Source organism: Temnothorax americanus, unplaced genomic scaffold (assembly GCF_048541705.1).
Source record: "Temnothorax americanus isolate GAGA-0224 unplaced genomic scaffold, ASM4854170v1 Scaffold7, whole genome shotgun sequence".
In the NCBI taxonomy this organism is placed as follows: Eukaryota; Metazoa; Arthropoda; class Insecta; order Hymenoptera; family Formicidae; genus Temnothorax; species Temnothorax americanus.
In genome coordinates, this window is record NW_027509792.1 from 4539939 (window position 1) to 4660445 (window position 120507).

Sequence of the window (120507 nt, forward strand, 5' to 3'; positions counted from 1 at the left end):
GGCACATTTCGTAGGACCGCACGAGATCCTCGAACTATGGTCAAACGATAGCTTTTCGAAGAGTCGAAGAGAGTATCGATTACGCGTTAAAAACGTTCCCGCGAAAGAATTGACCGAGAGCGCCTTTCCAGAATAATGTGTTCCGCGCAGTGTATTTCTTTATTCCAGCACGCTCGCCGTCACTCGTCCTTCATTTCGAATCAGTCGCCCGTTTTGCATCGCTGTTATATGCAATTCGCGCGAGCTTAGGAGCCTTTATGCGTGACAATTACGTCTTTACAACATGCCGCGTGTTATGTCGAAAGTTTTTCAACGCTGCGAAACTTTTCCACTGTGACGCGCACGCGAGCGCAGGCACGATTTCTGCGCTTCGCACAGCTAGCCTTGGCTAGTGCACCAAGTTTTAGCTAAATAACTTACTTATATATAAAAAAGAAGATCTTTTGGGGGACACGTTACTTAATGTTTTTTTTTCTGTATATCAGCAAATGATATCGAAAATTTATAAATTAATATAATGACAGTACTTAAAAATCTATAAAGTCAAAAATGTCTAAAAAGTTAATAAAGAAAAAGAGAGAAAAGACTGATATAACAATTATTGGAAATATCGAATTATTTTACGCTTAAATATACTTACAATTAGTGGCAAGTGAAGAGCGTCTGTTAACTCAGAAAATTTATTCGTTAATGTACATGACTGATTTAAGGGTTTATATTTTCTGCAGGAAATGTCATTATAGTTCTTGCTGTAAAATAGTCTGCTTCTTTTTTCAGAATCCTCACAGGAATATAAAAAATTTGACTTGCTCGAAAATTTCAGAACACACTCAAATATTTAGTAACGCATGAAAAAAATTTAATACAATTCTTCCACGTTATCAGTCTCAGTTTTATTAATATATTAATGATCATTACAAGAATTTTTTTAACACATTAATTTTGCTAAATAAAAACTAGATCATCGTACGAGTTTAATGATTGAACATGTTACATCGTATGCAGTGATCATTTTAATAAGAAACTTATGTAAATAATGATACTCCAATTGTTGATTTTTTATATTAACGTATATTATGATAATTTCAGAATATGATACTGATATATATGCAATATTAATATCTAATAAATTAAATAACAAACTAATTTATGTGTATCCCATTAGATATTATATGTATATTCACACATTCGATATTTTTTTAAATTTATTCAACATTAAAAATGACGTAAATTTAACGTAAAGGGTTAAATAGGATCTGACCGATCCTAAGTTTTACTTGCTTAATGTAAGGGTGACGTTCAATGTCAATATAGGACACGAGGCGGACGGCCGCGTTTAACGCTAAATGTATGGCGCGAGCACGGACCTTTGTCTCTCGTTTGCTAAACACGCGAGATGCTTATAAGGCGAGGTTGTGTAATACTCGCAACACCGTTTGAAGAAGAGACGTAATCGGCTGGATGTGCCCGGACACGCAAGAATCCGTACAATCGATAGTCCATTCCCCGACGAATTCCACGAAGATCGAAGTACGAGATCGTCTCGCGAAGCTCCTGGCACGGACGCAATTTGAGTCAGTCCTTGGCTGAGTTCTTACGCAAGAGGCGTATCGTTTTCTCGACAATTATATAGGACCCCTTGTCTCGTGCGAGCCGGCATCGCCGTTTTAAAAACGATCTCCTCCACGAGCGATCCGCGAAATGCCAGGTTCGACATACCGTGGCCGTGGTCTGGACTCCTCGGAGTCTTCATCGATCACGAAGGACGCGAAGGTCGGATAGAGACGGTATATACTCCGGTACACGTCCGCACGATTCGAAAGATTTCGTCCCGCCGAGAAATGGTAATTTGTAGGTATACTCGCGCGAACATTATCTCGCTCGGCTCTCGCGTGCCTCTTCGTTGATCATCATCCTCTTGCTCTCGTTTCACTCTCCCGCCTGTTCTATACATCACGTTCGCACAACAGAAGCATTATTTCGAGAATCAGAGTCGAGAAGCATCGCGAATTCGTGGTTTCGTATAGAAATAAGCTTTCGAGTATACATACATATATATCTTAACGGAGAGTCAATTTCCCGTTGACAAGATAAGTTAGCTCATCGCGTAAGTTTCGTGGCGTTTAATGTACGGAGTGTCGAATGACAAATAAACACGAGGGTAAACTCCGCCGTACCCGGTTCCTGTAACGACCCCCCATGGAGTGATTGTAAGGACCCCTTGACTCCTGGCACCCTTGTACCCTTGTCCCTACCGATGTTGGCGCAGGTTGCGCTTTTTCACGGATCATCGCCCATTAACCAGTGTTTCCGACTCGTTGCGGTCGCTCCAAATGTTATATGCCGCTGGATCTCTCTCGAACACCTTTGTATATACTTTTCTCTCTTTAAGTTTTTTCATAACGAGAAAGGGGGAAATCGATTCTGCTAAAGTTAGAATCGACATACACTTGTCCCAGGTTTATCTCGAACATTAAGAACGCGTTAATCTTTTTGCGCACGTCGATATTTTATCTTCGTATTTCGTCCTTTATTTGCTCGGTCCGCGCGAAAGTCGTTAAAAAACGGAAAGAGGACGACGAATTTTGGCGATTATTACCTAGATATCCGTGCGCGTACACCTCAGAACGGAAACTAGGATACGAAATTACGTTACCGCATTACCTTATCAGATTCGATGTAATAGCGGCGATGGGACAACCCCTAACAAGCCAAAGATCAGATCGTTACGACAAATTAATTTACGACCGCTGCGCGGAATACTCCAAGGAGGAGTATCTGGCTAGACCCAAATGTGTCCTGTGTATTTCAGGACAGGTGAGAGCGATTTTCAACCCTCGGTGTACCATCCTCTTCGTGTCCGCCCGGGCTTATCTGACGAACTTCAGTTTTCGCCGACGGCATATTACCCAAAGGTCCGATATTTTTCGCAATTAGGCAATAACGTGGAAGGATGTCATTAAGATTTCTGTCCGACGCCTTTTCGCTAAGAGAGTCAGAATATGTGAGATTTTGGCACGATTGTTGTCTGGTTAATTTACTTGTATAACGTTTTATTGCAAATGAAAGGATGAAGCAGAGATGCTTGCGTGCAGAAAAGATTCTTTCTCTTTCTTGTTGGTTTTCTCAATGATGATCTCGCCTAAAATATGCAGCTGCCGCCCTGTCGATCCATCAAAGATATTAGAAACGCGTTCCTGCCCTTTTCTTTCGCCTAGAAATCGTCTTTTTGCTGCGGCTATAACGCCGCAGATTTCACGGCGGCGCGGCGGCGGCACCTCGATCAAATATTAATCTCATGGATGAAATTGTAATTTATGGAGAGACGACGCGGAGGATAAGGAATCTACGAAAAAAGAGTGTGCAAGGTGCACCCACCATTTCTATAAAGTTATTAGGTCGGAGGCAGGTAGACCCGGCCAACGTATTTCCCTGCTCAAATCTCTTCGGAGGACGCGAAGAAATCTTCAAGCCCAACCGATCTCGTTCCCGGACACTAATGATTTTTTTTTTAGATCGCAAAGTCATTTTTTTTAGGTCGCGTTCCCGTATCGCTCGTACGCGAAATCGCGTAAAGATAAACTAAATTATCATTCGCGAATAGCGTGCCATTTTTCGCCGATATCGCGCATTATGTGCGAGTCGACGGATATGGCTGGCGGCTGGATTAAACTGTTACGTTCGCCCTCTTCCACTTACTTACCCCGTCCGTCAGATATCGAGCTTCGAATTCCGGTCAAAGCTACCCTGAGGCGGCGTCGATTCCCAGAGTCGTATAGGATCGATGACCAACGTGCGCCACCACCCTCCCGTCCGTTCCCTACCGACCCCTGCTGGCCGCCCCGCCGCGCCGCGAGTCCCGGCTCTCTTAACGACGATGATAATATCGCGCGGTCTGAGTGGCCCGATGACACCCGCGCTGATACACCCCAGCCCTGTCATTGGCCAGCCCGCCGGATGGATGGCATTAGGGGGTTTCGCCGATTGGCGGCCTCTTTGGAACGCCCAGGAAGGATGCGCAGCTGCCAGGACATGCGTAATCCGTCGGATTGATCGACGTCGAGGGAGTAACGCACGACGTAACGATCATTTCCCACGTAGTAGATGCACCACCACCTCGCCATTCCTTCCCTATGGGCGACACTTGACGTTCTCGGTCGCCGATCGTCGCCTACCTTTCGCCCTTAAACGTAACCGCGATAAATTTCAACGAGTCGATTTCAGCTAAATCCCACGCTGCTTTAACAATTAATTGATACCGTCTGAAAGTGATAGTGCACGTCCTTTAAATCCGTGCCGTTGAAAAATTAACTGACACTGTCACATTTGTTCTAAAAGCGAACGGGACACGTCCACCACGTCAAAATTTATGCGAACTTTTCAGAAAAGAAGATATACAAAATATTTATATGAGACGTCAGCTTTCAATCGAATTATGGCAGATTTTCGTAAAGGTTGTTGATGGCCTACAGTACCGTGGTCGTCGCAGATGCCGCCGCAAATGTCCACGAACGCGTGGAAAAAAATCTTTGTTATTCGAGCGTGCAGTTTCGGCGAAACCGAGTGCTTGGAGCGGCGAACGGAGAATTTCGATAATTGCGAGCAATTGCTTTATTATCCCAGCAGCAGGTGCCAATAATGGGCGGGGTGCCTCTCTGTCTGTCGGCTTGTAGCTTCGTTATACAAACAGTTCATTCTATTTATCGCGCCGTTTTTCTTGCATCACTCTGAAACTGAATCGCTAAAGGGCAAAGCCAGCCTATACAAAGATTTGCGAGAAAAACGATATACCTGAATGCGTTCCAGTTATTTTTTTTACCCCTTCAGACTGTTTCTCCGTTTGATTTTACATAAAATTACAGCATATAATTCCCGAAGATGTGCATGCCATGCGTTATAATATGCAGCTTTAGATTTGAAAGCACACATGCATGTAAGTAGACGTATAAGTTATAAAATTCTTTTATTCACGAAGCATCACTTACAGATTAAAATTTTTATTCGTAAAGTCGCACTTGTCAGCAGAAGATGAATCGTAATAAGATACACGAGATATTATCATTCATATATAAACGATGTGACGGCCAAATGTGTTAAATAAATTGCAATATAAGCGGACATTCGAGCGCAGTTGAAATCGGCCTACTCGATTGCACACTTGTAACGCAACTGTTCGACATCTGTATCGCCTGCGCAAAAATTTCGACAACCGAGCAAATGCTGATTCAGTTTCATGTCGGACCGTTTGCCATTATTGTAACGCGATTGTCCGAGGTCGTAATTGTTTTTACGGCTGGTTCACGGTACGGACGCGAGGCGCGTCTTTCCTCCGGGAAGGATGCAAGGGTAAAGAGAGGTGTTCCCGGCAAGGGTGGAATCGTAAAAAGAAAGGGGGCAGGCCCTCCTCGCCAATTACCGGCCAGAAAACGGGCGCAAAAACAATCGCGGCAAGAGAGTGGACGATGCTTAGCGCAACACCTCACAGCTAAGCGGAATCGGCCGCGTCGTTAAAGGCTGCGCCGCTGCGCCCCGAAATCGTCGAGCGGAGTAACGAAATGCGCGCGTTGCGGCGTTTATCTCGCGAAAATTACATCCCGGTTGCCGCGACTGTTTGCCGCTGTCCGGAGTATCAAAATTGCCGCCGCCGCCGCCGCCGGGTATCTCCGAGATAAACAAATGGGTCTCTCGTATCTTCCAGCGACTGATTCTGGAATTAAGCGATTCCGGATGTTCGGAAGATTACATTGCAGTCTTATCTCTTTGACGTACAGTAACTGGCTTTTGCTGTGGGCAAAAAAAAATGTTATTTAAAATTAATTACTTCTGAATTTTTGGGGTAGCAAACGAGGCCAAGAGGGACGAGTAGCTATCGACCTTTTTCGACCGTGTCTAATCGTATGTAATCTCGAACATTTTTGACGATTTTAATGACACCTTAATGATCCTTAGAGATAATAACTATTTTTTTTTTTTTTTAATAAATAAACTACGAACTTTCTGCTCAGATCTGCGTTTGTAGCGGAAATTAGAACAAACGACAAAGATGCAAGAAAAGAGTATGCTATTATACGTTAAAATTGGAGTAGGAATCTATTCTTTACATACGCGAACAGGAATATGTTGACATTATGTATATTTGATCCGTCAATCTTCATCCTCCGTCGAAAACGACGCTTTAGAGGGTTAAACATCAGGTTAAAGTGTGTGACGCGCAATTATGATATGTATCGATGAGTCACACCTACGGACTCACGCCGGCGGATGCATATATTGATGACACACATCCAAAAGAAAAAAGAAGATGAGGTTTTCCCGCACGGCACACCTGATGGGGAACCACGGGACGCGGCTGTATTTACGTGCGTGTTAATTACGCTGTCCTCGCACCCTCTCGTCGTCTCTCGCAATAAAGCGATAAATTACAAATCAGACCCCTCGGTTTCGCGGGGCAAAACATCGCGAGACGCGTTTTGTTTCCTATCCTCTCGTGCTTCATTATTATATATAGGCAGATGCTAAACGTTCGTGGGGCCTCGTGTTTCTTATATTCGCCGCCTTCCTTTTAACCGCGCGCTCTTTTTTTCATCGTCGTTTCTCTCCTCTCATCCTAGCTCTCGCGTCTGCCACATTTTTAAAACACCGGTCGGTCGCGCGCGTGCTCGCCCCCGGTACCCGCCGATCACAGTGAGGTTCTTAATGAATTTCTACGCGGCCGCGCCACCAGATATTAATCGAAACCTGGTGGAGGCAGGACGAGGCAGCTCGCCTTCTTTGATACGATTTGATACGTTCGCGCACGTCCCGCGTTCGTTATTTGAAACTTCATCCGCGGATTATTCATCGGTGCGAAAAAAAGTGCGCCGTTAAATTTCGACACCGTCGAAAGTCGATCGGTGATAGTATAGATTAAAAAGAAACGGCACACCGGTTTGAATAGACCGTGAAATTTGCATTAACTTTGTTTGCGCGTGCATCGCGTACGCGCTCGTCGCCATAAAACGAAAATTCCCTTCTTCATTGAGCGATATTAAATGTCGGTAGTTTAAGAGGGGGACGTGGATTTCTTTTTACTCGATTTGCTCGATTACCGTCTGGCAGATTCGGACGGAGATACCGCGCTCGCCGATAGAGACAAGTAAGGGAAGTAAGACGATGCTCGCGCTTGCCGATCGTCTGATTTGCGACGGCACGCCCCAGAACCTTGCCCCAAAAACTTCGTCTGCATGGCATGCTCCAATTTGTGCAAGCCTGGCATCGAGGAGATATACGCAGGGTAGCGCCGCGCCGTGTGCCGAACATATCTAGACATTATCGTCAGAATCTTAACATCTTCATAATTTTAATAACAACTTTTGAATTTATTGCATCGCGATATTTTATTCTTCGCGCGATCATCACGAAAAGATCGCGGGGAATGAGGCTAAGTACACACATGTGTGAGCTTAATCGGGTGTCAAACGTGCATGAATTTAGCGCATGATTTCCGTCGATTTAACTGTCAGCGTGAAAATAATTTTCGCACCTCGCTCGTAAAAAAGTTGCCTTGCTCTGGTGGATCGAAGTTAAATTATTGCCTATCCTAGAAAAGAAGAGATAAAAGTGATAAAAGTATAGAAAGCGTCGCTGTGGGAAATTCTTGCAGCTTACAAAAACAAGCGCGAATAGAAACGCAGTAGATCGATTTCATTCCTCGCGTGCTTTGTCGGAGGACGAACGTGGGATACGTTCATTTTGCTGGTACAGCTTGATTTGCTCTTTTAAGGGAACGACAGTATTTTCGCCTGTAACTTCAATTCACTAAAAATACCATATTCAATTATAATTATAGGTGAACATAAACGTCATGAGTATAATTTTCAATATGCACATAATATACAGATAAATACGATTGATCATTAAATATCAATTATAATTATGTAAGTAAAATTAAAATAATATCTGTTAAATGTCAATCGCGTTTTTCAACGATACGTAATTACATCGAGATTGATTACAGTCGTTTCAACCGTTTCAGCCGTCACCTTCGTGCCGTTTCTTCTCGCTTCCTCTTTTTCCTCGGATATTTCTTCCATGCTGTATCGCAGAGACGAACCGATCCTCTTCTTGTAAGTAAACAGGCTTCTCCGGATCGGCTTTTCGATGCCATTAAAGGTGCCAGAGATCAGCGCGTACATTTCTCGGGAAGGCGCGATTAATTTATTGCATTGGCATTGAGATCAAGAAAACTCGTGAAATCCGCCCACGAAATATTCTAGTGAATAAAATACGTCATCATCGTACCGTTCTCCATGAATTTTGAAAACAATATATCCTTTTTCGGTACGCTTTTTACCGCGCAGACCTTGTTTGCTCGCCGAGATTACACCAGGTGTAATTTCAGGCATGGATGTACGTGGACATATCGAGTCCCTATCATTACCCGATACTTAATTGGATTCCGCAACGCTCCTGTATCGTAATTTCATTACTTATCTTTTGCGCCAGATTGCATTTATGGGATTTCACTTGTGAGTAAGCCCGCAAGGAGATTTTGCGTTGCGAAACGTGGAAGCACCTGGTGCGCGCCTTAAATAAATCGCGAGTCGATCCGAGAATTAAAACATTCGCCCCGACGAGACGCGTGTAAACTGCGCCACGATTAAATCGTGGCCAATTAGAAGATCGGCACTCGTACTTATTTAATCGTAACCGCGGCCTCGACAATAAAAGTCAAGTTACACATTATTTCTAGATCAACAAAATCGTGCAGATTTATTAAATTTACAGTAGTCTAAAAAATTCTCTCGTGTACATTTCTAGATAAAATGACATATTTAGAAAAATATATATACAGTCCTAAAATAGATAGATTTAGGCGGCTTGTACGATTCTTACTCGTACGATTCTCGCAATCGTAACTTGACATGGCGAAGCAACGGCTTATTTTTAATATATTTTTGGGACTTGTCGCTGCACCTGTTGCCTCCGAAAGACGAAAGAAGCCCGGTAATTACGGAGCAATCAATTACGAAAGTTCAAAGCCGGACGCACGCAGCACTCGAATACGCTCGCTTAATTACGTATGTGTGTGTATACCGGATACGTGTGTTCTGACGCAGATATTGACACTCGATTATCAGTTAATTTCTTAATTGCCGAAATCACTTACGTGCCCGTCGCTTCGATTTCTCCGTTCGTTTGCATGTCGCGGCCACATTACGATCGCATATACGAGTACATGAATCGGTACACGCGTCTACACGAAAGCTCGTCCTAAATCACTATAATGACACACTTCAAACGAGAAAACAAACAGAGTCACGATAATTCAGCGAAATTACCATCTGGCACAACACTGTTCCAGATTTCATTCCAGAATGTAATTTATATAAGAGTTTAATATTGAAAAACATTTACCAATACAATATTAAAATATACAGAATGCATCAGAACTACCGAATGTCTTTTTCATGATACATTTTTGGTCAATTTAAAATTGATTTTTCCTCGCTGAGACAGTGATAATTTTTCGAATCATAAACAATTGGATAAGAAATGTTCCTCGCGAACTAAACTTCGGGAAGCCAAATTAATAACAAAACTGCATTACCTAATTAATTTCAAATGGAGCTTATTACAAAAGAATTTTATTTTGAGGCGTATAGTATTACAAAGATGCAAAAAGTTTAGTGGTTTTGCGCCTACTGTACTGTCGCAAAATTTTCTTATATACATTTATTTCCAAATAGAAAGTGTCGTAATCGGCTGAAAATATTTTTCGTCAAACCGGGCCGGAAATACGAGTAATGGAACGGCAGTATGCGTGACGTTTACGGCCCTATAACGGTTCTTTTTGCGGGCATAATCTTAACCGATTGAAACTGTCATTCAAGGAAGCGAGGTAATGTCCGCGATATCTTGTATTCCCGGGAATCATAAAGGAACAAAAATTTCCGTAAACCGTTTCTTCTCGAATGTAACGCTTGTGAGGCCGCGTGAGACGAAACGACTCTCGAGAGCGGGCCAAACGACCAAGAACGAACTCGTCCCTCGAATCGTGCCACGAGTGCGAATATACCATCGACTCACGGACGAGAGAAGACAATGCTCGTACGCAATTGGCGCAGCAGGCGCATTAAATTCGCCGGATTGGTTTCGGCGACAGAGGATAAGCCGGCGACTCCCTTTCGCTCTCGGCTCTCACCTCACCTCGTTAAAAGAAGCCGCCGTGGCGGCGTAATACCTCATTACATTTTTGCCACGGCGCGTAATGGCCTCTCGATTTACACTGGCTAGCGCGCGCGCGCGCGCGCTCACGCTCGTCGCTCCGTTAGGTGGCAACCAATCGAGCCGATGAACCATGGGCCGCGGTAAACCCCCGGACGACCGGAGCGTTAACCAGTAACCAGTCACTTCCACAGTAATTACGGGGCTGGCTCGCATTCGTGTTTTATAGGCGAACCCTGCGAACCGTGGTGAGACGAGACGAGACGAGACGAGACGGGACGGGACGGGACCGGCCGGGACGAGACGACTCACTCGCTCGATTATTGCATTACTCATGCATAGGGCCTGGCGCGGGCAATACCGCTTGTCCGAGTCGTAAGTGTCGTGTAGAAATCGCTGGCGCAGCGTCGAGAGATTCCTCCGTTCTATCTCGACGGACTTCGCGGAGCTCCGCCTTCCTTCTTTCTTCCCGGAGGGAAGGCTAATCGCTGACAGCATTAGACACAGATCTGTCGGACAAACCTCGAGATTCGAGAATCTTTTCAAAGTTCAAATAAGGGGGATCTTCGCTTCTCTTCGAAAATAACCGGACTCAAAGCCGGGCTCCGTCGAGCGAGCAACTTCGCGGTTCACCGCAAGACAAACAGTCGCGGGGATAAAGACGAGTTTACGGCCGTCAGCCAACGCGGCTAATTTATTATTTAGAGAGAAGCAGTTAGCACATCCGGGCGAGAAGAGAAAAAAAGAATATGACACGCGGCGCGGGACCGACGACGCGACGGGAGAATGTATCGAGAGCTGCGGCGAGGCGCGCAGCTGGCGCAGGAAGGAAAGAAAAGATAAACTAGACGCTCGATATTAGACGGATTGATCGGAGCTAATTAAGAAATCCAGCCCCGTCTGAGACGCGTGCGGGAGAGCGGCTATACGCGCGATCGTCGTCGGTACTCTCGATCGATTAGTCCGATCTCCTCTGCGAGCCGGACGCCGGACGTCGCGACATCGCCGGGGATCGTTCGATCTTCTCGCGCGTGCTCCACGCCTCGGGATACCGTTGTAAGCTGGATATTTATTGAGACAGGTGACCACGAGGTGTATAGGTAAACGCGTGTCTTCTTGTTCTTATACCTCCTCCTTTCCTTGGTCTCGATCGTCGACGGAACCGAATTTACTGTCGTAGGCGGCACCCGATGGCGGGCGGCAACGCGAAGCTGACTTTCCAAGTTAATCACCAAAGAGCCGCTGGCTCTATTTACAATTGCATTTTATAAACGGCGATTTGTACGCACGCAAGACCAGTTACTCTCTTTCACTTAGGGCAAAACCTGAGCATAGGAAAGTTAGGGAGATACCTCGGAAGTATTAAAATGGAAACGATTTTCTATAAGAACTTTCTTTTGTCTGTTCTCAAGCGATTACGTAAATGTCGTAAATAGATATAGAGATATATGTAAGAGAAGAAATTTTAATCACATTTTCTATATACTGATGTTTTATTCGCCTGTGCGAACGTCAGCGACGCTATATCGAGAGGCAACGCGCAACTCGAAAGAAGACATCAATCCGGTCGTCTCGAATCGGCGTGCGACGATCGAGGATCGCTAAGTCGTCGTCGTTGGGCATTCATAATGACCGCGAGCTGCGTTATGACAAACGGTGCCACGCACACTAGGTATCTCCTTCTCTCTTTCTCCTCTTCTTCTCATTTATTTCTTCACCTTCTTCCTTCTTCTTATCCGTAGTCTTAACGCCTTTACGTTCGCGTTTGCGCGTGCACACTCGCGCGCGTCGTACGTTGATCGCTCTCGGTCGCTCTCTCTCTCTCTCTCTCTCTGGTTTTATGCCTCGGCTCTTTGACTAAGAATGTTTTTGCGACGGTCCCGCTTCGTTATGGCCTTCATATGAGTTATGCTAATTGAATGTATGATAACCAGGGACTTTAATTGGAATGTAACCAAGCGGCCCCCGTGCGCGTCGATTTTCAGGAACGTTTACTGCGCAAAACTGACGGTAGAGACGCGACGTTGATCATCGCGAATCGAGCTACGCGAGACTGCCCGAGACTCGTCGCTACGTATTGACGTCGAGAAATCTCCCAAATCAACTCGATATAGTCTCATAATAAAATAATTAAAGCATCAAGGAAAAAGATTTAGAGATCGCACAAGTAATTTTGCAGCTTTTATCGCGATCTATATTTTTTCTGAACTTAAAATAGATCGTGGAATGTAAGAAACTGAGATGAGAAAGACACTTCTTGCTGAGACGCAGAAATATAAATTATGCTCTTTAGAAAACTGATAAGTGTTCCCCGAGAGATCGGAAAGTTTAACACGCAGGAAGCACGAAGAGAGAGACAACATCGCGATGTGATTGCGACCCCAAATTATGCGCGCAGATAAGTTTGACGATAACAGATCTATCGATCACAAATCGGTCGTAAAATCGATGCGGCCTTTTTAAACATTTCAAGGTGAGCCCGTTTAACGCACGGTCGCGCCGTACAAAAAGGAAGGATGGAAAAGAGATCAAGTGGAGAAGATGTGCCGTTGTCTCTTTAATTTCGTGACGTGCGTTTTGCACCTGGTGTCACCTCCTTATCACGTCGGCCAACCGACTTTCTAAAGACCATTTGCATTTTCAACTAATAGGCGATCAAACCGAGAGCGTTTTGATAAAGAATCAGAGAGTGAAAAAAAAAGATATACTTCTCTTATCATGTATAGTCGCAAGCCCACCCAACGCGGAGTAGTAGAGTCATTCAGACGAATTCTGATGGCTCGAGATATCCAGATTACCGACTTTTTCTGTTATTTACTGTCTTCGTTTCATCGATAGCGAGACATTCGCGCGGTAAACCCGGCAGGTGAATCTACCGGGGCGCCGAGGCGGGCGATTCTCGGTCCTCGTGGCCAAAAAGTGATCTTTATGGCTTCTTGGTGACGATATGCACGAACAAAAAAATTCACACGTCCGAAAAATGATGCTCGATATCCTTGTACGATTCTCCACTGGCTTGTTCCAAAAACGTTAAGAAAGAAGCGCGAATAATCGCGGCGCGATCGCTCCGCGCAGAGATCGCCGCCGACAAAAACACGGGATAATTGAGCCATTACACGGAAATGCGTAATAAACGGCGCAAGTAATTTTCCGAGTATCGAGTCGTTCCTTCGTGCCTTTTTCATTCCCTTCCTCTTCCTCCCACCTAACCGGGCTCTAAATTACTCGTGTAGCTACCCCCGTTTAAGTGCGTCTCGGTAGGTATGTCGTATAGTCGGATTCTCGCTTTTTGTCGTCTCATCGGAATCACGATCCTCAACGGATCGGGACCGTCGTCGTCGTCGTCGTCGTCGTTTGTCGTCGGATAACATCGATTTCTACCTGTCTTTTTCCGGCGCGCGACCCGATCCCGCTTAAGGGATCGCGTCCAGATTCCGATTTTGGTGCGGCTCGCCGGCACGGCCCTTTCGTGAGTCATATCTCGCGGTATCGCACGTGCGTATATTCCGGAACAATCGTCGCGCTCGCGCTAAGATGCCCCGACGATAAACGGACGGGGCGCGCGACAGATGTGATACAAAAAGGTAGCGGCACACGCGGCAGGTATATAAATCTTTGCGATTGCGATTGCGGATCGACGATGTCCGTTATGAGGATTGGTCCGAACGACCGCGAGCCATTAGTCGCTTCGGGCGGCTCGACTATCGCGTAATCGTCTTTGACTTGGCAATCCGCTTGATTACCAAGTCGTAAATGACTTATTAAGGAACATACGTTAAGCAGGCACTGATACGCCGATAATGATAATTGATCACACTTGGCATTTTGTTGAAACATAATTATTTAGATCGACGTTGGTGATTACGTGAAGATACACGTGTAGGATGCGATGTGACAAGCGTAATCATTTAGCGCGGCACAGTCGGTTTTTCTTAACAATGTAATCTGTCGACGTACTTAGTCGCTTATTCGCTGACGTTATCGACCGAAATGCATCGTATGAAGCAATGACGATCTTTGAAGATAACTAAAAGAAACTTTCGTGGCGTAAGCGCTAAATTTTACGCGCAGCGATAACGAGTACGCGTAATCGCCGCAATTAAACGTTCGGCCTGCGCGAATAAAACGTTCGGCTCGGTTTAATGACCGAGTCACAGGTTGAGGAACGTTCTTCAAGCAGTTTGCGATGGAGTTGCCGGCAACAGAGTTGCGAATCAATTTACTAGCCAATAAAATACAATTTACATGCGATACTTTCGAGCGAGCAGCGCGTCGGCTTTAGGTACGCACGCTCTGAGAGAAACCTTGCGACGTGCGCCTATCATTTCTTGGCTCAAGAAAGAGAGAAAAGGATTCTTATATCCATCATAAACATTTCAATACCGGATTTAATCAGGTAACATCAATGGAGGGGAAAATTATTAATCAAACGCCCTAAATCAGGGGTACTGTGAGAAAAATCTCTTCGTTCCAGGGAAAATTGTTCTCTCGCCGAGCGCGAAAGAGCCACGAGAACCACCCGGACGACACTCCGCGGTAAAAGGTTACATCGACCGCGGACGACGTCCGCGATGTCGTAAACACAGATCACCTTTATGGTTAATACATTATCACGGTGACGTGTAAGTAATAATGTTTCATGGACGCTGCCAGATGCGCCAATGTCACACTCCACGGGTCCGGCCTATAGCGCGCGCCGCGGGGGTTCCCGCAGGTCGTCCCTATCCGGAGACCCTGTGCGGTTCTCCACGCGTCGCGAACACGCGTGTGCGTGCGCGCATGCGTCCATGAGCGTGCGTGTTATGCGTGTACGATGCCATTATGCGCGCGCGTTACTTTCCCGCGACGATCGCCAAACTACCCGCGATTGATAATTACGCCAATTACGCCATTAAGCTGTTTATACGCGCAGTACCGGATTCTCGGCGAGAAGCGACGATCGAGATTACGTAAAACGTCAAACCGTGGCGCATCGCCCTCCCTTCGAGAGATTTAATCAAACGTGAGACAAGCTTACGATACGATACAAAAACTATTAATAACTTGCAGGAAGAAAAAATTATAATTTTAATATAACTTTTACCACATTGTTTCCCAGATAATTGATTCTAAAAGGAAATTTTTATTGCGAGTATATGCAAAATTTCGTGCTTTGGATATTCTCTCTTAATTCAGCATATTTGTATACAAGACAGAAAGTTGAAAATTATTCGTAATGATAAAGTGAACATTTAAGTACATTTTGATGACGTTTCAAAAAAAAGTGCTGTGAAATTTGAGAAATATTCGTAGCTTTTGTGAAGCAAAAATATTTAGGTGGACAATGTATCTAAATTAAATAAGCGCATCAGAATTTCTGAATTCCGAACAATTGATGTGATTTTTGAAAGGTTTTTGGTACACGTGCAAAAGATGATAGAAACAATAGGTGATGAACGTAAGGGTTCCCGAGCAACTTGTATGCGTCGAATTTATTCTGCCTTCGTTCGCGCGTCCGGTCCTCTCACACGCCTTTCCCACATCTTCTTCCACGCTATTGTTCGTTCGTCCAGAATACCCCCATCGAGTCATTGACACGAGGTAATCTCGAAATCGCACGCATCAGTCGGGAGACAATTTCCGGGCGGCGGGCGCGAGGGGCGGAGGGCGAAGGCAGGGAATCGCTCCTTAGGCGTTTCGTAAGAATTTCGCGTCCGCGGCCGGATTCCAACGACTGGTTTTACGTCGAAACTGCAAATGGATCGGGGCCTAAAATATGTCGGCCCAATTTGCCGGTGTCTGCTGCCTCTGGGGCCTGACCGAGCGGCCGACGGTCGCGGTTGCCTCTCCTTACTCTCTCGTTAGTCGCCCCGAGGTGCTCCCTTACACACGCGCGTACCTTTCTTTCTTTCTCTCGCCCTTTCGCTCTATCTTCTCTCCACCTCCTTCCGTTCGCTCATTCCGTCCACCGTCTTCTCCTCGCTTTTCGGCTCGTGTTAAGGGAGATATATGTATGCGGTGCCTCTCCCTCGGCGAATTCGAGTTTGATTGGGCACGTACAGGTGCTCGCGAGAGACGTAGGTAACTACGGTGAGAGAAGCTGGCTTGTCGCTGGTAGCGAAGGGTATGCGTGTCCCGGAAAATCTCGGTTAACAGATTTACGCCGAGGTACATAGCATGTTCGTCCGTAACAGGATCAGATTTAATATCGAGGCTAATTACCAGAAGAACTAACTTTATGGGCTAATTTTCATTCCGCGACTCCTCCAAATAAATTTGTACCGTGATGTAGCGTAAACATTTATATATTTAATCCTTCAAACAATCCCTTCGAACGATTCTTGTAATTACGTTAAATTAAATATCCATGTTAAAGAAAATGATGAAAGTTCTTCGACATAAAATCTTGATACGAAGAGAAAGACCAATAAGAACCAAAACTCAGTTATCGCGTTCACCATCAAACAAGATCCAAAGTAGATATACAGAAATGTCTGGCATTTTTTTTTTAAATTTGGTCCGCTGTCTCGTTAACTGCATTCGAGAAATCTTGATTTGCCAAATTCGTTACGTGTAAACTATCGCAACATGATCAACAGACACGATTTGATCGGTATCTCTTGAACATCCATTCGATAAATAATCACCCCATGACAATCCTGCATTTTTCACGTCATATAACGGCTTGAGAGTTTCCAATAAGAGGGCAGATGATCGAGATCGACTAAATTTAGGTCGACGATGTACCTCTCTGTCATCTCGTAAATTTGGGTGAACTGACAGTAACTATAAAGTCACCAGATTGCACCGCTAAATTTTCAGAAGGACGAGCGATCGCTCGAGTGGACGGGACTTCGTAAATCTCGCACGATCAAAATTTATCACGGATTAAAAACCATCTGATCCCTGCGATATCAATTAAAAACTGCGGCCGCGAGACTGGAGAAATGACTGACCGTGCAATCCGGCTCTCGCAAAAAGTGAACCAATCCAGAGTCCGTCCCATTTTGCCGGCAGCGACGTATTTAAGATTGACGCGCAAAATATCACGCAATTCTCTCTTGCACTCTATAAATTCGAACTCAATCCTACATCATTATCGCTCATAAATAGTTATAATAAAATATTTTACTGCGCGGAAGTTCCTACAATAGATAAGATGTTAACGTATAGATATTATTGTTGCAAATATTTTCCAAAATAAATTTTATCGCTAAGAAGCAATTGCACCAAATTATTTGTGGACTGCGTTGGACCTTTTCGCTTCCTTCTCTCTTTCGGTCCATTCGGCTGATCTCTTCCTGCTGCTGCGGTCGCGAGGAATTAAAATTGTTCGAATACGCTCCCGCCGTGCTCGCGGACGTTTCTGCGGAAAGAAAGAAACGCTCGGCGGACACAGTGGCACAACGAGGCACACGGCCAATTCCGAGGCGGGTGCATAAAGCGGCCGCGTTTTGTCGGGCCGCATTGCAGTTTTGTGGCCGAAAGAGTGATTGTGTGTACCGGGACACACGTATACACGTCGCGAGAATCATCCAATTATGGCACGGGGAGAAATACCACCGGCCTGATTGGATAGTTAAGACGTTCTACTCGCGCCTGCACGCACTCTCTCTCCCGACCGCAAAAATAAAACGATCCCTTCCTCGCATCCGCGGCGGGGATACGGAGTTCAAGTATACCGTGGAACGTTTCTCGAAATTGCGGTTAGCCTTCGGTAAACCGTTGTCCTCGGAACGTTATCTTGGCAAAACGAATCGTTCGAGATCATCTTCTTCTGTTATCGTTGCAGATTTACGGATGAATTACAATCAAGTTGAAAAGCTTCAATAACTCAATTGCAACGCGTCACGCCGTTATCCAACACGCGCGCGCGCGTTAATTAAATTAATTGCGGCGGCGAGAAGACAGTGGCCGCGCCTGGGTTCGCCAACCAGCAATTTTGTATCGACTCGCGGAAATCGTCCAATTATGGCGCGAGAGAGGAAGAGACCGAAGGCCTTTATCAGTTAGTTAAGACATTTTAATAACGGTCGCCCTCGCGGTCGCTGAATCACCATCCTCACTTCGGGCGGGAGAGTACATAAGCAGTTTTCACACTCGAATATCTCAAACGAGGCCGTGCAAATAAATCGCGCGTCGAACGTGAGAGTCTGCCAGGCTTGCACCGAGATTGGTCCAATTACCGTAGAGAATTGGAGTATAATACGAGCACCCAATGGAAATTAAGCGATTTTCAATCCGCGCCGGGGACGACACGGCCAGATATATACGACATTGCGTTTTAACGCGCGCAACGCGATATCCATAGAAAGCGACGTTATCGCTTTATCGGTGCGACGCGGCGCGGCGGTTGTTCGAAAAAGTCGCTCTTTCCTAAAGTCAACCCTTTAGCGCCGCGCGTATTCATTAGGACCCGTCCGGGGATCGTAATCTTAAATCTCGGCTTAATTCCCGGATCGTTATCGCGGAGAGTTATAGGGTTAATTATCTTAATTGTTCGACGTGACTACGAGAATGCGGCGCGTTTTATTCAAGCGCGACAACTTTGTATCGGAAATAGATGCAAACGTTGCAAAAATCACCCAATTAAAAGGCGAGGATATATAGATATTCAGAAAGATATAGCTCAGAGTCTCCTATATCTAGAAACACGGACTGCTTTACAGTGATGATTCTCCTAAAATGCTGCAAAGAGACCCGTTTTAGTTCTGCCAATCGACCACAGCTCACATGCGATTCACAACTAATCTCCGTCTAATTGACTTCCCCTTTTCTTGCAGCTGCAGATACGCGATAAAGGAAATAGATTTAGTTTCTTATACCGCGAGCCCGGCCCCGTTCAATTAACGCGGTTTCGAAAAAAAAAAATCAGGAAAATGAACTAAAAGTGCCGTTCTCTCACTTTCTCGAGAAATCAAACTCGTAACTGCGTGCGCTTTGCAAATTAACTATACGTAATTCGTTTCGCCGTAGTGAGAGATATACCGAAAGTGTTGGAAATCCGCGCGAAACTCTCATTATCGATCTTCGATTGCGCAACCTAATTAAAAAATTAAGAGCAGGCGATAATTTAATTCGCCGTACGTAAGTCGCCATTCGCGTCGGAAATATTCATCGGAGGAGAGGGACGCGAGGGAGAAAATCACGAGTCGGTGCCTTTATCCGCGGTTTTATCGGTTACTCTCAGGCCCAGAACCGTTCCTCATGAAAGAAAATCATCCAATTACAGACCGGCGCCTATCTGTCGGATCTTTCGGATCCGCTCGGGCGAAAGAGCGCGTGTGCGCGGGCTGCCGAACGGCCAGGGGAGGAAAAGAAGCCACGGGGTGTTCAATTATTTCAATCGGGCGGTCGGGGGCGCGGCGAGGGGGGTCGGTCGCGTTTTGAAAATGGGTGTGAATACTCGTGACAACTTACACAGTGTTATCTGGTAGTAGCAGAATGCGCTGGTAATCCTCCGGTAAGCCCCCGCTAAGCCGGGGATCCACGTGCCACGTGATATATATACGATACACCTCAGGGGCTTACCCTTAACAGCCAGACAGAGTTGCGCGCGGAAACGCAGTTACTGCGGCTTATTCGATTCGGATGCAACGCTGATGCGCCATGCAACGCGAAATACATACATCTCGACGTTCGCCGATCGACGGCGCCCTTGCGCGAGCGCGAAACCTATCTATATTATATCTCAACTGACGAAATATTATATCCGGAGTTGTTCGGAAATTTCCGAACTTCTTCTTGGGTACTCTGTCTATAATTACTATTATTATACTAACTTATTTTAGCATAGATTTAATGTTGATATAAAGTTGGTTTGGCGATGAACAACAATTTCAGGCACGAAGAATTACTCGTACGCGCGATAATGCCTCTCGACTCGAGAGTCGAGTCATCGACGTTGAAACCATCAAGGGGTGCGTAAAGGGTATATCTGGAGGGTGGCGCGCACGTGCGAGGGAAGCGCGACCCATGCGCGTGTCAGATCGATCCGCGGGAAAAAACATATTTAGAGTGTTTACGCTTGCTATACGTATCGAATCGAAGCACGATTGTATCACGCATTTGTAAACACGACGGCACTATACTTTCTACCTCGACATTACGAAAGTGTGTCAGAGGGTACTTCTTGGTGGTCCCGCATCATAAATCTTTGAAACATCGGAATACAGGCGCCGATGTCATTATTAAATAATATCGCGCCAGATAATTCTACGTTACTAATTCTGTTTGCGCTCCCGCCGAATTATCTTAAAATTGTAAATCTTCCCACACCGTATAATTTCGAGGGCAATCGACAGCGCTTTGAAGATCGCGGGGCCGGATCGCATTTTACGTAATTCCCATCATTCCGCCCCGCGCGTTTCAATAAAAGGCCCAGCTCGATGAATATATATATTCGTTTTACTCGAGACACTGCAAAGTGGGAATTTTTGATAATTCGCCGGCCACGTTTTGCCGGTGCAACGGCTGCGGGGGAACGAGAATGGGGATCGGCTTGGTTGACGACTACAATTACGGTATCATCACGGAATCATTCCGAAATACATCGTGTGTGGGACGTAAATTTCTGGTTTCTCACCCGTATACGCGTTTCCTCGCCCGTGCTTATTATGATGTCCTCTCGAGAGCGTTTAATCGCTCGAACTTGGGGCCACATGTATTTCGAGTCGTTAAAACTCCGGAGGTGGTCCTGCGCGTCAAGCACGATATCGCGCACGATTGGATTACATAATAACGAGCTATCAACATGTTGGTATTGATATGATTCCGCCGCTTTTCCTCGTTTCCCACCTTCTCGTACGTTTCGCGATCGCCCGCGGACTTTCTTCGAATGCAAATCCGCCACCTGGGGAGTGCACATTTCTGCGATCGACTCGTGGAAAAATCCGGCTGCGTTTCTCTCCTTCGTGACTTTGCGAACAAGTATGTCAACGTCATTAGCAACAGTATATTCGTGTCATTAGGCTCAAACAAGAGATGACTGTTCCCGATCATTTGCGATTATGCACGTGAAATCATTTTACACACGTTTAAAATAAAAGAGAGACAAAGAGAGAGATATACGGCTAGAAGTATAAGGAAGACTGTACGCAAAAATGTATCAGCTTTTTAAAAAACAATTTAAAAAAGATATCGATTCGGTATATAGAAATGTCCTTCTATCTTTTTCTTTCGCTTCTCTCTGTCTTTTCGCTCTCTGCAATTCCCTCTGCCTTTCCTCTCGTTCAACGTCAGCAGTCATTGTGTTTCCTAGATCTCTCGCGAGCTCCAGCTATATATGCGTGCCAATTTCATGGGAATAATTTGCAAAGCGTTACACGAGTCCCGCAACAAAATTGCATACGGATCGAGAGATGCCTTCGGACGCGAAGCAACGGAGAGATGCATTACGAAAGGCATGCCGGCGTAAAAGCCGGAGAGGAACGAGGTGAGAAGATCGAAGCGAGTTCGAAACCTTTTCATTTGTTTTACTACGCCCCCGGGCGCGATCGGTATCGATAGAGTTATTTTGGTCAGGCGAGCACGAGCTCGATTGTAACGGACTGCAAAGTGACTGTCTACTCGAAAGTGCAGGAGCATCGAAATTACATTTTTGAGATTCGTTGAAACGATTCTCTCAATCCGCCTTATAAAAAAATCCGTCACCCTCGTTTTATTTATTTTCACCCTGCACCTTGTGTGTGAGAACCATTTTATACAAATATCGAAACTTTTTATCATATCATAGTTTAAAACTTGATTAATTGCGCAATTTATCTACTGGCAAAAATAACAACTTTTTTTCCATTAATTCTTATCTTCAAGTCTTCTTCTCTCGTTTTTGTTCGCGTTACTTATAATCCTGCCATCGCCGCGCCATAAATTTCCGCGAAAGCAAACGGATCGACAGGCAAGAATCGACGTGAGTAGCTCGAAACAAAAAAATAGTCGATATCGTCCACGAATATCGTGCGATTCTCGCGGATAGCGATTGCCCGAGATTGCTGGGACAATCCCGGCCAGCGTTGCTGGGCACGTGTGCGACCACGTCATTAGGACCACCCTTCGCGATTGCGGTGGCGAACGATGGTATTTCTTTCGGAAATGTAATGGCGCTTCGTGCGGGGACCATTTAGCTCGGGTCCGCGGTAAATTGTCCCGGGCCCCGGAGGTGCGACTGCAAATGACACCGGGCAGCGCAACGTGCCGCAAAATTGCAACGCTCTAAGCCAAATCTCGGCTGTGCTCCACGCCGGCTGCGAATGTTCGCACGAATGCTCTATGCTCTCCTCCGCACCCTTTTCTGGATAAAGCTCTATATCAGTGGCCAGTGGCAGTAGTGGATTTCGGGGCATCCGGGGGCGCACGAACGGGCCCGGCCACGTTCGTGGGACCGCTCGGGAACAAAATAACCCGCGAATTACCCGCGCGCGGGTAATACACGCCGGTGATGTAACAACGATGCCTAATCCGCCCGCGCTACCTCGCATGCCACGGTACATTACGAGCCGCTTGTAATAACTTGTAATAACTGTAATAATATTAGTAGCATCGCTAATGATCTTGTATTATCCCGACTGTATCGGCAGTTTGCCGGAAGAATGTAGCAGATTTTTCAGTTTACTATGTGAAAACGTTCCGAACACTGCGATCCCGCGTTTCCTGGCACGATATTACGTAATAATATGTTCGATACATTATTTGCTATCTTCCCACACACATGTCCGTAACATGTTCATTTTTGAAATGTACTTTGCGAATGTACATTTAATTTTTTTCCGTATTTCTCGGTCGCTTTTAGGCAGGTCGAAGAAGAGCGGATCGCTCAATCATTTCTTTTAAAAACGCAGTCACGCGTCGCAACGCTCTTCGCGACGTAGCTTCGGAGTTTCGTTGGTTTTAATAAGCGGGTCGGTCGGCCGATCGGTTTCGTGCTCACGGTGGAAGCCGCAAAGAAAGCGCGAGCATAGCCGGGGAACGACTTTTCGACGTAAACCATAGTCCCGGCACGTCACAGATAATGACTCTTGAAATCGGTGCGCGTTCCTGCTCTTCTTTGGGACCGCGGCACGAAGCGAAGAGGATTACGGAAAACCTACACCTATATACACGGTTGCGTCCCGGGTGAGGGGGCGCGAACGCTCAGTCGTACACCACCCGAGAGCGGTCCCTCGACGAGCGGTCGTACAACAACGCCAACTTGGTGATATTCCCGGAGACAAATCCGCATTCCTCGACGGGGAGGACGACGGTGCAAGAAGTCGTCGTCGCGGATCGATGCGATACACACATACACAGGTGCATCCTCACGTACGAACGGGACAAAATGATCGGTGGCGACAATTTGTGCCCCTGGAGTCATGAAATCTTGAACGTATTGCGATTGATGTAACGATTTCTTACGGTATACGCACATACGCGAGCAAATTTTCCCCTTTGCTTTTTAATACATTATACAGAAAACAAATAAAAAACGCTTTATGTGATTTATGAGAAATATGTATGCATTAATTGGTTTAAAAATTAATTACTGTAAAAGAACCGATTTCTACATCTGGATTTGAAACATCTTTATAAAAGAGCCGAAGAAACAGACACATACAGCCTATATATGAGTTAATATTATCGGCATTGTTAACTTCTTTTTTCGCTAGATAAAAGTTACAGTTCTAAGTTCTAACTCGGAGCTGATTTGCATATTTTTTAGCCGGATGTCTTGTCAGGCCTTGTAGAAACATATGATTGGTACGCGACTCGCGTCTAATCGCCAGATGCCAATCGTAAATGTTGGCCCAAAATTTACGCACAACAAATCGCAATTACGACCGGGAGCACGTGTGCGGCATCGTCGCCCCATCAGGGCCTCAATCAGCCCTCGGTCTGCCACGTCTCCTTGCCTCCCTTCTTCGATCTCACTCTCTCTCTCTCTCTCTCTCTCTCTCTCTCTCTCTCTCTCTCTTTCTCTGTGCGCGAACACGATTTACGAGAGCCACCGGGTAAGAGGAGCCTCTTAGAAAGTCAATGCGAAATTTCAGGGCGCCGCCTACTTGCGCTTAGATTGGTTGGTAGAAGCACCTATTACGGCAGGACAACGCGCTCTTGTCTCCCCCTTTCTCGCTTCGTTGCCTTTTTGCGTGCGTCCGTCGCACAGACTAAGAGAGAAAAAAGAGAGAGAGAGAAAGCAAAGCCGAAAATAAAGGAGATCAAAAGAAGCTTGGGAGAGGAAAAAAAATTGCGGAGAGGGAGGAAGGTGCGCTTCGATCTTTGCCTTCGAGGGGACAGTTGCCTGTGTTCACCTGCCTTTGAGAATCTAAGCACACGAAATCACGAATGCCTATTAGCCATCGCGGCAAAATGTGTCCGGCAGCCCTCGGTCCAACGTACAACATGCACGGCACATCTTCCATAATGACACAATCCTTTTTGCGATTGGCTCACGAGATGCTTTGTAAAAGGGACATTTTTTTAAAATAAGAATCGAAGAAAAGATCGATAAATCGCGTTGACATCCCGCGCGACAGAAAACTTATTATTCATTTTGGAAATACCTCTACAATGAAATGTGGTTAGCTTAGCCTGAGGCGATTTTCCGCTCTCCGATCGGTGCACCGTAACGCGCTAAAAAAGAAAGAGTGATTTAGCGCGAGCATGCGAGCTCAATTATAGTTTCTATGCGGCAGATTATCGCGCCTCGTGAACACAAATTCGACTTTCTCGCCTCGGCGGTATGCCTTCGGTCACGCTGGTTGTTACTGTCCTAACAGCAAAGGGTATCAACATTCTTGTCGTACCTTTGGCGAAATAGATGATCACACGCCTCCCTTGAAGTTTTACGTAACTATCGACGGTCTAAAGTACATCGTGAATGAATTTTCGAGCGAATAATTAAGACGTTTATATATATCGAGCTTAAAAACCGTGAAGCACGCACGCGTTCCGCGCGATGAGGCATATTACGAGAAGCGTAGCGCGATTTTAACGCAAAGGTTGTTATTGTTATCCTACAGCACAAAGATCAATTTTGTATCATGGGTATAGAAAAGATTTTTTGAAGGAAATTATAAAACTTTTTAGCTACGCGACAACTTGACAATCACTCCTCGTATATCTTGATAAAAGGAACTTTCATCATTTCGCGCAATAACGGTTGTCGATATTGAGACAACAGGTAGTCGAGGTGGACTTGTCTTTTGGACAAGTCGTGTCGCCCTCGATAAATGTAATCGGTGCGCGTTAATGCGAGGTTGAGAGTATCACAATTGGACATTAAACGCACGTCCACACCATATAATATCGACCGCAGTGCTGATCATAGGCTATCGTGTATTTAGGCAGATGCGACAGAAATTGAACGTCTTCCCGGCCTTCAATCTCCAACGTTCACCGTCCCATATTCCCCCTCTCGCTCCCTCTCTCTCTGTCTCTCTTTTCCTTTTCATTCTGTCCTCCCGTTATCTGACGCGTCATTGTCGTCATGTGCCAGCCACGCGACACATATCGGATGCAAACGTGCATCGATGTATATCCGCTCTTATGTAGACGGGCCAGCCTAACTGGGTTACAGGATGAATATAAATGCGCGCGAACTCGATTACGAAGGCAGACACGAATGATTTGGCGGTGTGAATAATTTGCCAAATTGTATGTCTCCCGGCGAATGCGCAATTTAAGAACTCGAAACTGCTAGTATAAAACAGATTCTTCGTTGTCCCTCGGAGCGATTGCGTTTCCAAGACAAACGCATCGAAAGATGAATGTCGTCCGGATAAATTTTTAGTTTTAACTCTTTACTTTTATTAACATGCCTACTGCACATATACAACACGCGTCAAAACTGTCTGAATTACGTTAAAATTATTTATGCCGGATTTTTAACTGTATATACAAGTCGCATGTGGCGCAATTGAATTCTTAATATCTAAAATTATCCTATCATTTAACAGCGAGAGCAAAGGGAAAAAAACTTGACGGTTAATCGAGAATGCCTTTCCTTCGAATATGTCATAGAATCTTATCATCTCATTACACGACGCTATAATTTTCGTAAAATTCGAATAATGATATTGTCAGGAATGTGTGTTATAACGAAATATTTAATCTCCACTCCGCGCGTTGAACGACGCGCGCGCTTGTTTCTTTATTTCCTTTTTTAAAAAAGGTTATAATAAAATTTCGCTTTCACTGCAAGTCCAAGTGTTTTATTTTAGCTGAAGCTCTTCTTACACATTTCTTTCAGTTTTGAACGTATTAACTTGCAATTTAATACGAATAAACGTGCTAAACGACGTAATTTAGCACGCAAGAAATATGCAAAAAAAAACTTCAGTCAAATGTGTCATTTTTAGACGTTTATGCGTACAAAAATAACACACTTGCAGGATTTGCAGTGTGCGCTTATTCGCTCATCAACAACTATGGCGAATTTTGGAAATGGTACATGACTCTTCTTCAGAAGTTTAGTTTTGTAATCACGTTGCAGATACTTTGAACAAATTTTTAGTCATCGTCATCATTTTAGTCAAGAAGTTACCTTTTTCCTTTTTCGAGAAATTAATCAAATTTCTCTTTTCCTTCAACAGTTCTCAAATATAGAGGGGTGCTCGTGACAAGAGATACACTCTCGGTAGGTTGCCATTAACCCTTCCGAGAGGTGGCGATTAAATAAAAACCGACGATTTTTGGTCGGATTTGAACTCGGATCTTCGGCTCATTAGAGCAGCGCACATCTTTCTGCGCCATGATCGCCACCAATATATCGAGTTTACCAGATAACATTTCAGCTAAACTAATTGTTGTTTATTGACGACTTAAGTCGCGTCGATATTTGTTTTCTTATGTTAGTAGCTGTTCGACTTTCAAGTAACGTCTCATTTACCGTAACAATCATGCATGTGTCCAAATGACATGATAATACGATTAAACGTGTTAAATGACGTAATTTAACACATAAAGAAACTTGTAAAAAAAGCTTTAGTCAAATGTGTCATTTTAAACGTTTATGCGTGTAAAAACACACCTGGGTTTGCTCAGTTATGACATCATATAACTTGGCGATGCTGCATGATGAATTTTTACTTAAAAGATAATATTGCGTCATGTCCAAAATCGGAGCACCACCGAACGTACAACGAGACATTTTCAATTAACATTTTATACGGTGATTGACTTTGTACTCTGATTAATTTCAAGCACGGGAGTAATCAAGAGAGCAGTGTCGACGATCCGCAAAAATTTCGACGGCGACTTGATCACCCGTCTGACTACGTCAGCGTTGTCAAAATTAGGGAAGGTCCCTCTCTTTAAGACCTGTCTGACGTAAACGAAGGTAAAGGGGTAACCTTTGATTTTCGCAGTCCGGCATTAATTTGGGAATGCGGGCAAGTACGCAGACGGGCCTTTAATCGCGGTTATAACTATCCACGCTACGGCGTACGGATAATTGTGATAATTGTGATAATCGTAATTCCTGAAAAATCAAGATGTATCCGTTCGTTCTTCCGCTAGCTTCTTCTCGACTCCTTCCGCGCATCACCTCGATAGCATCCAGTGAAAAAACAAAACGGGCAAAACGAGTAACTTAATTTTCTAAGTATCTATACGGTTATCCGTTAACGATCTCTTAATTGGACCGAAGCGCGGCAGCGCAGCGTTATCCTCTCGAAGAAATTACAGAGCCGTGTCGATTGGGAACGTGACCGCCGTGCAAATCGTTTTAAATCAAATCAGGCAAATTGCGCTTGATACATTTTATTTCGGTGCATCCCGATACCACCGATCGACCAGCGTTCCCGCACGCGCGTGTTTGCAGCACGCGTGCCAGTCAAGTTTCACGCGAGGAGGCGAGCCGAAAAAAATCCTCGATATAAAAAGAGAGAAAAAGAAAAGTCCGGGCGAGAGCGAAGAATAAAGGGAGCGACCGGCCACGCGTGCGAGACAAGTTCGCCCTCTCGGGTGCACCTGATGATATGTACCGCGATCCTATCCCGCGACCTCCTCCTCCATCCGTTCGCTCTTCCGCTGGTTCCTTTTCGTGCATGCTAAATGTATCTCGGCTCTCCCGAGACATCAGGTGAATCGGCCTATAAAAAAGTTACAGTCGCGTAAAACCGCACTGAGCACGTCGCAACTAATCTCTCGATATGCCCGCGATTAATTAGTAATTACATTCGCTCGACACTTTTGTCGATTTGGGTTCTCAATGATGGCATATCTATCGGCTCATCAGCTTCTTTTTTTTTTCATCGCCTTTTTATCCATTATCTCCTTAATAGAAAGCATTCGCGCTTCGCTCGAAGAAACGAATAATCTTATTTCTATATACGCGAGAGGCTATGATAATCGATATGAAACACGATCGACGTGATACAAGACGTATACCGTTCCAACGTATGCGTGTACGATGGTAACACACACGGTAATGGCTCCGCGGCAAACGAGCAGTTTTCATCATTTCGCAAATCGTTGCCGGACGTCAGAGAGCTGCCCGTGAATTAAGATTAAAGACGTTCCTCATCTCCGTGGGCTCCCCCTAATGACGGTAACTCAGACCTGGATTACTCCCAGGACGGCGTCGCTCGCTACTGTTACGAGCGCGGCCGGGACTTATACGAGTTAATTACAAAATTACTCCCTTAGGATTTTAACGGGCTGCAAAGAGAGCACGAGGGAATTGGGGCGCCGCGACGCCGCCATACCCGCGTCCGGGATGAGTTTGTTAACGTTAAATCGCGAACGAGGTAGATAAATGCGAATCAATAGCCATGCGAAGATCGGTAGACACGCGGAAGTCCCGCGAGTCTCAATAACAGACTCGCGCGACTGAGAGAGAGAGAGAGAGAGAGAGAGAGAGAGAGAGAGAGAGAGGCAACCGAGGATACGTAGGAGATACGTACGTAGCCGAAGGTCTCTGATCGGAAATCGCTCGTAAAGATTAATTAGCTGCATTAATTAACGGTCGTGAACCTGTACGATGCATAAAAGTATCCGTTTTATTATAACTCGATCGATCATAAGGAATCCGACGAGATTGAGGTTGAAATTTATAGCTTCCCGCTTCTTTAGAAACGAAGTGAAATCACAGCCCAGAGGCAGGGAATATTGATAAATGAGAAGGAATATGATGCACTGCACGCACACATTAAAATATATATGATGTTCTGAAAAACTGCAAGTTTTTATTTTTAATTTGCTATTTAATTTCAAATAATATGCATATATACACACGTTTAACGTGACCGCAGCGAATATCTAATTCACGATTTCCTCTCGATCCCTCTCGACTGTATCCGAAGAAAGTTTTGTTCTTGTTTGCGCGAGATTAGGTCCAATGGGACGGTGTATTATGTCAAAGATTACAGTCTGCAGTCTAAGCGTGTTCTATTTGGCAGAAGAGTCAGAGAGGATTATGGCAATTTTCGATTCGTATCTTCTAATGCGCTTTCGTAAAATTTCTATTTCCTGCGTGGAGATGTAATTAATTTGTCTACAATCACGTCAATAAATCAGACGAGATTAGTATATACGGCGACTCTATCGTATATAATAATCTATTATGCGTCTAGAATGCACATTGTTAGATGCACCACTTAATTATTTTCTATTTGATGCGTGATTCCAATACCCACGAAATATGTACTATTATTTCTAATCGCTCGCAGCTGCCTTCTGTCCGAAAACAAAAGGATGAGGCCCATTAATGAGTCGTCTCGTATATCTTTATGCCACCTGACCTTTCTTATATACGTCGACTTGAAATACAATTTGGACGGACAACTTAATTCGGTGGACAATATACAATGGACAATGCGACTGAGTAACAAGTACTCCAATTACTTTTCTAAGGCTGCTTACTCTCTCCTAGAACAAAAATGCTTATGCAATAAATTGCGTAAGGACATTGTGATCGTCTCGCAGCTTTATTGCATTGCCCAACAAATCCGGAAAGCTTGATCAGAAACAGAACCTACGAACGCATGACGCTCGAAATGATATATACCAAACGGACGACGCGGAAAAAGTAATCTCGCACGGGGAAAAGAACTAATTACATAACATCAACGTGTCGCAACGCTATGATACGGTCGATGAGCATACAACCAAGTGGATGCGTTCAGCGCAAGGTGTTTCACATTCGACCATGACGACTTACTGCGCATGCATCGCCGTTATCCACGTATATACAAACCATAGATACCCAAATTCACGAGTATTTTAGATAAAAAGCGAGAGTATAAAATATTTAAAAAAAATATATCCATTTCTATGCGATATACTCCTACCATCGCGAGTATTCCTTGTTATTTCTCGACGGTTTCTAAAATGTTGGGTAAAATCTGTCGAACGCTAATCAGGGGCTTGCCCACAGGCAGGCTCACGTATAACCGGCGACGCCGAAACGACGCCCGGCAATTATCGCGACAGATTTATTATAAATTTGTCTGACGCGCGTCGCCCGGAAAATAAGATAGCCATTGACGCGGCGCGCGGCGCGAATAATGCACGCGGGGGGTCGATATCTCGTTTCTAGGACGTGCCTGTGCGCGGGATTCTGCCTGCTACCGACAGGCAGATACGCGACATCGTTGGACGCCATGTTCTTGGTAATTGGTTATCGGATCGGATGGCACGATCGCAGTGGCGGCGGCGGTTTCGTGCGGACGTACATAACGGTCCGAAGTCGTGCCGATATGACCGGGGCCGTTCGTCGGAGGTACGAACATAATCGCGACACGTTGTCGACGCGCGCGTAATACGGCTCAAATTACATATGCTGCCGAACGCGATAATCGTGCTCTCAACAAATAACGGGCCCCTAACTTCGCTCGCCCGTATACGCGGACGCGGCGGATTTTCACCGATCGAGTCGGCGAAATCGGATAATCGTACGGATAATCTTTACGATCTAAATTCTAAATTAGTTGAAAGAATCGTTTATTTAAAAAATAATGAATTATATATGACCTACCTGACATGCGAAATAGTGAAATTAGTTCATTTAATATACTTTGGTTTATAATGTTACACATGAAATGCCTGATGCAAAACTAAGCATTGCAAATGAACATTTCATCAAACAAAATGCACGGACAAAAAATTTGGAAACGTAAAAATTGATCTCAATTTTTTAGAAATCATTGATAATCGTTATTAAAACGCATATATATGTAAATTTGTGTTTATTCTACTTTTAACATTATTATATTCATATATGGATTTGCTATATGAATAAAAGAAATAGATCGAATGAATAGAGATATGGAGTAGAATGAAAGTAAGCTTTTCCGCCGGGAAAACTGTCTGAGAGCCGTGTTGTAAGTACGAGCTATTAATCATACGTGCGATTTTCCGTCATCATTTCAATATGTTAGTGGCGCAACGCGTGGCGGGGAACTGACTGCGTAAACTTTTCGCGGATCCAATGTGATCGCGTATACTTTCATTTACTCTTTCGACGTAGTAAAGAAGATAAAAAAAAAATCGACGAGGCGAATGCGCTCGCGCGTCGCGCATATGTGCACCGGAGTGAAATCCTGCCGAGGAAACATAACGCGTTCTACTCACTCGACGAATACTTGTCAGACTCGTATCTACGACAGTCAGCTTTCTTCGATCAAGCGTATTGATCGCGTATTGAAGCCAAATCCTTAACGTTCTTCATAAAAGCCGACAAAAATTTCAGTAATTCTAAAAAAAAAGCTAAGCTGTTAACGCAATCCGAATTTGCAAATTTATTTGGATATCCAGATATAAAATATAAAGCGATCATAAGATGTGAGATATAGAGGGATCGTTTTACATATGTAACAGATGTATGAAATTTTTAATGTAAATAAATTTTGATATATTGTTTCTTGCAATCAGTTTTCATCTAATTTTTCGTCTAATTTTTTGTGACTCGGATAATTCAGAGTTCGCGGATTCAACTCTCTGGATATCTGGATTGTAAAATATTTTACTTCAAATGTGGATTTAAGTAATCGATAATAATTATTTCGGATTTCGTTGTATAAATATTGGGATATTTATAGCCCAATTCTGTAACGCCAAGCAACGGCAGAGTTAGTTAAGTTACTGCACTACTAAAAAAAAAATAGAAAATAAAAAGTGTTGCGCAATAATGTCCAGGCTTGTATGCGGACTCGGATTTAACAGTTGCCGCAGGATCGCCGTGGATTGGCCTTTCCGGTTGTCGGGATCGTAAATTGCGCGCCGCGGAAAAAGAGGCGATTCGCGCTCGCATCAAAAGTCACTTGGTCGTCGCGTTAGTCGAGGCAAACGTCTTAATGGGATACAGTCGAAACTGCAGGTTGCACGGGCCGCCGTCGTCCAATTGCACGGTAGTTAGAACGCAATTAAAGTTACATAATTTCTCGCGGCCGCTCGTTCGCGCGAACCGAAGGAGCGTTCGCCAAGAGCCCTTCGGCATCGGCATCGGCCATCATCAATAACGCGTTAGTTGTTGACCGAAAAGTCTTCTTGGAACCCCGCAGGTGCGCCTTGCGGCGACCCCGCATCGCAGGTGCGGCACGCTTTTCACGACAACCGCCCGCAGGGGCGGTTCGCGCGCCTCTCAATTTTCCTCGATTCGCTCGCGACAAGCGTGAGACATTTAATTACCATTCGTTTTTTATTTCCGCACAAAGTGTGCTCGCGTTCGATAATGGCGGAGCGAACGGACGGGCGACGATTACGTTCTCAACGTAACCGTTGACCGGTCACTCCGTCATTAACGCCGTCGACATAAAACATTTATATTGCGCCGCGCACACGCGGCAAAAAAATAGCGGTTATCGTATAACGGACCGGTTCGCGCGCGGCGATTACGATTCCTGACGATTCGCGCGATTATAGTCGCGTTATCCTCGACGCGTCGAGGATAGTAGTTATACACCGCGAGGAAGACGCGTTTCTATCAGCGCGCGATTCTCGCCGGACATAACGTTATACTCCTTTTTTTAGGGTGTCCCTCGGCCGGGTATCCCGTCGATTAAATCATACAGCGGAAGGACCCCGCTTTACGGACGCGCGGAGGCCGAAGTGTTATTACTCTCCTTAACGCAGCTTCCGAGCAGAAATTCCGGGGCGCGCCCCGTAACAACGCCGAAAAAGATGATTAATAACGCTCACGGCTACGGAGAAGCGCCGCGATAGGTATTACGCGCGGGGATCAGTCACACGCCGCTTCCTTCCAACTTCCAACCAAAATTCACGGGGTTCGTGACGGTGGAACATTAACCGTGCAACTGCCGGGACTACTCGTGTATACCTGCTCGCCGCGTCGTAAAATTTCGAGGAAAGTCGCGCGCCGCATCTCCTTTCACTTATCCGTCAAACACCTCGTTAGAAGCGTTACTATTAATGTGAATGGAATATTAACATGGATATAATATGGAAATAGAATAAGAGCATGAATTTGCGTACATACGTTTTAATAAAGATTATCAATAATTTCTAGGTAATTGAAATCAATCTTTTCCGAATTTCTTGTTTAAAATTAAGATGCAAGTGCCCTACTTTTTAATTTGTTACTCTTATAATAAAATGCGTTAAAGCAATATCTCCTTATACGATAGATGCATACACTTGGGCGGTGCTCTTATCCTTTTCTAAAAATAAATATGTGAAAAAAAAAACGTTCAAAAAGCGCATGGAAGAAACGTGCTGGCAGCATGCGTCGCAAGTTTAGCGTGTGCGTGAAAAAACAGTTGTTAATACCGGTTAACAATTAATAAAAGAAGCTACTGACAGGAGGGATACGGTGCTCGCGTGAGAGCATACACACGGGGGGCCTTCAAAAAATTCGATGTTCATGTTCACCATCGGCGGTGCGAGCTTACGTGATCGCATACATTTTTTCGAAGGGCGTACGAGCGACGTCCGGATCCGCGGAAAGAAAAAGAAAAGAAAAAAGTACGATGCAAAAGGAGAACGCCGGAGCACGTCGTAGAAAACGCATGCTCCTCGTTCGGATTCACGCCTCGGTAGGCCCGGCGCGCTCTGGCCGCGCACGCAACATAAAAGTTTCCAATTATAATGCACGACATGATACTTCATTTCGTCCGTCGTCAATTAAAAGCCACGAAACGCCCGACGGCGGCCATCGCTACCGAGTAATTTGCGAGCCGGTAGCGATGGACTATCCTCCGAAAGAAATGCCTGAAAGAGAGAGAAAAGGTGAGAGAGAAGGAGAGAGAGAGTGAGAGAGAAAGAGAGAGAAAGAGAGCGAGCTTATTATCGAACATTCTGCCGTGGGCCTCATCGAGACATTGTACAATCGGGAGCATTAATGCCGTCCGGACCGCGTCGTTCGCAGAGAGATTTTATGATACATGCAATCTACCCAGATTCTTTTACAAAATAAAATAATCTAGTTAAGATATAGAGTTTTAATAGCTCTAGGTAAAAAAACGCGTTTTTTTTTATATTACAGAGAGAAATCCGATTACTGAATATTAAGTACTGATCGGCATTAATACTTCCGATTCTACTGTCGGAGAACGTAACAGCTAAAGAGAGGGAGGAAGAAAGAGAGAGAGAAAGAAAGGTGAACGTCTTCTGATGAGATAATTGCGCAGAAAGCGATCATAGACGTGATTTGCAATCATAGCATTCACTCTCAATGGCGTGAATTTATAACCGCTAAATCTTCATTCAAATAATAATTTTAAACATTAATTGAAATTAATTTACTATCATCAAACTTAAGGTTCGCGTTCTGACAATAACTGATGACTATGATCAATCATTGAGTGAACAATGTCGCATTTATTATATACGGCGTAAAAGATATTAAACAGCAGCTACGTAAGTTACAAATAAGCACCATCTAACACGTGTCACCTAAATATTCTTGTATATTCAGGGTATATCTTAAAGGGTTTTTTCTAAAAGTATAACATCGCGATAAATTGTTTCCTTTTCTATGCAGATGTTACGATTGATTTGAAAAGAAGACGTACGTCTCGTTTGCGATATATCAGATATAAATTTGTGTATAATATTGTCGCAAATTGCTTGTTCGCTCGTCGCATCTTAGCCTCGGTTGATGCCAGAGTTAATTAACAACACCGTGGATCAATCGATTAAACAAGGGTGGTCTCATTTGGGCGCGAGAGAGAGATACATTTATCATCTTTACCGTAATATTCATCGGAAGGGACACGAATAACGAGACGGCGCGGCGGGCCCGTGTATATAACGAGCGTTCGCCGCGAGGCGATACGACCCTCGGGGATGCTTGAGCGGCGATTAATCGTTAAAAATTGCGGTCTATCTCGATCCTCGATCGAAATGTGCGGCGCGCATGCGAGCGACCGTATTAACATACGGCATTAGATATTCCGCATGCGAAGCTCGCGCTTACAGGTAAGCGCGCGCGATATTCGCACAGCTTCACTCGGATTTCTACAGTAATTACACGCGCGTAATGAGTACCCTCGCGCGCCGTCGATACGGTTAGCGCGAAAGCTCAGATCGTGCCCGGGACAAATGGTATCGAACGATAACGATAATGACGATAATGCCGTTTAAAGGTGCGTAGAATATAACGGTATGTAACGGGTATATCGATATGCGTATAACTATTGACAATTACGAAGCGTAAGAGCGTAAGAGAAAAAAATACTTCTCTCAAGAGAATTATGATATATGAAAGTAACACTGCGATGTCAGTTAACGTTGTACAATCGTTGTGCGATTGGCGACGCATACGGTCTAATATGAGGCGCGACGAAATAACGCAAACGTACGTAATCAGCGTACACGAGGGGCGATTAATTCGATTTGCCGATATACCGATTGCATATTAAACGACGTGGTGTGAAAATACGGAAGCTATTTTCCTGATATTGTAAATTCGTTTAGCATTCGAGCTCTCACCGTTAATCAACCGTGAAAAACCATATGAGGATACAAAGATTGTACGCTGGTTTAGCCTTTAGCGTTGCGTCGCACATGGCGGCTTCCAATTTTTGTGACAATAAGGAGAGACGGAAATTACGGTGTTGCACATTCACCGACCATAACTCCGTGTGTTAACTTCCTCCATTTACTTCAAGTGTACGCGCACTGTACATACATACGGAGGGGTAAAAGCCATAGTAGTGTGTCAAATTTTTTAAAATTTGAGGTACTATGGGTTTTTCCGCTCCATATATACCTATGTATGTGTGTGTGCATAACATTTTAAAATATAAAAGTATTGCAATAATTATATGTATAATATATATAATAGTTATGTAATATTATGTAATATTATAATTATATAATATTATATATGTTATCGACAAAATCTGTAGTCACACACAGATTGGATATTATGCTTTTCATAAGTTTCAATCAAAGTAGTAGTAATCTTAATATTTAATGTGTACAATTACTTTTGTAAAAAAAAGTGATACATTTAGCATATAACCATTGTCTTTCATTAATTCATTAATTATTTAAACGTATTATGCATCACTTATATCACACATTTTTATACGTGTCTGTAAAAAAGTTAATTTTTTCAAATTTATTTCATGGAATATAATAATTTTCTTCAAAATAAAACTAGATAAAAAGAAAAAAATAGTTTTGTGCAAATATCGATATTATACACGTATGTAAGATTTGCCTATAAATGTATAATCGCTCGTCCGTACTCGAGCAGAAGAAAGTTTAATTCACGTGTTAATAAGTATTTAACACACTCGAGTGGGCCGAACTTTAGGCTGTCGCGAAAAAAATTCGTGTACGTGTCCATTTCCTGAACTCGCCCAGGCGACTTTTTTGCCAGTGTACGTAAAGCAAAGACCTCGTACGGATAATATAGGCGATGAGGTGCAGGGAAAGTGCTAAGCTATTATAGCGCGGAGTATATAAGGCTCAGCTTAGAAAACGAAGCGGTTCAGTTAGTGGTCATACGCCACGCTAAAACATACGTGAACTCGAGAATGAATATCAAGGTAAATTAATTCATCCGGTATCAAGTACCATTTTATAATATGAGATTAGAGTATCTAAAAAATTTCCTTCCTTGCCTGCAACCTACAAAATGATTTTCTCATTTCCAAAAGTAGAACGAAATATTTTAAATCTATATAGTGTATTATAATATAATACTTTTGATCTGATATTTTTTAATTTTTATTATAATATGTATTACTTATTAATTACTGATTATATCAAATTTTATTGTAATATTATTTTGACATGACTTCAGCTTGCCATCGTTTTGGTGGCGGTGGCCACGCAAGTTATATGCGCGGAGGATAAGAACAAAGCGGAGAACAAGAGCTCGCAAAATGTCGAAGCGGAGGCAACAGAGAAGAAAACGGAAAAACGTGGACTCCAGCATAGTTTCGGTGACTTAGGCGGTGGCGGCGGCGGGGGTGGCGGCGGCGGCGGCGGCGGTTACGAGGAGCACGAACATGTGAAGACGGTGACGGTTGTAAAGAAAGTGCCTGTACCTTATGAAGTAACGAAACACGTACCCTATCTGGTGGAGAAGCATGTACCGTACGAGGTGAAGGTCGGCGTGCCGCAGCCCTATACCGTCGAAAAGCATGTCCCCTATCCTGTGAAGGTGTTCGTCAAAGTGCCGGTCCACGTGCCGCAGCCCTACACCGTCGAGAAGAAGGTGCCGTATGAAGTGAAGGTGCCGGTGGACAAGCCCTATGAGGTCAAGGTATACGTGCCACAGCCCTACACCGTGGAGAAGCACATACCGGTGCCGGTGAAGGTCCCAGTGCCTCAGCCCTACACCGTCGAGAAGCACGTGCCCTTCCCGGTGAAGGTGAAGATACCAGTACCTCAGCCCTATCCTGTGGAGAAACCGGTGCCCTACGAGGTAAAAGTACCGGTCGACAAGCCCTATCCCGTCTCTGTGCCGAAACCCTATCCCGTCACCGTGGAAAAACCCTATCCGGTACCGGTCGAGAAACCGATTCCGTACGAAGTGAAGGTGCCAGTCGACAAGCCCTACCCCGTCACAGTGGAAAAACCATACGCAGTGCCGGTAAAAGTACCAGTACCGCAACCATACCATGTTCACAAAGCAGTACCGGTACCTGTGGAAAAACCATATGCAGTGCCGGTGAAAGTGCCGGTCGACAAACCGTATTTCGTCGAGAAGGAGGTTCCAGTTCCGGTCGAAAAGGAAGTACCGGTACCGGTTAAAGTTCCAGTAGCCGTGCCTGTTCACATACCGAAGCACGAAGATCACGGCGGTGGCGGATTTGGTGGCAGTTACGGGGGATACGGTGGTGGCGATGGAGGCGGATACGACTTGCACGGTGGTTTTGGTGGCGGCGGTGGCGGTGGCGGTGGCGGTTACGATTCGTATCACGGTTGATCATCGCGACGACGAAGCACGGAGCGGACGCGCGAAGCGAGCATCGAGAACCGTTTTTATTCGCGTTCTCACTCCCTCGATGTTAAATGATCGCGTGTTTTTCTCCGAATTGAGATACTTTTCGCCGAATTGGTTTACCAATTCTCGAGAAGTAATCTCAAGAGCTGTACGAAATTTTAGCTGCTTAAGCAAAGCTCTTTGTTCTGAGATTATTAGCGAATTAGGAGAGATATGCAGGTGACAATTAGCTGTCGCGATTGACGAGTTTACCAACGTATTTTTGTATTATACTTCCGGAAACCCAGGTAAACGTAGCAGTTATTCGGTAATGCTCTTATAGATTGCGTATTATATATATATATATATATATATGTTAAGTGGAATCGATTGTTCTATGGATTGTGCTATCCGCGGCAACGAATTGCGCATGATTAAATTAACTTAATTAACACATCCAAAGCCTAAACGAATGTTCTGCATACTGCTCTTTATGCCTTAAAAAGTATACACAAGTACATGCAGATTTTAGCGCACGTCATTCGGCTTAACGTTCGCGGCAATCCGTTATGTCCACGCATAGTATTGCTGTGAGGTATGTATACCATACCGATGTGAGAAACGTTGTACCTAAGTAAGTTAAGTGAAAAACTCATTGTGAAAAGAATATATACGTATCTTTTTATATCAAAGGTTTAATAAATATTCTGCCCATTACACCTTACTTTTCTCGATCCTTATCTTAATAGAAGATCTAAAAAATACCTCGCTTTTCTTATCGCACGGAATGAAATGGAACGCGAGATAACGCAGAGAGATAAAATAACACACCGTCCGTTATGGTGTATGACGCGCAGATTCATGTTAATCATATTAAACATGTTGCGCACATAGCGAGAGTATAAATCAACGTCAAGATCAACTTTCTCGAGAAAATTTCGTCGGCCGTTGAGCGAAAGCTTCGCTCCTCTAAATTCATTGTTCTCGTCGGCGAAAAAACGCGCGTTTCTTTTGCATGCTGTATATTACTCGAACATTGACGACGTAAAAGAAAAACGAAAAGATTCGGCCACGGAGTCCAAAAAGTACGAGTCAAGAGTCGCTCGTAAATTACGGCGACGCTTTCCGCGTTTGCCTTCCGGTCTAGCGAGCGCGGTAAAAGCCGCAACGTTATTGATGTTAACCTGTCGAGAGATCGTTAAGTCCCCGGACGCAGAAACGCAAAAATCACACGCGCAAAAAAAGGAGGTGGGAAAGGGAAAAGAGGAGGTGTGAATCCGAGTCTCGAGACAGAAGCTGCGCGAACTTCCGCAAACACTTTCGATTCCCGTGCAAATCTTTAATCCTTGTGCCCGGGCCCGCAATTAAGAGCACTAGCTACACGAGCGTTGCGTTCAAGAAAGCATTACTTTCTCCGTCGGGGCCATCCAGCCTGCCGCGCACACACGTAAAACGTATCATATCTCAACGTGTGTCTATATACGAGACGTATCTCGCCACTCCTTTCACCAAGTCGGTCTTTCCCGATTGAGAGGATCCGGCAAAAACCTTATGGAAAATGGGTCCCGAATCGGCTGAAAATGTAGTATAATGTAATTCATGACGTTAATTCTTGATGAAAAGTGTCCATGGGCACAAAGTTCAAAAATAGACAGTTTCCAAGTTGTCGATCGTTAAACATCGGAAAAATGGGTTTATCAGCTCTCATGATAGTCTTAATGTGTAATGGTCATGGCAGTGTCATGGTAGTAGAGTGTGCGAGTGTATGTGTGCGTGCGTATATGTGTGTGTGAACACTGTGAACCCATTTTTCCGACGTTGACGCTCTATAACTCGGAAACTGTCCATTTTTGGACTTAGTGCTCGCATGGACACTTTTCATCAGGCCATCATAAACTATAATATTTATACTACATTTTCAGCCGATTCGACTGGGATCCATTTTTCACAAGGTTTGTGCGGAGTCCTTTGAATAGAACTCTTTTGCTGCTTTTATAGTATAGGAAAAATGTCACTATATATAATTCACAGGTGAGTCTTGAGCGCCTGGTGAACGCGTTTCCGTTAGCTACTATAATTAAAATATTTCGTTAAAGTAAATATTCACAAATTCATAAAAATTAATTCATTTAATTCGATGGCGGATATATTCGCCCGTAGAAGAAGGATAAAATATTTCTGGTGAAATTGGGCCAGCCACGCATTAACGAACGAATTTCCTGTTTCGTTACACAGGACGGACAGCCGGCTTTACTTATGGGGTTTCCTATCGATACTATCAGCCGTCGCCGCGGCGGCGTAATTGAAATTCGCGGCGCGCAATTAAATACGAATAAAGATTAAGATATCCGTATGTACGCTATATCTGAAAACCCGACGGACGTTTCACCGCTTCTCTCGTTTAGCCACTAATAAAATCTAGGTTTCGTGTCTGTTTATACGCGGCGAAAAAAATTACGGAAAATCGCCGCGGTATTATCGAACATGGGAGAAATCGATATAATGACGCAACACTCGGAGGATCGCCGTAAAATCCATCCTTTCCCCGTCTGTCTTCCACCGCGTCGTTAAGTGCAATTTATAATATCGGATGTATTTAAGGTAGCACATTATTAGTGCAATACGTAACGAGCTAACGACAGGATTAGTTAGTGGTTAGTGGTCGATGAAACGATCGCAGTACCCCGAGTACTGCGATTGTAGCGTTATATCGTGTGATTGTGTGTGCACGAGCGTATGTACTACGTACACACGCGAGGAGAGACCGCACGTTCACACGTTCACGTTGGGCGAACGACCGGCTCTCCGTGAAAGTGAAAAAAAAAAAAAGACGACGATTCTGCGATGCGTGAATTATAGCCCCGCGCTCTGCACAGGTATCCAGCTCTTTCCTACGCCGAGATCCCGCGCGCACTTCCGGTTTTCTATCGGAGCTCTTTGGTAATAATAAGGAAGAAAGTTTGCCGCGTCTCGCCGCTGCCTTGCGTTTCGTGTTTCATTTCATCTGCAGAGGGATGCACGACGCGCCTCGTTTCCGGACTGACTTTGCATAATCACAATTTCGTAATTGTTTCGGTAAGAAGACGCATTATACCAATTACAATGTAATCTAAAAGGATTGTTCCAGAAGTAAATTATCCTTTAATATATATAACTTTCGAAATAATTATACATATATTTTTTTTAACGCGCGTGTAAAACTTGCGTCGAAAACTACTTGTTTAATTTTAACAAAATCGTCAATTGTCCAAATTGTATTTTTAATTCGGTCTTATTATAATTTTTTTATTCCGGTCGTCTTTAGAAAGATGACGACGCTTTACCGGCTTTCCCGTGACAAAAGAGAAGCCGATCGCGTAAACTAAATTTCTGCGCCATTATCTACTTCCACGTCTCCGACGTTTCAACCCCGTTCCAGGTTTGTTCGCGAAAGGAAGGAAGGCAGGGGTGAGGGGGGTGGGTTCTCTTATCCGTCGTCGCTGTGGCGGGTGTCGGTGGCGCGACTGTGAAGCGAAGGCAATTATCGTAGCGAAACTCGAACGTGGCAACGCGCCCCGAGGACGACGGGCTTTCGGCTTCGATGTGTGGGAGCGGAGTGTTTGGCGTCTGATACGACGGGTCAGGTCCCCGGGGATTCTCAGGGACTCAAACGGGACTATCCCGCTGCCGCCTCTCTCTCTCTCATCACAGTTAATTACCAGTCCTCGACCGCGCTCGGAGTCGGTCTCTCTTTCTCACTCCGTTTACCTTAGTCCCTTTAGTCCTCCTCGAACCCATATCGCGCTTCCGCCGTACGATCCACCCTCAATAATCCACGACTGTACCGTTTCCTACTGTTCTGGAATCTCTTTTCCAACCAAAGTAACTTTCGCGAAATACGCGGTCGATTATTAAACCGCATCACGCGATAAGAAAATTGACAGCCTTTCTTTTTTGTAAATGATTTTATACATACTAAATTGACAAGAGACTATTTTAAAGGTGTATTTTTAAAAGTTATTTTTCTATTGTTTTACGAATATACCTATATTATTTTAAAAATATTATCTTACATCAGTTCTGCTACACACAATCGTTCTATCGTTCTCAAATCGTAATAAAAGTTTCCATCCAATTATTATTAAACTTTCCCTGCATTAAGCGCACTCGGGAGATACACATCTTACACGAGGCGCGTTCCTTAGCGCGAAAAATACCGTACGGATATCTATATGGGTTTTTTTTTCCATACGATTAATGAATTCGATTCGTGCAAGGATACAGGACGCGTCAGGCATGGCGGGACAAAAATGTAGAGTCGTATACACATTTCAGCGGTGTCACACGTATAGACGTTTTTAAGAGTTACGTGCAATCAATAGGCGACAGGGAAACCCCCGTGGGAATCCAAGCGAGCGAATCGTAGCGGGATTGAACGCTTGAAATGGAATAATATCCAATAATCTGGCAGCCGAGAGAACGGGATAAAAAGGGACGTTTTATCGGGGCATCGCAGCATCCAACCAAGCGGTATCCGACCATTTCCGCCAAGCTCTCGGAGCCATTTCGTCCCGTTCTCGGCTAGCCGGCAAAATTAATTATTGATTTCGGATACGCGCATTCAGTCGCGGCGGACAGCTTTTAATCGAAAACGAGCCATCCGTCGCACACCCATTTCCGAACCGCTACGAATTTAACAACGGATCGATCTGGGAAATGCCCGTTGTATTACACTATTACCGCCGCTCGTGGCAAAAAGCCTTCGACCATTCGCGGTTATCGTTTCAATTCTTTTTTGACGATAATTTTCAAGGTACATATACCGACACATATACCAGATAAAAAGTAAAAATTTCGCTAAAAATTTTAGCTTTAACAAATTCGAACTAAATAACAAATCAATTAATTCAATCACGATGCAATTATATACATGTTAAATTGAATATTAATTTGTTAAATATGGACATAATATAACTTCTTGCATTAGTTTAGCTTATATTTGTCTATCAGGTATTTAGATTTGCAAAATAGTAGGTAGGAAGATGAAACAATATATGAAAATACGTACAGGATGAGAAACATAAGGAACGTAGGAGCATCTGGAGAAAGGTATCTAAACTGCCTTCTTATGACTGGTTTATCCGTTAAGGGAAGTAGAGGGCTGGGACAGAGGACTTGGCAAGAAGTTACCAGCTGCTGGTTTCGTGAGATTTTCTTCCGATGTGCCGTTGAAGTCTATCAGCTAAATGAAATTAGGAAACAATATTTATATTTCATGTTTTAAATATTATATATACATTATATATGCAATATATATATATATATACATATATATATATATATATATGATATAATATATAATAAAAATATAATCAAGGAAACCCGTATTAAAGGAATACAATACGAAAGGCTGGATATAAATTCACTCTGTTTTCTTTCTTCTTAATTTTCTTTTTAAAGACGGCAAATGAATATATATAACCAAACACATACACATATTTTTGTGTGTGTTTAGAATACAAATTGTCTCATTTCTTGCACATTATTTTTAACAACAGATTCTTTAATCAATATCGACATTTTCTTAGTAGAAACCATGTAGTACGTACGTATGTATGGACATACATTTCAATTAAATTTTATTTTCACACTAAATTATTTCGTAATAAAAATTGTATTTTTTAAATAAAATTTCAGCATAAAAATAATCAAGGGAAGCGTATTAAAGGATTAGAATATATGAAAAAGTATAAATCCATTCCATGTTTACTCTTTCCTCTTAATATTTTCTTTTTAAAGACGATAAATGAAAATACTAAATATACAGACGTAAGGTATTTGCTCCGTGTGTAAAGTGGAGATATAATTTACATTTGCATTACACGCTATTCAATTAAGAAATTTGTTTTTCTCTCCGCGATCTAGTGTACCGTGAAATCGTTCGTTATATCTTGTACCTGTGTACATATATAATTTTTAAGCAATATCTTTGATCACCTCTTGTAATTCTGCCTTGCTAAACATGTGAAACAATTGTCCGGGCGTCATTGTCATCACTTCGATATTGGTGTCGTTCAGTTTCTCTTCCATTACTTGCTTCAATATTGTCAGCGCAGCTTTCAGCGCTTCCTTAAGCGTCATGGACTGCAACAACGATATTTATTAGAATACTCGCAGTTTCAACAACCATGATTTAACTTAATTTAATAATAAGGCAAATTACCTTATGATATACTTCTTGAAGATTTTGTTGAGCTCCTTCGCTACCGGATCCTATAGCTTTTGCATCAAATTGAACAAAAGTACCAGATGGATCCATGTGATACAACTGTGGTCCTTTCTCGTCGATTCCAGCGAACAACATTGCTACACCAAATGGTCTGGACATGGCAGTGCCATCATCGTCGCTGTCTCCAAACTGTATGGCTAAATTAGATACAGCTTGAGCAGTCGACTCCACCGTCATTCTTTCGTTGTAGACAAACCAATGATTCTGGCATTCGACTCGAGCTCTGTCGATCATTGTCCGCGAATCGGCCATCAAACCGGACGCCGCACATCCTATATGTCTATCGATTTCTGCAATTTTTTCTACGGTTGTCGGTTCCATTAAAGAAGAAGTAATACGTTTCTCCACTGCCAGAACGACTCCCTCCGTCGTGCAGATTCCGATGGCGGTCGAGCCGAGCTTTATAGCTTCTATGGCATACTCGACTTGAAATAATCTTCCCTCCGGCGAGAAGGTGTTTACTCCACGATCGTATTCGGAACGCGTTAGAAACATCTAGAAACAAAAATTAACATAAATTGTTACACTTAACTATTTTATGTTACATTCGATTATTTGTGTCTAAATTGTCAAGAAAACGATGTAAAATCGAAATTATGATCAAAAACGTCCTGTAGAAACAAAATTTGAGGTTAAGCGCTACTAAAAACGACAAATATATTTGATAAAGTTATGAAATTAGCTCATCTACCGTTATACGTAATTACAATGCGGAACGAAACGCTCGAGTATCAATAGAAAAGGATAAAGGGATATTAAACTGACAAAATAACAATCTGAGTAGATCGGTTAACCAAGAATGACATGGCAAAACGAAACCGAGTATTTCGCGAATGAATCTGAAGTATGATGACAAATGTGATATTTAACGTAAAGTGTTTTCAAACTCAAGTTACAAGTTTACCTTAAACGTTTTATTTTTATTAAAGGCAGGCGTAAAAGTGCAAAATGCCGACTTGTCACAAACGCTAGTCACGGAGAGAGAGTCGCGGATAATTAAATGCAATCAGGAGCAGCAGTTGTTGCACGTAACGTAACGTTGGGGGATACTTCAGGCCGGATTTCCAACGGGATACGTGTAATGATTGGTCAGCGCTGCCAGAGCAAACAGCCAAGCACAGATCAGAGTTACCAACTCATAACCAACTAGCAACAGTGGCAACTGCTCGTTCACGACTACGACACTCATGTGTTCTGTCCTGTCGATTCGTCAATCGATACGTGCTTGCAAAAAGCTTCTTACAGCGATAAGCGAATAAATAGTGGCGATTTTGTCGATCGAAAATGACGGCAGACATTAACTCGCAAGAATTAAAAACGATTATAAATGAAAAGGACTGGGATCAGTTACTGCAATATGTCAAACCGAAGTATTTTGTCAGGGAGGGATCAGAGTACGTATGAAACAATAATGTTTAAGTACCTGCCTGCCAATTGACAGATAATTGTGTAAAATATATATTACATTATTACGTTTCAGGGCGATGCCTGATGCAAGTATCTTGGGACAGATGTGTCAATTACTCGTAAGCGAGGATACCCCAGATGAGATTAAAATCTTGTGCCTAAAATGTGTGGGAAACTCTTGCATTGATAGTTACAAATGTAAACGACATACGATAAAGAATGTGGAATCTGTTAAATACAGCAAAAATTTATATGACGAATTAGTTGAAAGTGACTTGTGCAAGCAAGACGGCAACTGTGACTATCCCCATGATTCTCATTTTCCCTACGATGGAATGATAGAATGGGCTGTAGATTACATTAAGACGCATGGCAATTTCAGACAACGCTTGTTTGAGCCAAAGTTGGACATCTTTAGGCTCAGCATTCAATTTTTAAGCAATTTATTATTTATGCAAGCCCGTTCAAATGCAACATTTGCAGACAACGATATTTTGAGCTGTTTAAATTGTGATAATTTGAAACGAGCCATTTTGTAAGCTTACATATAATTATATATATATTTCTTCTTATAATCTTTTATATCATTTGTTGGAGATTATTTTAATTATTTTTAGGAGGTACACGCAATATAGTGATTCCATCACAGCCCTCGTAGTCGCCGATGTGGCTTGCGTATACGTGTACAATGCGTTACAAACCAACTATTTAACAATGGATGAGAAAGATCTGTGTAAACTATTACTGAAACCTTCCGATAATATGATTCCAGCTGCGATTGATGCGCTGTTCTTCCTGTTACATCGACCGAATGTATTTGAAGATCTGTATAGTAGTATGACTATGAGCGACAAGATATCGTTACTTGATATTATCCATGATTATTGCCTCTGGGAATCTTGGGATTCTAATAATACAGTGCTCAAAAAGGAATCGGCTGAGTTTCTGGCGCTAACATTTTGCAAGAAAAGCGATCTTATTTTGAAGACCGTGGACACATATGTGAATAGCGTAGATCCCACAGAAATTATCCTTATTCTTCATATTCTGGGATTTCTTACTATACGATGCGAGATCTCAGAGAATGTCAAGTGTTTGCTTATTAACTGTAAATGTAAGTACAATCAGTTTCCAGTACAATCTCATTGGATGTAAAACTGATAAAAGAGTTTGCATTGTATTTGTAGACCTTTTGATGTCCTTACATATGATGGGAAAGGAAGCGGACAATTATTTTGCTCCGATAACGCAGTTGAGTAAATCGGCACCTCATGCTCCAGGGAGCAGTGAGGCACGCGAGGCATTAATGGGTGATCCAGAACACCATCCCGCATATGGCTTTAAAGCGGGATTGATACGAGTCATTGCAAACGTAGTATACAGAAACAAAATATGTCAAGATCTGGTAGGTGTGATTACATGAAAAAATTCATGTTGAATATATTTTATGTATGAAAAAGGTAAATGTGTGAAATATACGATATTTATCTGGCGTCGATAAGAAACGTTCCTTACCGATCTTAAGCATATTTGATTCGGACAAGTGCGCCTCGTGGCCGCGAGAAGAATTAGAACGTCAAATTCTGAACGATCGTGACAATCGATAATAAAATAGAAAAAAAATAGAAAACAAAATGGAAAAAGAAAAGGTAACTAAAATACATACATATGTCCAATTATTATTATTGCTATCCATGATAAATTCTTTAAATTCAAAGAATTAAATTCTTAATTTTTTACTTTTTTTTTTAATTATAATTCTTGAATTCTTTCTTTTTATCGTAAATTGATGCGCGCACGTTTATTGTTTCATACCAGGATGTTTATCGTACTCGCATTTTTTAACTGTTATATTTGCGACAAATACGTGTTCGGTATATATTTTTTCTAACTTTCTAATTTATATCTACAGAATGATTAATCTTTATATAAATAAATACCGTGTTATATAAGCTTGACAAAAACTCAAGTACCTTAGCAAATATTCAGCTATACGTTGCGAGAACACTCGGTGTATATTGAGCTTCGCGCGCGAGGAAAAATAATGATCGTACAACCGCCTGTTGGCCGCCGTACTGAGTCGCCGGCCACACAGAACGCTCCGGCGTTATTCCGTTACTCAAAGGGATTAAAATTATACCCCGTGAATGATGATAGGTTATTTTCAATGCAAGTAGAGAACCTCGGCAGTTACAAAATATAAATTTGGCTTTTGTTGCGCGCCACGCTTGTGCGCTATGCGTGTACCGGTAAATCGATATTTCTCTCCCGCTGATTGCATCTCCCGCGCGCGCGGATGATACGGAATACGCGAACAAAAGATACGCAATAGTACGCGCGGCCTGTCGTGTCGGACAAAGCGAAATTAAGTGTTCAATCTGACTGAGAGATGCGGCGAGATGAACGAAATCTGATATACGCGTTGCGAGTTTAGCGGATCCGCGGGATGACAGAGTTCGCGTCGCATGCGTATTGACAGATAAATTAGTTATGATGAATCAGAGCGGAAACACGAGCCTGCGGGCGGAACATTAATTCGGTCTCTCCTAGTATCAAGGATGACATGTACATCGCCGTAGTCACGATAGTAAGATGTAGATAATTTTTTGTTCATCATCCTGTTGTAATAAATCTGTCATTGGTACGAAAATATTTGCGTCAAGCATCAACACCAATCGATCGCGTGTACGTGTGTGTCATAAACGTTCTTCGCAAACCACTTCAAAACATTTTAACGTATAAATAAAGAAATGTAACGATGTAACACGTGTGATTTCAGTTTCGTGAAATAGATGGAATTCCATTGCTTCTGGATTGTACCAGCATAGACGCGAGGAATCCACGTAAGTGTAATAATTACTTTACATTTGCCTTCTTTTTCTACTTTCATTCGTTTTATCATCGATAATTTCTATGCAGTTATCTCACAATGGACCACTCTCGCTTTGAGAAATCTCTGCGAAGGAAATCCTGAGAACCAGGAAATTATTAAAAAGTGTAAAAAAACGGGCGTGTCAGATAATCCTGAGTTGAGAGAGATGGGATTGACTCTGCACGAAGATGCGGATGGGAAATCGATTCGTATCGCTCCTCTCCAACGCGATTAGGAAGATTTACCGTTTTCCAGAACGCGAGATCGCTCCCGGCGATCAATCGGTTCGATAATTATCAAACTATTACTTGCTTGTATCGATAATATTCGCGATAAGATACAATGATTGGTTTATCTTGGTATGCATAAATAATTATTATTCCAATTAGTTCGACTGAAATGTATCCCCTGCTTGTACCACTCGGTAGAAAAACGACATCGCAATTACAACGATTTGTGCCATTAGACGAAATACGATGTGGTACGACATGGAGAGATATTTTATCTACATTCATGACCGAGTGATTTATGGTACAATAAAAGCTGCTGTGAGAGAGTTCACGGTCTATTAGTAATTGCTAACGTAAGTATACAACTGCTATCGCTGATCGTTCAATTGCGATGCGAAATGGATTTTGTCTTTTCAAAAGTAATGCGCTCTCGTCAAGATTTCGTTACAAAATGATAATGATTTTTAAACGGGGTGCAAATCAACAAATAAATTCGCATTAAATAAATAAACGTCTCGGTTCACGTTTTTCCGCCCTCTCACTCGAAATTGCTCAAGACGGAGACACGGAGATTCCTGATGTTTAAGAATTATAGAACCTCCAATTACGCTGTCACACAAGAGACGCCAGTGTTTTAATAAATAATTTCTCTATTAATTAATTGCACGTGTCTTAATTCCCCCCCTTGTCCCCGCGAGTCCCGTTTTAAGACGATAATTTCTCACGTCCGTGGCGGTTTCTCATCTCGCGAACAATTTTACGATGAGGAACGGCGACGTCGTCCTGGTGCGTAATAGGTGTTTATTAATGTCATCCGCGAGGCGCGGGCAAGCGAGCGAGCGAGAGGAATCGCGTGTGGTGGGTGAGAAATCCGCCTGCGCGTACCAACTTGTGCGTTAATTATACCGGAAGTTTCGAAATCTCCCGAGAGACAGTTACGTTTTCCTTTCTAATGGAATTCTCCGGACACGGCGCGGTTTCCAGCGTCCGTCGCGGCTCAACGACGGGACCGGCCCCCCCCGGTATAATATCGCGCGCGGTAAATAAATAATATTAAATAATTATCTCTTCGAAGGGCATGCGCTATGTGCGTTCTACCTAGCCGTGATACGCGACGGCATGCGCGTCTCTGTGGGATTTACGAAATGTAATAATAGGTCTCCGGACGTAATATGCGATCTAATCGAGCATGACCAATCGCTGATTTACGGCGCGGTTTCAATGAAGAATAAGATTACGGATAGTCTGTGGCGTATATATACATAAGAGTCTACTTTTATCCCGCATAAATACATGATCGAGTGACACTCGCAAATATGCACGTTGTAAGAATCGTTCCTTTACTCTATCGGTTTCCGCTGCAACAAAGAAAGATAGATTTATATCGCGCGAGTTTCTAGAGGTCTTTGTAAGCGAGAGCCGACTCCTCGATAAAATACCTCAAGTTTGCGCGTTGCGCGTATGAAAGTAGACGGGTATATACCGTACGCGTCTCGCGTACGAACGTTCCGTAAATTGCTTTTGATTTAAATATCGGCCCATCTCGCGGACGATCAATCTCGAATGTGCGTAATGGCGAGCAATTAACGCATCATCAATTTATCAGTTAATTATACACGCGGTTAATTGCCACGAGTAATTATTTCCCGCGCAAGAGACGCGCTCTCCGTACGTCTCTCGATAGCTGGGCGAACACGCAGCGGAGAGACCGAGTTCGAGGAAGCGAGACGAAATTCCTGCCGCGTGAGCCACTTTGATCGCGCGGTCAATGTATCGATAGAACTGGCTCCCTGTGATCTTCTTCAGAAGAACATAGACATTCGAAAGCTGAAACCAAAACGCAGCACAAAAAAGGCGCCAAAAATATGAAGGATATAAAGTATATACTCCAACCATGATGAATACTAACATCGCTTTTCGTAGCTCTCCAAATTAATCCGTTGATATGTTTTGTTTCTATTTTTAGCTCCATTCTTAGTCCCCATTCAATTTCAATGGCGTATACAAAATGAAATGTCATTTTAATTGCGCCAACAATGATAAATCTTATTCTCATTTGCCATATTGAAATAAACCGGGGGACTGAAGAGGGAGGTAAGAATAAAGAGTTTGATTCTGTGATAAAAATAAGAAGGTGATCGTAAATTCTGCAACAAGACGAGATCGAGCTATGAACGAACCGCCCACTTGTAAGAATCGATCGGAGTAATTAATTAAATTCGATGCAATACACTGCGTCCGCGGTAACAGAAATATCTTCCAGCGCGTTGAGGATTTCGTCGATCCGCCAACCTTATTAATATTCATAGACGCTGACGAGGGAAGCGTAAAAAGTGCTTGGTCGTGCGTGAGATCGCTCAGGTGCGTAAATTCTGATCGGCTCCTCGATAATCAACTCGTTGACGCAATAAATTCCGGCGAAAGATGGTCGAATAGAAAGAGAGGGAGGAACCGAGAACGGGGCATGGCCCAACTCTAGATAATGTCGTCTATTTGTTTCCAATTATACTTGTATTTCGAGTTATACGAACCGTTTATCGTAATAATGTTCGATTAAAAGAAATGTATAAATATACAGGCGTAGATTGGGGGAAATTCTCTCCTCTCTTTCGCATCTTTATTAAAGCCTAAAAAAATTCTAAGAAATCCTTGTGGTCAACATCTTGAAGACCATTCACGTAACATTTTAAATTACTATGTGAATAGATATATGCAAATATGCAAATATTACATGTACAGAAGTATAAAATTAAGCGGGTTTCCTGTTTGTATTTAACTAATATAGAACTATTTTTGCAACATTTGGTCTCTTTTATGGCTCTCTGTTAGACATTTTATTTAAAAAATTAGATTAATATTAGGCTGTTGCGGTGTAAAGAATTTAACAATTAAACTTCTACTTTTCCCTCTAAAGGTAAGAACATATCTAACAAATCCTTTCTTTTCTTCATTCTTAATTTAAAAAAAAGGGTGCAAATTACAAACTTGCACATTGCTTCCTCATTATTACAGGAAGCTTATTTTATTTAATGTATAAATTTAATGTATATGAGGAAGCTTTTATTTTATTTTATGTATAATTATTAGTATTTATTTTTTTGGCTTCCTCATAGAGAAAGCTTTGTGAGCAAAGAGCTCTACTTGCACACTTAAAAACTATAAAGAAGCCCGATATCTCAATATTTGCGAAAGTTAGAGCAAATTTACCGAAATTTCTATATAACTCCAGAACTAATCAACCAAATCTTAACGAATTATATATGAAATATAGGGGTAGAAAAAAAAGACTGAAAAATATAATAAAATTAGAAATAGATCGATATCTCCAAATTTGCGGAAATTAAAGCATAAACGAACATTTCTGCAAATTCAAAATTTTATTAAAAAAGAACCCCTTGATTATTAGCAATTTTTATTAATTCTATTATATTCTTCAGTTTTTTCTACCCCTATTTCTTATATAATTCGTTAAGATTTGGTTGATTAGTTCAGGAGTTATAGAAATTTCGGTAAATTTGGCACATACACATACACACACACATACATACATACAGACATTTTTTTAAATTGCAATTTTTCGACATTTTAGAACATTCTGAACACATTCAGAAAAACAAAAAAAAATTTTTTTTACGAAAACAATGCTTTCTCTATGAGGAAGCAAAAAGGCAATTCCCTATATACTTAAAAATTTTTTTCTATTTTTTAAATAAATTGATTTCTTCTCTAAATTAAAAGATTTCCCTTTTTACCTGAAGTTTGTGAATACGCGCTACTAGAATAAAAATGGAGATTGACAATGAGAGAAAAAAAATTGAGAAAATGCTCGAGCTCGATGATCTCATACACAATTCATCCTTCTCTCAGTGAAGTCTTATGTAAATCTATAAAGACAAAGAAGTCTACTGCATCAGCGTGATGGATAGATCGCCCAATAGACACTCGGGACGGATAATCGATCTAGCAAACGAACTAGATTCTCGTATTAATAGAGGCTGCAAATTGAAGCCCGCTTCGGCGCCTAATAAGTCGCGGATTCTCTCTGCGATACGGGGCTCGAACGGGGCCTCGCGCGCGCGCGCGCGCGCCTACGCGTGATTTCTCTCAAAGAACCCCGACACGGCAATATATTTCCTATGCCCTCGTATACTTTACATACATCGTATCCGCTGCGCAAAAGAGTCGAATCGACGTATAAAGGGTCGTGCACAACACGCTGCCGAGGGCCGAGTCCCGGGATCTTTCCTAGAATCTTAGGGATCGGTGTCGTTAAAATGAGACTAATCCGAGTTGCCGTGAGCTTCGGGAGAGGCCGAGTTTTCCGTTGAAACGAAATTTTTATGTCAAGAAAGTTGGAAATTTATTCTAACAGCGGTGACACCGAATGTACGATATATTATCGTTCAAGGGGGCCGGGGAAGAATCGCGGAAGAAAATGACAAAGCGTATGGTTAATTATAAACGTAAAGAGGACTCGCGCACCGAGAGCACGCAGACCGCGCGATATATTTTAACGACTGCCGCACACGCGGTGCGTGAGCCGTAAATGTTACGCCGAGCCAGAGATTCGTGTAATAGCCACTAAAAGCGAGTTTCGTCCCTTTATGGATCGTAAAGGCAGGGATATTTGGAACGGGGGAAACCACTGCTTAAATTGACCCGACTCGCAGTTAACTAAAAGAGCGTGAGGCACAATCGTGTCTTAGGTATATACCGTAATGATCCCCGAAGAGACACCATTGTCAGCACGACGATTACCTTTTAGCGAATGATCTTAAATCCTTCACAACGACAAGTGGCACAGTTCGCGGTATAGAAGAAATACAATAATCTATAATAATAATTATTAATATATTTAAATATAATATAATTAATAATGTATAATAATAATAATTTCCAGGTCTGGAGCTGTCGAAACAAATATATAAATTTAAACGATATCTAAAGAATATTGCACAGAGATATTTGTAACAATGATTAGCCAGCGCCGCTAATTATGCGATTCGCTTTCAATTGCGTTTCGGTAAATTAATACCTGGGTAAACTAATCCCGTTTCGATCCGAATATGTAGCATTGTCCGAGCGATGAAAAGTCCGCTCTAATTACCCCGTGTAAACTGAGCCGCGCGTCGATTTCTCGAGAGACGGACACAACGTCGGTCGCTCTTAAACAATGACAATGCCTGCCGTCCGCGAGCGGATGCTGCCGATGCCAGCCCAGCAGCCCTCATGATGGCCGGCTGCGATCCTGGTTCGTCCGTCGAGTTAATTAATCGCACCGAACGATCTCCATTGAAATGGAATCTGGATAAATTTTCCGTGCTGATGCTGCCTGGCTATAGCATGTGGGTATTATCTTTACGACCTCTTCAAAGAGGAGATGAGACGTCGGGGGGCGCAGCGAGGCGCAAGGGGGGTAGGGGACGCATGCGCGCGATACGGCCGCCGCCGCCTGCTGGAAACGGTGCACCGAAACCGGAGAACCTGTTATCAGAGAAACAGTGGCCTGGGACTTGGTCCAATTATCATGCAGGCGAGACACCGAGGTCCCGTCTGCGAGACGCGTCGTCCTCGCCGCGCTTGATTCCGCGACTCGCTGGGCGAGGCCTCGTCCGCGCGTGGCGTTCCCCACGCTGTGGAGATCCACGACTTGGATCGGTGAGGTGCTCGTTAGACACACCGCATACAGAATTAACTGGAAACTATGATTGCTCGATCTAGCTATCCACGTCGACGGGTCTTCGACTACGGTTACACGGTGTAGATAGAAATAATAGCTAACGTGACGACGCGTTTTGCGCGTAACGTGTTCTCGATATATACGCGCAGTGTGCTTTCGCCGTCTACTTAAACGCAAAAGTGTCAGGACATGTTAAAGACAGCTCGCTGCCCGACGTGAAATTAAATGCAAACGCAAGTCATCCGAGAATGACTTCGAGAAAATGCGTCTCGCCGTTATTTCTTCGCAGCTACGCGGATGGAAATTACAGCGTGACGTATCGAAGGTGTTACGTGTCGATCGTGCGAGACACGATACGCTCTCCAGCTTCGGAAAACTTTCGAGTCGCTCGACATTCGTGTGACGTATGACTGTGGAAGACGCGATGCACACAGGTGATACTCTTCGAGGAGAAAGCGCCGCCGTTATTATCAGACGAGACCAAGTGGCCCAATTTGTATCGCGCCGTTAAGGAGCGACGGAGATGATTTATGGAAACGGTAGACGCGCTAATTGCCTGCCGATGTGATTCATCGGGTGGTGTCGTTACATATATCCGAGGACGTCGGTCACTTTGTGAGGAAGCGGCCTGAAATAATCTCATCGATTGCAATATGAAGTATGCAGTTGCTTAATTACGATACGGCATAATGAGGGAGATTCGATGCTTGCTCCTGAGGTAAGATCAATTGAGCCATATTTCTGAAATGCCCTTGATTTCACATTTCGTACGTTTATTACCCATCGAGTGATATTATATATTTATCTATAAATTTATTAAATTTATTAATTTTTATATAAATTTATTATATCCATTTAGAAATAGTTTCAACATTACATTGCACGTAATTTATGATAAGTTCTCATCAGAACCGCTCAGGACCGCTCGCTATTCGCAAAAGTGGTCAGGTCGAAACGCGTTATCGCGAAGCGGAGCGCTCCAAGTTCCCTGAAAAGCGTTAAATCAGTTATCTCGAATGTTTGCCTGGCGTTTCCTCGTGTCGGTTCCGTGCGGCCTGCGCTTGCTTTCGACATCATCATTTTCTCCCGTTCTCACGATCTTTTCGCGTCTTCGCGCTCGTGTTATTCCTCTTTCGATTTCACTCACGTCGTTTACCGTTTCCATCCGTGTGGCGGCTCTTAAAATCATGTATTTCCCGTGGCGGGATAGGCCGGACCTTTTTTCTCCGTTCCCCGAGAGTCTCGTTTTGCCGTCTACCGCCGTCTCTCTCCGCCGGGTTCTCTTTCCTCTCGCGCGTTCCTCTCTCATCCCGTTCTCTCCCTCCACTCGAAAGCCCCGGTGTAACAATGGCTGCCCTCTAATTATCGGAAGACCGCGGCACTTTAAAAAGATCCCGAAAGCCCATCACGGGATTCCGTTTCGTTCGCTCCTTAAAATTTCTCTTCCCTCCCTCCCTCCCGCCCTTCTTTCCTTCCTTACGCTCTCTCGTCTTCTCTTTCTCCGAGGCGTCCGAGACGTCGGTCTCAGACGGACAAAAACAATCAACGTGATGATCGTTGCTCGTGGAAAATTAGTTTAGTCTCGCGAGAGCACCTTATATCGCGAATTCGCAACTGCCGTTCGGTCCTTGGTCGGATCCTTTGGATCCGTGCGCGCTTTACAGGATGTGAGAAATGATGAAAATAATCAAAAGATTGGCATATCCTAAAATAATTAATTCACTCGCATCTTGGATTTCCTCTTTATCCTTTACCATAAACATGTCAATTTGCAGACTAGTGTAATTTCTGTTATATTATTAAGGATATACTCGCGACGAGTGCTCGTTATTATAAAATGCAACTCCCCGATCGCTCTAAGATATGTCTACATGGATGTTATATATGTTACTCAAGCTTTCTAGTATCGGTCTCTCGAGTGCGCGCCAGCCGGCCAAGTGCGAGATCATGACGGCGCTTTCCGATCGGCGAGAAAGATCGTAGAAGGGAGAAAAGCCACGACAATAAAGAGAAAATAGCGGCCGTACGACGAGAAGCGCGAGTCGCGGAATGGGCGTAACCCAAGGCGAGCTCGCTCGTACCTGTTGCTCGTTGCTTCCTATTAAATACTCTCAGCCGACCCACACTAGAAAGGACTCACGTCTGCGTTAGTAACCAATGACTAAGAGCGAGGCGAAGTTCTTTTCCACCCTTTCCACACACGGTTCTTTCTCTTCCTCGTTCGGTTCCTTCTTCGGGATCGCCTCGAGTCGCCGGCCGCCGCTTCCAAAAGCGACGACGCTCGCGCTTAAAACCGGACGCACGTGCGCACGTAACCGCGACGATTGCGCTTAAAAAAAATCCACGCTTTCTCGTAGATTCCGCGATCGGCTGATTTATGAGAGCGCGGCGGGAGGTAGAAGATTTCTAATCGTGAAACTCTCACGGTTAACGCTTCCGGTGATTGAATCTCGAGATACGATTTATAATGTTTTTTTCTTTAAAAATATAAGGTCTTTTGTCACTGAAATTTCGCTATTAGCCGTGAATCCCTTTTAGAGTAAACTTCTCCATTAGCTCTATCGTTCACTCGGTTTTTTTTCTCTTTCGTTACATTGTTGTAGACATGGTTGTTCGCCCCATTTTTTCGTTCGAATTTCGTCGCTTCCCCTATGCTTTTTTGTCACACTATTTTTCTTTAGTGATATCTCTTTGTGCACTTCTATTAGCGGTTTGTATTTCGAGCAGATGTTTGTCGGGTACAATGTCTTCTACATGCTAGCCAGTTTAGGCCTCCGGGCGGCATTGTATCCGCCGAGATATAAAAGATTGGGGTAGGCCCTTTCGGGGCCTTAACAACGACACCGCGAGAGAAACGTGTTTACTCTATTCGAAACGGACCGCGCGCTATCTCGAGAGGGTATAAGCTAGTCGAAATTTTCTGAAAAAAGATTCTCGAACGAAAGCGTTAATGACGCCGCGTTTTTTATATAAATTTGCACACTAAATATTTAGGATATCCTACCTGACTTTATCTAGATTTAAGACTGTGATTTTTCGGTGAACCCTAACGAGTTAGAGGGAAGTGTGAGCTATTCGTCTCAGTAATTTCGAGTATTTGTACCTCTACATTTCGACCATCGATCCGTCCGGCTAATAATGGAGTCATAAACGACCTAGCACGGCCGTAGGGTTCCTAGCATGATGCGGCTCGAATTAGAGACTCCCAGATAATTTATCTAGGGGCGGGGCCAAGAAAATCCTTGAACTTCCCCGCAGGTGTAACGTAACTTGAATTTTATCATGATAATGGGAACAGAGCGCCGCTTTACGAACTGCCGCATGAATGTCACGGGACAGAAAATACGACGGACGCGCATGATTAAATAATTTTTAGAATAATTAAAAAATATATTTCTTTTGCATACTTTCACTGTCGATTTACCGGGAATTGAGTTAAGTGCAGTATTTCACGCGTCCGCGTGGAATCTCTGCGAGAGAGATCGTAAGGTTCATGCCAACATGTTGTCGTGACATCGGTGACAGTCGTTATTACGTCGCATTGTCCGTAAAGCGTTGTTAATTAAACGGTGTTATAAATTACCGGCTATATCGTAAAGCTAATGACGTTCCGTTAAAGTGCTACAGCGTGAAAACTGCGCGCTCGAAATTCACGGTGGGCTGTAAACATTTTTTACGGTGTGTGCTCGTCCCTCCGCGCAAGAGAACCCTCGATCGCGGGATGAGGGAAACGCGAGAAATCGCGAGAGTCGGCGGTAGCGAGCAAGATGAGTATAAAATAGCGGATTCGCACAATGAATTTTTGTAGTGCCGGCTTTGTCTTTTGTTCGTGTTTTATATGTACCTATTACCTATATCCTATATCCCGCGTGCAATTGTGACGCAATGTAACTTCCGGCACATCCGCTATCGCCTCCCCATAACTGTAAAATTATAATTATTATCGGTAGATGATTCCATAGAACAATTTATACGTATTCATAGAGAAAATCCAATCCTACGTGAACGAGTCTCTTTTGCTGGTTGCCTATATCGAATGCATCACTCTGCTCAGCCAGACATGTTTCCTGTCGTTTGTCTGGCTCACACAAATAAAATGATAGAGCGTTATTGTCACGAATTGCATCGTGCGCTACCATCAACGTCGCATTTGTATACTATACGCTCCATTTTTTTACATTTTTACAAGATGAGAACGTATAATTTCAAGATCTTAGAAACGGAGAAGAGAAATAAAGAGAGTCGAGATCTATACACGGCTGGCAATAAGGCGAGGAAGGTATATACTTAAATTAAGTGTGCTTCAGCGCTTCAGCCAAAGATGGTTTCACGCTGGATCCTCATCAGAATCCGCGTCCTTCTTTTCGAAAATTTCGGAGCTCGCGTATTTTGTAGCGTTGCCGGGGGGGTCTCGTGTGGCGCGATCACCTTATTTCTTTTTCTCCCCGTCTTGACAGCATCGGATCGTGTGAGGCATGCACGTGAGACGGCGACCGACCCGACTCGACGAGACCCCCTTAAAATCGAAAACATATGGCGTACAATTATACGACGTAATGGTATATAATTAATGGAATTCGCTCAAGGGCTCCGGCTCTTGGTTGGTATACGGCACGCTTGTTTCCTCGAACGGCAAAGGGAACTACGACTCCACATAAGCGAGCTCCTCAACGAGATCCGTCCTCTGAATAAAATTTTCATCGCCCGCGTGCATATGTACTTTATTCACCGCGTGCATGTATATCGGCCGCGCTCTCGCATATCGCATGCCACGGGACTATAAGAGGGCAGAAAATTGCCAATTGCAAGAGTTCAACATACTAATTTCCGATGTCACGAACAGTACCCCGGCGGCACCAATAACTTCCCTAATTGGTCGAACGTATAATAAAAAAAGAAAAAAAAATTGAAAAATTTGGCCGAATGCGTGAGCCGTGTATGTCTCCGCTTGTTTATTACAAAACAATTTTATTTTCGGCGCTCTTCTTCAACCAGTCTCACATACATTCATGCGCGGATTCTCGACTACGACATTTAATGATCGATTCGTTCCGTGCAACGCAACGAGGTAGCTCGAGAGTGACATCCTTAAAATTCCCTCTCTCGGTATGAGCAATCAGATCTCATCTCGCGAAGATCGTTTAGGTTAGTATCTCGAGCATTTCCTTAAGTGTGTCGATGTATACTCGTCAGCCGGATCGGGCACACCTCTCACACACATCAAGTCTACCTCGAGTCGATTGGACCGATCGGTTCGACCGATCCATTCCCGAAACAAAGTCGTGCCTACGATAGGATCGAACTTTTGCACGCAGATGTATGTCATTCATCACGTTTCTCAGTTACGTAACATTACAAGGATAATAATATACTTTACTCAGCCTTTTATGTTCCTTTAAATAATAATTTTCTATCTAAAGTGCGGATGTCATATATATAGAAGCAAAAATAACTGTCGATGTAATTTTGTGTCTTATTGAATAATAAAAATGACTTTATATATATTTTAAATTAAAGTCATCAATTCGTTCCATCAGTCTAAAGTCTTGTGTGCAGCTCGTAAAACTTTCGAGTTATAATTTGCGAGGCTGAAGTTAATAAATTCAAGCGCAATGCATAGCATCTTAAAAAAGGAGTTACAACGCAACAGGATCTGACCTTCTGCCGGACGTAGGCGTACGAGTGGTCAATTATCCTGCTCGTGCTGAACGGATTCAATTAATCAAACAACTTAATCGGACTCTAGAGCCGATCTTTGACATTAAACGATTCGAAGTTATACCACTAGAAATACGATGCGTCTGTTTTACTTTACAAAAAGCATAAAATATATAATTTTATGCATGTAAAAATAATATTGTGCAAAAACTAGTATATAAGAAATTGTTGTGATTACATATTCTCATTGGTTTATACACAAATTTTGCTATTATACAGTTATGTATATTACTATATTACTATGTTTGTAGTCAGTGCGGTAGCTGATAACAAAAATCATTATGATGTATGATCGATATAAAGTAATAAAAATATTCGATTGCATTAAAATCGGTTTCTCTTCATCATGCGAAGCTGAAAGGCTTGACGTCCATTAAAACGGATATCGTACATCGAGACAGTAACAAGCGTTTGTGATTCTCGCGCATCATCGCCGTGCTATCTGGCGTGCGATCGAAAGCACGCAATGGCACAAATCTGCGATGGCGGTTTCGCGGATATAGACGTACGGCGATCTGGCGTACGAGAGGGTATCGGCGGGCGGCGGGTGGACGAGTAACTTTCAAACTGAAGCAAAACGAGCGGCCGGCAAGTAGCGAGAAGAGCGACCGGGAGGATATAACGTGCACGGCAGCAATGCGGAGGAAAGGTAACGGGGAACCGGGTGGAAATGAAACGAAGAAGCAAAGTAGAGAGCAGGAAGAGAGTAAGAACGAAGGAAAAGAGCAGGAGAGTGACAGGGAGGGCGGGGGGCGGGGGGCGGGGAGGAAGGGGGAGTGCGAGAGAGAGAGAGAGAGAGAGATGGGGAGAGACGAGAAACGAGAAAGAGGCGAGCGGGAAGCAGGAGAGCGAGAAAGAGAGGTCGAGATGTGCGAGGAGGTAGGATCGTAGAGGTAACATCGTAGCTGCGGGACCTGATCCCAAAGGTAGGAGGACTCGGGTTGTGGCCGAGGCCAGTCCATCGCGGGCCCTCCTCTCGGACCGAACACGCGCTTTACTTTCTGCCCGCTCGTTCAAATTCCCATGCGCGCGCGACGACGCGCCGCTGCTCGTCGAACTCTCCGCGCGAGTAACCCTTCGGTGGCTGTTGGCTCCCCATGGCAGGAACTCGTAGCCGGCGACCGCAGTGCCGTTGGTTATAGTGCCCGATGGTGGTGGTGGTGGTTGGTGGTGGTGGTTCTGATGATGGTAGTGGTGCCGGTGCCAGTAGTGGTGGTGGCGGCGGTTACCTTGAGCACCAAGTTGTATCGCACACCTTGCACAGTTACCCTCTGTTCCAGTTCCCGCACGCGTGCCGGTGTTGTGCACGCGACACGACACGAACGGATCGACAATTATATCCCGCGATTGATAATTACCTGAATAATTACGTTCGTTACGTTAAAAATCGCTGGACGGACACGTTCCTTTCTGTTTTACACGAACGTTCTCTCTGCCCGTCGACAGAATTTTTGTCGTCTGAGAGAAGCGCTTATCGATCTTTGATATATGGAGACGAATGATATATTTTTCGTGCGGATGGACGATGAATAACGACACGCAACGAACGTTACTACCTGGAGGCGGTGACGCGTGAAGAGAGATGACGATTCTTGCGAATGTCAATCTGTGGACCGCAGACACGATCGATCGCTAGAGTTTGAATCACGCTTGTTGGTTGCGAGGCGAACTCGAGAACGACGCTGGATCGATTTGAACGCTAACGAGCATCGACCAGCGATCGCCGATGCCGATTGTGCGACGCGATTGTATATACGCACTCGGCTACCGAACCGAGGGTTGCCGATCCAACAAAAAGGGAATACCGGACAGGAAGTGGCGCAAAGGAGCTTCACAAGGGATATTCTTCGCGCGGCTTTGTTCGTGACGAGGTGCTCCAAGTCGACAAGGCGCAGATTCAAAAGGACTGACACGGCGGAACAATAAGACAACGAGACAATAAGAACCGGTAGCAGAGCTCCTCTCGTCGGGAGGGTGCTCTTTGAGCGTTGGAATTCTTCGTTCGAGCCAGCGACCGACGATGGAAGAAGAAGAGTGACCGCGAGGCGATGCGAAACGAAGCGAACACATCTCTCTCATGACTGCTGGACGATCGATCACCGGTTTTTGCAGTTTACGCGATCTCGCTGGCGCGATCTCCTCTCCACCGGCGGAGGAGAGGATCGTTAAGCGTTAAGCGTCTTGCGCGCGGGAGTGACGATGATGAGCCGGCTGATAAGTTCCCTCGGCATCGAAATCGTTAACGAGACGACGACGGCGACGAGGATCTCCGCAGCGATGACAATCGGCCGACATTCTCGCGTGAGACGGCAAAAGATCGTCGTTCCTCGGCGATTATAGCGCGTCGCGTGAGCGCCGCGTATCTGCGATCTGACGATCGGGAGCTCGGGGTATAAAGTACGCCGCGCCGATAATGACGGTACTTAGTTATCTTTTTAATTGGTATCTATTTGCTAACGAGACCCGGCGCGCGATCGTCGTACGCTCGTTAGGATAACCGATCCGCCGTTTCTTCCAGATAAACGCGTCTACCGGCTTAGGATAACCGACTTTCTAAGATCGGAGTCGGCCGGATCGCGCCTCATTAAGGTGAATCGAGTAAATCTTACTTAAGGCTCACATTCCACCGATACCGCGGCAAATCGCTTCGAGAAGGAACGCGAGTTGCACGCACGCACGACGACTCCGTTAACCCTTCGTGATCGCGGCTGTGACCACCCGTTGATCGAATTTACGGATCGCGAGCCCTCTGCGAGTCCCCGGTCTCAATTATCACCGATGAGAGTACCACCCGCGGCACGCGATACGCGATCGATATGCACGATTCGGAGATACGTGTGCGAGAGACGAGCCGTTCGGCCGCTTAGTCACCGCGACGAGGGGAGAACGCCTCTCTCGGGAAAAGATTATTTGGGAACCGTAAATACTCGGCGCCGCACGGTGCGGCGCGGGGCCGTGGAGTTTTAAAACGCGCGCAAACACTTTAGAAAATCCAAATGTTGGCTCTGCAGTTCGGCTCTTTCGCACCTGACCGGTACGCGCGCACGTGCGCGCGCGGCTTTGTGTCGCCACGAGGTGCTAACGAGAACGTGGAGTGATTACAGTGATCGAAATCGCGACAAGAAACTTCTCACGAAACGTCGCTCGAGGCCGGTGTTGGATAAACACCAGAGACAAAGTTTCATATACGTTGTAAAATATCGTCAACCCGCGACAAGTGCCTGCGAGAGAGACCGTGCTCGTCGAGCGGTAACGGAGACTGCACACACGACGAATATCTCACATGATCCGACTGGACATCAGCGGAACGGGGTCGATCCCAGTTCCGAACGATCGACTTCCGGTGAGCGTCGTTCATCCGCTGGCCGCGGAAGCGTAAAACTTTGTCGCGTGCACATCCGCTTTTTACATTCAATAACAACAAGGTGATTGTGATGTAAGAGATGCGTCGCGGTGATATCGCGACAATCGCGATAGCCCTTCTGATTCTTGGGCAGATCCAGGAGCCACGGCAAACGAGGTGAGAAACAATTACATTTAAGATACCGAATGCTTATTAAAATGATAGATGTAAAAATTATAATTGCACCGATCATATAGGATTGCGTTGTATCGATATTGGAGTCAGGAATCGCGAAGAAAAGCTTTAACAAACAATCGATTTACTAACGACGCGCATTTCCATTTTATCTGCCGGTAATCTCAAAGAGACAACGTGTAAGAAAGCTGTCAACGCGTTCCACGATTATACTGCGCGGCAAGTGAAAATGTTAATCGATAGTCGCCCGAGGCTAGAGCGCGTACGCAAATTGCAACGTCGATTACGATCACTATTCGCCGAAGTAACGAGCAAAAAGGGATCGGAAGGGAGATTCTCGCGAGGTCGCAATACGCGTGACTCGGACACGTGCTGAAAGCCCGTCATACCGCGTCAAAATCGAATGTTCGCGCCGGCTTTCGCGATAAAATCCATGAGCCTTACGACTATAATCGATTTATGCACGCGACGACGACGTTGCGTCTCCTGCGGAAAACAAAGACGCGAAGTTCCGAGATTGAACTTAATAATTGAAGGAAATAAATTAATAACCGATAATGCATAAAAGGATTTTGGTACAAAGGTATTTCGAAAGAGAACTAAAGAAATTAAAAAAAAATCTGCGCAAAATATTTCGTTGTTATAACGAGCATAAGTGGATTCTGCATTGAAAAATAATCAGAAAAATTCGTATAAACATATCTAGTTGACGTTGCCAAGCTCTGACTATATTTTTCTAACAAAAATGAATATATTTTCTGTAATAACGAAACTCCCTGCATACGTTTTCGTTTCGTTTTCCTCGCGATTATTATCAACTTTGTTCTGCGTCGAACGTTCGTGAATTACTTTCTTGCGTTTGCCTTCGACGAACAGAATTCAACGCGCGCGCGCGCGGATAATAACGATAAAGCGACATTTTACAAGATCGTAATTACCGGATCAGCGTAATCTACGATCAGCGCGGTATGTATTGACTGCAAATTACCCAAGAGCCTTCGAAATAAGCGCTGCGTTTCGACATTTTATCATGGCCAACACAATAAGGTCGCGATGTTGGAAACTCGTATCTGTAGAACGATACACATATACAGATACACGCACATGTGCATTGAGAATAAAGACTTGATACTTTGTGCAAATATATTTTAGCATTTTCTTTTTTCCTTGAACATCGGTACCTCGAGAGGTGACGTCGAATAGAAAGTATCGGTACGTTGTAGATTCGAATCACAATCCCTGCTGATTCAATCGGTCAAGATTGATAGCGATTAACAGAGGCGATTGGAATTTCCTTCGCAACTTAATGCCCGGTTACATAAACACACTAATGATTTAATATGCACAAGAACGGCCGTCATTCAGAGCTAATTACGGACGTCGAACGAAATGAAACGTTTATGTAATGCGGCGCGTAACGCGTGATTGCGGACTGACCGAATTTAAGTAATGTTATATCCGTACGAGAAACGGCCGCGGAGAGTGCTCGTTGTGTTTTACGAGCCGCTCGGCTACCGGCCACGCCGCCGCGCGTAATGAGCGCGCTAAGTGGATGAATGAAGCGGCGATGCGACAGAGATTAAGGCCCGATCGGACTATCGTCGTCGCGCGGCGGAAACGAGATCATTTTGTCGGTGCGACCGACTGATGAAGCCCGCCCCGTCCCGTGCATTCCCGGGCGGGAATAAAATCTTCACCGATGAAGTGAAGAAGAACGGCGGAATTAAGCTTAATATAATTACGCAACGGTGGAATATATAGCCAACGTAATTTCCCGACTGCGATAAATTCCCGATGGGGCCGTTTGAAAAATTTTTCACGAAATAATCAGTGGTAGTTAGCGGAGATAAGGAAGAAACGTTCGATTAAGTACTTTTAATAAACGCGATGTGTTTTGACGCGGCTCCGTCTGACGCGAGGATCTGTCGTCTTGTTGAACACGTTGCAGATTATCAGAAATTAATGATGCAAGACAGAATATGGTGAATGATATACAGACATCGCTGCACATCGTGTCGTCGCGCAGATATCGTGTTTGCCTTCAGAGAATGTAACATGACAGCTTCTTGGCTGATTAAAAAAGTAATCATCATTTTCAAAATTATTCGAACTTAAACCGAGGACGACGTAATGCGTGTGTTCTCAAATAACGAGCTCGAGATGTATAGTCTTTCGTATTTGTCATAAAGTAATTATATGACAAAGTATGTAAAAACCTTAATTTTTTGGTCTTGAATAATCGCTACCTTTATTGTCACAATGCTTTAAAAACAATTAAGAAGTATTATTCCGACTGCATCACCATGTAGCATTCTCGAATTGATCATAATGCACTCTTCGTACGTGTCATGGCATAAGATCGGCGCTATGAGAAGACTATAAAGATAGTAATCTCTCGACGCAACTGACGGCCATCCATCATCACCCTATCGCGCCTCGAAATCCTATCGATAAAAGTGCATCCCGGCACTTAAACGCGCGATATACTTAACGAAACGTCAGGTATCAATCTAAATTACGATTTCCAAGCGATCGTACGCGAGAAGCGTAATATGCAGGTGTGGAAGGGTCCTCATTGATCACGGCGAGATATAGCCCCGAGCAGAGATTCCCCCGTTATCCCGGGCGCGCTTGTTCACGTGATAGGAATGGAATCGAGTCTTTATGGGCTTTCCAATACCGATGTAACGAATGTCTGAATCTCGACGGTTCATATTTCGAATCGAAAATAATAATAAGTTGTATCGGATCGAGGATAATGAGTAGCTTCCTCTCCGGACGATCTATTCTCCGATTTTCGTAAAACTTGAGATATTTTTTCAAAAATGTACGTCATCCAGCGCGAAAGAACACACACACATATACGAGAATATTTGTGTGAAACGACTGGCTTTTTGAAAAGGAGCGCCTCCGCGCGCGTCACTCGAGAGGCCTGTTGACGTTTACAAATAGCTGTGAAAGGGCTCGTACATTGTAAGCACCGGTAGGCGTGCGTGTCACTTTCCGGACGCGGGGATCTCTCGCGGACCGGGACACATGTCGGATTCTATCGGTGCAACAGGCGATATCCACGCGGGACGCGTAACGAGAACCGCCGATCGTTTGTCTTCCGGCGCGATGGCGTGGAAATTGAACGATCACGTCGCGACCCAGCGACCGAGCCGAATGAAACGCGTTCGTTGTATCGGATTTAATATATTTATGATAATGATTACACGTCGTTCGCGATCGCCATGCGTGACGTTCACGTGTATCCTTTCGTTCCGGTCCGCCGGGTACTTTAACGCGGTGCGCCCCGCTTTTTCTTCCCTCCCGCGGCTCAGTGTTACAGCTATTTGTTTAATATATCGGCCGATGTCGCGATTAATCGCCGCGTGCGATTTAACGATAATGAATCCGCGGCGAAGCGGTATTGACGTGTAATTATGTGTGTGTAACGAGAGCCCTTGCGTCCCGTCAGATTCATTCAATTAGGAATGTCCATCTCGTGCGGCGTGCTCGATGGTCTTCAACGAAAGCCTCGAGACGAAACAATTTAGTATCTGTTTAACACAATATATTTCGTGACGACTACACGCTTCTAGTGGCGCGTCGATGCATCGAGCCGTAGTCGGTCTCTTGCATTGCTCTCGCAGGGAGTGAGAGAGAGAGAGAGGGGAGGGAGGAAGGGGTCAGAGAGGGATTAAATTAAGATCCGACAGTGTTAAAGTAAGCCCGGGCTCCGGGACGGGGCCCTCCCGTGGCGAGGATAGTGGTAATACCATTCGGTGAGTTCGGTTCGGTAGTGGAGTTCTGTCTTCATCCGATGCGCCGATGGTAGATGCACTGGCGCTTATTACGGTTCGCGCATACAGATGTATCCACAATCCGCGCGAGAAAAAAAAAAGAGGATTTAAGAAAGAATATCCCTCGTCTTGAAGCTATTCTGAGCATGGACTAAAGACCTGCGTAGCCCGAGACCCGGGGGATAATGTTCACAAAAAAGCAGCGTGCATCACATATTTGCGCTGACTCAGCATCGACCATTGACGGCGGCTACAAAGAGCTCGCCAGCGCCAAAGGTTTGCTAAACAGTCTGCGCTAAATAATTGAAAAGTTCCTCCTTTCCTTCAAAATATTGAATACAATTAAATTCGAGAAGATTGATTTGTGTGCGCGCGTGCGGGTATTAATGTTAAGTCGTATTAGTATTGACGCGCCCGCAATGATTCAAATTGATTCGAGATGCAATACATGTAAATAAATTTCATACGATTACCGAATATAATTTTTATCAAGAAACAAATTTTTTAACTGCGCGATTAGAGTATCATAGAGAATACAGATAGCGACATTGCACGACGGTGCATGTTGGATGAGACATGATTTTCGCATCTGTTCGCGCCTCATCTCGCCGTAAACGCGTGTCGGTGGAAACTTATCACGGTTATTCTCCGAGACGTAAAACTGTCCACAAGCTCTCGCAGTCAACGTAGTAGGACCATGGTAAGGCCTTTATCATGCATTTTTATAATACTGACGTGACAAATTTGCGGAAGGACGAGATGTTTTATATTTCACTCATGAAATATTAAATCTTACGAGAGAATTCTTTTGTCTATTATTTATTTATAAAATAAAAGGTATTGTTTCAAATCAAAGGAGTTATCTATCAAAATGTTTAATTCTGATAAAAAGAAAAGAAACACAAATAAAAACACGCACATTGTACTGGTTTCTTCCGTAGAATTCTTGAGGGCGATACGTTGCGTACAAAAATCGAGCGAAGCGTGTTCAAGGAATTGTGAAAGGATAGAAGAAAGGAGGATTTGAAAGGGTGGAGGCTGGGACGGGTGGGGGTGAAAAAGTTTCGACGAAGATCCAATTAAAATAACCAGTAGTCAGGAGATGTCGGTCGAAAGAGGTATAAGGAGAGGAGCGAAAAAGAGAAAGACAAAGGGCGAAACGAGGAGTTGCGGTTACATAAAGGGCTCGTTCTCCGGGAGGGGAAAAGTGGGCGAGGATATACAAAGCGGCATTAAAATATTTCTAAATGCCTGTGACAGGCCGAGGAGCCGATAGTCGACATGGAGACTGCCACGGTATTTGTGGCGCGTGATCTGAAATCGACTTTAGAAAGGCTGAAGCCTTTTGTAATAAATTTTCGTCTTTATCGCGCGAATAGTTAGCTGCCAATGTTAACTTCAATAAATAAAATCAGCATGACCGCTTGTCTACGCGCAGCGTGGGAGAAAATTCACGTGGGTGGCGAAGAAATCCATTACTAATTGCTTTGCCCAAATAGTTACTGGACGAGCACCGATGACAGCAGACAAATACTTTTTGCAATTACGAATAAAAGTGACGGATATTACGAAAAATAAAATATTTAATATAATATATCGAATTTTACTATATATATCCAAAAATTAAATATTAATTTGATCTCGACAAATGATCATTAACTGAGGAGTCAAGAGATTTGTGTCCGCAGAAATTCGCGGTCTTCTATCTGGAAATTATCGTCATGGTGAATCGAGTGGCGGTGTATCGCCGCTCCGTTAACGCGATCGCGATCCATATCCTTATTAGCTCCATTTCTCGCGTACGAACGTTAATGTACATGACAGCGCGCGTGCATATCTCGTAAATATATCCTCGTTGCATAAGAGACCGCCAACTGATCGAAGCGAGATAGAAATGATGCGTCGCTATGACGATTTGAGGGCAATTACATCGCCTGGGGAATCGATGATCACGAGCTGCGATTAATCGCATATAATCGTGCGATCATAATCAAGAAATCGGCATATGACCGAGGAGCATACGCCTAAGAAAATCTCTACAATAATGCGATAGAGCGGTGGTTTAGATAGAGTAAATGGTAGTTTCTGTGCGCGTAAAATATAGCGCCACGTCCATTACGGTTGCGTTAAAAATTCACGCGGAGAGATAAATAGGTGAAATCGTTCCTATATCACGAACGATCTCGCCACCGAGGCGATGAGGGCACGATATTGGTAGACTGACGAGAACAATTCGTGATAGGGGCGGGTTTCCTCTTCCTCGAAAGGAAAAAAGAATCACGTTCTTTCTTCGCGCTCACGATAGGGACGATCCTGACGAGGAGGGAACGTGCGCGGCGCGTGAAGGGCGTGTTTCTTCATTCCGGATGGTATATGATCAACCGTGAGCAATTTGCCAGGGTAGACGAAGCTATTTACATTTAAACTGGCGAACGTTTAAGTATCCCCATACCTAGCGGACCTACGCGTGTAACAGTCGACCAAAAATAAATAACCTGTAATCAGTCGGGGAAGACGTTATAATTACATGTACCTACCTGTATCAACAAGCCAATAGCTGATAAAACTTAAGGATCATTATTCACGTGATATTTCGATTAGAGTCTATAGAGCGATACACAGTGCAAAAATTATATGCGCGCGACGGAAAGTCCGATCTATTTTCGTAGCATGAAAAGTATCGGCAATCGGCGCTCGATTACAAATTCATAGAAAATTATGCTAATGACGCGCTCGAGCGAAATCACTTGGAGGACCGACAATTTCGATCCTAGATTTTCCTAACGGTTGGCTTCGGCAAAAGGACTATGCCGACCGGGTCTCTCTCTCTCGTCTCGGACCTCCGCGCGCGGATATTCTATTAGGCGGAAGCTGCCCGGATAAGGGTGTGTATGTTTATTGCGGATGGCACGCACAATCTTTTCAAGAGAGAGAGAAAGAGAGAGGTGACAAAAGTTTAATGTATTCAAACTGCGTTAAAGCGACTCGGCTCGGGCGCTTACAACCGAGCGCGCCGGATAGAGAGAATGCCTCCGCGCCACCGGATAATCACTATAATCCGCGCTTTCATTATAATTATCATCGTTTATTACGACAGACACTTCTGTTGAGCGAATGGGTGAGCGAGCGAGCGAGCGAGGCAGGCTATCCCTAGCCCGGCACGATCGTTAAGTGCACCAAATCTAATTAACTTTAATCCGTCGTAATTACATCGACAGCCGGTCATTACCGATTTGAAACGGCGCGGCGTGGCGCATTTTACGGCTATTTTCGTTTGTTTGCGCGATCGCTTACGGTAATAACACCTTCGGCCGAACGTATCGCGTATGTTTCATGAAATTAATATAAACTTTTACAACAAGCTGCGCCGATGCGATTACGATCCAATCAATTTCGAAAGTTACAACTAATTCGATAAGCGAGAAATTGATTTTATAAAAAAAAAATCGATGTACCGCTTAAAGAATATGACATTTTTAACGTACTGTTTAAGTGAATTTTTTTGTTATTTGTCTTGACAGCTAAGTCTAGTTCTGTCGCTGACACCGCTGACGTTTCTCTTGTAAGAAGGGCAAAATAGAGAAGCCGCCCGATAAATCTTTAGGCGCCGGGTTTGAGATTTTCGCTACCTTTCTGGGTGTTAAGCCCTCCCTACAGAGACACTTTCGGCACTACCTGCCTAAGAGATCAAATCTCGGAGATACCTACGTTAACGATCTCGATAACGAGATAGCCGTTTTCGATCTTTCAGGTCCTAAACTAACAGCGCTTTGTGTTTTCGATATGCATTTTCATTTTTCAGCAATCACCAACCAAGTAAAAAAAAATTTATTTATTTAGTCACATATAAACATAATCGAAAAAAAAAGATAAAATTATCCAAATCGATCTACCACTTCTATCAGTCACGATGTTAGTAACGCCGACAACTTTCCTCAATAATATTCTTCCATCATGAAACAACATTCTTCCAATGATAAAAATAAACTTTATCAGCTGGACCGAATGGGGTGCGGGATGAGATGTTTTTTTTCCTATGTTTCTTTCCCCGCCGTTGATTGGCTCGGTCTTTTAGACCGCGATGGCACTCGAAGACCCGGCGATGCTTTTAAAGTCGCGTCTTTAACTGTGTCGTTTAGCCGCGAATTCCGACGCTAAAGGACAGATGCGAGGAATTCGCGGCTATACGCGCGCGCGCATATATCGCTCTTAACTTATTCCAATAAAATCGAAACGGAAAAGCCGTAAAGACATTCTCGTTGACGTCGCTCACTACTGCGCGCTACTATCGAGCGCGATAGAAGTTGTCGATTAAATCTCCTGCATCATCGTAAATCAAGTTTCAACACCACGTAATCGTTGATGTTCCATCTTCTTCTAATATGCAAATATACCTGATTTTTGTAGGTTTCGCCAGTAGCAACCGCGCTCGCGATAGTCATGAGACATACTTATAATATAATAACGTAAAAGCCGTTCCTTCCCTTCCCTCGAGTATTGCCGACTACTTTTTCTCGCCACTCCTGCGACGCTAATAGTATTCTGGGAATATCGCGTCATTTAGCGATTGAATGAATCGTATTTTATTTAATTAATAAACAGGGAAAGATTTCTTTGGTTGGTGGTGGCGTTACTTAATGTTTGTACAGAATTTCGATGTATAATTTATGCACAAATTTATTATAATATACGTTTTTACTTTTTTATGAGATATTAACGTCATCGATTCTTTCTTTGAAAAAAGCTATATGGTTTTTTTATGTAATTCTATTTCTTCGTGTATTTCTATTTCTTATTTTATATAACAGTATCAGTAAAAAAATTAATAATTTATAAACGTACGAGGCAGTAATTGGTGACCAGTAAGTATAGTAAACTAGTATAGAAAAATTAACAGTAAAGCGAAGAATTGTGGAAGATGTGGTTTGACGACGAGTTCCGCGTGCTGCTATCTAAATCTATGTACTGCGCGTCGAGAGCCCATGTCGGTCGCTCTCAAGTGTATCTCTTCCGATCACACGTACCGAAATGTCAGACCCGTGACCTCGGTTATTCCACCGCGCTATCTATTTATCTCCTGCCATCGCGTACTCTATTGCACGTGAGCCGCTCGCCCGAGTCGTTTTCTGCTGCTCTCGAGCCGCGGAGTTCGCGAGCTTGTCTCTCATCCGCGTTTCGTACGTATATATATATATATATATCCGTATCCTCTCGCGCGTCTCCTCGCGGTCATGTCCCGGTAAGCCATATTTCGGTCTGCCGCGGTACTTTAATGAGCTGATCGTTATCGGGACATTGAGTCGTTCACATGAGTCATTTCTGTGGTACGTTCCGCTATGTCGCGAGGGTCTTCCACAAAATGTCACGCCGGTTAACGTGATCCGCTTCCGAATTAGCCCGTACGTCCGGATTCTGCCGTTACAATGGCCGAGAGACAGTTTCAATCAAAAATACACTACCTCGAACTTTTAAGCTCATGCTTCTAAATGCTTCAATTTGACACGCACGTTTTCTTGGATCATAATAGAATCGCAAGAAAAAATCGATCATATGTCTGACTCATAGAAATTTAGCGCTGTTATTAATTGCGAATATATATACAATATTCCTCGTAAAAAAAAAACATTTTATTAAAGTTTATTTTCTACGCTTTATTTTCTACACGAGCGGCGCTTTCACTTTCTCTGCCGCTCACCTACTTGTCCGTTGGCGCTGTTTTATTTCCGCGGGATAATAAAGGATATACTCTCGATCTGCCGTGGACTTTCTTCACTGTCGATTCGTATGATCGCGACTTGGCGAGGAAGTATAACGTCCTCCGATCGGGTAATAAAGGTCGTGCCTTGAATTAAGCGCTTCGTTAAACTCGAGCCTTCGGCTTTATCGCGCTTGCTCGAGCACGTCGACGTGCTGCAAGCTGTAAAGCCCATTGGCATAAAGCACGTAAGTATATATACACGTATACCGCATAAGTATACTCGTGCGCGCATATAACTGCGAAGACTACTCCGCCACTCGTGGTTTATTCGCTGTCCCACATATTATGCGACACGACGCATTCATCATCGAGCCAATCTTAATAAACAATCGGCACTACCCACATTCACGCGTATTGATTACGATTTCGCGGAACTTGCCGAAATAAATCTAATGTCAAACGAGATTTCAAGCGGCTCGAATTCTAAAGCACCGTGCATAGGTGCCAGCGAAACCTCCCTATTCTTAACACTTTTCCTCAGTTTTTGTTCTTATTCCAATGGCACTTGTGCACAAAACGAAAAAAATGTCTTGATCGTGCGATTATCTTCAACTAATGAGCATTCTCACACGTGCGCATATTACCAAGTGACAAAATAACGAAAGAGCAACGTAAAAGTACACGTTAAGAATACGGAGGTTGAAACGAACGTTAAAAATAAGAGCGTTCAGAATATGTAGTATATGTATTTACACGGCATCTGTGCATGGCTATATAAAATGTTGCGGGATATTTTCTTGGGAATTATTAGCGATAGGAATAAAAAATTTCTTACTAGCTCTTGCTCGTAGAAAGGCAAATAAATTCACACCGGATTCCCCTCGGCGCGCATATAATCTCTATTATGCAAATGGAAATATTCGTGGACGATTTGAGTGGAGGTTAAACCGATCATCGTCGACGACGATCATCGTCCTGGGTGGCCGGAGGCGGATCCAGCGGTAGCACAAGAGCCGAATGCTATCAAGCATTCTCTTCGTCTTCCTTTATCTCTCTCTTTTCCCTTGCTCTCTCTCTCTCTCTCTCTTCCCCCTCTTATTCTCTATCTCTATCTTCTTCGGCTCTTCTTTTTCTTGCAAGACAGACGAACATATTACGCGGTCTACGTGCATGTAATTATCCCGTCAATGCCTCGGATTTTCAAGTCCCTCGAGAGTCTCGCGCGAGATACGCTCTGGATTGATTGAGAAATCTCTCCTGTCATTGAGGTGCTTGCTGATGTCCCCCGGGCTTCTCCTACTCCTCTAATTTCGCGTCGTTTCGTCGACGATTCTTACCTCGAGCCGCGTAGTGACTTGCAGAATTCATTTGGCTCACTGTCGCGGGTGTCACATGATGTATACGACTTTAATATTCTCCTCGCTTACAATAGAACAATAGATTCTGTACAATGCGAGCCAGATGACACAACAAAGTGAAAAAGAAAAAAGAATACACCGATATATTCGAAGAGAGAGAAGGAAAGAACAGAAACAGAGCGATATTTATAATTTTCAAAATATTTTACATTATACGATACGACTTCTTCGAAAAAATAGTGTCCCAATTTCTTTGAATGTAACACTCGGAACTTTGCATATCTTCGTACTTGGGCGTACCGGAAGTGTCGGCGCGCGTCGCACATCAAAGATAACTTTGCGAAACCCTCGCGTCTCGCGTCGGGGCGTTCGATCGATGAAGCGACCCGCAATTTCTTTTGTCGATCGCATAAACACAGGCGCCTCGCTCGATACAACGAGGGAAGGGACGGGAAGACGGGAGAGGCAGGGAGGAACTGGTACTTTAATGCGTGGCTATGATATGATAATGCGCCGGTACACGGGATTATGTATATAGGTTCATGTATGATAATTTGGCGAGACAAAGCCGCATTGTCGAGACATAAATTGAATCGCTTCTCTCCTCTCTTTCTCCGTCTCTCTCCCCCGTCCCTCTCTTCCTATATCCTTCTCCACCCACCCTCTCCCACTCTGATCATCGGAAGAAACGCCCACCGCGGAGAGGGACACACTTGCTGCACACCTCGATAATACCACACGCGCAAGGAGACTTTCTTCTCCTTCTCTCTTTGCACGTATAAGCGCACGCGAATGTCTTTTAAACAGTATTTACCGCAAGCTGTTGCAGATGTTCACGCTGGGGTTGCAATCGACCATAATTCTATATTAGGAATGGTGGTAATCCGAAAAATCGGAGTAATGTGCCTAGACCGTTAGTATAGTTTTTATTTAAATCCGATTTGGAGATAAAGATTTATTTACGCGGCTTGAATCTTATTTTTGATAGGTTATCTCAAATTTAATAGTTTTCAAGTATCTCGCTGAAACGTGGCACCCCCCCCCCGTTATAATCGTCCACCAATTTATCGTACAACTTTGCGAGACTGACCTCGTCGCGAAATAAGCAGGATTCGCAGAAGCAGTACATTACATCACTCGCAAACACTCAAATTACAAAGTTCCAAACTGGTTTCCACGGTGACAAAGACAGCAAAGTCCATCTAGGTCATCGACGAAGATACGGGACGAAGATTCAATTCGCAAAACGCGCGTATATATTTTTTTCGTTCGAAATGAAAGAAGAGATTAACGAAATTATTACGCGAGATAATAACACGTCGGAGAAAGAGATCGCGTGAGACCGTCCTTTTCGATTTTTACCACGGGTCAAATGTCAGATTCGTCGATTTTAGGGGCGTGGTATCGCATATTATGGTCCATACGCCGTCCGTGACCAGGTTGCGTCGCGCTGCGATTCCCAAGCGCGAATTTACACAATCCCACGCTAATCCACGCAAAATTATATTTCAGCTAACGCTCGTTCCCGTTCCCGAGCGCCTTCCCCGCGACAAAGCGCGTCTCGTATTTTTGCTGATTAACCCTCTTTCGTCGGCCTGATGCTAAGTTATGAATTTCCGGTAATCGCTCGCGCAGACTCCGCCCGCTCGTAGTACCGTTCGCTGTACAGCATAGCACGTGGGAGTAAATTTTTCCCGCATCTCGCCTCTCTCCGCTCACATAGATTTCCCGATGGGAGTAAATATCTAAAAACTAATTTGCATATATTCATTTACGCGTGCTATCTTAAAGAATATACTATTTCTCACTTAAAATACACATAACACACAGCAACGTTTGGCAACGTTTTTATAGAAGAGCAATGATAATTATGCAATCGAATAAAATTCTATATATAAATCATTCTTGGGCTTTAGGCAATAAATTATACAATAATGTCCAAGTAAAAAAAAATGATTTATTTCTACCACGTACGGAATAACGAAACTGAGTAGAGAATTTGGCATGCGTGCAGCAACTGGGAGCAAAAACAAAGGCTTAAGCGAAACGGACGGAATGGCTTTACGGGAGGAAGACTCCGATCTTTCTCTCTCTCTCTCTCTCTCTCTCTCTCTCTCTCTCTCGGGCATGAAAATCGTAAAAAAAAAATTAGACTTTCAAATACGTCTCGTCTTTCTGGATCACCTCCTCCGTACGCGCAGCCTAACGGTCGGTATATAAGCCGTATACGTATACCCGCAAAAAGCGGCCAGAAAACTACGGGTGGATGACGAATGTCCCAATGGCGAGGGCACCACGGCAATTAGCATAATTCCCATGTTAACATTTAACCCGGCCGGCCCCGAAATCTCGAAATTGGACGGGCTCTCCGCTGCGCGCGTGGGAATCTCCGCGGATCACTCCACCGCACCGGAGCTGAGGGACCGGCAGATATGTTCGCGCCCAGATAATATCGCGAAATTACGTATGTAAACCGTTCCCTTTTTTTCACTGATTCTTGCATCTTCTTTTCTACGTTCTCGTTTACCACTTTATCCGCTGTCTTCTAATCCAGATATACCTAAATATAGGTGTTATAATACAAGAGGGAGAAAATAGAGAATTTTTGTTTAATCGCAAATTAAGTCTGTGTGAACGAGTCTAAACTAGAAAACGTATTATAAAATAAATCAAATCCTGTTCAGGATTATCGTAGTAGACAACGAAGCCGCCTGTAATGTACACGTCATCCTATCGATATCTCGTACCGATCCGCGAGATGGGCGAGACGGGAGAAGATTTATGTGAAACGCCGTAAGATTTCTCACCCCTATCCCGAGAAAGGTCGCCGTAACGCCCGACGGCGACGTTTCTCACCGTGGCGTCAACGCCGATCTTATCTCGCGCCCTTCGACTCCGCCGATGGATCCTTTTAATTAGCTTCGGCTAAGTGTAAGCGCCTCTCTCCTCTCCTAGGATCAGTTAAACCTGTACGGATCGTATCCGGCAATATCTTCGAGGTCAATAACATGAGCGCCCCGAGAGCGCGAACACAGCTCGGCCAGATTTCTCGCGTCGCACAATAGGACGCTTTTCGGTGACTGGCACTATTTAAAGGTGAGAAAGGAAAAACGGGACCATTAGGACGAAAGGCTCCCCTATAACTTAGATAAACGTGCCACGTGCTTTACGTATCTCGCCTCTCTGGAATGTTTCAAATTAAACGATACGTACAATAATTTAAGGTAAAAGAAACGTTAAATTAAGCACTTTAAAAATTGCATAAATGACTTTTATGTAATTTAGTCACAACGATGTTTTTTTAATAATAGTTATGAGAGAGAGATGACGTCCGCTGGATCTTACGTGAGTACATTTGAACGAATAGGAGCAACCAATTAAAAAACTATCTATTAACATGGTCACACCGGGCGTGCAATTAGCGAAGAGTCGTGATCTCCATCGGGACCAGCGCTCTGATATAATTAGCGTGTCGGGAATCGTATTAAGTACGCGTGCAACGAGAAGACGGAGGTAGCCATAAAGTTGTGCATGTGTATACGAGAAATATATATAGAAAGGATGATTGAAAGAACAGGACGGAATATAAAATTCTACTTAAGTGAAAATTATAAGAACCTGGACGAGAAAGAAAAATCGGGAAAAGACAGTCAGCCAGCCATAAGAAAACTTCATCACTTTCATTTACCGCGATTTATCGAGCACGCTCGATGCTATGACGATGCCATTTCGCTGCGAGAACAGAAAAAAAAATTGCATTTTATATCGTTCGCTATTCGATCGTTGTTTCCTCTCACCCTCTTGTACTCGAAAGAATGTGCTATCGTAGGGTTAATTTAATTCGTATTCAATGCTAATGGAAGGTGAAGCGTATGTGATTCTTCATGTGCATCGGGACAACCTACGCGACGCACCGTACAAGCGTCTCCGAGCGTGACGTCGCGCGGTATGGAACGACATTGGAACGCCGGAATTCAAGACAGTGCCGAGACACGCGTCAAAAGTATTACGTGCATTCACTCTGCAACGACAGATGTGACGCGCGAACGGCAATCGTCACGAGAATCATTCGTAAGAATCATCCGTAAAACGACGACCTGTTGCGCGAAAAATTAAATAAAACTGCGACTCTGTAAAGATTCACTTTCTTATCTTATAATACAGCTTTCATTGTATTTGTTTGATGATTGTCAATTTTAATATTGGATAATTATCAATAATCTGAAATATAATTAATAATAATTGTACCTATATTGTAATTTTTGCAAAATCTTGAAAATTTTGCTATCCGTCATATTATTTTTGTTTTAATTTTGATATCGGATTTGTATTCGGAGCTTCGAATAATCTTTAAATTTAAAAAATGAAAAACATACACACACATGTGATATATAACAAATGTAGTATGAGTATGTTAAAAAATCATTAGAATCTCTTTTTTCTCTAATTTCTCAAAAAATCGTGGCGCACACGTAATAAAGCATTTCTAATATAAAAATCGTATTTGGTGTGAAAAAGCTTCAAGGAATGATTATTTTCTTTTTTAGATTTGAAAAAAAAAATTTAATTTTTTTTGAAATTGGAATTATCAACTATTAAGCCCCTTGCACAATAGGCGATAGCCGTTTCATAAAGGCGATCACATGAGCTACATATGAGCTACATATATAATTGAAGAGCACCGTGCCGACTCCGAGTATGCGAGACAACCCAGGTAGCAAAGTGACGTCAAATGACATCTTAATAACGTCTTAATGACGTCTATGACGTCAATAAGACGTCTTTAGACGTCATCTTTGCTACTTGGGAACATGATCCAGCAGGGTGATCCGACGCCGAGCGTACCCCAGGGATATCTCTACTCTCAATATCCGAGATACTACAACTACGTATGAAAATAAACTTAAACGTATATTACATAAAAGAAATTAGTCGTCAAGCTTGGGGAGCTTGGGAGTTTTGATCAATTTAAAATGTCACAATTCAATTGTGACAATCGCTTTGACTTTTTTCTTAAAGTCCACATTCAAATGGTATACTCGATGGTAGCCTCATGTCTACATCTCCGTGATTACAACGTCTCTTTGCTACTGGCAGTCTACTGCTGGGATTTGCCGTGTGAGGTGGAACGCCGGGGAAGTTAGTGCCATAGGTATTAGACAGCGACCCAAGCTTGACGACCAATTTCTTTTATCAAGAGACACGGTAGTGTCTCGCGCCAAGTACCTACACGCGGAGCGAGACCGACCGTGACTCTTTTACGCGACGCGACGGGTTGCGAGTACCCGAGATGTTGAGATCTCGATAACGAGTGAACGGATCAAGTTCTAAGTAGGCTTGATCGATAGCTTAGGGTCCAATTAGGGGGGGGTTTCTCTCATAATATTCCGCTACGTGCCTTACGAGCGGAGATATTGCGACGCAAAGTCCAAATGTGAAAATTTATTTTTAAGATACTCCTCCTAACGCTCTCATTCAATATTATTATGATTATCAGAGAAACGTCCTTTTCACTTTTTCGACGCTGGCGGCGCAGGTATCGCCAGTTTCGATATCGCGCGCGTATTTCAAAATTAGGTCGATAAACTTATCGGTCAGGAGGAAGATTTCTATTTAAGTAAAAATTAGGTATATATATAATAAATATTGAGTCAACGGAAAAGTAGGTTCTTTATGCTTGGCAGAAAGTGCCGCTAGGGAATTTTTAAGTCGATTCTTATGAATCAAGCTTGAATTTGATGTCTATGTATCCCAGGTTGCCGATGACAAGGTCCAGATAGTGCGCTTTATAGTTTTCGGTGTCCAGGTGTAATAATACGTTGAATTCGATGTCTACGTGTCCCAGGTTGCCGATGACGAGGTCCACATAGTGCGCTCCGTAGTTTTTGGTGTCTACGTGTATTAATATCTTGAATTCGATGTCCACGTGTCCCAGGTTGCCGATGACGGGATCCAGATAATGCGCTTCATAGTTTTCGGTGTCCAGGTGTAATCGTACGTTGAATTCGATGTCTAGGTGTCCCAGGTTGCCGATGACGAGGTCCACATAGTGCGCTCCGTAGTTTTCGGTGTCTACGTGTATTAATACCTTGAATTCGATGTCCACGTGTCCCAGGTTGCCGATGACGAGGTCCACACAGTGCGCTTCGTAGTTTTCGGTGTCCAGGTGTAATAATACGTTGAATTCGATGTCCACGTGTCCCAGGTTGCCGATGACGAGGTCCACACAGTGCGCTTCGTAGTTTTCGGTGTCCAGGTGTAATCGTACGTTGAATTCGATGTCTAGGTGTCCCAGGTTGCCGATGACAAGGTCCACATAGTGCGCTCCGTAGTTTTCGGTGTCTACGTGTATTAATACCTTGAATTCGATGTCCACGTGTCCCAGGTTGCCGATGACGAGGTCCACACAGTGCGCTTCATAGTTTTCGGTGTCCAGGTGTAATAATACGTTGAATTCGATGTCCACGTGTCCCAGGTTGCCGATGACGAGGTCCACACAGTGCGCTTCGTAGTTTTCGGTGTCCAGGTGTAATAATACGTTGAATGCGATGTCTACGTGTCCCAGGTTGCCGATGACGAGGTCCACATAGTGCGCTCCGTAGTTTTTGGTGTCTACGTGTATTAATATCTTGAATTCGATGTCCACGTGTCCCAGGTTGCCGATGACGGGATCCAGATAATGCGCTTCATAGTTTTCGGTGTCCAGGTGTAATCGTACGTTGAATTCGATGTCTAGGTATCCCAGGTTGCCGATGACAAGGTCCACATAGTGCGCTCCGTAGTTTTCGGTGTCCACGTGTCCCAGGTTGCCGATGACGAGGTCCAGATATCGCGCTCCGTAGTTTTCGGTGTCTAGGTGTAATAATACCTCGAATTTGATGTTCACGTGTCCCAGGTTGCCGATGACGAGATCCAGATAGTGCGCTTCATAGTTTTCGGTGTCCAGGTGTAATTGTACGTTGAATTCGATGTCTAGGTGTCCCAGGTTGCCGATGACAAGATCCACATAGAGCGCTTCGTAGTTTTCGGTGTCTACGTGTATTAATATTTTGAATTCGATGTCCACGTATCCCAGGTTGCCGATGACGGGATCCAGATAGTGCGCTTCATAGTTTCCGGTGTCCAGGTGTAATCGTACGTTGAATTTGATGTCTACGTGTCCCAGGTTGCCGATGACGAGGTCCACATAGTGCGCTTCGTAGTTTTCGGTGTCCAGGTGTAATAATATGTTGAATTCAATGTTTAGGTGTCCCAGGTTGCCGATGACAAGGTCCACATATTGCGCTCCGTAGTTTTCGGTGTCTACGTGTATTAATACCTTGAAATTGATGTCTAGGTGTCCCAGGTTGCTGATGACGAGGTCCACATAATGCGCTTCATAGTTTTTGGTGTCTAGGTGTATTAATAACTTTAAATCTGAATGGGTGCGTTCAGCCGATACTCCGCTAGCCTAGCAATCGTGAGCAGTTGCTCGTTTTTGCTCGTTTCTTCTCTTTTTAATCCAGTAAGTCAAAAAAGAGGAAACGAGCGAAAACGAGCGACTGCTCACGATTGCTAGGCTAGCAAAGTATCGGCTGAACGCACCCAATGTAGGACACGTAGATATCGAATTCGAGGTATTAATACATGTAGACACCGAAAACTACGAAGCGCACTATGTGGACCTCGTCATCGGCAACTTGGAACACGTGGCCATCAAATTCAAGGTATTAATACACCTGGACACCGAAAACTATAGAGCGCGCTATGTGGACCTCGTCATCGGCAACCTGGGACACCTAAACATTGAATTCAAGCTTGATTCATAAAAATCGACTTAAAATTTCCTTAGCGGCAGAATTAAAATTATGTCATGACATAATAAAAATCGCTGAATTAAAATTATGTCTAGACATAATAAAAATTGGACAAAAATTATGTTTAGACATAATAAAAATTGGATGAATTAAAATTATGTCTGACGTAAAAATAATTATCAAAAATATCGATACCTGAAGATATCGGTACATATACAGTTGCGAACAACATTCAGTAAGACACGCAAATAAAAATAAATAAAGAATTTTACAGTTAACGACTTATTAACATTAATCATGCTTTATTGCGATTATGTTTTATGTTGAAATTGAAAAATATATACAAGATGTACAACTAAAAGGGTTACAGATTATTATTTTAAAAAAACTGAGCAAAATATTAAATTGTTGTTTTCTTTAGAAATAATAGTCCGTAACACTTTTAGCTTCATACCTTGTATTATATACGGTTTATGAAATTATAAGATATATTGTTTATAAGATTAAGTTGCGTAACACTACAAAAAGGCGTGATATCCGTACAAAATTACCTTTTTAAAAAAAAGGTAAAATGAGCGCCAAGTACACGCATAATAGTGTATATGTATTATGTTGTTACCCTGTTATGTTGTTACCTCGAAAAAAACAAAGTGGTAGTATTATACCTCCAAATAGCTTTATCCTGTACATACTGTTTATACAATGCGTAATATACTACAAAAAGGCGTGATATCCGCACAAAATTACCTTTTTTAAAAAAAGGTAAAAAAAGGCGCCAAGTACACGTATAGTAGTGTATATGTTGTTACCTAAAAAAAAAAAGAAAGTGGTAGTATTATACCTCGAAAAAACCTAAGTAACAAGTGGTAGATTTTTATATCTCGAAAAATCTCGAAAAAATCTAAGCAGTAGTATCTTTATTTCCGAAAAATTATAACCCAAGTGATACACGTCACAAAATTATGTTACCTTATCAAAAAGAAAAGTCGCGCTTCAAGTGATCTATTACAATTACAAAAAAGAAATGATATCTCTTTAAGTTAGAGCGCCAATTACAGAGAGAACATGTATATTGCCTCAAAAAATAATTGTTGCACTACATTGAAAAATCTTTACATTGTGTCAATTAGAAAAGAATGTATAATAACAATTTTATAAAATTAAAAAATTTTATTTAAATTTAACAAGGGAATACAAGATATTTAAATACAAAGTTATTTACATGTGTATTTTTTAATGGCCACAAAGAATTACAGAAGTAACAGTACAAAATAAAAATATTTTATTAAAATACATAAATTTTTCTTGTAAAAAAACTTGGCGCTGCTAGACCTCGAAATTTTAAATAAATAAATAAACTTATTCTATACTTAATTATAAGCCGCATTATCCGCCGTCCGCGTAGTCACGCACACCCATATCACTCACTCCCACATCCACGCTGATAATCATTTAATATTACTCCCATTGTATTCTTCTCTGAATTATTTTTATTTATTGTTGTTTTTATTTATTTAAAAGGTCTAGCAGCGCCAAGTTTTTTTACAAGAAAAATTTATGTATTTTAATAAAATATTTTTATTTTGTACTGTTACTTCTGTAATTCTTTGTGGCCATTAAAAAATACACATGTAAATAACTTTGTATTTAAATATCTTGTATTCCCTTGTTAAATTTAAATAAAATTTTTTAATCTTATAAAATTGTTATTATACATTCTTTTCTAATTGACACAATGTAAAGATTTTTCAATGTAGTGCAACAATTATTTTTTGAGGCAATATACATGTTCTCTCTGTAATTGGCGCTCTAACTTAAAGAGATATCATTTCTTTTTTGTAATTGTAATAGATCACTTGAAGCGCGACTTTTCTTTTTGATAAGGTAACATAATTTTGTGATGTAATATACGTTTAAGTTAAAACTTCCTAAAAATGTATGCGTATCTGTATGACAAGCTCAGTTTCTCCGCACGAGCCCCACTCGTGCGGGGGGTGCAGTTTGGAATATAAAAATTCCTGTGATCAGGTAAACTCGAACCCGGTTCCTCGGAGTTGCGAGTCTGGCGCTTTACCACAAGACCACACTGCCACCCCTGACATATGCGCAATACGAAAGACTCAATAAACGCGCCATAAATATAAGAATTAGATAGCGATACAATTCGTCGCGCATACATAAGCGTACGCTTACCTGCTTAACGTACTGATCGCTAAAGTAGCTCACGCAGCTAGCGGGAACAGCTCTGATTCACGCATGTGTGTACGACACATTCACGGCGAGCAACTTAGTAAAAGCCCTTAATTCTTATCTACGTGTACCTATCGCGTCGAGTTACGGCGATCAAATCGTTATCCGTCTGTCAGTGTCGTTACGAAAATGAAACGTAGTTCGATGAATCGCTATAACTTTATCGGAAAATTATCGGAAAACAGGATGTCCACTAATTACGGCTATCACGACGAGTTGCCGCGAGTGCGTTTCCCACTTCTCGATTTTCCCGAATGCTGTAAATCATCACGAGAGGATATCTCACAGCGAGAGAACCGAGAATAAATGGACGGAGTCGCTTACACCGCTAAGCGCAATCGATACGATGAAATATAGCGGCTAAATCGGCGCGTATTAAGATAAGTGCTTGGTCCGGTTTAAACATAAGGAAGTCGAGGGGAGCAATAAGAGGTGCCGAGATAAGTTGAATCGCGAGGCAAAGGCGATTAAGAAAAATCTGTGTGCCTTCCGTATTTTATGTCAGATGATTTCGCGAGAGGACAATTACGAGAGCTGATTAAATACCGCATTGATTTTACAATCTTCGATCATGCCACACCACTTTTGGCGATAAGATATTTATTTCTCTTTAAATATATTTTTTTTCGTGCCACCGCATACGCAACGAAAAAGTTTAGATGGACGCGGGCAAATTACAGATCTATCAAGAAGCGATTATCGATGACTCGCCGATGACTCGATTCTTTGGACCGCGGAGAATCAGTCTATCGGGGAGATCGTAGGTCGATCCAGTAACATTGTGAGTCACGTCTCTGCGGCACGTTTAATTCCGTGGTAAGAAACGAGAATGGGCGTATCGAATCTCGACGAAGTAGTCATCGTATAAACCAGAGCGAAAGCATTCTGAATATCGTTGTGGCGGGCGCTATTGTTGTGCAACGAGAGACGAGTCAGACCTATCCCAACGAACGCACGACGGGCGTACAGGAACGCATTTACACAGTTGAGCCAAAAAATAAAAACAAAACTATACATTTTTTAAATAATGTCTTTCTCTTTCTTCTCTTTCCTTTCTCATTCAATGTATAATTTAGCAGATTACAGAAATGAAAAAGACATGAAAAAGATACGAAATATCAATACCGTTTGATGCTCATAATTAATACTCATAATGACCAAAAAATTAGAATGTCAATCTTTTCCAGATTTCTTATTACAGATTTAATTGAACGAGTTAAAGCGGTTGAAGACGTGAATCCGCCCCTGCAGGTATTCTTCCAGCGTTTTCGATTAGTCACGGCATATCGAGTACTCGAAACCCATTCGCCATGGGCCGTCGAGTTGAAATCTCGCCAATAAAAGGAACTCGGAGTGCGTTACGCATCGAACTAGCGTCCCACCGGCCGAGGTGTCTCCGTAAAAAAAAAGTGTTTCAAAGATTTGATGTCGGATAAGCGTCCATCACATTGTGGATCCTTCGGACCCACGGCGGTGTGTAGTATCTCGAGTTTTTGACACTGACGGACAAACGGACAAAGCAACAATAGCTCGTTTCTGGCGTGAAGCTGAACGAATTCCGTCAGAATGACAATCAGTGATACAGCGTTGCGCAATGAAACATTATCTTTCAAGTAAAAAAAAAGCGTACGACGCGATATTCTCCAAACGACTTGATGAATTATTAATTTACAAATCTTACAAAGAAGAGAAAAGGAAGAGTTGTCGTGTGTGTTGATTTGAAATACATAAATTAAAATGTATTTTCTTAGATAATTAATTTCGTTATCGTATTCGTATTATACGTCACGACTTCCACATTCTTGTACACGGAGTTAAACGTGCGACGCAGGAAAGATTTCACTATGTATCTCGAATTTGCGATCGCGAGTCATGAATCTGCGAGCTAGATAAGGGAATGATGCACGTGTCTCGTTGTTGATGAATTTGATGACGAAAGAGTCGGAGGAACGTGTCACCTCGAAACTACAAAGGTGCTATTTACGAAGCACTTCTTCTTTTAGCAAACGTTAAAAGACAGATAAAGACAGCGCATATCAAAATATGAGAACGCGAATTATAGGAGAGTGTAACGATATCGATTATTATCTTTACTTGAAATATTTGCACTCAATACATTTTCATGTGACGCGATTATTAAAGATACTTTCTATTACAAAACAAGATCTTTATTTATTAGCCTGAATCTCTCTCTCACTCTCTCTTCTTTCTTCTCTTGACATTTAAATTTTCACAGGGAGTTTTGTTGCTGCCGAGACGTCGAACAATTTTCGTAAAAATAGAGATACGCCATTTTCGTTTCTACAAAATGCTCGTAGTGGACGAGCATTTTGCAGATGGCATCTTCGATATCATCGCGCGAGGCATTATGAAGATTTACAGTTATTCGAGTAAGCGGAGCGACGGCGTATTATATATCCAGGATTCTCAACCACGGAACCCCCGCGGTGTCATACGCTATCGAGATATCATCGAAGCAGAGCGAAGCGCCAAGCGTGCACTACTGATATTCTCGTATCTACTATTGCATCTTTCTATGTCAATTCCCATAATCTAGCGTGCAAGACAGCATTAACAGATACCTGTAACCTGCGACCGCTACGGATTATTCGAGGGATTTATTTCAAGTCAACCCGTTCCATTTTAATAATTTGTCGCTTTATAATAACACACGATACCAAGTTTCCTCGCATGCTGATATTATCTAGTCTAGGAAGGTCCTCATTCTGACTTCTGCGGCTAACCGCATAGAAGTTGCTTTTAAAAAATGCGACCGCAACCAGATGAATCAGTGGATCGTGACTCATTCTATCGAAAAATACCGGCAACGAGAAATTGAGACGTGTAATGTAAAATCGGTACTGGGAATGAAACCAGATTGAAGTATTATTGTGCTTGCAAATATTGCGCTACATTTCAGATTGTATATCATTTGCGAGCATGCGTGAATGCAAAGGAATCAGAAAGGAGTTCGGTATTACTCGGAAATTAGTCTTGGAGGAGTGCCATAAATGGAACTAATAATGCTTAATAGGCTCTTTGCTACTATAAATTGATAGAATTTTATACGGGGAAAAATAGAATCTCGCGAGCTCTCTGTATGCCCACTCTCTATATGTACAGGCATTTTAACGACGGTTTATCGATGGCTTATTCTTCAGAACGTTACACGTATGAGCCTGATTATTTTCCCTCGGCATTCACGTTTCTCCATGGTTCTCTTAAACGCCCAGAGTTGGGATAAATTGAGTAATGTCAAATAATCGAGAGAAAACGTATCGATAGCTGATTACGGTAATAAATCGTACTTTGATTATCTTTACATAATATTATTCAAATACACTTTCACAATATTATTCAAATCTACGATGGATCTCCAAATAAGATATTATCGTGATTTTTTTACACTACTAGCTATTCCTACTATAAATATGTATTATAAATGCATTAGTTCAGAAGGAATTTAACTTCATCGGATTATAAAAACAATGTTTGAAAATATGTAAAAATTAAGATAAGCGGTACATAATTGGAACTGACCTGACAGCGACTTTAACGGTCGAATGGCGAACGGTGCTGCGGTACCCTGTTGCAAATAGCACACCATTAGCCTCCGTATGAGACGGACGTAATGTTATACATTATGCTCTAATGACTACGTGTGGATTGCTGCTGAGCATAAGTACGCGAGTCCGTTGTTCTCTTTTACTCGATCATCATACTAAAGATACAGGTGCACTCTTCAATAGTAGTTTTCAACGTTTAATATAATCTAATTGATATAAAAATGCAAAGGACAAAATTTGGAAAAAGTTCCCCGAAATATTTTTGAACAGATACTTGGAAAGATCTTGGGCGCAAATAAAATTTAGTCAAAATAATGTATGTATACAAAATATAATTCAACTAATATCACTTAATTGCATAGAAAATTCTTCCACGTATTTATTTAGTTTAGAGTCATTTAAGAAATTTTCATCAGATTGAAAACTGAAAGCTATTTGTATTTTTTTCGGAATTACATCCGATATAAAATGTGTAAAAATATACCAATTAAACTATTTAAAATAATGTAAACGTTGGGGAATATATGGGAAACATAAAACAATCATCATTTTGGAATTGTCAATTTCTTTTTTCGTCGAAAGCCGGGAGTGCTGGAACAATTCGTCAGACGTGAACATAATCGTGATAAAGTGCATCTTAACTAAGTAACGAGCAATGAAGACAAATGAGTAACCGCTATCACCTGCCCGTCCGTGACATGCCTTCGAGGCGCGTCGTCATGGTGCAACTCGTGTTTAATTAAGGTTAACGAGTAACGTAGCGAGCACATAATTAAGAAGGAGAACGTAACTATTAACGTTTAACGTTGCCGCCTTCTTGCAATTGGATATCGTCAGATTTTTCTGCAAATCGCTTCTCTAATTAATTTCTCAGTTAATCCAACGCACGTAGAGATATGTGCCATTGTCACAATGTAATCATAATCACGATATAACTGGGACCAAATGCACGGGACAGGAAGAAGCCCGTTCTCACTGTCTCGTACTTATTATGAGAAATGACGGGGAACGTTTTCCTCTTTCTTTCTTTTTTTTCCACCTCAGCAAGCCCCTTGCGCGATTGCATCTTCCCGTCAACGAGAATGCGCACGCCAAATCTTTGAAGGGGACGATGACGGGACCTCTCGCGTCAACGTCTTTCTCGTTTATGCCTCGCGAAAGCGACGTGACGAGAAACCAAGTCCCTCCGGGCGATTTCGGGGCCAGCTTGTTTTCGCGGCGGCACGCCATCGCCCTACCTCTTCTCGTGTTCGTCGTCAGGACATCCAGATTGTCCCACCACGTGGCCACGAGGAGAGATTCGGCGGCGGCCACTGCGAGAGCCCCAGCGCGCGATGCATTCCAATGCAAATATCTCTCGCCCTGGGGACACGGCGTAATCGTCGCAATTTCATGCTTCTCAGAAATTCAACCTGCTCGTCTTACATCCCCTCCTCTACGATATCCTTTCTTCAGCCCGATACTCTCTTACCTCATCCCACCCCGACGACCCCACTACCCCACTACTTGATAACTCCACCCTCGCGTGTATAATACTTTCGAGCGCCTTAATATTTCATTGCTGATCGGGAAGGAATCGTAAGTGGCTCGTAATGAAGGGTATATTTATAGCTCTCTAGAAATGATGGATGAACCGCGCGATTTTATAAATCACCTTCAAAATGATATATCTCTATCGGTCTCTATTCCTTTCTATTATTTTTTCTTTTCTCAAAAGAAGAAAATTAAAAATACAGATATTTACCTTGCAAGAATGCTTAAGAAAGATGCCATAGGCTATAAATTATGCAATGAACCAGCAGGAGACTTAGGATATCAAGTTTCAGCTTGTCATCGTATCGGCTTTAGCACCTGTTAACCACTCCGTTTACTCGTCAAGATATCGAAATGCAGATGATAAAGATGAATGCTCGTAAAATTACTTTTCTACTTATCCGTCTTCTTAAGAATCTTTAAATATAAGTTATTCTATTTCGGACACACATACGGTTTTATCATACGAATACAAAGTCCTTGACCGTACACAATATTAAGTGGTGTACATTATTATATGAGAAAGAAAATAAAAATAAGATAATTCGGATACGCGTTAACCTAGTTATGTAAAAAAGAAATATAAAGCCAATTAAAATAATAGTCTTGTGAATTGGCAACTATATCTTCTCCTTAAACGGTGGATAAGATTTTCGAACGTGTCGAAATAGTTTCTATCACATTCGTCAAAGTATTTATCACGCGTTTATCTTCTCGTTTATATTATACATTTCTCACGACGGATCTTTTTATTCCAGGGTGGTCGGAGCGGTGGTGGTCGGCGCGGCTGTCTGCAGTCGCATCCCCGGATTGGCGAAAAGTCAGCGCGAGCAGTGCAGAAAAGCGCCGCACGCGATGCCGGCGGTGGGCGAAGGCGCCGCGCTGGGTCTGCGCGAGTGCCGGCACCAGTTCCGACATCACCGTTGGAACTGTTCCCACGTGTCCAACGATCAGGTCTTCGGCCACGTGGTGGTAGTGGGTAAGGATTGTTCTGTCACCGGCGCCCGGTATTTATTACGCCGCGTAACATATCACGGATGTTACATACGTTGTACTTGTACAACGACTCCTTGCTCCGCGAAAGGCTTCCCTGTCACGTATGGAGTAGTAGGTATAACGGGGTGAAACTGCGCAGTTAACGTCCCCCAAGTGTCCACAATGGAAATACAACGTAATAAAAAATATAAAAAAATAAAAGTTTGGATATTAGAATTCATCACTTGAACGCGCGCATAAAGTTGTGTAGCTTACTACCTGTTAGGTACTAGTAAGTCGCATGTGTGTTGGAATATCCTCAATATGTTACGTGTTAAAGAAGACGCATGGCTGTTACATCATTCCCGCATTCTATTAGGCTCGCACTTGTATCGCCCTAATGATCTTTTCATTAATATCCTCGTGCTTTATTTTGTCGATTTATCCATTTACATTCTAAACGACAGATTCTCTCTCATTATCGAAGATTCAGTGATTAAAGATACGATTTTGGAGCCAAATTAATAAACCGTCCGTATACTTAATCGTATCGTGAAAATTATTAGTCTCGTATAGTTAGTGAATAATTGATCAGCGATTATAGTATACATTAATTCTGTCAACCGTCCTCTGTTAATAAATCAAAGCGCGTATTTCAATAAATATTTATGTAGCTCATAATTTCATAAAAAAACAATAAGAAAAAAAAATAATATGCATTCTTGTATAGAGTATTTTACGAAAGACTAATGGTGGTGTAATGTTCACATTAATCGCTCCACTTAAATTTTGATAAAAATTCAAACTTCTTAATTATTTTTCCTGAAGCTCAAAACCGAAAGTTCTTAAATTAAGCGCTCTATTCGGGTCGCTTTAACGCTAATTCGAGGAGACATTTTACGACAACGCTCTGTCACATTTTTATAGCGACTAAAATCTTGGCGGACGAGAGACCTGGAACTGCAATAGCGCGTTTCTTACTATGGAAATCACGGAACGGCAAGTGCTAGCGGACCATACATATGCATCGCACATTCTCGTATTAGGTACCGTTTCGTCGTGACTTTAAACTGCACTCCAAGTATATAACTTATGTTCAAGAGCCAAGATTGCCGTGTCGCAAGCTTGCGCGATTAAATATATATATATATATATATATCTTTAGAAATAGATTTAATATACATATTTTTCTAAATCAATTTTCGTGACGCTAGATATAATCCTATAGACTTCAATACTTTAAAATAAGATTAAAATAATTGTGCAGTTTAATCACCATTTTATTTACAGTTTTTAGACAAAAGAAGTATATAGAAGTTACCTTTTGCGAAGTACAACGTGCAATTATTTATGTGTTTGATATATGAGCAAGTATCCTTACTCGTTTCTTAATTTTTAATGGCCAAAGGGGAGCAACTTACTATCGAACGACAAGCCGCGCGTAGTGGTCGACTCGATGACAAACGGCATCAAAAGCGATATTTTTCGAGAACAAGATAATCCCTGCTCCTATGAGCGGAAGCTGATGTGCGATCCAAAAATATTGTTGAATACGACACGCATTTGTCATCTCGGCATTAAAATTATAAATGAGAGTCGAGAGGATAAATGCCCATATCGGGGGGGACGACACGTTATGTATAGCGTGTTACATCTTAAGATCGAAGCTCCGTAAAAACCTTTAAGAACGAAGAAAAAATATAACTAAGGAAAAATCTGTTTTTAGAAAAAAAGTCAATTGCGATCGTATAATTTCTTTGAGACCAAGACATCTTTCAGATTAGTTTTTCTACTTTTTGATAAAGAAGCTTTTGATGTGAAACATCCTGTATACGAAGAACAGCAGATGTAACAGCGTAGCGTGTCGTAGTGGTGCAAGTCAGCGATTTTTCATGATTAACCGAACGGATTAAACCGCCGAGGTGGAAGAATCAAAAAAGCTTGGTAAACACGATGTGATTTATAACGCGCAACGAGATGATCGTACATTTTGTTACCCGTTATCTTGTTGCCATTGTACGAGCCTCGTCCGTCATCATCGAAAGGCTCGTGGGTGACTTCTGGAATTCCACGCTGAATGAAATGTGCACATAATGCATCGTAAAATCCCTCGAGAGAGAGAGGTTAAAAGAGAATACCATTGCATGATTGCGTGCAGGCATTTGCACAAGTCACAAATACGGATGCGATAATTAATTACGAGTTTAGCATTTTAATTGATGACGATCATTACCTTTTTATTCAAATTTACACAAGACGGAGCGCGTAATTTTTGTAGACGTGACATCTAAAAATACGCGTAAATATTTATTAAAATTTTTACCGTTGTCACACACATCTGCAAATCGATAATGTCATATTATAGAATTTAAACTGGAAGAAAAGTCGCACGGAGAGAGAATGTTTTTTAAAACAGCGAAAACGTTTACGTATATACGCTCGGCGACATGGACGCAAAGCGGAGAAGGAAAATAAGCGGCGACGTCGAGGAAGTCGGACGAGAAATAAGAAGGCCAGAAATTAATGCGCAAAAAAAGTATAAATAACGCTTATAAGAAACAGTGGGAAAGAGGATGCGAGATGGAACAAGCAGGGCGGTCAGTTGCTAACTTAATTAGTGAAATTAACGGGGCCGCTCGACATGCCGAAGCTAAATGCAGCGATATACGCTTTAAAATATTTCCTCGCTTTTAAAACGCTCGCATTATGCATTCTATATAATCTGCGAGCGTATGTGTAAGAGTAGAGTATATTCTCGAGTTAAACAAAGCATGAAAGCACGATTAAAACCTCATCAATTGTTGGACGACGTATAGAGATGAGACATGGCTTGTCGAATTGTGTTTAACATCTATTGCTCATTAAAAAAAGCTATGAATAAAAGAAATAAACTTGTGATAGTACTATATATATAAAATATACAGATTTTTAAGATAATTTTGATTTATCTACATTGAAAGAGATGCCTTCAGGAGCACAGTTTCAATATTTCACTTTTTTCTCCACCCATGTTTCGTACAATTACGATATCGTGTGTGTTAAATGTTAGCAATATGATAGATACGATTGTAATTCAATGTAATTGGACGCATCGATCGTTGTCGATCTGAAAACTCATTATACAGCAGCTACGACGCTGTTCAAAGCCGACCCAAGACTTCGTGGCTCACTCGAATGAATTCTCCTGGTGAATACATTTTCATAAATTAGGCAGATTTATCCGAGAGAGTTTTCGAGATCCGAGAAAACGTGGGCGGCGATCGTCTAATCGTCCGAATAAAACGACGTAATTAAGAGATCCATTACGTGGACGATGGACCATATATTATCCGTTGTAAATTCAATTCAAGCGAGAACAGGACGTCGTTCTTGACCCACCGATGTCATCGCGAGAAATTACATAGGAATCTCCCCCTCTTTCTTTTTCTCATTCATTTTTCCAATAGTGTTCAAAAGACGTCTCTCTCAACCGGTTACAGCGAACGAAATCTTCTAAAAATCGTTATCTCGTCACACCATCGCCCTCATCAGCGAGTGATTCCATGCAATTCGCAAGAGGGCTAATATTATTCCGCGCATGACAACGTTCGGACAGCGTATAGCAAACGAGCGATAAGCGAAGGCGGGAGAATAAAGGTCGAGTGACAAAAGAGAGCGAAGGAACTGAAGTTCACGCACGAAACACTGAATGTATCCTTTTCCGTCCCCTGTCCCCCCCCCTTCCCTTCACCCCTGCCCTATCAACCCTTGGATAACATTGGCGAAGATATTGCATTAATGTAGCGTCCTATCAATTTCTGTTGCAAGTCCTTCTCCTCCTCTTCATCCTTCCGTACACTTATATGTACTCTCGCGCTTGTACACGCTTTCTTTTTTTATTTCTCTCAAGTTCTTATCCGTCTCAAATAACTGGACTGGCCCACACTCGGCGCTCTGGCATGGACACACCTACCTACCTGCGTCTACCTGCCTTTACCTGTCTTTACCTGCCTGCTCGCTTGCCCGCTTGCCTACCTTCTTGCCTGCCTGCCTGCCTGCCTGCCTGCCCGCTTGTCTGCCTGCCGGCCTGCGGTTCCTCCCCTGGTGCACAGTTGATGCATTCATTCTCCTGTTCCGCGTCGATGTATACTCATATTGAGCTATATCGCGTCGATGACCGTGCGAAATGGCGCATGTGCCGGGTTCGACACACATACGCACGTATGTACAAGGTAGCGATGGTGCGAGCAATAGAGGGACGAATCCTCCTTCGTGCAAAAAGACGTTCAAAAAGTCAGTCTTTTTACTTTCATTTTGAAGAATACCAATTTTCAAAATTGAAAAATCGATTATCTTTTATCGAGCACTTTATAAAATTATCTTTGCTATTCTAATAAGAGTAATAGGAAAAAAATTGAATATATAATTTCATGGTTTAGATAAACACGTGCGGATGTGTATGCTTTGTAGTGTCGTTATTTTATACATTGATATGTCAATTAACTAACTTTCACAATCGGTAAGATAATACCGAGGGTCCAATATAATTATATCGCGCGGCAACGCGAGTCGATCTATCTCTGTCAACGTTATCTTACCGCTAATTTGCTCGATAGATTGTTTGAGGATTTGCCGGCTTGCAGGAACGTCCACGGGAAGTAAATGCATGTATACATCTACCGTCCAGTAAAATAATTAGATTAGATAATGCGTGCGACTAAAGGAATCACCGAAAGAGAGTCATACTCAAGAATTAACGGTCGAGGCTGTTGCCGCAGCATTTCTCATGATATCCTTCGGTCATTCAGTATTCGTGGAACTGATATTTATATTCAAAATCAAATTATGCACTCGGATCTGTTTAAACTATTACGAGACTGCGATCGATCGTATACTCGTGTTTTGCATCCGACTATTTATAATCTATCAATAACCATCTATAATTTGTTCGTCATTAACAATTTCGGTCGTATACGCGTAGATTTGCAGTAGTCATCGACTATTAGATACTATCGTACAGATAGATACAGATAGACGCGAGATGAATTTCCATGTAAAACATATAAGATGGGAGTCGTTTCCCCATCGTTATCATCCGAGATAGTACTTGGCATTGATTTATATCTGCCGAAGGCAAAGGAGCGAAGATGCGGCGGGATGACGAACGGGATCGATATAATTCAGTGTATTTTAGTGTAGAAAAGTGCCAACGGCAACCGGCACGGCGCCGCGGCGCGGCGCGGCGGATCCCGGTATGGATTGAGTTATGGACCGGTGCGCTGGGGTGCTCGCTCTCGAGTCCCCAGAGGCTCTCACCGTCTGTGGATATAAGATCTCTTTAAACCCCGTATAAAAATAAACTAGTTAATAAATTAATATATCGCCGGCCCGTATCTCTTTCCCCGTTGACCGCTGCCGTATGGACAAGTGCCTCTGCGAAAATCGCCAACGAGTCGACCGGGGCCATTAATAATGATGCGCAAGTGAGCGGAGAGAAAGAGATAGGGAGAAAGAAAGAGGGAGAGGGAGGGAAGCGAGACGATGAACTCGCACAGATTGTCGTTGCTGCCCTTCTTATTAAGATGTAACCGGTCATCGGGAACGGTGTGCGATAAGTACCTTCCAAGAAAACGCTCGAAGAGTGGCGGTTATAAGATTATTTTTTTCGGCTTCTCCGATAACAGGTACTCGATCTTCACGAGTTTCGCGCGGTTTGTAATAACAAGCGCGATGATACCTCGCTCGTTTACAATGTCACGCGAACGTCGTGTGTAATTCTATGCGCGAGTCTGCAGAGCCTCGAAGCAATATGTGCAAGGGGGGTTTAACCTTCAACCTCGACACGGCGAGTTTGCATAATTCAACGTCGCAATTGGTTGTTATATATTCAATCCTATATTCTGTACCAATTTCGCTGTTCGAATTTAATAATTCTAATTCCGAAATTAAAATTAGATGAAACTTATGTACAATCATTGATTTAAAAATATTTTCTGATGTTAATTTTGTATTAACGTAATCTTTTTTCATATATAAAATTTGACGAAATGGAGTTTGTGAGATGTGACAGAATTACAGGTTCAAATTTAAATTTACTATCGCGAAACGCTACATAGCGAAATGTTGCAAAGCAGACAGAAGGCCTTATTTTGCGAGATTACATGTAATGTACCTGGTTACACATGACATCGCGAGAGTCTTACACTACGCTACATCGCCACCACACGTACACACGAACAGCCGTAAATCATCAGTTTAACGTAACGAACACTATAAACGAGATACAGTCACGGATCTCCTGACTGACTCTGGATACTAGATGCGACCCCCCGTTGTTACGGCTCGCATGAGTACGAGTGTCGTACATATAATATGACGTGTTAAGTACATTGTACGACTACACAAACAGGAATCTTGATCAACGTTATCATATCTGCCACGCACTCGACGGAAATCTGACAGATTTTGAAGTAGAATCGCTTTTGTTTATGTTCACAAATTATATAATTTTCTTTTCATCACGGAACTAAAAAAGACTGGCAAAATTAATCAGAATATTTAACATACAATGATGGATTTAAAGCTAAAAATTAAAAAAGTAATATTTGATTTTGCTGATTATTATTTACTTAATAATTGTAATTTAAGAAAGAGCAAATAATTGTTGCAAAACAATTTTGCAATCTTTCGAAGCTTAAGAAATTTAATTTTAAAATTTTATTAATAAATCTTTAAAACGTGAATTGCTAATGTATGAAAAAAAGTCGTGCATAATTATTTGTTTGGATCAGTCGAGAAAAATCAATTCTGTCTCATTAAGAAACAAGATTTCTCTCCGAGAAGAAACAACTGTGAAGACATCTCGAAGTGGATTTGAATGCAAATTCAACGGTCAGATTCAGATCGGACAAATATTAGGTGGAGATGTGTGTCTTAATTATAGTAATTTGATAATTATCTTGCACTAACTGATCGAGTTTAACTTATCGGCAGAATAAGAATCGTGCGCGTCCTTATTAAAATTTTAACAAATTACATCTGACATTATTGCTGGTTTTGCATAAAAAGTCATAATTGCAGAAACTAAATCGCAACCACGTGCAATTTGTTAAAATCGAATAAATCGTTCGTTAATTACAAACTCATCTTAAAATCTTAAAATTATTTATATCATTGCGCCGATGTGTGTGTGTGTGTGTGTGTGTGTGTGTGTGTCATTAACGCATTTTTCGTCATCGTACCTCACCAATCTACGACTTTTAAAATTGCAGCTAATTTTATAGTATCGTGCATATATATTTTTTTTCGGGTGTTTTCTTTACAAACATTTGCACAGAAAAGATATCCTTATACTGTAAATTCGACTAAAAAATAAATACCTATATGTATCTTGTTTTCCCTTCTGTTGTCAAAAGTAGCAAGATTATTTCAATGCAAAATACATGACGTGCGATTTCGTATCACATAATTATAATCGTTAATTGTTCGATCGCCATATTTTTTTGGCTAATTATCATGCTGATCAATCTTAACGAAAACATGAACGGATTGCAGTTAAAATCACGCCACAAATCTTTTTGTCGTACACAAAAAAAGATGGTCACCCTACTTTAATCCAGCCACTCGGCAGCAGTTTATGATGATTGAGCGATGATTATTCATTGAACCGGTACGGGCGAGTCGTTTCAAATTATAAAAGGACGGGAGGACACGGCGGTAAGAGTCGGCTCCACTTTCTTACCCGTAGCAAGGAGAGGTAAAACGCGTGATGCTTTTTGTCCTGTCTTGGTTCATCCGTCGTGACGCACAAAAGGAGAAAAGCTTTCTGCTCGCGTGCGTTACTTTCACGCCAGCGTGAAGGAGAGAAAGCGCACGAGCTTTAAGATATTCCACCCTACTCACTATCATCGCGCAGTTTGATCTCATGAATAACTTGACACTCCCCCCCCCTCTCTCTCTCTCTCTCTTTTTTTTCTCTCTCTTTGGGGCATAAACTTTTATATAGACGTTAAAATAGGAATAAAATTCAACAAATAAAATTTAATCACAACATATAATTAGAAATCTTTTGAGATTTGCGTGAGATCGCAAATGCATTCTGATCCGTAAGGATTATATATGCAATCTCTTTTTTTTTAGACATATAACTTACATACTGAAAACTGAATCGTTATTTAATTTCATTTATAATTTACTAGTACATCATTAATTACTATTACGTTCTCTCTTGTTGATCTAAATTCCGACGAAAGCTCAAACCTTCATCAATAAATCAAATTTTCTACGATCACGCAAAAATTCTTACGGTAACTTAAATTTTGTTCGTCAATGATCGATAAGTTTTTTCCGGAAAAGAAAAAGAAGCTTCCTACTACTCTCATTATGTCCAGATTGACTTCATTCTTAACGCTTCCCCTCAATTTCTATTTTTTCAATAGCTCAATATCATAAGCATAATATAAATAGCTAAGCATGAAACACGTAGTCTGAACAATACGTAGAAAGAAAAATATAACAAAAGTATAAAAGCATAAAGAGGTATTTAGGATCATCTTTCTTTAACACAAAAGAAAAATGGGAAAGAAAAATGAAAAAGACAGAAAGGTCTTCAAGATCTTCCTCTAAAGCATTGTCAGCGTGACTATTTATAATATGCTCACGCATAAAGTAATAATTTCGTTCTGCTCATGCACACAATGATATATTTTCATTCTGCATGCGTGACTAAATGGAAAATATGAAATAGTGATGAAGTAGTGCAGGAGAACGCGGAGATTCGAATGGTTTCTTAAGAACACAAATACTCAGAACAGGGATTTTAAGAATAGAAAAGTTTCTTGTGGCGAGAATCTTCGATTCTCTCTTCGACTAAAACCAGAATAACTTATTCTTAATTTGTTCGCCAATTCGACGCGCTTTGTCGGTAGTATCTACTCCTTTTCTAATAGCATATACCTAACCGAAAAATAGAACAACTGAAAACAAAGTTGGAAAAAGAGAAATCGCGCGTTGTGATTCGGCGATAACGTTTATACTCGGACAAAATGTATCTATCATGTAAACAGATAATATTCCCAAAAAAAGGACCTCTATAAACGATATATCTACAATCTTTCCTCTAAATCGCACCCGAGATCGCGAAGATCTTGATTAACGTGTACCCTTAACGATATCTAAAAGCGAGTTGCGCGCAATTTTTATCAAATCACACTTCAAACTACATCTTAAATAATCAAATAACGTATATCTTTCGATTGAATAGTACACGTATATAAAACTACGCTCTCGTAGATCAATGCAACGAAACGACGTTTCATTCATTTTGAAAATCAATGATGCTCACCATCGATATAGGTCGCGTGGGCGAGTTCAGCGAATGATCTGTCCTCCCGTGATAAACGCCGCAGGCAAATAAGGATTCCCTGTACACAAATGATCACGACAAGGGAGACATGGATACGAGAACTTTTAACCTCGGTACGACGAGCGAGAGAAAACATACGTTATACGTGCGTGTATAAATACATATATGTAACACACATGCATACGTGCTAGCGGACAAATTTTTTTTTTTCGCGGCGAAATAAAGATCTCGTCCGACATAAGAAGGGTACAAGGAGGAAACACCGTCGTGGTGGCCGTACACGTCCGTTCACCAAGGTGGTAACTCTCTTATCGTCCACCCACCGAGAGTTTATAGTATACATCTTGTATACATCTCACACGCGTAAAGAGTTAAAACCAGAAATCCGAGCTGGAATAGTATTTCAATTCGATTGCGGTCTAATAAAACATTTAATAATTGTTTTGCTGTAGGTTTTTTTTTATCGATGAAGAAAATTGAAACCGCTTAAATTATAGTTTCTTTGGTTACACAATTATGGTTCTTACATAATTATTTTTTCACAATTATTTTTTTGCAACGAGACATGCATCGTCGAGAGAATCTCGTTCCATACATTTTGAAATGGGCGAAAAAATGTGTCTTTCTGGTTGAGAATCAAATCATTTTCTCGTCCCCTTTCATCGCGAGAGATAACGAGTCATCAGGATATCACCTTGATGATGCGCGGTAATACCGTACGGATACACGCGAAATACTTTATTGCCTGACACGATATGATCGGGCTCGTTATCTTTAATAAGATCGACTCACATAAAATCGCGGAGAATATAATAACGGAGTGTCGGGCAAGAACGTCGGGCTTCCTGCCATTGGACAATGTAAGCCTTGTGGGTGAATGCGTGACGCATAGCCATTTGAGATCCACTGACATCAATGTGTTCCACCGTCGTGCAAGAAGTAAGATGCGAAATTTAACCCTTGTCAGGATCATTTCGTGCAAGTTTTAATGCCGGCGGCGTATTAACTCGAGATTCGCGCCTTAATTAAGGTTCCGTTTAAATAGTCCGATTCCACGTCTCACGTAGAATCGCAACGGCCGGCCGCGGCCTGCCTGTCCACTATTGATGCATGGGACTTAAATATTTTTTAATTGTTTATTAACAAATGATACTCGTCTCGTCAGATCATGAGTTGACCAACGATAGATAAGTACCTATCGTTTCTCTTATTGTCAGACGGATGTGTAAAATTACACATAGTAAAATTAAACAAATATATATATATCTTTAGTTTTAGTAAAACTTGGATAGGATATTCTGCACATATTCTAAGGTGTGCCAATTAAAATAAAATAAAAATACAAACACTTTTTTCAATTACTTTATAACGAGATATAAAATGAGTGCACCGTCGGTTAAAAACTATATATATATATATGCAAGCTGATACGTATAACGTTTATAGCCTTGCATTAATAATAATATCTCTGATCGATAAATGACCATCGCTAAGAAATGAATAATACGATAAACGAAGGATCGCGATGAGATCAACTACACACTCATTATTAAATTTGAGTACGCGTCGCACCATCACCGTAAATAATCGCCCACGTTCGGTGACGCGGTAGCTTATAAATTTCGCGTGGCTATTACGCGAGTCACTTAAAATGCAATGATATAAATTAAAAGATCGCCGGTATAACGATCGATCACGGACCCATTCCTCTTGCGACTTCGCGCTGTTCTCTTCTTTTTTACCTCCGTCATTTAAATAATGACTATCAATTTGCGAGATATCGTCCTTTACTTTCATTTTAATTTACGAAATATATATTACAAAACAATTAAATCCAATCAAAATTTTGGAATGTAAAGTCGGGTGCAAATAACGAACATATTCTTCGGCTTTTTGTACGGAAATCAGCGCGGTCGTTTGAACGAGGATCAATTTTAACAAGAACATTATTCCACATCGCAAGAAGATAATCTATTCTCGTTTTACTTGCCGCTCCGCAATATTTTCAGACGTTAATATAAGTACACGGATAATGTAACACACAAATACACGCATGTACATGGAACTACATGCGTATAATACACATATACGTCGCAAATAGATTGAGGCCTACTCTCGCCATTGCCCGTTCGGCAGTGAACAACGACTCTTCGGTATCGCCGTGGCATGAGCCGGGCCCTAATATGGAAGCCGTGCTCATTTGGTGCGTTCACGTTTTACAGCTGAAATGAATTTATGGAAAGGACACCTCTCTTCGTCCATCGGAGCGTGGAGCGGGAAAGAAAGAGCGAGAGAGGAGCTGCCGCGACGCGGCAACGCCAACGAAACGATAAATTTACCCCTTACCAGCTCCTCTGACGCTAAATAGATGCCCGCGCTGCCGTCCTTTGACATAAACGCTCAGCATAAATTCATCAACCTTTTGACCGATGGTGTTCGTTGGTGTCTCCGCTCACAATCAGCTTTCCTCACGACGCGTCCCAGAGCGCCGCGCCGCTCGCGAGGAACACAATGCTTGGATAATGCCTTTGCAAACGCGGGTACGCGACAATCTCTCACAAATCGCTCAAATCTTTCTTAATATTTCCTCGATCTTTTATTTAATGAAACAAGATACAGACCAAGTTCAAAAGCAATGGAACATCCAAAAATTTGAATCTAAAGAAATCGACCAAATGGAATAATATTCACAATAAACTCTTCATCTCTGAGGAAACATGCTCTACCCTGTTATATTCTTATAGATATCTAAAGATGATAGAAACTGAATGGTGCAAAAAATGATGCAAAAATCTACAGTATTGTTACCGCAATTTTACGAGAGAAGCGTAAACGCGCTTATTGTCTTACCATATTCATCGCAATAGTAATGCAATAACGATTTACCTTAATAGCACAATTCAATAAAGCAATTGATTCCCAAAGGTTCGAAAAAAAAAAGTATCTTTATAGCCAATAATGGGCAAATGTATATATATACATACATATATATATATATATATATATATATATATATATATATATAGAGCTCTCCTTCAACGAGTAAAGATTTTAACTGATTCCACATGAGAGATTATCGCCGGTCCTGGCAAACGCTGACAAACGATTTAAAGCTGGACGAGTTTGATGACGATAGAGTGAAACGCCAACCGGCTCGGACAGATTCGTGACAGAGCGGCGCGTAGGTGTCGACTGTGATAATGGAGTGAAAAATGAGCATCGTGAGAAAACGGACGTACGATAATTCATTCGACACGGTAAACGAGCTGAGAGCATGGCGTAATTAATTGCGTTCGCGCTTTGCGCGCATCGTGCGATGGCGAGCGTCTAGTTGTAGTAAATTTGCGCGATGGAAATACTTGACAAGGCAACGTCCGTTTGAATGTGCCTGCTGTCGTGAAAACTCGAGTTTCGGTATACAGTCGACGTGCAAATTAAATTTGCACGCAAATTGAAATGAACACCACGGTTCATATATATGAAGCCTTCAGACACGTTAAATTATTATATATATATATTTTTTTCAAATTTTATTAAAATAAGGCTATATAAATGTATATTAAAAATAAATAAGAAACACAATCAATTTGAATTTTTATGACTTCTCAAATTTGCTTTGTCTTTTCAACTTCCCTTGCATAAGAATTAAATTCGACCCTCTAATTTATATAATGGGATAAAAAAGTAAGAAAATTTGACTTTTTTTTATTTGCAGGTAGCAGAGAGGCGGCTTTCACATACGCGATAAGCTCGGCCGGCGTCACGTACGCGGTGACCGCAGCTTGCAGCCGTGGCAACATCACAGCTTGCGGTTGTGAACCGGCTGTAAGGTAGCTATATATAAATCCCGCGGCATTTCGCGCACAGCACGCAACGTGTTAATTATTATCGATTAATATCGCGTTTTTGTAGGACGAGGAAGGAATTACCGCCGAACGGTTGGGAGTGGGGCGGCTGCAGCGCCGACGTCACGTACGGGATGAGGTAATTAAGCTGATAGTTAATTAATTTGCACTATCGGTTCTCGTAGCTTCTTACGCCAGCTTGCTCGCGATGGCGCGGCGCGGATACCTCACAAGTACGGCGAACGCTAAAATACGCACAAATTTTAATATTATAAATTTAATGTTAGGTTCGCGCGTAGGTTTCTGGATGCGAGGGAGATCGAAGGTGACGCTCGGAGCCTGATGAACCTTCACAATAATAAAGCCGGAAGAAAGGTAAGCGCATTAATTAATATAGTATAGCGTTCTTCGTGCATGTTTATCTTCATGATTATTATTAAAAAAAAAAGATGATAACTTTCTTATGAGAGAAGCCCAGACGCGGGGCTTCACAGGTCATAAAATATGCGTCAGCAGAAAGTCACACTATGTAATGAGCACCATAATTGCCGTGAAGAAATACTAATTACTGTAACTCGTAAGAGAAATCGTTTAACGCGAAGATTAAGCTCGCCGCCGACATTTGACGACGGCACGGCACTTCGCCATTTCTCAATCACCATGCCGTGCGGTTATATTACATGAGATTCTACGATTATATAATAGCGTATATTGTACAAAAGGTATGCAATATAATTTAAAAGGTCACACTGCCGTTCCCCTAAAATTTAATTTGCTTCGTATGTCTAAATATTTACGCTTGCAAACTGATCGCATGCTACGAAGCTACTGATTTCCTGAAGATACAGTCACTCTTCTGTATTTTTAGCGTGTCGGAACAACTTGCCTAATCTTGACATTCTTTTTTTATCACTCTAATTGCAATGATATGCGAAATATTTTATCTCATTCGTGTTCTCATTCTACATATGATTATGTCGTAACGTGGCTGTGAAAAATTAGTAAACGAGCATTATAGTTTAAAGAATTATAATATTATGGAGATAATATATACTAAGGATAGGGATGTCAAGGTGCGTTCAGCCCGTTAATTTTGTAATATTTTGTATTGGAAAATCGTTATAGAAATTCAACCTGACATGTTAACTAGTGCGAAGACCGTGGGTAACGGATTAGATCGGATAACAGGGTGATAATATCGATAATGAGGCGCGTCCATCGCTCATCAAGTCTATGCAAATCAGACATTATCAATTTTGATTTATCGCCCAATAACCTACGCGGGAAGCCAATTATACCGAAGAAGACAATGTCGTTCTGCGATTCGCGTAGACGCTTAAACTCGCTTTCCGTATCTAGATGTCTTAATGTTCTGTCTATGGTAATGTCCAATTTTTATTTTGAGAAAGAAAAAGAAAGAAAGGTGGAGACAGAAGGGAAGGGAAAGAAAAGAAGAGAGAAAGAGAATGGCAAAAAATTACTGCTGCACGTAGAATTAAAATTATTCTCCCCGATCTAATCTACGACCCTTTTTTTATATCATTATGCTCGCGCAGCAAGGTTGATGATCGAAAACGAGGGGAAACGAGTGTGAGAAACAATTGCGTTATGCCCGAAGGTGAGGCGCGGCGGCGAGGGCGGCGCGCCTTAATTGGGGAAAGTTCGTCCCGAGCTTTCGTCTACCTCGATTGGCCCTTATTACAAGCGGGCAATAAAAACTCGCTGTTGATCTGCGTACGTGTACGTATACGCGCGCGTACGTGTATTCCCGGAGGTAATGATTTATTCTTAACGTTGATCGCCCCGGCGCGCTACATATTTTATGCCTTGAGGATTTTTTTAAACCTCCTCCGTATGTGGCACCGGCCGCGGTGCGCTCGGAATAATTCGAAATGTTAAACCAGTTTCATGTGCGTACGGCGTCGTGTCCGCGCCGTCCGCGGCCGGCGCACAATGAAGGGTCCCCATCGAGAATCGAGCGTGCGTAGGATTTTGCAGATGAACATTCGATACGATTACAACCGTTTAAGATCACCCTCGAGTTAATCGAAATGCATCTCCCGCGCCAGTGGCGTGGCGACGCGAAATCCGCGCGCTGCAATTATTTCAAACGAACATCGTAATTGTTCGCAAACGCGAGAACGAGTGGCTTGCAACAATTCGAACAGTCGTGCAAATCTATGAAGAGTAGTACACAAACGAATGCTCTTATTCTTAACATCGGAGTTAAAAAGAGAGATTTAGCGCTTTAATTTCTAATAAATATTTTTCTACAGTTTTTTATTTTCAATCATTCCACTACGTGAAATGAAAATGCTTTGGCTATACCCAAAATGACTGTGACAAATAATCATAACATGTCCATTTTACGCATGGCCAAGTGAAAAATATAAATCAGCGAAACGGTAAAAGAAAGCTAGGACAGTAAAAGAAAGTTAAGAACACGGAAATTAAGAAGAATGAGGAGATTGTATGTGTGTGTGTGTGTGTGTGTGTGTGTGTGTTTAAAGGTAGTAATAATCTGCGACAAAACCCAGGTTTGATTCTCAACAGATTAAAGGAAATTTAAATGAAAACATTAATCTAACTATGATTAGAGCAAGCAAATGAGAATTCAAAAAATTAATTTAAAAAATTATATATATTATGTATAAAGCGACGTACAGTACCTCCCTATATTATAGGAATAGATATCCCATAATAAAGATCTTTTTAAGAATACTAGGAATATAAAAGTGCTAAAACTTGAAACTCTAATTATAAGAACAAAAAGATTTAATTATTTAATTATATAATTATTTTAACTTGTATTATGTGTATAACGTGCATTACGCGTACAGTCATAGGTTCTTTTACACTTCTGAATGTGATAAAAAATATTTTGAAAAATATTGCACACAAGGTGGCTAATTAAAGCAATTGAATTATGTACAATATTATGACAGTCGAAGCTCTACGCCATTGATCTCTTCGTAATGGATCCGTGTGTATCGTTTGAAAATGATTCAAGCATCGGGCGATGCATTCATTCTCATCGGGCGCATTGTAAGTTTTTGTTTTCGTTCTCGTTCTCGTTCTCCGACCAAAAAGGCTCCAGTCGCATGTGTAGATTTGAAATTTGCATATAGGATACGCGTGTATAATGCAAGGAACAAATCGGTGTACGTTTTATTAAGCGCACGGGTGTAAGCTGCAATCTGTTTCGATATGATGTATAAACGCATTTCGATATTCTATACAAGTCTCTGTCATATATTTGGACTTGTGAAATCAATACGAAAAATAGTAGAGATATTTCTCTGCTGAAGAAAACAAATTACTCTTTATGTAATCTGTGAATAAGGTTTTATTTTTTAATATTATACTGCATCTCGTTCGAAATTAATCAATATAAAATTGAATATATCAACTGTCAGACGATAATGAAGGGAATGTGTAAAACCACGTATAATTATATTATTTGTAACGTTTTATCTTTTCAGATAGTTAAGGCTCTTTTGCAAACGGAATGCAAGTGTCACGGTGTATCTGGATCTTGCACTGTGAGAACGTGTTGGCGAACGTTGCCCAGTTTTCGTCAGATCGGCGATGCGCTTATGAAAAAATATTACAGGGCTAGACCCGTTATCGCCATTACACCGCCTCCCCCACCCACAGTTCAGGTAATTTCTTCTATGAGTGTCTCTATTACGATTATTTAAGATACGATACGCTCATTATATAAATCAGACATTCAATGATCGTTTGGTTTAACAGTGCTCCCGTTGCTATTTTCGAAATTTAAAGCAAATAATTTTACGTGGCTGATGATAACTTTCAGACACTGGACGCAATGTCGCATTCAATGTTGCCGGAAATGGTGCCCATATTGGGAAACGACGCCAAAACTCAGGGCAAGCCGAACGATTTCGCCAAGCCGCGGCACAATCGACAGCCGCTGTTGAAGAAAACCGGCAAGTCCAGGAGGCCGCATTTGGTCCTGAAAAGGACGAAGGTCACCGGTGGACCGAGTATAGGCCTGAAGAGAATTCCAAAAAGGAGCGAGCTAGTTTTTCTTCAACCCTCCCCCAATTACTGTGAGCCAGATTTGACGCAAGGCAGCCTCGGCACGCAGGGCAGATATTGCAATCGTACTAGCAAAGGTGAGAGAAAGCTTGCCGTATCGGATCTTTGATGTAATGTATTGTTTTTATCTCGATATTTAATTTAATTATCGAACGATGAGACTTGAAAATTAATTCTTCGATAATTCGTCGATAAGACCGTTTCTTTTTCTCGCGCTCACAAGAATTTTTTTTTTTTGTTTTTTTTTAGGAACCGATGGATGCGATTTAATGTGCTGCGGTCGCGGCTACAACACACATCAATTCACGAGAACCTGGCAGTGCAGATGCAAGTTTCACTGGTGCTGCCGCGTACACTGCGAGACTTGCATGGAGCGTACTGAGGAATACACATGCAAATAATACTGTCGTCGACGTACAACGTGTATATAGATTTGCGAAATAGTACGTGTAATTATAAACGGTAGACCTTATCTCCAAGAACGGAAGGAACGACTTGACGCACGTGAAACGTTAACATCACACGTCATTGCGAAAGCAAAACTATACAGGGGTATCATAATTTTCATAATTATATTGTACAATATGTTTCTCTCGATAATGTTGAAGTCGATAGGGAATATCTTTGTAATTTCTTCGGGCCCTTTAAAAATTTCGGGTCGCATGTAGACTTTTATGATATTTAAACATTGGATATATTAAAGTGATCAAAGCCTAAAATGTGAAAGCGTAAAAATGGGGCGCGTAAATATCGTCTTATTACGCTAACTTCGAATCCTGAGAGCATCGCACCTCGCACCCTATTTCACCTCGCTATTACTTTCTATTCTGCATTTAGGGACGGGATTAAGTTCAATACGTATTTATGAAACTTTTAGTCAATTCAATGTCTAAATATCGTTTCATCAGGTAATATAAGATAATTAAAAAAAAAAAAGTAATATCGAGTTTTTTGTAATAATTATAGATGCATTTCAAGTAACTGTAAGAAACGTTATCCAATCAAGTACCCAACAATTAATGTCGATATTATCCGAAATGTATTTGAACCTTTTATACGTAATATCTCTCTCGATACCGTCTAGAACGTATTCAAATCTTTCGAAAACGTACTGATATTGTCCCATCAAGTATATAATATCAGCGTCTCATACCCACATATATATGCACCTTTCTCCGACAATATAAATTATTTATCATTAGAAGTAAGTAGTGTAATGCGGAAACTATCGTACAACAAATAAAATTCTGTAACATTTACGAGTCTTTTTATTTCGATATGCTTGTAACATTTGTTTCTCGCTACTTACTCAATCGTAATCGGCATTCTTTGCTTTTATAAATAATAAAATACTTTCTATCTTTCATATAAAATAATAAATCTTTGGAAATCTGACAAAAAATGAGAAACTTTTGTAGTATATACTGACACAACGTGAATAGTATTTTAGTTCGTCCTTGATCAAAGCAATTTTTTTATAGTGTAATTTAGTCAGAATTATTTTCATAATCTTATCCAAAAAATTGTAGAATTATTAAAAATAAAACCAACAGTTTTATTTTATCATTTCCGATTTCAAGTTGTCCGAATCATTAATTAAGCATATTCTATAGCTAAAAAAAAAAATATTTTTTACTTGTCTCTTTACTTATTCTTAATATAATAAAGAGATTTGCAGTACGTTTCAAAGGGTTTGTGCTTTTTGTAATTATTATTTAATTATGTACATAAAAATGTGACTCAAACAAATGATCTGGCTATAAATGCAGATCGATCGAGAACGCATCGATAATTGCAATAAGCTCTGTTTTATGAGCTCTGCGCGTGTGTATTTTTGCACGCACAACGAATCAATATTACATATCATTCATTTGCTTCAACAATGACATAATAAAAAAATAAAACGTTTCCCAGAAAATAAATTTGAATGTTTAAGTCATTAAAATTGTTTAATATTGTTTTTAAATGTAATTTTAGTGTAACAATTGATTCTTTTGCAGACAATTAAAAAATGGCAAATTTTGAGTATAGTGTCGTTGCTGTAGCAAATAAGCGATACATTCCAGGCCAATCTGTCTATTTCAAGGACCTGCTAAATGTATCTCACTGCATGTATTCATACAAATCCATTAACGTTACAATAGAGAAATCGACTCACCGATACGATGCCCTGTCAATGCACCTGCCAATGAACCTGACGCCTCCCAAAAGTCCCAGGCCTCGTCCTCGTCTCAAATCTCGTCGCCGCACCCTCACGAAACTGTATTCATACGAAATCCATTAGTCTCGCCGTAAGTTAATACAATAGAGAAATTTACTCACCGATATACGATGCCCTGCGAATGAACCTGACGCCTCTCAGAAGTCCCCTAGGCCTCGTCCTCGTGTCCTCCGTCTCATGTCCCGTCGCCGCGCACTCGCGGAAACGCGACCGAGAGCGAACCAATTGTCACTATATACGACGATCGCGACATATTATCCGGCACTCCCGCGAGACGAAACGATCCGACGTTATCGCGGCGTTCTTCCATCGTTCAAAATCCGGCTACGCGCCCGAGACATTCGATCGACGCCAACTTCGTACCGACGCCGCGCGACGGCTATACAACGCGAGTCGAATCAGAAGCCAAATGAACCACATTGAATCGAGCGGACCGTCCGAAAATGTACTCGAGACACGCTTACGCGACGTAACTCGAGAACTAAATGCCGCGAGATGCAGACGCGATTAAACGGTCGACGCATCACTGCGCTCGGTTACTTAAATCGCACGATCTCACGTACTTCGTCACGTAAATCGCACGACCCGATGACTTCGCGCTTGCGACCTGCGACGCGGCGAACGGCGAAAGATGGCCGAAGGTGGCTGAAGTCAGCTGAAGTATAGGGCGCGTTCAAACAGCCAGCCTGTTCGCCGAGCGGCTGAATGTGATTGGTTGGCGCCACAGAACCAATCATATCCGATCGCGCCGCAAAACAAAATCTTAGCATATTTATGAGACACACTCATGCATAGCAATTTCAAATAATTGATTGTAGAATTAATATAATTGATATAATCATTGTTTCATAACATTTATTAACTTTTCATAAATTTTTATACATTGTATTATTGTGGTCCCCGCGTAAAAATCGTAAATATGTAAAAAAATGTTCAATCGATCGTTGAGATACAATATGTAACGCCATCTTTATGATTCGACACACACGCGCACAGCAATTTCTTTAATTGATTGGATTGTAGAATAAATATAATATAATCGTGACATAATCGTTGGCCCATCACAATTTATTAACTTTTCATATATTTATATACATATACAATATACATATATCATATGTGGTCCCTGCGTAAAAAATACTTTAAACATATATGTACATATGAATGTACATATGGATAAATATGTCAATTATATTATTACTGTCATGGTAGCATTTTAACATTTTAGTATCGCAATTTATTAATCGCAAACATTTAGTGATCGCAATATTATGCTAAAATTATTTCTTAAATAACAAAAATGTTGAAACAACCAAATAATTTTATCTCACATAAGAGAATGCAGTTTATAAAGATATTTATCCCCCCGCATCGTTTTTACATACTATTTAATATTTTTTGTGCTTCCTGCCTTGCCTTCTGATCTTCGTCATCCCTCGCCGGAAATTCAGCTGCTTTTTTCAAATACTTTTTCGCATCTTCCTTACGATTCAATTTCAAATATGTCTTTCCTAACATTAGTAAATTGCGACTGTAAAAATTTGGATCAGCTTTCTCGGCTTTCTCGTAATACATCAACGCTTCTTCAAAGGACGAAGTTGGTGGTTCCCCAAATATGAAGGACGCTAATTTTCGTTGATACCATGTCAGATTCGAAACCTCATAGCACCAGCATCCGAGCTGGTAAAACAGCATTGCGTCATCAGGTTTTAATTCCAACGCTCTCTACAATATAAATTATAACAATAACAATGATTTGAGATGATTGTAGTAATCATTACCGTTATAATTTGTAGGATCATTTTCATACACACTTTTACATTATTTATAAAATATAATATATCATTATTTTTTAATTGCGAATTAAAATCCATAATCAGATTAATTATTTGTCAAATATCTTACCATGATATGTTTCTTGATATTGTACGATTCTTTTATTTGTGCTTTTGTACCTTCCAGGAGACTCTTATAATGGAGAAACGCAGACATCCATTTGTGTACTGCATAGTGATCTTCTTGAATGTCAAGAGCCGTACGTAACACATCGTATCCTTCATAAGTTAACTTTCGTGCTTCAATGTCGCTAGCCATTTCAAACATTTTATAAATAGCTCTACTTAAGCGCCACAAGATTTCGACATCCTTATTATCCTACAAAAGATATATTAGAGTTATGTATAACTGCACAGCTTATACATTACAATTGTATATATATAAGTGGATATATAGATGTGTTATATGTATATATATATATATTTTTTAGATAATTTGATTTACCTTATATCTTGACAAAAGATCGTATAAACTTCTATAATCTCCCCGATCAAAAAGCGTATCTGCTTTAGTAAGAAGTTCCTCTGTTGTAACTTGGGCTTTGTCCTCATCGTTGTTTTTCACAATCCCTATTCCCATTACAGTAAATGGCGACATTATTGTTATCTTCCTGATAATTTGCACACTATCTTCCGTCTAGAAAAAAATTATCTTGACTTATTGATACTTAAATAATACAGCTATTGCTATACCATATTTTGACAATTGTGTCCCCATACCTTACGTGCTGGATAAGTATTTTTATATTGAACTGCTCTTTGAAGAATTCTACTGGAGTTTGTAGCACGATATAATCTTCGCAGCAGCATCTTGTACTTTAGCTATTGATATCGATTGCAGAACTATTATTTTAGAGAAAGTACAGTTGTACAACAATGAATCGTCAACGCACTGAAACTGATTGCGAGTTTAACCTACGAACCGTTGTAGCCGTTACACCAAAACTATACTTTAATCGCAGTAGATTACAATTCTCCAACATTTTTCTAACATTTATGCTGATCCACGTTAACGTTACGCATGTAAATTTTTATATGTACTCATATATTGTGTGACTATTATGTATATATACTGTCTGCATTTAATGCACACGTCAACCAAAGGGTACATATACCACACGCGCGCGCGCGCGCGCGCGCGCACACACACACACACACACACACACACACACACACACACACACACACACACACACCACGATACGAATGGTGTGTGTATAACCAGCCGCCAGCCGTGTACATATACGTGTTATCAGTTAATGTATGTACTGTAACACGAATCGGTGCAATCGAGGCGGATGACCCAATAAGTGCAAGATAGACATTTAACAGCATACACACACACACACACACACATATGCATCTTCTCTGCATATCATATTGAGGCATTGAGCGTAGCGCGTGTAATGTAGACATGATTATTCTACATCGAACGCATATCTTTGGAAAAATAATATTAATCTATACGCTATCAATACTGTTAATAGTAAACATAATAGTAATAATAAACGTGGATTAAATGTAACATTTCAGCTAGCAAATAGTAATAATACGTATATAAAAACGTATTGAGTATCAGCTAATTTTATTAGATGTAAAAAATAAAATGGTCATAATTTTGGGAATAAATAAGCCGATTAGTGTGGCTGAATTAGATCTTTATTTGGAAGATACACAGGTATTCATAGGATAGTTTAACGTAATCGAGATAGGGGAGGTTGGGGGTGGATAGTGATTAAACACAAATGTACAAACGAAATACAATAAACAGTACTTTTCAGTGTGGTGCGTGGCTTATTGGCGGCGCAGTATAAGAAACATATCATCTTTTTTTCTCTCTCTCTTTCTCTCTCTCTCCTTCTCTTTCTCCCCCTGAATCTAATAATTGTACAATAAACTCGACTTATACGCTAAAGCCTCGCACACTAATCGCTTTTTCCGTTTTAAAAATAATCATGTTTCTTCCCTTTTCGTAATACAAAAAAAATCAGGTAATGCATTACATCGTAAACGAAGACATTGCACCGCAATCTCTTTCGCTTAGCCCGTGGCTATGTGGGCGCGATCATGAAGAATTTTGGAATCATCCAGAAAAAATAGGAGAAGGAGCGATAGCAATTTGAAGCGCACATGTTCACGACATATCACATGGGAAAAAAAAGCCTTTTGTGGATTTTTATGTATCGTGAATCACTTACAGCTCGCAAATTACTGTTTTCTCAATTAATTTTGATTCACGTTTACGCCTCAAATTCAAACAAAAATATCCTTAGCAGTTTAGAAGGCATGGCTCATATCCTCTTCTTTCTGGCATCTTAGAAAATTCCTTTTTAAATGATGCGCAAGACAAAGAGATGGTCGTGCAGATCGCCTATTATATACTTATAATCATCTTAACGTTATTTTTAAATACGTTCTTGTGTAGTCTTTACATGAAATGTTTGTATGAGTTCTCATTTTTTTGTATTTTTTTTATAATAAAATTATTTTTCTAATCTTTGTTAATCAGCTGTTGTTGCCCTGTGAAACCTGCCTTCTGTCATAATACAATAATACTTGCACGGTAGGTTCACACTTCTTAATTTAGTGATTTTTCTTCATATATCACAATGTTACCTCTGCATCTTTTTTTATTAACTTTAATTTTCTCCTCATAATTACAAACACCAAATTCAAATGCAAAGTTTCATTTGTTCAATGTCATATTTAAGAAATATCCTAAGCCGCAAGTCCTCGCAAATGCCAACGCAAGATTTTTCGAATTTTCTTTCATGTCACGCATGACTTTGTATGACACACATCAGATGCAACATTATATTTTGCGCATATACTAATAAACTTTATCTTCTCAAAGATACCTAATACATCTGTGAATACGCGATAGGTAAAAAAAAACCAATGCAGTTAAATCTGCATTTAAAAAACTAACATTTTACTTAATCCACATAATTAATCTCTTTAATATCAAAGTTATTATCGTGTATAATATTTTTAAGCATGCAATACTGCACGGTACCTACTCTTTGAAGTTCCATCTCATATTGCAAATGCATTGTTTCGAGACTTAAGCTTTTTCATAAATAGACAGTTGAATTGTAATCGCAGAGCATCATTACGGTGTGTTTTACTGTGCATTTACGATAGCTATAGCGTTCCTTCTTTCTCCTTTATTGCGTGTGGGGCTTGCCACGTGGTGCATATCCACCACGATTGCTTCCCCTTTGTCCTCTAAATTGTCCGCGACCAACGCGATCGTTGCGCGTACCTCTTGATCCTCCGCCACTGCCTCGCTTGAAGCCGGTATTATATCCGTTATTCCCTTCGTTGTTACCCCAAGCACGTTGCTGATATCCGTTTTGATAGTTACTGTCATTGCGATAGTACGTGCCTGAAAGAAAAATTAATGATATATCTTTTAGCCTTCGAAATTAAAAAATTTATTAACAAATATTGAAAGAAAATATTTTATAGAAAAGTTTTAAAGGACAACTTGAGTGATTTTTTTTTACCTTGTCCTGTGCGTCCATTTTGCTGATAATTTCCCCTGCCTCTGCTATTATAGCTATTAGCGGTCCCTCTTCTGCCTCCCCTTCCTCTGTATCCACCACGTTGGTCAGGCACCCAAGGTTGCTGGGTTTGTTGCGACGCTTGCTGGCAATCTTGAACAGATTGTTGCTGTTGATCGGGCTGATTCCAATCATTGGTCTCGGTCATCTGACACCAATCGATAGATTCATTTTGCTGTTCCAAAGATGAATCAGAAATTTCGTTTTGGCCATTTTCAACCTTCTCCTGGAAAGAAAAAAGAATCCATGAGTTGCCGAAAGTATATGATACAAATCATTTATTAATGTTGGACCAAAATATTACCTCCGTTTGAGTTTCTTGCTGATGCGTTTGCTCATTGAAGTTTTGCATTGGACCTTGCTGCGGTACGTGTGCAGCATTCTGTTGCTGCTGGGGCTGTTGAGGCTGAAAACTAGTCGGGTGTTGCGGGCTATACTGCATATTCGGCTGCTGATGAGAAGGCGGCATCGGAATAGGCGGCGGTGGATTAGGATTCGCGAAACCAGGAATGTGCGATATATCCTGCGGCGGTTGATATATGACCTGCTGAGGTACACCCACAGGCGCATTTGTAAAGTTCTGATTTGTGAAGGTTTGCGAGGGAATGGGCGCACTGGCTGTGGGAGGAATGTGTGATACGATAGGTGCTTGCGACTCCTGTGGATCAAGTTCAGATTCCTGCAAGAAAAAGAAGTTGGGCGTGCCTATGACGTCATTGATACGAGGTGTCGGTGGAGGCTGCTGTTGTTGTTGCTGCTGCTGCTGCTGCTGTGGCGGCTGCGGTTGCGGAACAAAGCTAGTGGCGTTCGTGTAATAAGGAGCGTCGACTGGCGCGGCTGGATGAGGCGGCATGGGTTGCGGGACAACCGATATGGGCCCCGAGACTGGAGCGGCCCCGGAAACAACGGGAAGCGTAGTAACTTGGACTGGAAAATTTGGAATAGGTATCATCGATTCCGGTGGAATGTGCCTGTCATTGCCGTTGCTGTACTCCTCGTTGACCGGTTCCTGTGCCGCTTGCGCACTAGTAATGTTTGTCTCCACCACAGTTTCGGTAATCTGTACAAATATAAACCGATTATACATCAGATTACACATGAGATTATAGATTCCAATATCCTGATTAAATACCTCTTCTATCGGTGCTGCCTCCAAACATTCGCGAACTTGATCGAAATAGCCGCATTGATCGATCTTTGCGATTATCTCCTTCAATTTATTATAAGTAGTGCCGAAAACCTCACGTTGCTTCCCATCCACAATCGCAACGTAATGCTCCGCTACTTTTTGTGCTTGTTGAACAAATGTCAAATCACCTTCCTCGCGCTGATGTTTTATCATCATCTCATTGTACAAACTGTCTAGGTGCTTGAATTCCTCCTCCGACAGTTGTATAGCCCCATTCTTTCCATGAAAGAAGTCGTCTCTAACAGACTCGATGTTTATGCTTGCCAAGACATGCTGAGCAAGTAGCACATCCTTCACCTACGAACAATACCATATTTTCTCAAACTCACGCCCATAATATGTATGCAATAACGTGCAATTTTATTTATAAATCATACTTTTGCAATGTCTTGTTGCGTTCGCTCAAGAGCCTCTCTCCGTGCCAATTTCTTCTGCTGTTTAACCGCATCGTTGGAAATGGCGACGATTTGTTTATACAAGTCCCGCGTATTGTCCAACGTTTGGAGCACCTCGTCATATTTCGCCACCGCTATCTTCTGGTCGGAATTCAATTCCCTTCCATTCTTCTGCAAATCTCTATACGACTCGAGCTTGCCCTAAATTAAAAAGATATATATGTGGAGGATCCGTTCGATTTCTTTCAAAGTAATCGAAACTAATTATCCCATATACACAACATTATATTAAAAATCATGAAAGAAACAATATATTTATATTGTCGAAGTGAAACACGGTTATAAATCGGTAACGCAATATATGAAAATAAAAAGTTTGGACATAGGTACATCAAAGTAGCTGGAACATTCTCGTTTCTATAAGATAAAAGAAATACTCGGACACACACGCACGTACGCACACATGGCAAAATCGCGCGACAAAGCAGCGTCGTCGTATACGTTAGCCGCGATCAAAGTGGGAACCGGGGAATGCCGAACGCCGATCGCGGGCGCTCCGCGTCGAGCAGGATGATTCCGAGCGTTCCGACGCGAGTACAATGGTCGGTGGACGGTGGACGTCGACGTCGGACACGTGGCGGCGTCGCGTCCCGCCAAGGGCGTTGAAAATCGCGTGGCGTCGTGGCCACGAATAAAGGTCTCGTGCACGCACGACCGTACACCGCCATGATACGAGGTTGGCGACCAAGTCGGCGCGTCCGGAGCCCCGAAAAAAAATGCGAAATCGTTAGGCCGCGCGTTATCGCGAATCGCGAATCAGACGCTCGATTCGAGCGGTTAGGCGAACGAAACGATTGCGATACGCGTCGCACGTATTGCCGAAAAATCAAGGCGCGAGCACATGGCATCGAGGGGGGGGATCATGGCGGACCGCGTTGAGGAAAGCCACGGCGACTGACAGATCGACTTTTGTCTGCAATTATGGCCCGAACGGCCGCGACGTTGCGTTTACCTTACGCTTCTCGAGATTCCGTATCTTGTGCTCGATTACGACGATCACTTGGCGTAACGGTTCCACGGTCTCCGTAGAGGCCTGTTTTTCTAGTTTGGGGTTGGCAGAAGGCATCCTTCACGGGCAACAAACACGAACTGGGAAACCGGAATGGAAACCGAGATGAGAACCAAGTCGCAAGTTGGCCGAGGAGCGGGAGGGGGTAAGTGGGACGGCGGAATGGCGGGCCGGACGTTTCCGAATATTGAGGATTCACATGAGCGGCGACGTATATTAAAGGTCTATCCACAGATGTATAGCCCTGTTTGAAGTGAGATGCTCTCCCTCGTTCTCTCTCTTTACTTTATCTCGTTTTTCCCCAAAAAGTTGCTTCCCATTTACACTCAAGTGATCTGACAATGAGTCACTCCAGTTGTGTGAGTATTTTATACTCAGGTAAGATATGTTATTTTGTACTTAAGTATCTGATGCTTATTTTGGTGATAAAGCTATCGCGTAACAATACATCAGGTTTATAGCCTCACTTTTTATGCGAGTCTATCAGATTCATTAAAGCTCATCGGTCTCGATCGATTGTGGATAAAAACTCAGTTGAATCTCACAATTATCAGGATGCAAAAAAAAAAAAACGTTCATTCAATTAACTGAGTTTTTATGACGTTAATACAAGTGAGAATTCTCTGAGTTTTGAAAGTTGAAGAAACTACGCTGTTGAAAAATTGAAATAATTTCGACCAAATTTTAATTAACTTATTAAAATGTAGGTCATTTTCAATTGGCAGAATTCGAGTAGAATTTGTGACTGCATATAATTCACCGTCTTTAATTTAATTTTTCTTTTCTTTGTATCAAACAATAAAAAATTAATATAATTTTACCTGTATTAATAAAATACTAAAGATATTAATTAATGAATTAATTATATACTTATTATATACATATATGTACATACACGCTACGTTCTATATTACGTTATATATTCTATATACTTGCATTCTTATATATATTAATTCTGAATATTGCTGGCATTGCTGCCTTAGCTTTAGGGGTCCATCAGTATTACAGAAACTTTCAAATCTTTCGCTTATCGGTTTCCTTACTGTTGCGCTAGGCGTTCGTTTTATCTCAACTTCTTGCACAATTCATCTTTTCTCTTTTTCTCTCCAATGTGAAAAGAAAAAGAGGAAATATATGAATCATGCATATATGCAAGTCCAGCGAACAGGCTTACTTACTTCAGATTCAAGTGCAAAGATTACAACGGATCTGTTCGTTTTAGTTTCTTGCACGGTTCATCTTATCTCTTTTTCTTTTCGTGTTTGGAGAGAAAAGAAGAAAAGATGAACCGTGCAAGAAGTTTAATTAAAACAAATAGGCCTAATGAACTGCTGCACCAAGTACACTAGAGATGTTTATCGATATTCGATATTATTTCAATTTCGATATGAAAAAATTTAATAGAAAAAATATGAATAGAAAATCGAATAAATATTTTTTATTGGCGAACATGTCATTGAATATTTATTAAAAAGTATATATATTTAAAATAAGAACATTAACATATACATATATGTATTCTTACTACTTAAGTCCCGGTTTACAACATAGGTATTTTAAGCACTAAACAATGGCCGCGTTCAGCAGACACAACTGTTGAGTGTCGTCTTATCAACACGCTACGCTGATTTGCTCGGTCTAAAAGTAAGAGCCAATCACGTTCGATCGCTACTGAGCGGTTTGTTTTGCTGAACGCGCCCAAATGGGTGCGCGTTCAGGAGACACAACTGTTGAGTGAGCGTTCAATAATTCTTTAATATGATTGGTTCTTGCCATTGGTTCTTATCCGGATCTAATTGTAAGTG

General features: G+C 42.1%; 6 protein-coding genes across 8 annotated transcripts; 3 read left to right on the forward strand and 3 right to left on the reverse strand.

The window, feature by feature from the left end:
• The first annotated feature begins 36942 nt into the window (after window positions 1–36942).
• Window positions 36943–39207, forward strand: Vajk4 (chitin-binding protein vajk4). The gene is made up of 2 exons (XM_077421700.1): window positions 36943–37115; window positions 37373–39207. The coding sequence occupies exons 1-2, from the start codon at window positions 37104–37106 to the stop codon at window positions 38501–38503; spliced, it is 1143 nt and encodes a 380-aa protein (XP_077277826.1). The 5' UTR covers window positions 36943–37103; the 3' UTR covers window positions 38504–39207.
• A 5022-nt stretch (window positions 39208–44229) lies between these two features.
• On the reverse strand, window positions 44230–45832 carry Prosalpha5 (proteasome alpha5 subunit). Its single transcript, XM_077421702.1, has 3 exons — window positions 45673–45832; window positions 44703–45263; window positions 44230–44623 (listed from the first exon to the last, which is right to left on the reverse strand). Exons 2-3 carry the CDS (start codon window positions 45261–45263, stop codon window positions 44456–44458), a joined length of 729 nt encoding a protein of 242 aa, XP_077277828.1. The 5' UTR covers window positions 45673–45832; the 3' UTR covers window positions 44230–44455.
• An 89-nt stretch (window positions 45833–45921) lies between these two features.
• On the forward strand, window positions 45922–49938 carry LOC143906003 (ataxin-10). Of its 2 annotated transcripts, XM_077421715.1 has the most exons (7): window positions 45922–46162; window positions 46249–46710; window positions 46793–47289; window positions 47363–47580; window positions 48955–49018; window positions 49095–49331; window positions 49437–49938. In XM_077421715.1, the coding sequence occupies exons 1-6, from the start codon at window positions 46053–46055 to the stop codon at window positions 49280–49282; spliced, it is 1539 nt and encodes a 512-aa protein (XP_077277841.1). In that variant the 5' UTR covers window positions 45922–46052; the 3' UTR covers window positions 49283–49331; window positions 49437–49938. The 2 variants fall into 2 exon arrangements, with proteins under 2 accessions (XP_077277841.1, XP_077277840.1); XM_077421714.1 differs by having other exon boundaries at window positions 49095–49938.
• A 4832-nt stretch (window positions 49939–54770) lies between these two features.
• On the forward strand, window positions 54771–109684 carry LOC143906076 (protein Wnt-7b). Of its 2 annotated transcripts, none has more exons than XM_077421866.1 (8): window positions 54771–55675; window positions 90958–91178; window positions 104233–104347; window positions 104430–104501; window positions 104650–104737; window positions 107845–108024; window positions 108183–108504; window positions 108677–109684. In XM_077421866.1, exons 1-8 carry the CDS (start codon window positions 55647–55649, stop codon window positions 108826–108828), a joined length of 1179 nt encoding a protein of 392 aa, XP_077277992.1. In that variant the 5' UTR covers window positions 54771–55646; the 3' UTR covers window positions 108829–109684. The 2 variants fall into 2 exon arrangements, with proteins under 2 accessions (XP_077277992.1, XP_077277991.1); XM_077421865.1 differs by lacking the exon at window positions 54771–55675 and adding an exon at window positions 61634–64195.
• Window positions 109685–111700: 2016 nt separating this feature from the next.
• Window positions 111701–113607, reverse strand: LOC143905964 (regulator of microtubule dynamics protein 1). Its single transcript, XM_077421645.1, has 4 exons — window positions 113204–113607; window positions 112929–113120; window positions 112554–112802; window positions 111701–112373 (listed from the first exon to the last, which is right to left on the reverse strand). Exons 1-4 carry the CDS (start codon window positions 113291–113293, stop codon window positions 112026–112028), a joined length of 879 nt encoding a protein of 292 aa, XP_077277771.1. The 5' UTR covers window positions 113294–113607; the 3' UTR covers window positions 111701–112025.
• Window positions 113608–114124: 517 nt separating this feature from the next.
• On the reverse strand, window positions 114125–118805 carry Capr (caprin family member). Its single transcript, XM_077421644.1, has 6 exons — window positions 118646–118805; window positions 117616–117834; window positions 117182–117535; window positions 116354–117109; window positions 115993–116275; window positions 114125–115871 (listed from the first exon to the last, which is right to left on the reverse strand). The coding sequence occupies exons 1-6, from the start codon at window positions 118757–118759 to the stop codon at window positions 115651–115653; spliced, it is 1947 nt and encodes a 648-aa protein (XP_077277770.1). The 5' UTR covers window positions 118760–118805; the 3' UTR covers window positions 114125–115650.
• Between the last annotated feature and the right edge of the window lie 1702 nt (window positions 118806–120507).

Coding starts and splice junctions, on each gene's coding strand:
- LOC143906003 (XM_077421714.1), top strand. CDS start 46,053: ATGACGGCAGACATTAACTCGCAAGAATTAAAAACGATTATAAATGAA. Junction 46,711..46,792: donor AATTTGAAACGAGCCATTTT/GTAAGCTTACAT, acceptor AATTATTTTTAG/GAGGTACACGCAATATAGTG. Junction 49,019..49,094: donor CATAGACGCGAGGAATCCAC/GTAAGTGTAATA, acceptor ATTTCTATGCAG/TTATCTCACAATGGACCACT.
- LOC143905964 (XM_077421645.1), bottom strand. CDS start 113,293: ATGCTGCTGCGAAGATTATATCGTGCTACAAACTCCAGTAGAATTCTT. Junction 113,121..113,203: donor ATACTTATCCAGCACGTAAG/GTATGGGGACAC, acceptor ATTTTTTTCTAG/ACGGAAGATAGTGTGCAAAT. Junction 112,374..112,553: donor ATATCAAGAAACATATCATG/GTAAGATATTTG, acceptor TTTATATTGTAG/AGAGCGTTGGAATTAAAACC.
- Prosalpha5 (XM_077421702.1), bottom strand. CDS start 45,263: ATGTTTCTAACGCGTTCCGAATACGATCGTGGAGTAAACACCTTCTCG. Junction 44,624..44,702: donor TTCAAGAAGTATATCATAAG/GTAATTTGCCTT, acceptor TCGTTGTTGCAG/TCCATGACGCTTAAGGAAGC.
- Capr (XM_077421644.1), bottom strand. CDS start 118,759: ATGCCTTCTGCCAACCCCAAACTAGAAAAACAGGCCTCTACGGAGACC. Junction 117,835..118,645: donor GGAATCTCGAGAAGCGTAAG/GTAAACGCAACG, acceptor TTTTTAATTTAG/GGCAAGCTCGAGTCGTATAG. Junction 117,536..117,615: donor CGCAACAAGACATTGCAAAA/GTATGATTTATA, acceptor TATTGTTCGTAG/GTGAAGGATGTGCTACTTGC.
- LOC143906076 (XM_077421865.1), top strand. CDS start 64,119: ATGCGTCGCGGTGATATCGCGACAATCGCGATAGCCCTTCTGATTCTT. Junction 91,179..104,232: donor CGGCCACGTGGTGGTAGTGG/GTAAGGATTGTT, acceptor TTTTATTTGCAG/GTAGCAGAGAGGCGGCTTTC. Junction 108,025..108,182: donor CTCCCCCACCCACAGTTCAG/GTAATTTCTTCT, acceptor GATAACTTTCAG/ACACTGGACGCAATGTCGCA.